We start from the raw sequence: 122,492 nt of genomic DNA on the forward strand, positions 1-122,492 counted from the left end.
ATATAATCTAATCTCTCTTCTTCAATACATAAAAAATATCAACTGTATATTACTGAAATAATCTTCCTCTCTTTATCAATATCCTTCCTTTATTGATTCTTTATTATATTCTATAGACATAGAATTCTCTCATAGTAATATATTATCTAATATTTGAATATCTGTACGAAATTTTTTGTATCTGATGTCAATTCTAAAATCGTCTTCACCGAATGAAAAAAAATTAAATATTGCAATCCATAAAGCTATAGTGTAAATCGCTTATATCTTAATCCTCCTGTTCTATGTTCAATATAATGTCATGCTAGTAATCTATGTGACTCAGATCGTCCATAATCAATGCTGCTATTTTAGAAGCTAAAAATGATCTCCATCCCATCTATCTATCTAATAATATTAGGCGCATAGACGAAAACTGAGATTGTTAAAATTATCTCTAGCATTCTAAAAGTCTTGATAATCTAATTTTTTTCATCAAACATCTTCATCAATCTTTCTATAATTTTTCGATCTATATCTAATGAACCATCATCCGAATTTAGTGGCGTAGTCTATTACTTATTTTATTTATAGTATCATATATATATATATATATATATATATATATATATATATAAATATATATATATATTATATATATATATATATATATATATATAACTGTGCAAATTTAGGTCTTTCACCCACCCTCGACTGGAAGAAGCAAGCCCATTCTATGATGATTCTATCCATTGATTTGAAATACATATAGTCTAGATCTATGATTGATTTTATTATCAATTTTGGCTCCCATCGATGTAAAGACAAATATGGAGTTGTATACTCTAATATTTTCTTAAAAGTTTGAAGCCCTCCTCCCTCCATCATAATTAATAAAATATCCAAAAATATTGGAGCAATAATGATAAATCTACTCTTCCTTCACGACAGCATAAACTAAATATAGATCTAGATATACCATGTGATTTATGCACATCTTTCTTGTACCAAAACAAAGCTCCATAAAATTAACACTGATGTTCGAGAACCCAATGTTCAATGGTCTAGTAAAGTTATCTAAAATATTAAGAAAAAAGATAAAATCTTAAATCTAGTTAATTTTTCTCCAACTTTAAGAAAATCAAAACAAACAATTGTACTATCACTGAACGGCTAACTTTGTGTATTAGAAAAACTTGATCGAGAATCATCTCAATCATACAATCGATCATCACTTGAAACTTTAATAAATCCTGATATTAATGAATATTATAAAATCATAATATAATTAACTTAGATTAGAATATAATGGATGTTACCTTCCCTACATTCAATATAAGATTCTCTCCAAAGATATTATGCTCATCCATTGCTGTGTATACTTTATTTTGATCAAAAATCTGAGAACTTCCGTATGCAATGATATGTAATTTTCTTCGTTGTTCACTATGGAATGACAATGCATATATTGGTATCGATTCTTTCTACTAGTATTATCCATTCAACTGATCCTTTTGAACAATTTAACTCTTTGTTAAGCAATGATATTCTTCCTTCTTATTCTATTTTTCCTATGCATTTCTCCTGAATTCATTCTATGGTGAAGAAGAACAAACTAAATTCAAACATAAATCAAACCCGAACCATGTACCAACATTTCTCTTTTTCTTACAAAACAAAAAAGCTCTATAGGCTTTAATATAGCATAAATAATGGAATTCCGAACATAAAGTCATCTATAAAGACCAATGAAACATAATTTAGCAAAATTTCATAAGAAAGAAATTGCATCCAACAATTTATGCCAATTCTCCGGATAGATGAAAGAATTATTTATGAATCTCATGTTTATGATGCATAAGAAAATATTTGATGTCTATTTGAACGAAATATAGCTAATTTTATTCAGAATAGATAAATTCAATACAGCAATATCAAAATCAACAAAAATGATGCAAGAGATGTATGGCCCAAAAAAATAAGAATATTGGTCAAATTAACATTATATCCATCCATTGCCAAAATATAAGCAAACATCACTATGCAAACTAAGATGTATTGCAATTGCAGAAGAGATAATGAAAAAAAACCTGCCTTGGCTAAACCCAAAGTATAAAATACAAAGCCATGCATGAATACTCATAGATGCATGGGTTTCGAGCTAACATCCTCAAAATATTTGTCTTTAGTCTTATATAATATTCTCACCAATTGATGATTCAGCATCTCAATGGAATATTTTTCTATACTTTTTATTTTTTTTTCAGGGCACTATATTATCTAACAATCTTTTATACCTATTAACTAATAAATTATATTTTCAAAGTAATTGTTTATGCTTATATTCGAGCTATTCATGAGCATTATTAATTCTTCAGTAGATACATCTATAATATTTTTTATCTTCAAAGTTAAAATCTTTCATTTTAAATTTTAATCTTTTTGTAATCTATTTATTGTAAATCCTATAGCAGATTTCTCTGATTCTTTTTGATCATGCATCAAAAGATCCAACTTTTAAGAATTTCAGATGATTCGTTAACACATTCAAGCAAAACTTCGACATGTGCCCTCAGCGTACCATCATTCTAGATCTTAATCTATAAAGTGGCTTATACATTCCTAATCTATCGGTTATTTTCTCGAGTATGACTTCGATGAAATTTTGATCGTAAACATTTCTGCAACCACAAACGATTAAAGATTAGTGTTTTAATTCAAAAAATAAAGCAAAGCAAATATAATAAATTTTAAGCCTAATAAAATAATTAAATTTTGATCACATACCATCAATCAAGGGATAATTTTTTATATAATTTATCGTATAGCATATATTATACAAATTTATGATATTATATTGTACATCTAGAGCAGAATAGGATAACTTTTTAAAAAAATAAATAGCCTCTTTTTATAAATTAACTAAGGAAAGTCATACTTAACTAAGATGCAGCATTAACTAAATCATAAAGTAAACTTTTTCATAAAAAAACTAATTAATACATTATATTACACTATTGGCACACTAATTAATAATCAAATCATAAATTAACTTGATTATTTAAGAAGGTTATTTAATGAGCATATTATATTATTCTATGTCAGAAAAGAGATAACTTTCACTAATTTATACTAATCAATATAGATTTTTTTTAAAAAAATTGATAATCTATGCTAATATTATATAAAATTTAAGTTGTCAGAATATTATATTTTTTTCAACAAAGTAATACAAAATGAAAGGTAAAGCAATATACTTTTCCTATAATTTATGCATAATATTAATATGAGGACATCCACATAAAAAAAAATCAAACACATGAAAACCATGCAAGTGTCCACATATAATTTTATGCAGTCAAGACTTTTAAAATTCAGTTCTCGCATAATTTTTTCTATTAGGACATGTGCATTAAAAGAGGACGCATGGAGTTTCTATGCATAATAAACATATAAGTTGCTTTATGCACCCACCTTCTTAAATAACCTACGCACTCCCTCTCTCGATCCTTCCACCTCGGTGCTCCTGCTCCTTCCCCCTCATCTCTCGATCTTCCAACCATCTTCTCTGCATCGAATCTACACCTATCATCCCCCACCATTCGATCCCATTGCTATGGGTCAATTTCACCATTCGAGAATGTGCACTGGAGAGTTCGAAATCCACAGTATGGATTCGACCTCCTTTCCATTAATGAAAAGTGTGCCATAGGCAAGATGCATCAACACTAGCTCACTGCTAGTTCGGTACATTTTTAGTCTGTTCCTTTTCCCCTTCATAGATTCGACCCCCTCTTTTTTTTTTTTCACAAATATCTCTCTCTATTTTCTTCCGGCCCTCTCCATCGTCATCACCATCTCTATAAACCAACCCTAGACCTAGCCCTAACCCCAACCAAGACCCAATGCAACCCCATCCCATCCCCATCTTCTTGGATAAATCATGAAACCTAGCTCTCTCAACTCAAAACTATAGCCATTTGTGGACCAAATCCTAATCCGAACCCCAATGCTAATCATAACTCTCCCCCCCACCATCTGATCCAAGCCGTAATCCTAAGCAGGACCTTTTTTGTCCCTACCCTCTTCCTCCATTGTCCCAGCTCCGTCTTTGAAACTCTAATTAAATCATAGCCAGAACCCTAAGCATTATCATCGCCACTTTCCTGGGCCAAACCTTAACCCTAATACAAAATCCTAGTGCCAACCCTCACCCTCTCCACCACTATCCCTATCCTCCTAATCCGAACCCTCACCATCCCTGGCCCTTCCAATTAGGAACCCTAGTTCTCTCTGTTGCTATCTTCACCACTATCGCCCAAATCCAATCACCCCAACAGCCAATAGCAACCTCAATCACAAACCCAAACTAGAGCCTAAGGCTAAACCTAACTCTATCGGCAAACTTAGCCCTAACCCAGCCATCCAGGCTAACCCAAATCCAATCAAAAGATCCTAACCTAAATTCATTAGGTCAGTCAATAGAACTCGAAACATTCTATTTAGACTTAAAATCCTTTAATAGTTCTGTTCAAACCCAAAATCCTTAATTAAGTAAGGGATGGAGGGCTGCTGAACCTCAATAATAACCATCCCAATCCTTCTTCTCTTTTCTTTTTCTTGTTTTCACACTATAGTGAAGGTCTCCTAAAACACCATCCATGGCGTTATCCAGAAATGGAAGGCTGCTACATACAGCAATCTTTTCAAATAGCAATCAACAGTAGCCACATACCCACGTTGATATCTCCTACATGATTTATAATCAACCTGCATGCTAGGATTGATTTAGCTTCCTTTTTTTCAATCCAATTGGTCACTTGCAAATAAAGTCCTTGCACCATATGCAAAATAAAGAAGCTATCTATCTTATCGATCTCTTCATTAGGATAAAATATGCAAACAGCATCCAACAACATTTAAATTACTGACTAATTAACCGAATTATGCACAATCATGTGTTCAGAAGACTTCTAGGCAAATTCTTTCTCAATCCATTATAAATTTCGGGTGGCATCAAGTGTCTATGTGTTTGCTGTATATAGACATCATGTATTCACATTATATTTGTGCCACGCCTAAGACTCGTCAAGATGATATGGTTCTGGTAGTCTCCAAGAGACTTGAGAATATTACATGGTAGTCTACTTTATTATTATTATTATTATTATTTCTAAATTACCTACTGAAGATGCTGAATTACCTACCTCTTCCTTCCACGTTGTCCAATGTGGACTCCTTTGCTTTATCGTCATCGTGCATGACTATGACCAAACCACTGTCTACCAAAATTTCTGATAGACTTGGTAGTGCAAGCCAGTCCGCATCCTAAAGATTCATTATACAGAATTAAGAGGCCAGTGGTAGCACACCAGGCCGAATTTGGGTGCGCAATGCTCTTTTGGATCGTGACATCGTGGCTCACGAGGCGACTCAGGTCTTCTTCTCAACACGGCAATATTGGACGAGCGATAGTGCGGTCTACGTTCAACAAAATCAGCTACTGCTCATCACGCTCTGCAAGACGTGTGACGCGCGTCAGGAGGAGAAGCGCGACAAAGGATGAACAAAGTTCCCGGCTTCTTCCAAGCCAAACCTCTATATAAACGAGCCACCCTAGCTCTTTTCCCACATCCCCTGCACTTCTAAGTAGCTACTTGGCCCACGTAGCTGCACCATTCCCAAAGTCTTTCCATGGCAATGGCTTCCCAATGCTTTGTGCTGAAGTTGATAGTCTTGGGTGTTTGGGTCTCTGCAGCCACAGCTCGTGGCATTGCTGACGTGCCCATCTCGACGAGGCACGAGCAATGGATGGCTCGGTATGGGCGAGTCTATAAGGATGCAGTAGAGAAAGAGAGACGATTCCAAATCTTCAAGGACAACCACAACTACATCGAGTCTGTCAATAGAGCCGGCAACCGCAAGTATAAACTCGGTCTCAACCAGTTTGCTGACATGACCAATGAGGAGTTCAAGGCCTCTCACCTTGGATTCAAGCCCATGCACCTTGCAAAGTCCGCGACAGGAAGCTTTCAATATGCCAACTTGACCGACGTGTCCGATAGCATGGACTGGAGAACCAGAGGTGCAGTTACTCCCATCAAGAACCAAAAATCATGTGGTAAGATATATATGATGTGCAGTGAGTTTTTCCTCCCGAAAGCTTATAATGAGTTAATTAAATTTAAAGAATAGCAAGATACATGAAATATGTTACTAAGTAACATCGAACAAGTTATCTAACCAATAACATGTATGCAGGGTGCTGTTGGGCATTCTCATCCGTAGCAGCCATTGAAGGGATTACTCAAATCAACACTGGCAACTTGGTCTCCTTGTCGGAGCAACAACTTGTGAACTGTGACGTCAACGATGGAGACAATGGATGCCAGGGGGGATTCATGACTCGTGCCTTCCACTACGTCATTAATAATGGGGGGATAACAAGTGAAGCTAATTACCCTTACAAGGCGGCTGATGGCACTTGTGACACTAACAAGGCATCATCATCGGTAGCTACCATCAGCGGCTACGAGAACGTGCCTGCAAATGATGAGTCCTCGCTCTTACAGGCAGTCTCAAAACAGCCTGTTTCAGTTGGCATTGATGGTGGTGGGAAAGACTTCCAATACTACTCCAGTGGCATCTTCACCGGCGCGTGTGCAACTGATATGGATCATGCTGTGACTGCTATTGGTTACGGAAAAGCTAAGGATGGGACCAAATATTGGCTGCTAAAGAATTCATGGGGTACAACTTGGGGTGAGAAAGGATACATGCGCCTTCAGCGTGACGTTGGTGCATCGGAAGGGCTTTGTGGTATTGCTAAGCTTGCTTCTTACCCAACGGCATAAATTTAATGATCTTCAACTATATGGCATCTTAATTATTAATAACTTATAGAATCTTTACCAAAACAAAAAAAAAAAAAAAGAGAAAAATATTTATATCATCTTGTTGTGTAATAACTTTGATTAGGTGGTGGTTTGTTAAGCAGAGTCGCCCAATGATGTGGAGACTAGCTCCAATTTATAGTTGTACTATGAAGCTGCACGCCTTGTGCTGTCATTGAATCTAATATATTGGTTAGTTATTATATTCGATATGTGCTTGATTTAGTAAATAATTTTTACGTTATTCTTGCTCCTATATGTTTGGATCACTTGACCAGCGATCAGAGAAGATGAATTAAATATGATCCATAAATTATTTATGCACAAATATAATAATCAAAGTTCTCTTACAAATGTAAACATCGATATCATGTTATTAACCAATTAATCTCCAAAACTTAAACTGCTAAGAAAAATATCAAAAATGTAAATTAGGCTTAAGCTTGCATAATAATTTAATGGTTATTTAGGAATAACCATTTTCATTACCAGGACCGGATTGGACAATTGGTTTGCTTTGATATCTATGACTCATTATTGGGGTTTTCATAAAAGTCTAAATGCTTTGACTTCTTCTAAGATAAATTATAGTAATACAGGTACATAGATCAAGATTTGTTTGATTTTTCCCTCTCCAATCTTAGATCATTGATCTAACATTGCTATAGTAGTGAAGCAAAAATCATGCAGCACGTAAGCAATCTAAAAATTTCTCTCATACACCAATGATTGCAATATCTGCCATATCATATTATATAACATAAAATTGATTTATAACCAACCTGCATGCTAGGGGAGATCTCAGGTAGAAAGAGTCTTTGAGTCAGACTGAAACGGATCTGGGCGTGTTTTCTCGTTTCATATATACCGAGAGATCTAGTGCAGATAGGTACAGGTTGATAGTTTTGACAGCCGCAAATAGTGAGCTATAGTAAGTTTTGTCGGCCATCTCTAGGCTGGGTCATGTCCCATTGGTAGGAAAGATAGACAACTAAAAAAAGAAGAGAAAAATACTGCTGAAATGGAAGCACAGCAAGAAAGAGCACCGCTAGTGAGCAGTAGACTCAGAGTTTTCTCATCTTTGCTCTAATACTATGTTAAATGGTAAATAGTGAAGCTTGTTTATCTATTGCATTCATTTATAAATATATATAATACATCAAGATCCATCAAAATCTCATGATTGTGAGGAAACAAATAAAAAAAAGATATAATTTTATGATTGTGGAAAATAATAAAAAAAATTCAAATGATACAAAATCAAGGATGGTGGAGTTGATGAAGAAATTGATATATTTTTCTATGAAAAAATTGTCATACTTTTTCAATATTTAATGAAAAAATTATCATGCTTTTCAAATATAATAATATTTTAATATTAATAAAACAAGAGAAAATGAAGGTAACGATACCTGCAGTGCAAAATATCATATATAAAATTCAAGGGATGTTTTACAGAGCAAGTTATTTGTTGACAACTGATTGTGATAATAAAAGATGAAGAAGAATATGTCACTATAAAATACAGTTTTAGAATTCAAAGAAAGAGCAGATTTTATGAAGATGAATACCTCAGTGACAGGTCCAAGCTGTTCCAAGTGTGAAACAACAACCTAAACAGGGGATATCACTCCAAGGGCCACACATTCTCCAATAATTTTCCCAATAAACCCAACTCTCAGTCACGTTAAACATTTAGACCTAAGTGCCCAAGTGAAATCACCTGAAATGCGTAGTTAAAACCTCCCAAAGAAAAAAGCCAAAAATTTAGGTTGGAGATCCTTTTTATGATCTCTTCTAGTAAATTTAAAAGAAAATTATAGAAACACTTTTTCAACTTTAATCTAATTTCACTTATATCCTCTCAACTTTAAAACATATCAAACTAGTCCTTTAAATTTTTGAGATGTTCCAATATGATCCTATTGTTTATTTCCGTTCATGAAATGTTACAATTATTTTAAAAAATGATCAAACTATCATTATCCCCATCTCCTTCCTTCTCTTTTCTCTCCGATTATGTTCCTTCTCCACCTCCGATGCCGACCTCTCTCCTCTCTCATTCCCCATCCTCCTCCTCCTCTCATTCTCTTCTTCTCCTCATCATCATCCTCCTCCAAGCTCTTTCCCCCTTCTTCCCTTTTTTCTCTCCCACTTTTCCTCTTCTTCCTCCAAGTCTGCCTATGTCCCTCTACATGGCAGCTCCGACCACCTCCAGCCCTTCATCACCGGAGATCTCTCTTTCTTCTCTTTTCCTTTCTTTTCATCCACTTTTTTCTCATTCTCCTCCTCCTCCAAACTCATCCATCATTCCTCCTCCTCTTCTTTCTTCTCATCTATTTTTCCTCTGCCTCTTTTTTCTTCTCCTCCTCTCCCTCCAAGCTTACTCGTGAACCCTCTTCCTCCATGATGGCTCTCTCCATCTCCGTCCACCTCACCGACGAACTCTCCTTTCCTCTCTTCTCCCACTTCTTTTCCTCCTCCAAGCCCACCACCTCTCCTTCTCCATCTCTGCCTCTTCTACCTCCATCCTTCTTTGCTGGCAGCTCCTCTTTTTCCTCCTCTTCTTTCTCCTCACCATCTTCCTTCTCCTCTAAGTTATCCATGAGTGCTCTCCCTTCTTCTCTACCCTCTTCCTTCTAACTCTTCTCCTCTTCCTCCTCCAATCTCATTTATGAGGTTTTTGACGTCATCTTTTCCTTCTACGCCAACCTTGTGATCTCATCTTTTTTTATGATAATTTTCTCTACCTCCATTTCTTCCTCTCCGATGATCTATCCAATATCAGAAAAGGATATTTACTTCTGTTAGAATAGAAAAATAATGTCGTTAGTCAGCAAATAAACAGTAGAATTACATTGAAATATTTTGAAAATTTGAAAGATCAATTTGATATATTTTAAAATTATATATATATATATATATATATATATATATATATAATTAAATTAAAATTGAAGAGATGTTCACTGCCATAAATTTAATATAGAATAAAGACTTCACTGAAATAAAAGGGGTATAAAATTCTTACATGCTTGCTGCAAGTCGCATCTAATCTGTCATAACCAGCTATTGCAGGTAGAAGAATGTCAGTGTCAATGACCGAGGAACCAGAGAGCATCCAATGACATCCAATGATGACGCATACGCCATGACCCAATTTGAGATACACTTCCATACGTCAATTTCATTCCGACCACACCACAGAAAGATGCTGACTGTCTCACACTACCACCAGCATCACTTCCAAGAGACGCCCTCCATTGTCTAACATAAACAGCAGCAGCTGAGCCCCCTGACGATCCTCCAGGAACCCGTGATATATCCTACAGGTTTCTAGTAACCTGAAAATATTTAAACATAAAAAATTTGTTATGCCTCCATGTTACACATTATTCGATAAAATTTGGTATTGAATTAGTGATTAAAAATTATTGCGGCCAATCCCTCATCGTCTGATCGTCGGAAATAAGCGCTGCAAAAAAGAAAGTCCACACTGACCGAAGGTGGCTCCGACGAGAACCCTCCGACGGTCAAGTCAGAGAGGTGACTGTGCAACAGTGAAATGAAGACAGAGAGCTCAATCGAGAGAGAGAGGGAGAGGGAGCAAGCTTGTTGTTTCGAAGGTCCCCTGCACTGTTGCCTTCCCCGATATATATATAGTAGAGCGTGGTATGGCGCCGTCATTAATGGCGCGGACAATTGAGGAATTGTCAACTCACTGTAGACTGTCAGAGTCGTCGTGAAAGTGTCACATCGCCGTGGGGCTGTCAAATCACTAGGGTTGACAATGCCCTAGGTGGGATAATACCCTTAGGTGGCAGTGCCGCGTGTTGCTGTCGGGGTTGACAGTCTCTGGCAGCTGTACGGCGATCGGAGGAGTCGACCGACCCTAGGCTAGTAGCCAGCTGTATGGCGTCGGGTGGAGATCCAGGCCCCTCCGACGGTCAGTCGGACATGTTGCTAGAGTCGGCCATCAGACTTCCTGGTTCGGTCGGTCGGGAGAGTGGAAAAGGTCTGCCCGACCGACATATCCTCAATCGGTAGAGGACCGTTAATCGATCGGTCGGCCGGTCTGTCGGTCGGTCGGTCCGTCGGTCAGTCGGTCGGTCGGTCGGTCCGTCGGTCTTTCCCAACAGTTGCCCCCCTCCACTCTGGGGTCGGACGGTGTGCTGGCCGACGCCTCTGTTGGGGCAGCAACGCCGGGCGAAAAGGAGTGGATTCACCATATGCCAAATTCCGACCGTACCGCGAGTTGATACAATATCAGGCGTCTCATGAATGCCGAGCGATTTGCTGGCGTCAGGTGCCCAGTCGGTGTCAGACGTCCCGTCCTGTCGGTGTCAGGTGTTCAGACGATCGAGTGCCGGATGATTTGGTGTCAGGCGATCGGGCGTCCGGCGCCTTTTGGAGAACGCAAACCGCCGCCCAGTGCCGATTCTGGGAGCGCGAGGCGCTGTCAGGCGTCCCATCGGGAACGCGAATCGCCGCGGGCGATTTAACTCGGAGCCGCGGCCCTTTCGCCACGTGTCGGAGGTGGTTGGGCCGCCGTCTTCCGCATTAAATGAAGGCAGTGCGGCCATCCCGGGATGGGCGCGTCGATCCATCGAGCCGAAGGGAGGGCCCGGATGCCGCCACGTGTCGCCCATTCGGGGGATCTCGGTCGGCGCGGGGTCATCTCGACCGTCGAACGGCCCTATATATATAGGACCGTCTGTGCTCGAAGCCCCACCCTGAACGATTTGCTGCAGAGACTCTGCCCAAGTGATTCCTCCGTCGTCGCCAGCAGTCGTCTCCCCTTCCGCTCTCTAAAGGGTCCGTTTCGGGTTCGTGATCCTTTCCCTCAGCCGTGGTTTCTGTTTAAATCTTCTCTTCTTTCTTCTTCTTCTTCTTCTTCTTCTTCTTCTTCGGCCTCGCCTTTCCCTCGGTTCTGGTGCGATGGCCGGAAATCCATCTCGGGGGGCTCGGTCGGGAAATCTGACCGATGACCCTCGGTCGACTCCGGAAGTTGAGGTTTCCTCACTTTCGGGGCCGAACGTTGATCGGCTTCGGGATCAGTATCGCATCCCGGAGCAGTTTCAACTTTCCGCCCCAGAGGTCGGCGGTCGGGTTAACAACTCTCCGCCGGACCAGTTGGCGCTGTACGTCGAAGATCTCCGCGCGGGTCTTCGATTTTCGATTTCGGAGTTCGTCCGGAATCTGCTGGATTATTACGGACTTTGTCCGGCGCAACTGGCGCCGAACTCTGTCCGACTAATAATCAGCTTCGCCTTGTTGTGTCAGCTTCTGCCGACCAACCCTCGCATCTCTCTCTTCCGGGCATTTTTTGTGCTCCGACCCCACCCTAAGGCCCGAGGGTGGTGGCTCTTCAACCTCTGGAAGGGTCTTTCCTTCATCACTGGTCTTCCATCGTCCATCCACGGGTGGAAGAACCAGTTTTTCTTCGTCTCATCTCCTTCTCCCTGGGGCTTTCCTTCTCACTGGGGTGTGCCCCGAACCGAGACAAACGAGAACAGCCGGGTGGAAGCGGACGACCGGGAGGACTTCCACCAACTCAAGGATATGTCGGTCCCGAAGCAGAGGGAGCTTGTTACCGAACAAGCCCTCTATGACGCTGGCCTGAGCTTGGTCCCCCGTCTAGGTATCGCCCGATCCATCGGTTGTCTTTTCATTCGGCCTTCGTTCTGGTTCTTATATTAATATTGCTATCGGTATCGCAGGGACACCTCCGAGGATGAGGCCGACCGACGCCGAAATCCGACAGTACGCGGCGAGGAAGAGGCCGGCATCGGGGGTCGGACCTTCGCGTCCGCAGAAGAAACCTTCCACGGTGGCGCCGACCGTCGAGGCGTCGGCGACCGACCAGTCGGAGCCGGTGATAGCGCTCGCAGCTCCGACGGTGCAACCGGAGGAGAGACCGACGGAGGAAGCGGCGGAAGGGACATCGGCGGCTTCGCCGGCGGGTGTGGCGTCGGACGACGTTCGGGAACCCGAACATCATCCGACGGCATCTGCAGCCGCAACGGGGGGTGCCGCGTCAAACTCGAGCATCCCCTCCCTACCGGATCCGCTGGTTGGGGTGGCCGATCGGGGGAAAGCCCCGATGGACCCCGCGGACGACACGAGGTCGGGGAGTCGCACTGTGCCGCCCAGCGCTCAGTTCTCCGAAGGGGCGTCGGCGCTGACCGACCACAACCTGGCCAGGAGGCTGTGCCAGGGGATTCTCCTCCCAGCCGATGTGGAGGCGCTGAGGTCTCGACAAGTGACCGAGATGTTATCTTCGTTCTACCCGACCATGGTCGAGGTAAGTTCTGCTTCGCCTCCTCTTTCCTTAATGTTTTCATTATTTTGCTTTCCTGACGAAACGCTCACGTCGGCAGCTGATCTACACCATGTCCGAACTTGAAGCCGGGTACCGGAGGTTCGAAAACGTCCGGGCGGCTTGGAAAGACAGGGCAGCGGTGGCCGAAGCTGACCGGGCAGTGCTGGTCGACCACCTGAAGTAGTCGACCGACCGGGAGGCGAAGTTAGTGGATGAGGTCTCTCGTCTCGGATCCGAGCTAAAGTCGGCCCGAAAAGAAGCCAAACGCAAGGGTCGGACCGTGCACCATCTGCGGCGCGAGCGTGATGGCGTTGCCGCCGAACTCGAGGGCGAGCGCGAGCAGCTCCGGATCAGCCTAGAGAAGCTCGCCAAGGCTGAGGAGGATCTGTCAATCGCCCAGGCCGACGCCGACATATCGAAGGCAGAGGCAGAGTCGGCAATGGACTCTCTCGATCGGGCGAAAGTGGAAGCAAGGTCGGCGAAGGAATCGGCGAGTCAGGCGGTGGACGACTTCCGCGCCACCGACCAGTACTAGGAGGAGTTACTGGAGTCCGATTTCGCGTCGTACCGGGTGGGGTACGAGGATGGTCGGGATGCGATCCAAGCCCTGTACCCGGAGCTGGACCTCAGCGATATCATCCCGCCGGGAGCCGAGGACCAAGCCACGGAAGAGATGGCCGACCCGTCGTCGGGAGGCATCGTCGTGGCGGGAGAGGCCGTCCAGGAACAAGTTGCCGAAGGAGAGACGGCTGCGACTCGTGACCCGGTGCCGACTGCCAGTCCCTCGCCGACCGACGATCCTGCTTCGGCCGTCGACCCAGCGCCGATCGCGGTGGACACGCCGGTCATCCCCGAGCTTCCATCGGTCGAGGAGATTGACTCGGATGGATGACCGCGGCCTCGCCGTCTTTTATCCTTTTTGTTTTTTCTTCTTAGAACACTTGTAACCGGGCTTCGGCCCGACTTTGTAAGCTTCTTTTGATCTTCAATGAAGTCACAGTTATAGACTTAAACCTTTTTCCTTGTGTTGTAGAATGCATCCGAATACGTAAGTCGCCAACCCATATGGGTCGGTTAGGTCGTTCGGCATTCATGAGATGCCTGACATCGTATCAACTCGTGGTACGATCGGAATTTGGCATACGGTGAATCCACTCCTTTTCGCCCGGCGTTGCTACCCAAACAGAGGCGTCGGCCAGCACACCGTCCGACTCCGGAGTGGAGGGGGGCAACTGTTGGGGAAGACCGACCGACCGACCGACCGACGGACCGACGGACCGACCGACCGGCCGACCGACCGATTAACGGCCCTCTACCAACTGAGGATATGTCGGTCGGGCAGACCTTTTCCACTCTCCCGACCGACCGAATCAAGAAGTCTGATGGCCGACTCTAGCAACATGTCCGACTGACCGTCGGAGGGGCTTGGATCTCCACCTGACGCCATACAGCTGGCTACCGATCTAGGATCGGTCGACTCCTCCGATCGCCGTACAGCTGCCAGAGACTGTCAGCCCCGATAGCAACACGCGGCACTGCCACCTAAGGGCATTATCTCACCTAGTACAATGTCAACCCTAGTGATTTGACAGCCCCACGGCGATGTGACACTTTCACGGCGACTCTGACAGTCTACAGTGAGTTAACAATTCCTCAATTATCCGCGCCATTAATGACGGCGCCATACCATGCTCCACTATATATATATCAGGGAAGGCAACAGTGCAGGGGGCCTTCGAAACAACAGGCTTGCTCCCTCTCCCTCTCTCCCTCTCTCTCGATTGAGCTCTCTGTCTTCATTTTACTGTTGCACAGTCACCTCTCTGACTTGACCATCGGAGGGTCCCCGTCGGAGCTGCCTCCGGTCAGTATGGACTTTTTTTTTTGCAGGCGCTCGTTTCCGGCGATCAGGCGACGAGGGGATTGGCCGCAACAAAAATGATTAAATTGAGACTCTTTAACAATTTTGCTAGTGTTTTCTGCTCAGTACTGCAAGATGCTTCTCCTTTATCAGTTACAACCAATTCTAACATTAGATTTCACGCAATTGGAACCAAAAAACATCAGAATTTCTACGCATTGACTTGTCCAATTACTTCAAACTATCCAATTTCTTGAGTAGAAATTAGACGATCATTAAAAACTGAACTTTTTCACATTATCAAGCAGCAGCAGGAATGGCAAGACAAAGCAACAAGCTCAAGGCTGAAACCTGGAAGGCCGAGTCCCTCTGTGGTGCTCCCCATCCCGAAGTCGTCCAAATTCGTCTTCCTAACTATAGTAGCTCCAGCCTCCCGCAACCTCTGACCGCCGTGGCATCAAAACCCGGCCGATAACCGTCCAGAATCCTCCGGTCGACGGCATATCCGCGGTACAAATGTTATCTTTCACACCGGCCAGCGGCCCCAGTTCCGCCCCGATCTCCACCATCCAGATCACCTCCTCCGCCTCCCGCATCGCCGTCTCCAACACGTGGAGGAAGCTCGGGAAATGCCGCTCTGTGCGGCGGAGGCGGTCGAGGTACTCGGCGGCGGAGGAGAGTGTCGCGGAGGGAGAGGATCTCGGAGTAGGGGAGCGCGGCGGGGTTTTGGCGGGGAAGGGAAGGGATTTGACAGCAAATGGAGGGCGAGGGGCCGGTGGGAGAGGAGAAGGCGAGAGTTTTGAATCGGAGAAGGCATCACTGATGCCCTCGCGCTCGCTCGGGTACGATTACGAATGGCTTTGGGCCTGCAGATAAAACGGGAGTAATTCTTGTGCACCGCATGCCGTCTAACAATATTGGAGCATATAGCGTATTAGAATGGAAGGGATATTTAATATTATTTATTTTTTTAAATTTTTTAATAATAAAAATATTTTTTATAATTTTTTGATATCTAATATATTTTTTTATAAATAATTTTTTATAAATATATATAATTTTTTATAAATATATATTGTTCAAAAATCATATGACTTCTTGTAAATATATATAATTTTTTATAATCTTTTTGTTTATAAAAAACATATATATTTACAGAAAAACTTATATATCCACTGAAAGTTATATATGTTCACAAAAAATCATATATACTTGTAAAATTTATATAGAATACATATATATTCACAAAAATCATATATGTTCATAGAAAGTCAGAAGATTATATATGTTCACAGAAAGTTACATAAAATTATATATATATTCACAGAAAATCATATGACTTTCTGAACAATACATATTTACAAGAAGTTATATATGCTCATAGGAAGTTACTCACAAAAAGTCATATAAAGTATTAGAAAATCATAAAGAATATTTTTATCACTAAAAAATTAGAGAAAGAAAAAAAATGGACAGCATTAAATATCCATCCCACTTGAATGCGCTACGTGTCCCAATATTATTGAACGATGCAATAGTATTGCACCGCATGTGGTGCACAAAGAATTACTCAAAACGAAGGGATCTAGTCTTGGACACGAGATGGGAATAGAGGAATTCTTTGTGCATAGCAGGCGATGCAGAACCGCGCATCCCGCCAGTGGTGATTGGTTCATGCGTGGGGTCGGGATGCGACGTGCGAAAATTTTTTTTTTTTCCTTGATTTATTAGGAACCATTCATTGGGGGTGATGCACGTGGTTCTGCATCGCCATAGTGCACAAAGAATTTCGCGATGGAACAACGTATGTTTGCTCATACAAATTTAATATGCAAGAAAATTATCCCCCATTCGTTAGAGCCATTTGGTTGGACATAATAGAAAATAAATCTATTATTAAATTATCATATTTGATATAAAAAATAAAAAAATAAAAATTTAATAAATTTTATATTAAATTTTGAAGAGAGAAGATAAAATAAAGATCATAGAGATTGATATTTGATAAATTCTCAAATGGTGATATTCCATACTCGATAAAAATACTTCCAATAAAATTATATAGGTAATCATAGAATTTGTTTTGATATCTTTTCAAATTTATTCAATAAAGAGCTTTTACAAAAAATTAAGATGAAGATAGCATTATGCAAAAAACTATGTGATTATAGTCATTATATAAAAATTAATTGAGATGATAATATTATCCGAGTACTAAAAAATTATTTTATATTGAATCATATTTCTATATAGGATTAGCTCCAATCAAATATAGTAATTTTTTTTAATATCATTATTTAAAATAATTTTTTTATCAATCAAATATAATAAAAATTATTTTTTTATAATTATTTTTTAATAAATAATTTATATAAATTATCAGAATACTTATAATTTGGCAATCTCAGACAAATGGATCCTAAGAGAAAATAAAATGTGATGATTTTAAAAGATTGACGGGGAGGTCAGAGCCAGCACCTTATCATGCGGATGGATGGCAAACTTGTCCAATAAATTTTCTATGCGCTATTTGTCCGCTCCGCGTTGTACTCGGTGTCGGGGGAGCTCCTTTGCTTTGGACGATCAGCTCCACTGCACTCTTGGTGCGTAGCGATAGCAATGATATTCTCATCTTCAATATTTTTAGAACTTTCAATTTTTTTATCAAATAAAAAATATTTTAAATTTATTAAAATAAATATAAATATAAAATGAATATCCAAAAAAATTTATATTCATTTTTTATTCATCAATTAAAAAAAAAAAGAGAGTGAGTTGGCTGAAACTTGAAGTGAGAATGTAACTACTAATTTACATAAGGTTTAAAAAAATCAATAATCTCCATATTTTTATTTGAGTTACACATTGAGAAATTATAAAAGTTATATAGATTTAAGGAAAAAAATATAATTTTCACACAAATTGCATTAATGTCCATACTTTATACAACTTATAATGCAAAAGGCTCCACGTGAATCAATATCTAGGCTTGACTGTGCAACTCATTGCTGGTGCTACATATATGCTCTTAACCAATGAAACCAGGTCATTTAAGACTTCATTATCATAATGTATTATGGGATGATGATGGGTGAAATAAAGGGTCGAATATAATAAACAGGTGAGGGTGAATTTATTTGTCAGTATGTAGTAAAGAAAATAAGGTGAAATAAAATCAAAGACCTTTTCAATCTAAATTGTATTCTTTACGGGTTGAATGTTCAATGTTGGTCTGTCATAACAATAAAACTAAAACCAACGTCCATCCACCTCCCAGCCTAAATTTTATCGAAGAAATTTCAGATATTAGGTTTGTGCAAGCCAAACTTTCCAACTTATTACTAATTTCAGCCTTAGCCAAATTCCACAAAATTATTACTATTAGATTTAAGATAAGATGAAGATCCGAGTATATTGTTCAGTTTAGTGGATTTTTCTTAACAATTTGGTCTCACATTGCTTTATCCATATCATTGAATTATGATACTTTATAATTATGATGAATGCTGGCCATATTTTGCCAGCAAAGAACTTTATGATCACCAATATATTTGCTCTCTCTCTCTCTCTCTCTCTCAATACACATTACTCAATCCGATTGACCGAACATTAGATGTCTCAATCAAATAGGCTACCTCATCAAAAAAAAAAGAAAATTCGATAGACTATCAATCAACTAGCATAAATAAATCATTGTATACTATGATTTTTACAGCTTGATCAAATAAATTGTCATACATAAGGAATTCATATCAGAATACACATCATACATTTGCAAAACCAGTACCCTTATGATGCCAATCAATTTAATTATATAGAGTTTTTTAAGCCTAGATTGTCTTTTGATTGCTAGCCCTTTATTGGTGTAGGTGTATCTTCAAAGGTTTTTATGTTGGGCTCTCGAGTGCTCCCTTTTATCTTGAAAATCAAGTAAAAACATATTCTTCTTTTACTTTTTTTTTTAATCTCCTTTATTTTACCACAAAATCTAAATACAATACTTTTACATGTATCCATACTCCCTCTCACTTGCTTTGCACTTGCGCAATTGTAGTTGGTAGGGTAACAGTCATTATTCCCTTCATTAGTCACATTCTACCTGTTATTGGGTCCAACCCGATCTCGCATTTTCTAGACAATAGATAGAACTCAAGTTTACAGTCCGATTTAGATGCTAAGCTCGAAATACTCATGGGATTGGATCTAACAAAAAAATTTTAGGATAAACTATAGAGATACTCCTTAAATTTTTTTACGATTTGCATTGACATTCTAAAAATTCTAATTTTTTCAATTAGACCCCAAAAATTAAATTTTTGTTGCAATATCATCCAACCATCAACAAAGATCTAGCACTATTAATAATAACTATCAAATTACTAATTTATCTTCTGATTTTAAAATTAGAAAAAACTATCCAAAAATTATAAAAATATCTCATAGAGAATCACAATTTTCATATACCCCCAAAAACTTTCAAAAAATTACATTTGCCTTTCTTCTAACTATTATATCTTAGCAATGTATGGGATGAAACCTCTATATTAACCATCTATCTTACTTTTTAGCACTCCATTTTAGTGCTAACAAATCTCTTGTGACTATATTCAAGAGATTTGCTCTTAACTAATGAAACCATATCATTTAAGACTTCCTTATTGTAATGTAATATGTGATGGTGATGGGTGAAATAAAGGGTCCAATATAATAAATGGGTGAGGCTGAATTTATTTGTTGGCATGTAGTAAAAAAAAATTTGAGGTAAAATAAAATCAAAGACTTTTGTAATCTAAGTTGTATTGTTTATAGGTTGAATAATCAATGCGAGGGTCCAACTTAACAATAAAACTAAAAACAACTTCCATTCACCTATCACACTAAATTTTATTGAAGAAATTTTAAGTATTAAGTTTGTTCAAGCCAAACTTTCTAGCTTATTTTTAATTTCAACCTTCCCTTAGCCAAATTCCACAAAATTATTATCGTTGGATTTAAAATAAGATGAAGATCCAAGTATATCGTTCAGTCTAACGATTTTTTCTTGATAATTCAATCTGATATTTCTTTATTCATATCATCGAATTACAATACTATAATTATAGTGAATGCTAGCCATATTTTGCCATCAAAAAACTTATGATCACCCATATATTTGCACATACTCTCTCTCTAGAAACATATTACTAAATCTGGCTGACTGATCAAACATCTTGCATCATTCATAAAAAAAGAAAAATTGATAGACTATCAATCAACCAGCATAAATAAATCATCTCATATTATGATTTTCATAATTTAATTGAATAAATTGTCATACATAAGTAATTCATACCAAGATGCACATCATACATTTGCAATAGCGATTCTCCTTCAATGTTGATGAATCTTAATTGTCCAGAATTTCTCATGATTGCTAGCCCTTTGTGAGTATTAGTGTATATTTCGAAGGTTTTTAGGCTAGACTCTCAAGTGCCCTATTTATCTTGAAAACCAGTTGCAGCATATTCTTCTTTTTATTTTTTTATCTCCTTCATTTTACCCATACAATTCAAATACAATATTTTTTACGTGCATCCATTCTCCCCCTCAACTAATTTGCACATACGTTGCCCGTGGCGATACTTGGTGGCCATGGTGGGGTGACAGCCGCTATGCTCTCCACCTGGTCTGCTTAATGGGCCCCGCCGGTCTCGACTTTTCCAGCCAGTGGACAAACTCAGGCTTACGGTCCGGTTCAGACGCTGAGCTTGAAACACCCGCAGGACGGGACCCAACAAAAAAAATTAAAAAGAAAGAAAAGAGAAGGGGAAAAGAGAGTAGTTGAGTTGTAGTTTCGGGGACTACTCCTCTCGTTTCGGCCTCATCGCCCCTCGGCGGAGCTTCCCAAGCTGTGGGCGGAGCCAGAGAAAGAGAACGAGAACGAGACTTCCTCTCCAAGCTATTAATCTCGTCGCCATGCGCTCCAATTCACAGTATTCACTTCTATAGTCCCCTCCTTCGCTTCACCTGCTCTTCTGAGATCTCGAGGCGATCCATCCCATTTTCGATCTTGTTTTCCCTTTCTCCTGTCGCCGATCTCGATGTCTAACGCTCCCGGGCTCGTTTCTCCGTCCACCCCCTGCTTCCGCGGGAGAGATCTGGCGCCTTCGGGCCTCGTCCGATCAGGTCTCTTCATGGTGGCGAGGAATGCGAGGAGGGCGCCGCTCAGGTGCTGCGCCCCCACCGTGGGTGGCGGTGTGGAGGACCACGTCCTAGGAGCCGCCGCTACCTCTTCCAAGCCTCGTCTTCCAAGGCATGTATTTTTTTTTTCTTTTTTTTCCCTCTCACCGGAGGCCTTTTTGATGGATAATGCATTTGGGTGTTTGTGATATTGTTTCCATTGCTAATTCTTACCGCATAATGATCTGATAGTTCGTTTTTTTTCCTATTTTTGGTGGGAGGTGTGCGATTCTTATTTATTTTATTTTATTTTTGTGTTCCTTCCCTGAGGAAAGATTGGGACTTGGTGGTTCTGGGATCGATTTCTACAGCTCACCACTCCTAAGCTTGTAAAATCAAGATCCAAGCATATGTTTACTTGCTGTTTGGTTGAGCTCAAAATATCTTATTAGATGGGTAACTTTGAACCATTCACAGAGTCGAGGCTCTATTTTATTGAAAAAAGTCATCTTGTAGTTGATCCGCAATCCGTTCGCAACGGTGTATCATATGAGTTGAGAAGTCAGTAGTTCTTGTTTATTATTCTTCACTGTACCACCCTTGGCAACCAGCCAGGTGGGGGCCGGGTAGTTTCCCTATTTACATGGCCAGAATTTGTGAGACCTTTGTTTGGAATGGATTACTGCAAAGAAAATTGAAGTAAATAGAGGATCCCTTATTCTGTGGCTTAAGAAAGCTCTTGTTCTGTTTTCTGTCCAAAACTGACCAATTAGGACTAGTTTTGTGTTCTGAGCGAATGCAAAATAGTATTTGAAGGCATCATAAGTGTTGTAAGAGATTTGCTAGCAGGCAAAATGCAGAGTTGGTGGTTATGTTCAAGCTACATAGGATTTGACTTGTATTTGAATATTTTGCAAAAATTGGTAATGCAATAACTAGGATACGAAAGGAAAGAATAACAATAGCAAATATTGGTGAAGTAGACTGGTTTCTTTCGTTCACTTTAAAAAAATATTTCGCTTTTCTTAAGAGGTAATTTAGACAATGAAATCAAGTCCACACCCCCACTGTTATCATGGGTTTATGTCTGGCTAGAGATTTTTTTTTTTCCCCTCATCAACCTTTACTTGATAGTATTAGTGATTGTTGGTTTCAACCTTTATATGTTGCTTTCTGTGAAACAACTAATCGTAGATGGTTGCTGTCAGAAAACCAGGTTTAGAAGGTGCATGCGTGTGTTCTTCAAGATTATTATTAGGAGAGTCTTGTCAGCACTGTAGGAATGAAAGACTTAACAGTTTTAAAGCTCTGGCCTTTCTTCATGTCAATGTCTTACAACTATTTTATCTACCTACTGTGAAAGGTGTCTCAGACAATGTTCTGAATGTCAAACAGCAAGGATTATTTGTGTGGTACACTTGCAAATTTTGATCAAATTTTTATTTTGGTTTTAGAAGGATGTCCCATGTTGGTAATCAATGTAGCCAATTGTCTTTCTAGTGGGCATCTGTAAAGTCATTCTAGAGTGGTGTTCTATCTGCAGGCAATGCATTGGCTCTTAGTCTTTTGTTTTGTTTCTATATGTTAGATGCCATATTTCAATTAATACGTCAAATTCCCGTCTAAAATAAAAGAAGTCCAACAGTCGCTTATATACTTGCAATTTTTTGTAGAATTAAGAAATGACAAGGATTCTTTTTTCCACCAGTCTTGTTCGCTAAGTCCAGTGCTGTAAGTAATTTTCTGAGAAATAAGAGTTACATGACTGTCTATTTGTTTGAAATGACCATTGGATGAAATGTGTGTATAGTTTTTTTCCTGTCATTCTAGTAGTTTGAAATGACTGGTGTTGGATGAAATGTATGCAAAACTTTTTTTTCTTTTTATTTCACTGACAGCTGCAATGTGGCCAAGAATTCTGCTTGACATTATACCCCCATGCACATTTTATTTTAGAGGTCTATTGTTATCTGTCACTCACTGCTCATTATGTTTCAAGTGCTTGCTTTGTGAGAAGATGATATATCTTGATTTCAATTAGCAGCCTCTAGATTTTTACAGGTAGATATTGAATGTTAGTGACAACTGTACTTTGTTTCGCTGTTGCACTAAATTTCTTCCAACATGCTCTAGAAGACCTTTTTAACCATAATTCTAAGTACAATTTACATGCACTAATATGCATTTCCAGCAGATTTAGAGAATGATAGATGGAGAGAGATACTGATGGATCAGTGTGTGACTGCCGCACTCCCTCAACGTTCAGGGGAAAATCTTGCTAGCTTGCAATTTTGTCCATGTGAAAAACTTGGGCTGTAAAGAGAGTTCAACCTTATCAGAAACTACTGGGACTTGTCATCATCATGTTTTCATGAGAGCTTTGCAGAATAATTGAGTGGATTTTTGTAATAAACTTCCTGCCTGATTGTAAACCCTTTCACAATTTGGCTTATCTGGTTAAAGAAGGAAAATTAGGACTAGAAGTTGGTAAGGAAAGTATATAAATGAGATGGGCAGGTTAAGGAATGTGTAGGAGGTCCCAGTTAGGAGACATTAAAATTTGTGAGGAAGGGCCAATAAAGGAGATGGAAAGATCTAGTATAGCATAAATTGAAATTTCCAGAGAAGGATTCAGGGGCAGGCAAGGGCAAAGGATGTACCCTTCAACAAGGATGAGTAATAAAGATAAACTCAAAGTTGATTTGACTTCATAGTTATGTTTAATGCAATAGCAATCACCACCCTCAATAACATTATTAAAAAGGACTAGGCTCCTAAAATATATACGTTAACAGATGTCCTACGTCCTACCTGTAAGAAAGTCAGTAAGCAAGCAATATATGTTTAGATATGGTTGAGCTAGCAACGATGGTGTAGTATATTCTTTTTTTGTATGAGGCTGCATCTCTGATCTATTTTTGGTACCTTTCTTTTTTTTCTTTTCCTTTCTTTTTTTTTTTTTTTTTTTTTTTCTGGTGGGCTTTGGTCCCTGGTTCAAAGCCTGCATATTACTTGTGGGCTTTGAACCAGGGACCAATGCCGAAATTGCATGTTTATGCCATGGGCTATAACATACACATATTACTTTGCTACACTTACGTTAATTATGTTCATAACTGGATCTCTATTTGTGAGTGACTTAAAGATGTTTATGAAGTTGAAAAGTAATTTGATAGATCATGTAATAAGCACTTTGAAGTATGATTCTGTTTTCTAAATTGAGTAAGAAAATATACAGAGTTGTTGGAATGGGCTCAAAGCTTGTTGGATGTGGATCGGCTGTGCCAAAGCTAACGATTTCTAACGATGACCTGTCACAAATTGTCGAAACTTCAGATGAATGGATTTCTGTTCGTACAGGGATTCGTAATCGACGTGTCCTCACAGGTATTGTATTGTTAATATATCATTCATTTTCTTCCATTCTTGATGTGGTGATCTAATGTATACTTATCATGCCTTGTTTGGATGTGAACTTTGTTAGACACATTTCAACTTCATCAGCATGTAAACAATTTTCTAAAATGAAAAATTCATGAACCACCACACATGATGTGTACAACTTGGTGCTGTGGGATCTAAGTCTGACATTTCAATGACCTCTATATACCTTTAGACATCTCTATCCCAAAATAAGGCATTTTAAGAGGTTAGTGAAGCGCCCTAAAATATTCATGCAGCTAGAAACTAGAACAGGTAGGAAGACCATGTTATGTACAAAACAACATTACTAAGCCTTCAATTTGATAACTAGGTAATATCTAATCTTACATTGAAACACCTGTTAGCTTCACTACAGTTGGATATACTAGAAAATTTTGTAATATGGGGCTTTTGGTCGTGAGATGAGATCTAGGGCTGTCAATGGTTTGGGTTGGCCTGAATGTGCTGAAGACCTGACCCCAAAAAAACTGGGCTTGGGCTCAGCTTGTAGGGTTGCAAGCCTGGCTCGGGCCTGGGAATTGAGGCTCGGTCAATTTCTGGGCTGAACCCGAACTATAAAAATGGTAAAAGCTTAATGGTCATATTCTAAGCCTGGGCTAGCCCAAAAGCATAAACTGGGCCAGGCCAGATTGCGTTCGAGCATGAGGTTCAAACCTCGAGCCTGCTTCAGGTGTAGGCTCGCCTAGCCTGACCTGGCCCATTGACACACCTAATGAGATCTCAAGAAGGTCCTAAAATCATAAAATTGATAATTTCTACTTTGAGCATAATTTTTCAAATTCAGATTTCCCCCTTTCATATATTCAATTCTTTCCATTTGTGATCTGTCCCTCATAACTGGCAAGTACCTCCTACAAATCTCAACTTTTAAAATTCAAAAATTTGAATTCATCAATAGGATAGAATAATGATTTTAAAGTTGAAAACCACCTAATACATCCCTAATTCAAGGGTTTGTCTGATAGGAGACAAACAAAATTCTACATAATACTTTGACGTCATGATGCATATTATGTTTGTTTATGCACCCGAATAAAACTTGGTTGTCTTTCAAATTTCTTATGATTGAAAACTTTATCTGGACTTGTATATAATTGCTTAAATTGACAGGGAATGAAACACTGAGTGGGTTGGCTGTGGAAGCAGCAAAGGGGGCTCTTCAAATGGCTCAAGTAGAGCCTGATGATGTCGACCTTGTAATTATGTGCACATCTACTCCAGATGACCTTTTTGGATGTGGTGCTCGGGTATGCTGTCAAGAGGATGTTGTTAAATGATATTCTCACACTTGGGCCGTCTTCTGTTAGATGAAGAAATAGTATCCATTCATAGTTCTTTTTTTGTTTTCATGCTTAAGTTAGTTGATTTAAATGGAATGTTTTAGTGAGCCAGCTTTCAAGTCAAAGGCAAGAGACTGTTTGCACCTTGCAACTTGAATATTACTACTTTTCATCTGCGCTTTTACCCTCTGTTTGGTACGAATGATGGATTGAAGACAGGTGGATAGAAGAAGAAGGATGGATGAGGAAAATGATGGATAGATCTTCCATCTATCTTCTTATATATTTGATGAAACATGGAAGGTTGGATGGAAATGATTTCTTCTGTATTTAGTATATAAATAATGAAAAGTGGATGGATAAGATTTGTATAACATTTATATTAAACTATCCTTTGATAAAAATATCATTATTATCAAATTATAGCACTTATCTATACTAAAGAAGTAGCAATATATAAACATATAATCTTTATAATTTATAATTATACAAAAAATATATAAATATTTAATTTAATAAAAAATTTTATAAATTAATTATATATGAATTAATCTATTTATATATTAATTACATAAATAAATAATTAATTTATAATTTAATTTAAATAGTTAATTAATTTTGTACAAATAGTTAACTAGAAATAGTAAATATAAATAGAAAAATAGAAGACCATTCTAATTATTTATTTTTAATTATGAAAATTATGTTCTAAAATTAAAATAATTGGTAATAAAATCTAACAGTATAGGATTATAGTATAAATAAAATAAAAATATATATAAACAAAATGAATGAAAGACAGAAGAAATGTTATAGTTTCATTAAAATAAATTAATGAGTGATAATATTGACAATGTAGAAACCTACCCCTCACTTGCTCCATCCATCCTTCCTTGCATCATCTCATTTTAGAAGGATGCAAATTGTGGCCAGATTGGATGGGCAATCCCTCCTTTTCATCCATCCTTTCTAAAAACTTTTGAACCAAACAGTAGATGAAGGCTATCCATCTTTCAAACCCTATTCATCCTCCCTCTCATGACCCCACCAAAATATAGGATTATGTTGGTGCTTAACTTGCATTTTGTCAAATTCCTTTCGTAAGTTCCGTGCATGAGCAGTTAACATTGTTTTCTGGAATACTTATTACTGGCTGCAGCCTCCTGTTAGTAAGTGGAGGATGACAAAATCTGAATTTTGATTGCCCTTTTTTCCTTTCAATTGATAAAAAATTTGATATCTTTCTGGACCAACTTATCAAATGATGCCATTTATAGCCTCAAAAAGCTGCAGAGGTATACCCAGGTTACTGATTAGAAAAACAAAAAATGCTATTAATATATGAAGTGATTTTTCTTATTTGAAAGGACTAGGAAATTGCAGTAGCTGAGATGAAGGCTTATGAGTATATCATAGTCTTGTAAAGTTTTTCACTTAGTTGCGAATTTTATTGCATTCATTTGGTTCATTTATTGAGTTTATTGGTTATAGAGATGATAGTGCATTATTTTGCTTTTCATCTTCATCCCTTATGTTTAAGAATTTACTGTATTAAATGCAATGCTTTTGTTGTCTAAGCTGTACCATATTTCTGTTTGAGTTATGGATCTTTCTATTGGATGTTCCTTTTGTGTTGACAGATCTATTATTTAAACGTCATTCTTGGTAAACATTAATTCAGGTACAGAGAGACTTAGGATGCAAAAATGCTTGGGCTTTTGATGCTACAGCAGCTTGCAGTGGGTTTGTTGTGGGCCTGGTCACAGCAACTCGTTTTATTAAAGGTAATTTAATTATTTATACAAGGTTAAAAGCAATTCTTGCATAGCTACATAGTCTATAAAATTAACTATGCTGCATCAACTACAGGTGGTGGGTTCCAAAATGTCCTAGTAATTGGTGCAGATGCTCTCTCACGATATGTAGACTGGACAGATAGAGGCACATGCATACTTTTTGGTGATGCTGCTGGTGCTGTGCTAGTCCAAGTAACTTAATTTCTGTTTTCCTCTTAAGCTTAAGGTGGTCTTTTAAGTAAATAGCTCAGCCATCTTGTACCAAAATCCATAGCGGGACTTTCTTCCCAAGACAATGACCTTAAAGGATTCCATTTCATTATTCTATGGTGGCTGAATTTTAAAATCAACATCATCATGGATATGCTTTTCATTCTATTTATAGTTGCTGACATGTCTTAATGAAGATATGAACAACTAACTGTTTGCAAAGGTTGTTAATGATAGGAAAGTGAAACGAACAAAAGAAGATTAAAAGTTATCTGAACCCTCCCCCTGTATTGCTTCCATCCCTTTAAAATGTTGTACTTTGGCAGTTCAGTTTTTAGGAAATTTGGGAGTGCTATATGACATGACCTATGTTAACCTTTGTAGAAACTTGGTGTACAGGCACAGAGTTTTGGAGTTTCTAATTGAAGTACACTCCAGTCTTAATGTTGGTATTAAAATTTTTGCCTGTTTGAAGTGCCAGATTATATGATTAAAGTTTTTGAACTCCTTTAGTGAATTCTTATGTTTTTTTTTTCTTTCTTATAATATCATATGACATTAAAATAGGTGTTTTCAGTAAAATAGCATGAAGTGGTTAACTTAGCAATGAGTTTTCTTCTGTGTTGCTTGGAAGTAAAGCCAGTGGCATGGGGAGTGCCGGCATGCAATTGGCATGGGCACAGGCATAGTGGCACACACTCTTGAGGATGGACACCATTTTGTCCTTTTTTTAAAGTTTGAGGCTCTGAACTTTTTCCTAATCCAGTAACAATGTTACATGCAGTATAACAGTATTTTAATCTACCACAAAGTACCATACAATCAAAAATGTGTGTTACTGTGTTTATATATGTGTTGAATACTGTGCAGTGTGTCCGTTAAGCTAAGATGACATCCTATCAATATATTAACATTAAGTTCATGACAGTTCTTCGTGGAGGATTTTGAGTGGAGCTCATTCCTCACATGCGTATGCTTCTCTAATTGGACACATTCTGAAAAGATCCTGCAATCCCAAAGATTCTATCCTTTGATTTGTCTAAATTTTCGTAAAGAATGCCATTTTGACAAAAAACAACTGAATAACAAGGTAACAGTAGAGCACTTAGTTTTTGTCTGTAATTAAGATCAGCTGTTTGGATAACAGGATTCACCTATATGGACTTTGGTTCGTGTGTTGGGTGCGGGAGTGTATCTAAGCCTCGGATCCTCTCAATGTATAAGCAGTTCTGCTTTCGGTTCTGTGTTCAATTGCCACAGCAATTTCCATGTTCAAGTTCCTGTGTGTGCACTTTAGGCTAAATTGAAGGGTCCAGGTAACATGGGGAATCACTTGCAATTAATAGAGAAACTAGTTGGATAGATTTAGTATATAACTGAGAGATCTGATGCTGAATTGGTGATTTTATAACAGTGGTACGTAACAACATGCTTACTTAACATCCTACTAGAAACAGTTGTCTTTCAAATGTTATAATATGCTCTTTGATATGTTTATCATCTTTGGTGCATGCACAGGCTACATAATTGAATTGCTGGTATTATTTTTAGTGTTATTTGCTATAAAATGTAAAGAATATCTTTTTGAAAGGTTTGTTTGCTTTTTCAAATTTTGCAGGCCTGCAGTAGTGAGGAAGATGGCTTGCTTGGCTTTGATTTCCACAGTGATGGTCATGGCCAGAAGTATAGATCTGCTATTCAAGTTTTCATGAAAAATGTTCATTTCTGTCCTGCATTTTTTTCCCCGTTACTTTCAGATCACTCATAACCATTGTGGTTTCATTGTAGGCACCTAAATGCAACAGTCAAGGATGAGGAAACTGAGCTCATCTCAAACAATAATGGTGCACCTCTTTTCCCCCCAAAGAGATCATCATTTTCTTGCATCCAAATGAATGGCAAGGAGGTCTTCCGCTTTGCAGTGCGGTGTGTGCCACAGTCTATTGAAGCTGCACTTCTAGAAGCTGGCCTCACAAGTTCCAGCATTGACTGGCTGCTGCTTCATCAGGTAATCGTCTCCTGCTAATGCCAAATTCTTATTGTTCCATGATTAAATTCATTCGGAACCAAAGTGGCAACAACAATCAACATTGCAGGCAAACCAAAGGATCATCGATGCTGTGGCCACACGGTTGCAGATGCCCCCAAACAAAGTCATCTCGAATTTGGCTAACTATGGAAATACAAGTGCTGCATCCATTCCTCTGGCATTAGATGAGGCTGTTCGGAGTGGAAAGGTGCAGGCCGGCAATACCATTGCCGCTGCAGGTTTTGGAGCTGGAGTTACATGGGGCTCTGCAATATTAAGGTGGAAATGAAACTCTCTCCTCAAAATTGATGGAGGGAAAAGTTGAAAAGAGTTATTAGGGAGAGTGGATCATTAAGCTATAGCCCAGTTTGGCTTTCCCTCATGAGATCAGGGTGAAAGAGGGGTTTCGCTATTTTCTAGGCCAAGCTTTTGTTATCAGTTTTCCAAGTTTCCTCTTATTTTATTTCAAGTGGAACTATGAGCTGCCGAGTATTTATTTATTTTTCCCTAGGTCATAATGGGTGCTGAACCATTTGTGTCATGGAATGGCGATCAAATGCCTTTGCTGCTGTCTTCCCTTGACTACTCTCAAACAATGCTGCCTGTAACTTTGATCTTCTGGCATATACATCGTGATACAATCAGTTTTTTCTTTCTGTTATTATTTTTTAAATTTTAAATGTGAGCTTTTGGTGTTTTTACCAGGCCACTTTTTGATCTATGAAAGCAGGTTGAGCTGAATTGATTTTTCTCACCAGATGACATAGATGGTTATCTTTTGCATGAATCAAGCCCTAATAATATATCTAATCTTGGATACATCAAGCATGTTTCTGTAATTTTTATCATGAGATTTTCCAAGATCTCATTCTCTCAGTCACCTATCTATCGGCAATTGTACTCTTTTTTACATCACGAGTATTAAGAATTGATTTTAGCAAAGCATTAACGGTATGTTCAAGATTTTTACTATTAGCAGAAAAATAGAGTGACACTTGGACTAAGAAACATGAGCTGTTGCCCATAATTTAGGAAGCGGAAGTTCTCATTTTAGGGGTGGCAGAGCGAGGTTGGGTAGGCCCTCGGTCGGGTCAAGTGTAGATTTGATAACATCAATCCTCAATACAGGCCACTTATAATTGAGTTTGGAAGAAAAAATCTATGACCAATTCACGTATTTATAGGATCCATATCTAACGTACCAATCTATACATAAAAGCAATCTGGGATGAAGAGGAGGTGAAATAGGGTTGGCATCCAAAAAAAAAACTGAGAGAGAAGAAAGGAAATTAGAGAAGAAACATGATAAGTCATGAAAATAATGCAAATTTCCCTTCTCTCTCTCTCTCTCTCTCTCTCTCTCTCTCTCTCTTTTCACTTTTTCTCCATAATTATTGATGTATAATTTTTCTAATAGCCCAGAGTCTTGACTATGATATACAGTATTATCTTATTATACAAGGGATGAGAGGAGAAAATAACTTTAAAATTAAATATTTAGATATTTACAAAAATAAAAACATTTTAAATTATATACTAAAATACTTATAAATTAGGATTCCTTCTTTCTAAAATATTGGGCGTTTCAAAGAAAAAATAGTTAACATTGATTCAATTTTTGCTTCCCCTCCCTTTTTTTTCTCATAATTTTGTCTGCTTTTTACTCTTCTTGTATTGTATCTTTTTCACTCATTACAATTATTTTAGAGATCTAGAACTAGAGCTCAAAGGTCTGTCCAACATGGCAATCCGTGGCCTCAACCATGTAATTTTAATAAAGTTCATGTTGGATAATCTAAATTTGACATGATATAAATTTCCTCATCCAACCCATTTATTTCAGGCAGAATTTTAGGTGTAGGTCAATGTACCATCCCTGTCCTTGATAGTTTGAACTCGTAACTACATGTTGGCATACTAATTAAAACTACTATTGGAGACACGCAATATGCTGTGGTCAGTTTGTCCCTCTCTTTAGAGATTTTTTCTCTGGTGTTAGTATAACCTCGTAAATACTAACTGCATTAGATAAGTTCACTTTGTTATTTCTCCTTTTTTTTTTTTTTTTTGGAAAAGGTAAATAGTTTCAAATAGCTGGATTGAAATAGTCAAGTCAGATCCAACCTGTTAACATAAAATCGATCCAGAAAGTATTTTCTCCTTGTTATTACCAAAGATGTAAAGAAACGTCATTGAGTCAACAAAAAAGTTCTCTAAGAACAAAAGTATTTCCATTGCCGGGATTTGAACCCGGGTCGCCTGGGTGAAAGCCAGGTATCCTAACCGGACTAGACGACAATGGAATCGTATTTAATTATACGCATTATATGTACTATTTTATCCACTTCTCGAGATATATCCACCAATTCATCCATCTACGGCTGTGGAATTCTTCCTCCTTGAGCCAAAGTGGGTTGCGCAATGTTGAATCACTGTTCTCTCAAATTTTCCTTGACTCGAAAGCTCTGGATTTTAGAGTTCAGTCAAGCTGATAATGCTTTGATTTGGTTTACTTTGATTCAACACATTTGTTGTTATCTAGTTACCATCTGATGTATGATGTTAGTCCCATGGTAATAGCTAATAATGATCATTATCTTCATTACAGCACTTATAACTAATAATTAGACAGGGTCGTTGCATTGAGAAGATGGATTGAAACCTTTTTACAAAGGTGTCCACAGAATGCTGGGAAAACCAAGAAACCAAAGATCAAACTCACCCATACCACATCTAAAAATAAGTGCTTATGGATCCTTATCACACCAGACTCCAAATTATCCAAGGTCATTTGTAAGTAATACAAGGCCCCATGGGCAATTTGAGCCACATAGAGCTGAATACAAAGATGTCTCAATTTCATAATGCTTCGACTGTCAAAGTTGAAAATTTCACGCGATGATGAGTCCGCTGCACCATCTGTCGGCTCCAACTTAACATGTTTGTAGCTTCTAAAATCTGGCCAACCAATTACATGTGATTGCTCCCTCCCCTTATACATCATTAGCATTCCATCCTAAACCGATGGCTCAGGCCATAAGAATGCAGTGGGCATGCCATGCATGGTTCACCATTCAGAAGAAGCAGTAAGTTTGGCATGCATGGCGTAAGATCTCTGTGGCCTCCTTTCTTCCATTTTCATCTTTGCTGCCGCTAAGTTCTGGCGAAGACCCTGATTTGATGCCAAATAAGTGCGTTTTGCTCTCGATGGAGAATGTACCTATAAAAAATTTTTTTGCCAGAATTTATCCGGCAAAAAATTCTCTGATGCTTATGTTAGTTGAGATCAGAGAACAATAGAAAAACAACAAAAGTGAGAGCTTATTAAGTCAAAAAAAAGCTTATCATGGTCCTTCTCTTACCTCCATTTATATAGAGATAGAATTTGCCATTACTTTGTAATTTTCATCCCTTGCAGTACGGGAACGTGAGAGTTACCGAATTCAATGTGAATTTAGTAGACGGTTAATTTGAACGATAATTTTTTAATTATGAATAATTAATGTTCTCATTATACAATGTAACCGTTTTGACCTCTAATCTTCTGGATCGTAGGCTACGGTTCCTCCATAAATACTTGATTGACATCTAAATAAGACAATCGATTCGATATTGATATAAGTGTCGATCTATGAGTAATTGCATTGCCCAACTAGTCTTCAAGTATTATTGATAGTCGTTCGAGTAGGTTTGACGATATAGACAATTGTCGGTTCTCAACCAGATAGAAAAGTCAAAGTCTCCGTCGAGACCGTAATTCCAACTAACTGCCCCAACAATCTTTATGAACGAAGGGAGACGAATCAACGGTAGGAACGGTGGTGCCGGGCTCAGTCTCCATTCCACCACCCTTGCCAATAAAGGAAGATGCTTGTAGTTCCATGGCTTGAATCAAAAAGCATGCGGACAAAACAAGTTATATAACAATATCATGTGAACTGCTGAAACCTCTGCATGACAGCTCCTGAATTATTCTTAGACGTACAAACAAAGACTAGTTTTCACCAGAAAACCAAAAATGGCGGAATAAATCTACGCTTTGGTGGGCCGACGGCTGGTGCAGGGTCCATGCCTGATCCGACCTCACTCAGGCCAATGAGATCTGAGCCTTTCCACTTTTCCCTTCTGCGCAAAAAGTACATCTTAAATTATATAATGATATTTCACTCCCATATATTGTATCCTTGTTATGCCACAAATGTAATCAATAAACTAAAGGTGAAATTATCCTTGTAATAAAAGCAAATTGACCGCATTTACCCAAGGAAAAGCATATGTCCCTATACATACATATAGGTATCTACTTCAATATATTAACACATATCATTGGTTGGTAACGAACCATTGATATGGATCATAAAGTCTCTGATATTTAATTTGGGTTTTCTCTATTAAAAAATGTGGGCGCGTACATATGGTTGGGTCTAATTGAATTAAAATCTGACAATCCATGCATGTCCTGCTTTTAGATCAGATCTTTTGAACCCAACCCAGCCTTTGGGAGCCGAAAAAATAATTGAATAAAATTTGAAAAATCCATGCATGTCCTAATAAGGAGTCTATGTTGCTCGCCCTAAATTTCAGGCTCAGAATATACAGCTACAAGGTGATTCCACCATAGTTGTAAATTGGGTGAATTCAGTAAATATACTAAGGGAGCTACAACATTGGTTTAGAAGCTCCCCTAATTGCATGGTTTCTTACATACCTCGAGAAGGTAATCGTGCTCTTGACTATGTGGCAAGGATTGGTATGGATGAGGATTTTGACTTCTATTCCCATGCTCGGTTGCCATCATAGCTCTAATATCTATGTGCTATGGATTATTATTCGGTTTTGCATTATTTTGAACTCAATTGCAGATGTTCTTGGGAGCTTGTTACTTCTAGACAAGCTCAGAGTATGCTTAACTTTTGGTATCGGATTCCTCAGGGGAAGTGTGCAACCGGGTATTGTAACTGTTTATTACATGACTGCTTTCACACCATTATGCTCCACTTGATACTCATATTGCTTAATTTGTTGATTGATGGTTACACTTTTTCTAAAATATTTGTGACCTGCTGATATCTCAGAGGTTATTAAATTTTAACTTAGTGGGTCATTGGTTAACGGGGGATTATTCAGCATCAAAGGTCTAGCAAAGGAGCACATTGTCAAACGAATATATTTATGTTGTTCACTCTTGAAGGATGCTTGGTTTACTGCATTGGAAAGGTCCTTCTAGGAGTTGCCCACTTTATCTGCCTGATTATACCTCACCGTCAGGTGTTTGCATATGTTAAGACTATTATCCTTCACATCTTATATCTCTGTACCATTGTATCTAAACACTTGAAGAAGCGGTTCTTACCATGCATCAGCTGGTTGTTTGATCTATTCCTGTGGGGATCGGATGTAAGGGTGGCAATTGGATTCGAATATAAACGGGTTGGGTCAGATATGAATTAACTCAAAAAATTCTGAATCCGAATCCGACTTGTTTACCTAAATAGATCAGATTTCAAAATCCAAATCCGATCTATTTAATAAATAGATCATCCGACCCGATTTGTTTACAACCCATTTATAATAATTCATTAAAAAAAAAATCAACCGGACCAACCGGATAACCTGTTTAAAAGAAAACTTAAAAATTAAAAACCTGAGAGGGCCCTGCCCTTCCGGATCTCCACCCGACCGCCCTCCTCCCACTCCATCCAACCGCCACTGTTGACTGCCTCCAGCTCCGCCTGACCACCGTGCTATCGACGGTCGATCGCCTCCAGCTCCGTCCGACCATCGTGTTGTCGATGGCCGACCGCCTCCAGCTCCGCCCAACCACCATGCTGTCAATGTCCGATTGCCTTCAGCTCCATTCAACCACCGCGCTGTTGACGCCCGACCGCCTCCAGCTCTGCCTGATCGCTGTGCTAACCATAGATCCCTCCCCCTTCCGCCGGCGTCGCTATTGAAACCCTAACCCTAGATCCCTCTGCCTTCTCGGTCGTCTCCGTCGCTCCCTCACCCTCCTCGACTGGTCTTTCCTCCACCGCCACCTCCCCCTCCAGATCCCCGCCTCCTTCGCTTCCCCTTTTCCGCCGCTACCTCCTCTTCCACCGCCCTCTTGACTGATTCCTCCTCTTCCTTACGCTGGCTTGGTATCCATGCGGCCGTACCCCACACGAAGCCCCCCATCACGTTGGCCTCTGTGATCTTTGTCTCCAGCAAGGAGAAAAGAAAAGGGAAATGGGTAGCGTGGGACGGGAATAGCGAAAATGAGAAATGAGCAGCGTGGCATGTTATTGACGGGATGGGATGCGACCGATCCGATTTTCAAACGTGCAGATGGATAAAATTAAAAAAAAAAATAAATGAATTATGTTACAATCTGATCCGATCTGATCCAATCTATTTATTAAATGAATTAAACATCTGAAATCTAAATCCGACTCGATTATTAAATAGATTAAATGGATCAATCTATTTATGATCTAAATCAGTTTAATTCAAACTCAAATATATTTAAGACGGATCGAATACGGATCGGATTGATGGGTTAAGACAATTTTTGCCACCCTAATTGAATGACAATGTTTACATCATACTAACAGGAACCTGGAGATTTTAGTACGTTCTCTGCTTCATTTGCTCCGGTGCAAGTTCCAATCTATGCATTAATGGTATGGGAGCATCTTAGGTTTATTATATTATTCTACTGCCTATGTCTTGTGCTACTTCCTGTGTCTGTTCAACTATTGTGGCCTCTTTATTGTTACAGTGTCAAATGTTTCTATATTCAGACTTGTATTATGCTATACGTTCATCGTCTTTGGGATCCTTACGTTACTAGCAGCAGTAGCTCTGATGATGGGTTTAACTGTCAATCTTTCTTAACAGCAATTCTCTCTTTATCCTTTTATGTTAGAGATCATTTCATGTATTTCCTTTGGGAATTCTGACATTCATGCTGTGAAGGCCGTTACCATCCTATGCTATGCTCTTGCTGCTGGAGTCTGTAAACAGTGCTCTACTTACTGTATAATAAAATTGCCTCCATAACACACGCGCACACACAAAAAAAAAAAAAAAAAAAGGAAAGAGGTCACAAACTTTTTCAATACTCCTCTGTCGCCGGTGGTAAAACACACGACCAACGTGTGGTCCTGGCCGACACAGTCAAAGAAGGAAAAAAAAAAAAAACAATGGGCACAACTCAAGTAGCGCTGCTGAGTGCCGAGAGATCCAAAAGTTGAGACTGATCGGACCCTAGAACATAGATGAAAAGAAAATTTACTCAGATATCAAGAAGAACCACCTAAAAGCCCGAACAAAAGATATCACATTAAATTGATGTAAAACTAAACAGGTTCAAAAAAATGATGCAGCAGCTGCCCATACAAAGTCCTAGATTCTTGATACCGGCATGCTTCAAGTCCAAGTCAACATTTAATACCCACATAAACAAATAAACTTCTAGCTTTAGGTAAGCCACCAGCTATAACTAAGGCTCATGAAAGTCCAAGTACAAAAATTGCCAACCACAAAGCTTAAAGCATGAGTAAAAATCAGCCCACTTGAAGTCGAGAGCCTTTCAATAGTCATAAGCTTTGCCTTGCACTTGCCACAGCCAAGTGGTGGAAACCAAAATGAAAGAAGCTATAAGAGATTAACTGTCATCATCATCCTCCTCTTCATCATCATCTTGGTCGCCATCCTCATCATCTTCAGATCCCTTCTGACAAAAAATAGCACAATTGGTCATGCATGATTTATTAGCGCGTGCAAATAAGACAATATTGTATAATACACAGAAATGGCACACGCTCAAGCCATGGAGCAGCCGCTATGTACAAAAACAAAAGGCGGCAAAGGTTAAGTCTATCCCCAAGTTTGCCCCTCTCCAGATCCGGATTGCCGGGACCATAATTGCATAATGGTTTTTTTCCTTCAATAGTGCACAAAGCACATAAATATGCTGGAAATATGAGTCCTGATGAAGGAATAGGAAATAAAAATGGAGAATAACAGGATTTGAGTGATCTCAAAACATCACAGGCTGCTCTGCATCAAACACTAGTCATGCGGATAACATACAAAAGAATCCAAATTTCACTCTCAATGAAATGGCAACTAATAATTGTAATGTCTACAATTTTATGTAGCTAACTTTTTTCATTTATTGGATGCTCATGTTTAAAAAATTTGAATGCCACACCAAAACAAACAGTACACAACAACACTTGAGAAAATTCTCCACTGTTAACAATTTACCAGTTGCAAGCAAAACCCATGTCCATGATCTAATATATGCTATGCTTGTCTACAAATAATCTCATGACAGTCACTCTCTAGTTTACTTGATAGTTATTTGTCAGGTCTCCATGATTCCTTATCGAACATCATGATTGCACAGTATGAAAGGCTTAGGAACAAAGGAATGGAACATGAGAAAATTCAGGAAGAAAAACACCAGAGATTTCAAATATATCAAATAAAGACTTCTGAGAAGTCTCAAAGTGGATAGAATTATTAAAAATCATAGGAGCAAATTCTTTGGGTTGCCTATTATGTAATTCAGTCAAATTTCCACGGATATCAAGAAACTCAATTTAAGTCCTTGCCGATCACTATTTCTGTAAAAATGGTGCAAAAACATTGAAACAAAATCACAAATAAATAACATTAACATGTCTAAGAATAAGACTGCATCAGTTGCATAAATTATTATATTAATATGCAGAAGTAATTCTATGGAGCAGTAAATATTATTTTTCTCAAAGTGAAAAATAATTTGAAAATGTGAGATAAACGTATGATCAATATATATCAGTCAACACACCAAGTACAGACTAAACTTCTGTACAATTTTGGACAAGACTAGTTATAACTAGGACAAAGAGCGGCGTCGGCGCAACGGTAAGGTTGCTCCATTGTAACCTGGGTGTCATAGAGTTCAAAACATAGAAACAGCCTTTCCACATATAGGAGCAAGGCTGTGCACATCTGATCATCCTCAAATCCTACAATGGCAGAAAACTCCTACGCCAGGGCACCTTTTTCTCCTAGTTATAGCTAGACCAGAGCAGTATTATCATACATCCTTTTGGGCTGATTTTTTGTATTGAATTTTAGAATGAACACAAAATCTGAGCTGATCTTAAGCAAAAGACAGAGCACAAAACATATAAAATGGAACCAAAAAAAATAAATGAGAGCAGAAGTTTGAGAAATCAAGAATCCTACCCATACTCAGCATAGCCACAGGCAACAAACAACTGTTTGTTAGCTTACATTCTAATTTAAACTAGTCCATTTGAAATATAATTCATTATCAGACCTTAGGTACAAAGAGTTCTTTTAGTTCTAAAATACAACCTATACAAATAATTATTTTCTGGTAAAAAATACAATTATTACACTTACAGCAGGAAAAGGGAAATTCAAAACAATAATTTTTTATATCAAAACACTAAATTTTTTATATCAATCTCTTTAAAGAAATCTTAATTTTAAGTCACCATAATTAAAAAAGAAGTAAAATAATGATGATTTCAAGAGTGAGGGCATAAAGCTTCAGTGGACAAGAACACATGCATCTGCTTGAGTAGAAAAACCTGTAGTGGAAAATTAGCAACTATGATTTATAGGTTCCCTTTTAGGTATATGATTTATGTAGATATGAGTCTCACACACAGTGTTTGTTTTAGATGCTAAAAATGAATAGTTTATACCCATATTGATACAGAAAAATAGCAGCACAACTAATGAGGATTACAGATGCAGTGCATAAAATAATAGAAAAGCAAATAGTTTGACTACAAAGAAATTGGGAGCCCTAAAAATAGACAAGCGATGGGAGGCCAAGATTCTTTAATAGGTACTCCTTTGAGTCAACAGCAGCAGCAACATCAGAAACTAGCTAGCTTTGTTTAAAACTCAAACAAGTGAGGCATTTACCTCTTCATCATCTTCATCTCCATCAAAATCCTCCTCATCAGCCTCCTGCATCATCAGATTATCAAAAAGTGCAGAAGAGTCTGAGGTGAACTCAGAACTGATGATCCATGAGAAGAAATATTAATATTTGACAAAAGAAAGGAGTAACAGACAGAAGGGAGAACACTTGCATTATTAAAATATTTCAAAGGGTTGGGCCATAAATCTTCCTTGATTATCTCTGCCACCTGTATCAGTTTGTTGTAGAGAAAACATAAGCAGACAGAAAATGTATGGGAAAAGAAGCTCGAGGTGTGAACTAATTCAAAAACTGAAAACAGGAATCTGCAAAGACAGCAGACTTCATAAAATAGGAAGATTAAAAAAAAAAAAGACAAACATCAAGAACAAGTTACCATATAAATTTCATCGACATCAGAAGCGTAAAAAAAAAATTGATTTGACAGATTTCGAATAGTCAAAACTCCAAAATAATCAACCTTTCCAATGTAACTATGAATTATTACCTCATCTGTTACTCCATCTGAGAAGTTTTTCAGTTCAGTTTCACCAAACCAACTAAAGAAACTGCATCAAAAAAACAAAAGCAAAGAGTGAGAAAACAAGTCAGACATCCAAGTATCATGCAACATATAATGATACAAAACCATAATCAACAAAGATTACTGTTAGACTTGTGTTCAGTATCTTTCTATAAATAGACCATGAATGTGGTAGGGATGAGAATAATGGAATACAAGCATGGTAAAACTTGGGGGGGACAAGAAGTGGAACGTTTACACCAGAAGAGGTGCAGAACTTGCGCTAAGGATGAAATGAAGCGCAATTCACAGAAAAAAAAGAGGGGGCATGTTCAGGACCAGAGGCGGCCTTGGCAAATGAGCTGTCTGGTTTCTGAGAAGAGCTAAAAAAAGAGAGGAATCTGTATTGTGGCATACTTGGAAAGAATATGTATATGGCACATAAATATGAGCGATCAAAATATTGAGAGCAATGACAAAACAATTATCATGAATTAGTATCATGAATTAGAATAATTTGTTGAACGTGACAAAACCAGTTAAATGTTCCGCTATTGCATATAAAGCAAGATTACAAGGCACTAAAGCCAACCTTTCCTCGGTAAGGGGTCGCTTGCTTCCCTTCTTCTCGTGACCATTACCATTGGCAATATCCTACAAAAAAAAAAAAAATTAATACCTGACTCAGAAAATTATCAATGAATATCGTAGAAGATATTACGCTTACCATTCCCTCCTTCCACTTGATAGTTGTACCGGTTATATTAGTAGTTCCTTCCTCAGTGAAGGAATATGTCTTCACAAGCTTTGTGTCCTCAAAATATGGGTTAGGAGAGAAGTTCTATATATAACAAACACCAAATCAATTAATTAAAAAAAATAAATAACATCAAGATCAAGATTTTAAATCCGATAGAACGGAGATATCTTGATATCTCCATGGAACGGAACGCCCCGTTGTTCGGTCCCATCCCAACAGTTGTCCCGATCATACATTCCAGTAGATATCCTCCATCTCTCTCCCCTTCTTTTTTCCTTTCTTTCTTCCTTTTTCCTTTTCTTCCTTCTTTTCTTTCTTTTTCTTCTACCTTCCTTTCTTGCCTTTTTTTTCTTTTTGTAATCCATTCTTTTCTTTCCTTTCTCTTCTTCTTTCTCTTTCATTTCTTTCTTTTTTTTTCCTTTTTCTTCTTCTTTCTCTTTCCTTTTTTCCTTCTTTCCTTCATTTCCTTCTTTTCTCTTCCTTTCTTTCTTTCATTTTTTCTTCTTCTTCTTTCCTATCAGTTTTTCCTTTTTTCATCTTCATTTTTTTCTTTCCTCTTTCTTCTTTCCCTACATGGATGGGTTTTGGAGTTCCGGTCCCATTTTTTCACAAGAATAGGATGGGATGGCCCCGTCAGGATGCAAAACCTTGATCAAGATACTTATTTCATAACCAAAAAATGGTTTTTTAGTAAAAAATGCAACAACTCACAAATACAATGGAGTAGCCTGACTTCACATCCTTGCAATCTTCAACATCCAACGAAGCCAAGTACTTGAAAATCTGCATCAAAGGAAATTTATTAACACAAGCACCTATAAATCTATCAAGGGTCCCAAATAATACCAGATCTTATAGATCCACAAGAACCTAGCATAGGTCATAGAATGATATCTCAAGGTGATATAGTTAAGATATTTATTCTGGATGCAATAACAACTTCGACCACATCTAGTTTGATCATAGCATGTCATGATAATAACAGCATACATACCTTTTGGTCTTCCTCAGTAAGAAGATCGCTAAGAGCAGGATGACTCAGGAACTAAAGAGTTGAGCATTTCACACAAAAATACAAAAAAGAAAGAAAGAAATATTAGATGAGAATGTTCCATAAAAGAGGTTGTAGCTTAATTATAAAGTTGCTAAAAAGAGATAGATTACAAACCGCAGTTAACCAAAAATCTGGAATGGATTGGATGATCTCATTCCGTCTAATGTAGACAGGTCTGCGAACCTCATTATATTTCTGTTCCACCTCCAAAACTTTATCACTGGCTTCCTCATTAATCTACAAACATAAATGAGATTAGCATATCACAGATATAGGCATGAGGCATACAGCTTCAGGCAGTAAAACTTGCCATACTCTTGAACAAGTGAGCCAAATCCATTGAGGTTCCATGAGAATAGCAGCACACTCAAGCAACAAAACCAATGAGCAATTCAACCCTTTATGCAGCTAACACTTCTTACTTACCACAACTAACAGCATAGTAAATATATGTTCGGTGAATGTATGTCCAGTAAAATAAACAGTAGAAATCTACAAGAATAGAATGGGATGCTTGACTATCAGCACATGCAATTTCATCAAAGTTTATACATGTGCTCCAGCATTTATAATTCACAAGAAGGATCCTCCACTTGCTACATTAGAGAGCCAATGCTTGAAATTTGGTTTCCTTCTCTTTAAAGGATTTCAATGGTGGGGAAACTTAACAGTGGCATTGAGGTATTGATTGTTCAACTGCATTGTTAATATACAATAAGAATATTTAAAAAAAAAAAAATGCTGCATAGGACTTTGAGCTTAAATTATATTTGAAAAACTAGCCTGCGAGAGATGCATAAATGATGTATCTAACTGTCATCAAGCAAGGCCATGCAAACGTATATGTTTGGGCTTCTAAATTACTTTGGCTCACATGAGGTGTTAACAAGCATGGGTAGAGGTGGATTGCTCAAGATCAAGGTTATCAAAACAACCATCTAAAAGCTTATGCAACAACCTAAATAGCTACATGGTGCTAAAAAATGGAATTGCCAGTTACCCACACATCACGACCAGCTCAGTCTGCTTAAACATTTGAAAAGCCATTCAGTCCATTATAATTCTTAGATGACCATATACTTACAATAACAATCACTAAGAGTTCAACTGCTTGGTTATTTTTATGATTACTATAAAATCACAATAATACACAATGTTGCTTTCGTTCAAGACATTGCAAAACCTATAATTCTTGCACATACATACACCTAGGCATCCAGAGGAGTTGATGAAAGGGGGCTCAGATCGCATGAAACAATGCATGTTGATTGGAATTAATATTTAGCTGCAAAGAATGCAATAGAGTGTATCAAGTATCAGAAATACCACATGGCTTGGATTAAGCACAGAAACAAAGAAACGACAAAGGCCAGGAAGTTTAATTTTAATATTCTTCCCAATAATATGGGATCTTGTCATTACATAATTATTAATGTTGGTCTTAATGTTCTATCTTGAGTAAGACTAATGTGTACAGCTTGTACTTTAGGTATATATTAGGATGAGGAACTTCTGAAGTCATTAGGACTTAATTTCTAAAATTTAAGGAGCATTTTAGCAAGGCCTTACAAAACTTCAAATGTTCTATGGAACCCTTATACATTCCTTTAATTCTTAAAAATAAGTATATGTCCAAAAAAGGTCGAAACTTGCATCTTATTACTTAGAAACACGTCCAAGGTGGGTGAGCTAGGCAGCTAGTCCTCCCTTTTTCCTTGAAAGAAAAGGGAAAAGAGGATATCTGTTTAAGCTACTTACTACAAATTCTTTGCATCTTAAGGACTTTGGGGATGATAGCTTACATCTTAGATCCTTCCACCCCAATAATAGCACCTCAACTATGACAATGTCCCTCCATATGCCTAACCTAATAGCCCTCCATCCCAACTCATAACTATTCTAATATTCCTACTGCATATCAAATCCCTTCTACATCCTTCTTCGTATTCTCCAAAAAAAACCAACCACTATTTAAGGCTTAGTACCCTCCAACTCACCTAAACCTACAAATCTTCAACATTTACACCTTCCCCAGTTAGACGAATCCTTTTTTTAACCTGAAACTCATTCATCCCACTTGCTGTAAAACTTTCTCTGTTTGGATTGATCACGACTACAACACTCATGCTTTCCTCTTTGGTCCCAACATTCAACCTAAATTTCGTAAATTTATCAGATCTTGAAATGATGGTCTTGAACTCTAAGAATTGCATATACGGATTGCCCAATTACTATCCCAGCTCTAACATGATAAGCAACTGCAAAATTGCAACTTATGAAAAAACTGATCCTCAACAAGAACTGGCACAGCGTATCTAGTATTAGCATTCAGGAATTTATTTCCATAATAATGGTATTATAAGTTACACTTTCTTCCTGAAACAATTAATCCTTCCATGTTATTATAAATAATAATTGTTGAAATTCCTTATACCGCTATCCAACAAAATAATAAGAATAATGATTTGACTGACCACCGACACTTTCCCATCAACAACAATGCATTGACATGATATCTAGTGGCATTATAAGCTATCTTGCATTCATAAATCTATAGACCCTCATCCATTTAAACATCATAAAATTCCTTACCCTGCAAAAATAGAAATTGACATAAAATTCAACAATAGTAGGACCACAGTCCACTTCATCCAAATATAATGCTCTTATTGAAACCAATATAAATGTGTTGATTGTTATGCCTCATAAAAATTCATTTGTTTCTAACAAATTCTTATATGTTGCTGGGAGGCAACCTATCAATAGAAGAACAGAATAACAGATACGCAGACATACTGACTCCAACCAAAATAATCAAAATTCAACAAGCCACCAAGAGATCTTGATAAAAAAAGGAGCTTTGACCCAAAAACCTAAAATTCTCGCTAGCTACTGTACTTTCCACAGAAGAATGAGTGCACAGTCAGCTAAACATCATAAAATTCGATACATTCAAAAAAAGATGCACAATAACATAACACTTACAAAAAAAATAAAGAACCAAAAGACACTTTATGATATCCAAATATTACATTTTTATAGCAGTTAAAACAAATGCATCCACTTGTTGCTGCAGAGACATAAAGCAACATAAAATTCACGAAAAATAGAATCAAACACTTCAAGACATCCAAATATCAAATTACTATTGCAGGTAAATTAAAGGCGTCAATTCGTTACTCACAACAAGAAGCCAATGGTCATTGATCACCTAAGAATCAATTAGCAGAGGAGAGACCATCAAGGATTCTAAAAAACGATTCTCTTATATACACATCTGAGAAGTGAACTTTCTTAAATTAAAGGAGACGAAATAACAAACGCACTGAAGCACTGACTCCAGAGTGAAACCATCATTCATTACGAAAAGAATAAGCAAAAAATATCACAAAAGAAAGGAAGAAAACAAGAAATCGGAAGAAGCGTTACCTTCTCGAGCTCGTCTTGAAGCTCCTGAAGCTTCTCGATGGACAGCACGAGCTCTCCGTCAACGTGATCGGAATCCTGCTCCTCCCCTCTCTCTGCTACCTTCGACTTCTTCCCCTTGTCCGCCACCATATCTTCCCCCTTCGATGCCCGAAGCCCTAACACTATCCTCAGGGGAGAGGAAGGGGGGGAGGGAGAGAGAGAGAGAGAGAGAGAGAGAGAGAGAGAGAGAGTCAGAGAACGAAAGAGAGGAGTGGAGACGACAAGGGTTTTGGCCACCGGAGAAGGAAAACCGACGAGGGACTTCGCAGCAGCGGACATTTCGCAATTTATACCAACTCGTATGAGTTGAGATCCCGTCACTCGCAGGTGTGCGTACCGCGTGCCGCGTTCTTCTATGCTGCTCATCTGGGCCGTCCGTATGATGGGGTTTGGGGCCTCGTTTACGGTGCTGATCGTAAGGGTGGACAGCGGGAGCGCGCACCGGGTTGCCCAGCTCGCAGCGCCCAGCGGGAGATATTTAAACCCTAACCCTAGGAAGCAGAGCAGTGCTGCTGACCGTCTGATGGATGGCCTATAGTGGTTGCTACACGATGAACGGTGATGGACGGCGATGATGGATGGACTTAAATGATGTCATCGCCGTCTCGTCGGGGGACCCGGTGGATAAACCGCGACTTTGTACTGCAACGGTCAGGACCATCCGATCCAAATGAATTGGAGCCAATGATTCAAGATCTGCCGTCGAAGTTAGCCCCAAAAGACATCTGTCCGCTGATACGTTGTCTCCTGGGCCAGTCTTCACGTGTTGAAGTCCTGGACCAAAGCCCAACCATACAAAGCCCAACGAGACGTTCGTTGCTTGCATCAGCTAGGCTTGGCCTAGTTATGCTATGAACAGCTTATATATATATATATATATAGTACAAATGTACAACATAAAGTTATAATGCGAATGCATGAGAAAAAAAAGAAAGGAAAAGCATTTTAATTATTGCTTGAAAGTGAGAGCATAAAGAGGGGTTGGTTGATTGATGGCGATCTTCTTGTCAACCTCTAATCTTGTTAAAGAAATTTATATTAGTTGATAAAGGCAGTACCTTTTATTCTATACAAATTCTTATTTATATTTTCAAGATTGTTTTATATTTTCGGGATATTTTACAGTGAATTTAGATATATACATTCTTGTTGTTGTTTTCAATAATATTCATGCAAGCATGTGTCATATATACCTAGTTCGGCATCAAATTTACATGAATTAAAAAAGGAAGAAAGAAAAAGGATGCATGTTACCATGTTGTTGTATTTCTTAGGAACATTTCCATCATGGACACATTCCCACTTACTAATCTTTCTTTTTAACAACTAAATGTCTTTACCATAACCTCCTAACTCTTATTAAGTGATATGATTCACATAAGATGAGAAGTAGGCAAACACAAATCTTGTGGTAGAGCCGCAGCATACTGTAAAAGAAGAAAAATAATTTAAAACTTAGATCAATAACTCAGTTTCATCTTATAATTTTTCTTTCTTGGATAACATCTTGTCCAACTAATCTTATTCCTTGTAAAATCACATCCATTTTCTTTGCTTTGCAAATCCTTCTCATCTTGGGTAGAGAATTTTCTACCCTGGTAGCGCATGATATTGCAAGTTTGATGGATCAGTTAATACATTTATACCCTTTTTTTCCTTAAGAAATCGAACCTTACTAGCTGGATGCTTTTCTCCACTTTCTCATTTGAGTTGGATGTGAATGCCTATGGTGTATTGTGGTCCCATGCTTTTTATGAAGGGAACAGATTCATTCCATGCCTGGGTTCTTTGTATTAGCATGAGATTCGTAAATAGTATCTAAAGTTGGCTTCAAATTAAAGCACTTGGACCCATTACAAGGAGCTTTGGTTTAGAGTGGATTTGGCAACATCAAACGAACTTTACCTTTTTGGGGAATCTCTTCCCAGACCATTCTGATGTGAAGGATGCGATTTTAAGTTTATATTTTCTTCATATGTTGGCAATAATTATATGGAGCTGAAAGAATTACAAAGTTGCGAAAGATGGCATAGTCAGCATGTTTTGGGACACAGTCAGACTTTGCAAACTAAACAAAAATATATTAAGAGATAGATCATGATTTTACAATTGTTGATCGTCCAAGAAGAAGCAGGACACATGCATAAAAATATTGAAATTTATCCGATTAAGCTCTATCCATTGTGGCCCATACTAATACGCATTGAAATTTGTTTTAATTGGTTTAGTTCAATTTGAACTGACTAAAGTTAAGCTTTCGATAAAGTGATAAGAATATATTTGATGATTATGTGATAAATTTAAACTCTTCATAATTATTATAGATGACCTCAATTATATACTATCTCTGATGATGAGACACGTTATAAAATGGCAATCCTATAGATTTGGTTTCCAATTCATTCGAGAGCTTGTAAAATCCTCTCCATCAGGAATATTTAGTTTATTGTTGTTGCAGGTATGTCAATTCAAGAAATCACAAATGGCATCAATGGCTTCTTCTTCAACTTCTATTATCTAATAAAATTCTAATAAAATAATATACAAAAAGGACATATAAGTCTCCATGTTTACTCATTTCTCTTTAAACTTGTTTTGATCTACTTTGGCAATATGTAAAAGGCCCACTACACACAAAGGCCACGCAATTGTTTCTAATAGATGTAACACATCATCTAACCAATCCAATACATTCATATGAATATAAGTGATGACCCATCTAGGCCAACATTCCATGATCCATCAATTCTTTAATTTTTTGTTCCAAGTTCTCCACCTTGAGCTCCATCTCGACATCAAGCGTACATCTCTCCATTAGCTTGACTAGTCTCTATGTTTCCAATTGCCTATCCGTCCAAACTAGTCCCCATGAGTGCATTTTTAAAATTGTGCCATCGAGTAACGTATTAATGGCCTCCCACGAGATAGCATGGTTGTTTTTGTTTTGTTTTTTTTTCCAATTTTCTTGAAGCTTTTTCTAAATTTTGGAGAGAGAAGGAGCTTTCTCTATCCTATTCCATTAATATATGGGTGCATACATATATAGATAGATGTAACTTATGGTTTTGGCTGGTAATAACACTTCCCTAATCGTCCGTGCCTTCATTTATTGGGAATGGGGCAAATATGTATCATATGCTTTGATTTTGGGACACGCCCCAAATTCTTCAAAATAGTTCGAGCTTCAGAACTGTTTGCCCCTTGAGCAGATATTTTCATTCCGGTCTTTTTGCAACACTTATTATTTACATGTTACAGCTTAATGTAGCCCAATGCAAGCCTTAATTACAAATGCCTGTGAAGCCTGTGTGGCTCTGGAATTCGAACAATTATCCGATCGGTTATCGATGGCCACATTACATTACAGCAAAAGCATGTAAGGTGGGACGGTAGGTGTATAGGATTGATCCAAATTTGAGTCAGTTTGTGGCAAATCATATTCAATAGCAAAGTTTGGAACCTCAGGTGATGCTGAGCTTCCATGTAGGTTGGCAATCTTGCCACATATTAGTTCTGCAAGTGTCACTTGGGAGAAGCAAATATGTTTAAGAAAATCATGCCAACACCATGAGATGATACTCGTGGTTTCATTCCTTGGGAATCAAGTACCGACCTTCTTTTCTTTTCCAATAACAGGGGAAAAGAAAAACCTAAGAGGGATTATCCTGCTCCAGGCATCATTTGTTTCCTAGATGAACTTAGGAGCAATCCTAGCTACCTGGTCTACAGTGAAGTCACGAATTCTCTAGTCAGGTGCGAGTAATTGGGAATGGTGTCAAAGACATCCCTGGCAAGCATAACATTACCCGGAAATCTGACAACTTTAGAACTTACATGGTCGACAATTTTAGTAACTATTCTATTTCCCAAGCAGATCATCAGTTTTCAGATATTTTAGATTGGTTTCAATCCATGGAAGAAATGCCCGTCTAGCTCAGCCGGTAGAGCGCAAGGCTCTTAACCTTGTGGTCGTGGGTTCGAGCCCCACGGTGGGCGATTTTTTTCCTAACTAGTTTCACGAATAATTTTAATTTTCTAATTAATTTTATGAATATTTTAAACAAAATTTCATCGAACAATTTTATATCCCTGTTTTTTTTTTTGGTAAGATACATCGCTGTTTCAAAACGTGGATAATATATGCAATCTAATAATCCAAAAGCCACTATGTTGACATTATTTCATGCAGACAATGTGCAAGGGGAAAAGAGTTTAGCTAATGATCAACTACATACTTGAATCAATAAAAAAAAAAAAAAATCCACTACATATTGAAGAAAAAGAATTACCGACAGAAGTTAGAGCAAACAGAAGCTCCTAACAAGAATTAGTGGTTAATGATGATCCTTTAAATCATTTTGCTAGCCAATTAAATATTGATGATCTGTCCCACGATGAATCTTATGATACAATTTCTGGAAGAGTATTTGTACCGGTCACGCACAGATACCTGTATTTTGTTTTAATTTTTGTTTTTATGTCATTTATTTATTATTTAATCTTCTTCACGGTTAGCCCACTGGCAAGGGATGGTTGTCTCTCAATTAGGCATGATGAGCTACAAAATCTTGACAGTTCACACATGCAAATCTTGTGACGATACCATGCTGTAACGCGAATCCCACATATTGAGACCACCAAAAAATACTGCAGATATACAACATAGCCTAATAATGATAACAAGGTATAGGATGCTTGCCCAAGCCATCACACCAAATTATTATGGTACGTAGGGTTTACCTGTGCCTATATCTCGTATTGCACCCTAGATTCAATAGAAGACACATATATCTCTATGAAATCCATGTCTATCCTCACATTATAGGTTAGAGACAAATTCTTGCTAATATTTACTTTCTAGAGTTGGTTCTGTTGCCGTCATGGGTCAGGTTCCAACAAGTTTCAATGATACTAAGATATAGAAAGGATGAACACATGATAGATCTGATCCCAAAACATCACTTACTGCAGCATATTTCCGATGCTGCCCAAAAAATACTACCAAGTACACTCACTTAATACCTTCGTATGTTTGAGCTGCACAAGAAACATCAACTACTAGATTATAAAAAACACATTTAAAAAGAAAAGGGTAGAACTAGTAACAAAATGGGATATTGGCGAAGGTTTCTGTCACAACAAATTTCCATAAAACTAGAAAAGAGAAAGGCGATTATGCATAGGCACTTTTGCCTGGCACACTCTACTGGCTCTAAGAAGAGATTTCTAGTAGGTAACCTTAAGTGGATTAAGTTCTCGTGTTCCAAATTAGAGGCCAAAGTTGCAGAGCGGGAGGAATTGCATTTCAGTATCTACATACTTGGTCCATAGATGCTTGTATTGGTTCAAGGCAACATCGAGCCATGGCTTCATGTTCCCATTGAAGTGTATGACTGCAGCATTGAGGATTTTCTCTGGACTAATACTTGGATTGTAACCAAGTCCCATCACATGCCATGATTTGTCTAATGGTTTAGTGGTTGTGTAAAACGTCATCAATCCTGCTGGAAGCACGGTCCCTGGGTTCCAGAGCATTCCATCTTCATTCTGTAAACATAACAGCATTAGTTCAGACACCATGTAAATCTAATTTCTTTTATCGGCATATCCTAAACTCGATGATCAGATGAAACATGTCAAATGCAAGTCTGGTGACATAAAAAGATGATTAAAACCAAAGGCAAAAGGAAGACATAAAATAATTCAAAGAAAACTTTCAACCAAAATATATCATGAATATTTTGGTACATATGATCAGAACCATGAGAATAATAAAAACTCAAAAACAATTAGACAAACATGCGACAGTTTCTTCCAGCAGTACGGGGATTGTTAAGGTTTTGTCGCCACCAAGAAGTGAGAGCAGGTGTGCATTAGTAAATGTAACTGGTTTGAAACTTATTTGGAACACATAAATATGCCATTTAGTGAAATTAATGATGTAGCATGTTTGATATACATATGGAGACCAATAGTGGAGCAAGAATACCATACAACCATGGCTGATTGGACAAAATTCGAAATACAATGTTTCACTATTCCAAAGATCAGTTTTTTATAATGTTGAAATTGATAGAAGTTGGAATGATAGTGCAGTGGCAAAGGGGAGAGCATATATCTTAACAATTTATAAAATATTCTCATCTCAATGGCTGGAAGGATGGTGGTGGGAGGAGGGGGCTGTATGAATCTCTCAAATGAAGAAAGTTAAGCTGCATTTAATGTTCACATCCACAAGTTCGGCTGATTTCAAACTGGATGAAAGATGTGTCAAGGACTCTCTAAGAACTCAGATTTTTTAAAGGTGCCCACTTCTGGGTAAAATTCCTAAACTTATGAGCAAGGGTGAGATTTGTTTGATTCAAAACTGCAATCAGGAATGTGTACAGTTTGCTGATTGGAAAAGATCCTCAGATTGCACTCATTGCAGAGTGGAGACTTGCATACATCTATCATCCTTCATGCGAGAAAATAACAACAATTATTCAACAGAAAACTTTTAACCATGCTCTACAATGTGTAGAAAGTAAGTTATTATGTGAAAATTAAAATAAGTAAATAAGGTTACATAAATTATATAAGCCAACTGTCACCACTATTTTCACAGTTAGGCGTGAAAATTCCAAAGCAAACAAAAAAATATTTAAAGATACTTGAATAAAATGGGCAAAATATGTCTTGCCGAGTGATGCATGAACAGGAAAAAAAGTAAGTCAAAGTTATAATTCTAGAGCAGAAAGACATACTAAATCAGAGTACAGAAGTATATGGTATATCACTGATAATCGTTCCAATAATTTAGCATTTGATAGCAAATCAATCACTAATCTTTGACAACATATAAGATAACAGTACATCTTTCATGCACTCAAACAAGATAATCTTTGCTAGTTACATATCAAGAACTGGGGAGTGAAATCATACAGCAAAGGGTTGCTCCAGCAAAACATAATATATGTTCCAATTATGGCAACAAGATTTTATGTTAAAATATTTGAAAACTAGGCAAATAAGATGATTCATTCATCCATCCATCCATTAAGTAAGAAAGAACCTAGAAAACATTAGCAAAACAAAATTAAGAAGAAGAAACTTGAAAGTGCTCACCAAATCCTGGTACTCGTGGAATTGCTCAGTGCACCTCTCCCTCCGCCATGCGTCGAGATCAAAGACATTCACCCCGTAGGCCCATGCGCAAGCCCTTGGGCTGAACCGCTCCTGGACCACAGGATGGGAGAAGTTCATGTACCTACCGTACCTCCTGAAGCCCCCAAAGCACATCTCCACCGCCCCGTTCACCTTCCCGTCCAAATCCACCCTCCACAGCCCCGCCAGATCCTTCTGCACCACCACGTCGTCCTCCAAGAACACCACCCGCCGCAGCCTCGGGTACATCTCCGGCAAGTAGAACCTCAGGTTGTCCAGCAGCGCCAAATCCCGCCGCGCGCCTTCAATCTGCCGCATCACCGGCGAGTAGGAGGAATTCAAGAACCCGAAGTCCGCCGCCGACTTGACCTCCACCCGGGCGCCGCTTGCGGGCGGGCGAAGGGTGAACCAGACCTGCATCGCGTCGAGGTACATGGGGTCGGTCACGATGTGGAAGACATGCTTCCAGGGCTCGGCTGCGTTCCGGATGGCGGAGTTCACGACGGTGGAGACGGCGATGACGTTGTCGGAGATGAGGACGTAGTGGTAGAGGCCTGGGTCGGCGAGCTCCGGTGGTTCGGGGCCGGGCCGGCGGTAGGAGTCCGGGTGGGCGATGCGGTCCTCCATGAGGCGCATGGCGAGGCAGTGGAGGCTCTTGGGGGTGGATCCAGCGGCGATGCTGTTGGTGAGGGCGCCAAGCTTCTTGGCGCGGTGGAGCTGCTCGTGGACGGCGAAGATGGTGTCGCGGAGCTTCTGGACCTTGAGCTGCGTGTCGAAGGACTCCTTGGATTCGGAGATGAGGGCGCGGGCGAGCTTGATCCGGTCCTTGGCCTCCTTCTCGAGGGGGCGGAGGGAGTCCTCATCGGAGGGGAGGCCGGAATTGAGGCGGGCGGCGAGGGAGGAGAGGGAGGCGGCGAGGCCCTCAAAGACGCGGAGCTGGCGGGAGTTGTCGAGCTTGAGGCGGCGGGCGTAGGCGGCGTAGGTGTGGATGAGGGCGGAGTGGTCGGCGGCTTGGCGGAGAAGGAGGTCGAGGCGGATGCGGAGGGGGTCGGACTTGACGGAGAGGAATGTGCGGCTGAGGTAGGGGCGGAGGTAGGCGCCTGCGGCGGAGGGATCGCCGGCAACGGTGGAGTCCGAGGAGGCGGAGGTGGCGGCGGAGGACGAGGGGTTGGCGGAAAGCAGCACCGAGAGGGCCGCCAGGAAGAGGAGGGTGAGCATCGCCGACACGAACACCCGGTAGCTGAACACCACACGGATGCCCGTCGCCGGACGGCCAGGCCGGCCTCCCGCCATCGCCTCTCACTCGTATGCCGGCCTTTGCACGCGATCGACTCTAATATCTAATAATAAAAAAAGTAATTAATAAATGCCGACCAGCTTCTCTATCCGTGACAGTGCTTCACTGAGATCAGGGAGTGGGAAGACTGAACAGTGGAGGAGGCGGGCGAGGGAGAGTGATTTAATGGTGTCCAGAGTGACGTGGACCGTTCGTTATGCGTTGCCGACGGTTGGGCTAGATCTGAACCGTCCCTCCGATTTATATAATGATGATACCGTGCATTTTGCTTGCTTTTTCGGTTTTCTTTTTGTGCAACTGTCTGCTTACTTTTTCGTACTCTATGATCATGTGAGGGGTGGCGACGACAAAACAAGCGCATTTGCCGCTGAGCCGCGATCGCGCAGCACCTGATGGTTCGCGGAGCGAGCCGGGTAAGTGGATGCTAACCTACCTCATTGGCGCTTAATCTGGATGCTAACCTACCCCACTGGCACTTCATCTTGTCTTTAGACTGATGAGATGCGGAAAGTGGAACGTGACATTTACTAACATAACTGATTTAGAATTTCTACGTCAAATGCTATCCAAAGGTATTACCATGGACGCACATCGACCTTCCTCCCATCTAACTTGAAATGCACTGCTTCTTTCCACGGAATCATATAACCATTACTTTTCAACATACATTTAATATATGTAGATTGATATTTTATTTAAAAATTTTATATGATGAAAATATTTCTATCCAAAATTACGACAGAAGGTCCTTTATGACTTCCTGATATCTTTTATGACTTTCTGACTTTTTAAGCATATGTATGACTTTATGTGAATATATATAATTTTCTGTGAATATATATAATATAATATATATATATATATATATAATATATATATATATATATATATATATATATATATATATGACTTACAGGAAGTAATATATATTTATAAAAAATTATATATATTCACAAAAATTATATATATATTGACAGAAAGTCATATATATTGACAGAAAATCATACATATTGACAGAAAATCTATGTTCATAGGAAATCATAAAAAATTATATATGTTCACAGAAAGTTATATATATTCATAAAAAATTATATAACAGAAAATCATATATATATTCATACGAAATCATATGATAGAAGTTATATATATTTATAGAAAGTCAAATAACAGAAAGTCATACAAGATATCAGTAAGTCATGAAGATATTTTTGTCATATAAAATTTTTAAATAAAAATATTAATTTATAAATATTAAATTTATATCAAAAAATAATAATTATATAGTCTAATTAAAAGAAGCGGTACATTCTATGTAAAATTTTTTGCACTACAGGCAGTGTACAAAAAATTTCTCTTTGCATTAAGGAGTCTCCGTCCAGGCGGTAAGATAAAGGTTAGCCCATTTCTTCCTAGGCCGAAAACCCGGTGCGAACCAGGCTTGGGTTTGGGCCATTTCGGAGGACGGTCCAAGAGCACATCAACGAGCATACACGTTGGAGGCGGTAGCGTTTTCCGCGGAGGACTAAAAGGATCCAGAAAGCGCTCGCTTTTCTCCACTGCCTCGCAAAATACGCCTCCACTTACTCAAAGCCCGGTGGGTGGAAATTCCCACGGAGGAGAAAGAGGAGGAATCCCGCATCACCGAAGCTCTTCTCCTCTCGCTTCGATCGATCCACTCACCAGGCTATCGCATTAGTCGAAAGTTGTCTTGTTGATCCGCTTCGCGTCGAAATCGAAGGTTTTCTTCTGGAGGTCATTTTGATCCGATCTTTTAGATTCTTTCTAATAACAAAAAAATCGAAGTGTTTTTTTTTTTTTATTAATCGAATAGGTTGGTCGGTAAGTATTATAAAATACATTCTTATGATCTCTCGTTATGTGAAATTTCTAATCTTGACTGGATCTTTTGAGAGGTATTGAAGTATCTGTTGTGTTCCAGATCATGCGTCTCACCTGGATTTCGAAGTACTTATATTATTTTTTGCACGGTTTTTTTTTTTTTAAGGTATCTAAAGCCGTCGCTCAGGATTTTTTTTGGTTACGAGCACCATTATTTCCTGATAATGAAGTATTTTTACTAGATTTATTTGAATCAAGGTTTCAATCTATTGCAAGATAGATGCCTTTTAGTTGGGTAAGTGGGGAATCATTTCTGTGGTTGGAGCACTATATAGAATAATATATGCATGATATATGAGCATGGTGGAGATGAGGATGTTGAGGCGAGACAAATGATATGGGGAAAATTAGGAGGGAAAGAAATGGAGCATTAAGCAGTGCAAAAATATGGTCTTGTGTCGAGGGATAAAGGTGATAAAAGTTGTAATGTATGCATGGCTACGAAGATTGACAGAAATCTTTCATAAATGATGACCGGGAGATCAGTCTGTGGATCCTTACAAGCAGTCCCCGATTTTTTTCTTCTCCTTTTGAGGTGTTGCCTTGGAAGAAATCGACATCTCAATTTTATTATGACAATCATAGGACTAATTTTTTCTTTGGGAGTACACAGTAAGAATGCTACAACACTGAGCCAAAGGTTCTGCCATAGAGATAACAACCCAATGATGCGTCCAGAAAAAACTATTAGAAGAAGTTGGTTTACCATTTCTTCATTGGATATGGAATTTATGTTAAGGATTCAAATGGATGTGCGGTTTGAAAGAAACATTCTGAAAAGGAAAAAGAACATAACCTTGAAAAGAAGGCTAAATTAGGTGGACAAGTTTTGCAACATCTCACGCATGATGCTAGTTCTCTTAGTCAATGGCACCTAGACCCACATAACTACTAAGTCAGATTTTAGGTAGTTTTCATATTTGCAGATATGAATCAAGAATATGGTTGGGTAGGAATGTTCCTTTATAACAAATGAAATGAGAGAAACTATAGGGAGTACAATTACAAAGCTTTTTGTCAGGTGAGTGAAGTTAAAAATGTAAGCAATGTCTATTGTACCTTTCTGTACTGCCCGATACCGACCTTACCATACCATATTGGTAAGGTGATTGAGGTTCAGTTCATTTCATGAGCTGAATTGATCCATATCAGTCTGAACCGAGTGGAACCATCTTGTACCACCCAATACCCACCGGTGCTGGCCAATTTTGCATGGCATCTTTGCTGGGATTGAGAAAACAAGTGTTGGAAGCCTATCTTCATGCGGGGTAATGTACTAGAACAATATTGTGGTTTGATTTGGTATATGAGCCAATTGTATCAGTATCGGTCGAACAAGTAAAACCACCTTCTACCACATGGTACCGATCTGTTCCATCCAAATTCAGATGGTACCTTGGCTGAGAGCTAGAAACAAGTGTTGGAAGCCTATCTCCATATGGGGTATATACCTTACTGTACCTAACTATACCATATCAAACCAATGACGTACTGATACAGTTCTTGGTATCGGTTTTGTAGATCTTGGATGTAAGTAGTGGTTTTGATTGAATCAAGAAATTTTTGGTGGGAAAAATCACCTACCCATATTATTATTCTCTCTTCAAACTTTTTCCCAAATTTTAATATACCTTCCATAAAATGTTTTGCTACGTAGCCACTGGTTCAAAGTTGTAATAGAGGGATAGAGATGGCTTTTACAAGTTTTGATTCGAAAATGTATCTTGAAAAAGAGTGAGTGAGGGATGTTGGATATTGAGGTACAAGAGTGTGAGAGTGAGAGTATGTGTCATACACAAGGACATGAAATGGTTGGTGACAAACTATATGCCTCTATATACAAGATTCACAGAGATGATAGGAAATGATTGGCATGCTGACACTCGATAGGAAGTAATTGTTGGACATCTGGATGTTTTGTTGTTTGGTATTTCCTATGCCTTTATCACTTTAAATTTCTATTATTTTCATGGATAATTCATTTTGTTTATTTCTGTTCACAGGTTCCCTGATTTCCAGTTTGCTTTGTTAGTTCATGTAGGATGGCATTTGCTCCATGACAACTACTGTTGGTCCTGTCAGCACACGATTGCATCACTCGTATTGGAGTGGGGATGTATCTAAGTCTAGTTTCTCGCAGTCAAGATTTAGAAGATCTGACAAGAAAACAAGAAATGGATTCTTGTTGATGGATGTAAAAGCTGTTGCTGCAAAGCCAGATATAGATTTTAAGGATCCAAACTGGAAAAAACACTTTCAGGAGGACTGGGATAGGCGTTTCAACTTGCCACATCTAACAGATATTCTTGATTTGAAGCCAAGGCCAACTACATTCTCTCTCAAAAAAAGGTTGTCATGTCCCCACATCGAACTGAACTGATTTGCCTTTCCAAAATAATGTTAAGATGTTTTGCTGTTTTGCTTTCAGACAATACATACCTGTCAACCACCTGTAATGAATGTATATACTCAGTTATATCCGTTATTTTTCCTTTTCAAACCAAAGTGCAGTAATGTTTTTATTTGGTTTTGACAGAGGCTCTCCTGAAAACGTAAATGGTGCACCAAATGACAGGAGGAATGACTATGTGTACAATGATGATAGGGCACTTCTGAAGGTCGATTCTTGCTAGACGTCTCTTGAAGTTTTTTCTCAACATACTTTAAACAACAGCAACCTATCAACTTGAACAGAAATTTTTGCATTTCCTGGACAACAGAGATTCCAAACATTGTGATCATGCAAGTGCTTTGTAGTTTTTTTTTTCAAAATATTTTTAAATTAACTTTCATCTTTTGAAAGCTATATCTGGGACCCAAATCAGATTTTCCTTTAATATTCATGAGCTACAGAAACATTAAGGGATAGGATAAAGAAGATACTAGCTGGACTAGATCCTTGTTTAACATTGAATGACTATGCAAAGTAATTTAGAATTTCATAATGCACAATTTAAATTAAATGGAATATAAATAATTCAAAATCATAGTAAATTTTTGTTTGATGTAAATATTTTGAAAGAGAATACAGTTCACTTAATAAAATATTACAAACAATGATGGCATGGAGTGACCACTGTACAAAATAGAGGCAAAATGGAATTGTAAACAGGTTTCAGGGTATCCTTGTTTTGGCTTTATGTATGTATCTTGTTAATAACCCGGAACTTAAAATTGGGATCACTGAATGCAAACGATGCCTTTACTCCACCTCCGTGCTATTCCAAGTTGTAAACAACAGAATATCTACTTTCCTTCTATTTTGACTTGTCAATTTTTAAACTGTCATCTAGTTTTGTAATTCAATTCTGATTCTAATCAGTTTATGATTTTTAGACCTACAATTTAAATATCACTGGATTAAATTCTTGAATAAAACCATGTTGGATATAACTAGGAATGCTTAGTAACTTATTAATCTCTGTCAGACAAACATAAACAAAGTCTACCAAACAATGAGTAATTTTGCACAGGCAAAATTATTTGAGCGTATCTAGCTTCAATATATCTGAGAGTACATTTTTTTTCCTTATTGGGGCTATTCATGCAAGAACTAGGTATCCAAGTGTCTCAAATGTCTGCCATGTTAACCTCTAAAAAATGCAACTCAGAATATTTCTGTGAAAATAATTGCATTAACATCATTGTCACTTGTCAGTAAAGGCCTTTTCTAAGGAGGTCTCATTGTATACCTCCTGATGAAGCCATGTAATATCTTGTGTTTCATATTATGCTTAACATGGGGAGCACATGCATTAGACCTTGATTATTTCGATGGCTGATGGAAGAACAAGGATGAGTCTATTTATTTTTGTTTGATTCTGTGCATGGGCCAAATTCAAAGCAGGTTATTTTTTTCCAAATTTGCTTCTATATTTATGTATCTTTCGTATATGTATTGCTGGATCTGCACTAAGCAATGATCAGTATAGCAGATCTCGAATACAACTCAAATTGTTTAGATATGATATTTATTTTTTTAATATGTGTGTGTGTGTGTGTCTTTCTTTTTAAAAGGATGAAAATTTGTGAAGCTTATACTAATTCCTCAGTGTTGATTCCTTGGTTCATTTATTTCCTTATGTCTCCATGTTTTGAAGCATTTCTGTATATCTTCAAATATATGCATTAGATATAAAGATTTAATTTCATAATAAATAAAAACATCAGAGTATTGCTAATAATGTAACCTTCACATATTAAATAAATTTTAGTATGGTGAATTGCAATATGTATTGTTCATAAGCAACTCATTTAGAATAACAATATCCACGAGCAACCTTTTAGATCAAAATCCTCGAAGACGATAGTGCCTGCATTATCTTTATGCTATATCACCAAGTGATTAAAATCACTGGCATGTTGTTTCTTGAACAAGTTATTGTCTGAATTAACATAATGGGGACTGTTTATATCAGAATTCTGATCACTTGTTATTGGTTATATGCTTATACATAAAGCTGCCTTACAAGTAAAACTGGTATGAACAAAACTGGTTTCAAGGTGAGAAGGCATGCTGCTAGGGAACTGTTCCAACAGGGTCAATTATCAGACTGTTCCCCAATACCTTCTCCTTGTTGGGCACCTTAGCAGCTTCCCTTTAGAGTGGACAGTAGAAGTTATTGTAAATGGTTTTGTACGTTAAAATTTTAAAGGTGAATTTTTTTTTTCTGTGGTGGTTTAATTGTTCAACAAATACATTGGTTATGAAAGCCTCAACAAAGTATTATTTATGTGAAACTTCGCTAGTCGGTTGTTGCCTCTTTGGTGCCATCATTGTGACTATTCTTAAAGTTGTAGGATCAGGAATTGTTGTATAGGCTTAAGGGAGCTTGATATGCATATCCAAGACAACCTTAAAGTTCTTTGAGGCCTTCTAAATGAAAGAGGGATAAATGCATGAGCTGATAAACATGTTCAGTAACATCAGGAGTGCTTATGAATTGTATAACCATGAGATGATCATGGGAAGTTGCATCTTTTGCCTCATTTTATTTAAGCTCAAAAAGAAGTCAAATAGTCCAAAGCATGAGTTTGCTTATTGCCTTCATAAATTTTGCATTCCCCTTCTTGAATGTGCATATTAGGGGCCATTGTTTGGTGCAATAGTAAGGGTCTAGGGTTGACAGGTGCAATGGCACAAGTTCAAGTCCTAGAGCAGCCACTTTGCATGAGAAAATGCCAAATGTTAGGTCTATCTCCAGTTTGCCCCTCCAAGGACCCTGGACCAGAGTTATAACTGGGTAATGTACTTTTCTACTTCTTGAATTTGCATATTGGTAAAACCTAACTGGTTTTTTAACTAGTTATTATTACTGAAGCTGCTGTAAATTCAGATGTAAGTATGTTAGAACTCATTCTCTTGAACTATTAAACCACATCAGATAGCTCCTTATGACCTGCATTTTCATTCAGATCAAGCTTAATAGGCATCTTCTGCACTTGCAAGTTTCCAAGTTGAAAGTTAGACTAGAGATAACAGTATACTCTTGACTACAAGCTGGTCTACGAGAATCATTAGATTCAAAACTTATTGCTGCATACACATAGTTCAATTTTATGTTGACATTATATTAGTCATCCACCAGTTTCATGCTACCATCCTTGGGAATATTTGGTGCATATAGTTTTTAATTTGACCATTTTCATGATTTTCTTTCTCGCATTACTATGTTACGTGCACTTTCTGGTCTAGCGAATGCTCAAACCTTCATTTTAGTGAAAGTTGTCTGAAACTAAGAAAATTTCACGTTGGTTGTCATTCACTAAAATTTTCATGTAATTACAATTTATTTTATTTCTTTCAGGTGATCAAGTATTCTTCACCAAATTCTGCTGGAGCAGAGTGCATTGATCCTGATTGCAGCTGGGTGGAGCAATGGTATTATTGAGGAACTTTTACCATGTTGAGAAGAAGCATCTTTTGCTATATGAATGGATGACCACTATTTGCCTCTCCCTCATTCTTTTACCCTCTTCACGAGTGTTGCAATTGTTTTCTATGACTTTGGAATCCCATTTGTAAATATTCTTGTAGTTTTGAAAATCTGGTTATGAAGTTCTTCAAGAAAAGTGTTCAGCTGCATATCCATTCATAACTTCTAGCATAATACATGCAGAATGATGATATTTCTATTTTATTTCCTTGTTCTTTCTATGGATTAGTAATTCTCACATTACCCTAGGGTGCATCGTGCGGGGCCACGTAAGCAAATATATTTTGAGCCTGATGTAGTAAAAGCTGGAATTGTTACTTGTGGAGGGCTCTGCCCTGGTCTTAATGATGTCATTAGACAGGTTAGTCTCTGTTTGTTCATTTTTTATGTTTTGTCTTAGAGCATATCCTTTTTTGTTTTAAACACCAGTTTAGATGTTTAAGATGCCTTTATGCACTTGTCTTTGCCAAAGTGAATAGGGTCCATGAGACTGTTCATGCTCATTGATCATTGGAGCTGATGATTAACTCTCCACCATTTCAGATCTAGTGACTGCTAAAACACCATCTTTGTGGTTTGTAGTCTGTACAATCTATTAGCAAGTTATTTAAAAGAAAAACGAAACAAAATTTCCATTATACATCAAACTCTATTCATATTCTTCTGCAATAGAAGCTAAGATTATTATCCAACAGTTACCAGTTCATGATCAAGAGCGATAGGCTTATAATGATCAAGTGCAATTGGCTTGTAATAAGTATTAGCTGTTGGTAAGGTCAAAAATGTCCATTATGGCAACTAAGAATACTGAAAGCCTGTTGCTTGTCCAGAAAAGATGTTGGTTACTAGCCTAAAACATTATAATCATTGAGAAACTGTACAAATGCAAATCATCTGCTAAAAAATTGATAAGTTTGACTTTTGAGTATCTTAAGTAGCTCTATGTTGAAATCCAAACTCGAGTTTGATATTCAATACATCGGGAACATGTCAAAGAAACAATAGACTAGAAAGCTTTATTTATTGATATATTCATTTATATAGGCTACTATTTAAGTTCTGAGAAGGAATTGATCTAATATGAATATCTATTATTTACCCAGAACTGAATCCAAACTCCATAATAGATGTTAGATGGAAATCCAATCTTTTGATGTGCATCCGAAATGGATCCAAACCAAATTTCACCTTGTTAAAGCCCTTGGTATTCATGGTGATGATGCTATCCTGCTGCATTCTACTTGATGTTAAATAGTACTATTAAATAAAAAGTAGGCACTCAATTAATATTGAGACTGGATTTGCATCGAAATGGATCTTACCCAAATCTCACCTGTTTAAAGCCCTTGGTATTCATGATGATGATGCTATGCTGCCACGTTTCACTTGATCTTAATTAGTATTATTAAATGAAAATGGACATTCAAATATCTTTGAAATGAATTTATAGTCTTATTTTCATGTTTCTTCTATATGATAAATTTGCTAAAAGAAATTTCTTTGATAGACTATACTAATGACCACATATCATGTGTATGGTCGTATTTGAATATATAACAACCCAAATCATGTTTTCTTTATTGTCTATTTTTTTTCTAGATTATGTTATGTCATGTTTGACCATTGATAGATGCACCCTTTTCAGAATTCTGTAGCCATATGCATGTCAACCATATACTGTTGCCCCACGAGTGGATGAATACAATATATGTTTGCATTAATATTCAGCAATGTCAGGGTGTCCACAATTTCTTCCATAGAGTTTGTGTTTGTTTCTTTCGGAGAATATCCTTCTTCATGGTATTCAAGTTCTATGAATGAGGACAAATCTCCTACTTGGAATTACTGATGATACAGGAATTTTGTCTGTAAAGAAATAGTTTGTTGTTGATTTTGGAAATTTTTGCAATGATTCTTCCTGCATGATTCTAGTTTCTACATATTAATTTTTTGATGCTTCAGCCAATGCCTTTAAAATCGTCTTGACTACTGAACTTGTCTAGTTCTGTTAGGATTTCTGTAGATGACTTATGATGTGAATGTCAGGCATGTTTTACAATTTCTGCTGTTAAAATAGTGGTTCCTTACATTGGGCTGGCTGGATATGGAAATCTTGTTAGAAAGAATCCACTGATTGGTTTCTACAATGTTTTCTGTAATTTGATAAATCATAGAGAGCAGTTTTGATTTGCTTTCTTGTGATTACAGATAGTTTTCACCCTCGAAAAATATGGTGTTCAAAGGATTGTTGGAATCCCATTTGGTTATCGTGGTTTTTCTGAAGAGGGTTTAGAAGAAATACCAGTGAGAACAGTTCCCCATAATGCTTATGGTGTTTATGTGGTCACATTTTTATATAACTATACCATAAGACTACAGTTTGTTCTTTTTTCTCCAGTTGTCACGTAGAGTTGTTCAAAACATTAATTTGCAAGGTGGGAGTTTGCTGGGAGTTTCTCGTGGAGGGGCTAACCTTAGTGAGATTGTAGATAACATTCAGGTAAGCTGAATTGCTTGCCAGTTTACAGGTGATAGTTTGATCGAATATAGATTTTTTTTCCAGCATTAACGTGCATAAAACTTTTTCTTTAAGACTGTGTCAATAACTTTTTTCAGGCCAGGGGAATTGATATGCTTTTTGTACTTGGTGGTAATGGTACACATGCAGGGGCGAATGCAATACATAATGAGGTGCTTCTCTTTGTTTCTTCATGCTTGGAATTTTTATCATTCTTCTAGCTAAACAATTTACATTATAAAATCTCAAAACTTCCAGTTGGTGTGGGCATTCAACTGCTATACTACCGGTTGTAATCAACCTTCATTTGGTCCACTTCTAATTAGGAATCAGTATTTCTCATTTATATTTTTATTCTTCAAGGCACTCTAACTTATCACTCATCTGCAATAAGACGTGTTTTGTATACATTATTACTTTTATGCTCATCTGCAGTCCTTTTGGTCTGCAGTGTCGTAAGAGAAGAATGAAAGTTTCAATTGTGTGTGTTCCAAAAACCATTGACAATGATATTCTCTTAATGGATAAGACATTTGGTTTTGACACGGCTGTAGAAGAAGCTCAACGAGCAATCAACTCTGCATATATTGAGGTAACCTGTTATATTGCAGTTTTCTAGTTTCTCCTGGGTGACTCAGATTGAAAGGGGAAAAAATGATTTGGTTCAGATATTTGTTGTTTTTGTTTCTTGTAAATTAATTCTTTTCTGCTGCAATCAGGCACATAGCGCATATCATGGTATTGGGCTGGTGAAGCTGATGGGAAGAGAGAGTGGGTTCATAGCCATGCATGCATCTCTTTCTAGCGGGCAGATAGACATATGTTTAATACCCGAGGTGTGTAGTTTCTGTATCCAGTTCCTTTCTTATACTCATCTGCTAACAATTCCATGACCTTGGGATGAAGGTACCTTTTGCTTTAGAGGGACCCTATGGTGTCTTGCGGCACCTTGAGCATCTAATACAAACCAAAGGACATGCTGTAGTTTGTGTCGCTGAAGGGGCAGGGCAAGTAAGTGAATAATCTGTATAGTAACTATGTAAGGTTTCTTGAATGACATGTGGATTAAAATCAATTGAGAATATTAGTCTATGTTTCTCCAATTTGTATTAATTATCACTGTATCTTTGTTTCCACAGGATTTTCTGCAAAAGTCAAATGCAACAGATGCATCAGGAAATGTAGTTCTTAGTGATATTGGTGTCCACATTCAACACAAGGTTTATGCTCACTATCATTAGTATGCTTGTTCTTCGTTTTGTTTTAATGGATCTAGTGAGAACAATTGTTGACTGGGGTTTGGTATACATGATATACAGCAATTGAGGAAAGGATTAGATAAGTCTATTATTCTTGTTACAGCAGCTAGTTAGGAAATTATTATTATTATTTTTTTAAAGATTCATAATGAACTCAATATAAAAGTTAAACTCTTAACAATTGGAAATTGTGACGTTTTCACTGATTGATTGTTCAGGATTTCTTTAAGTCTTTATAGGGAAAAGGCCTCTAGATCAGAAAAGAGAAACTCTACCTCTAGCCAGCATTTTCACTATCCAGTTGCGCAAGGTGTTACAATGATTGGAGTTGGTTTCCTTTCCCATGACCAGTGCTTGTGCCTGTATAATTTTTAGTTGGAGTGGTTTGCCACCAGTTTTCTGATTTATAATTTTGAAGTTTTTCAGGAATCTATGATGGTTGGCACTTGAATCATTGTTCTTTCTTTTAATCAGGGTCTTGCTGGCATTTTTTCATCAATTCAGAATTTAATAAATGTGAGCTAAGAGGCAACATTTGAAGAGAATTCTTGTTATAGCTGCCTGCAGGACTCAACAACGAACTTTGTTAGTGAAGGAAACTGAATTTTTGTGAATTGGTGAAAAGAAGGTTGCTTGTTAAGGAATGTCTAATTGTTGACGAGAGCACACAATTTAGAAGTTTTAATTTTAGTTTTCATCATTTGCAAGGGAACGTGTGATGTATCATAATCATGACCATTAAGCAATGTCCCAACGATTTAAGGCTGACAAAAGGATCTACATAATCTGCAATCGAAGAAGTAACCCTAACTGAAGGATCTACATAATTTGTAATTCAAACTATCATTTGCAATTGTGGTCATCGTCAGAGATGGCGCTGGTGGCAGCGTCAAAACCCTAACCGAGCTGAAGTGAGAGGGAGGGAAAAAGTGATTGGGAGGTGGAGTGACGCAAGGTCACATGCGGGGGGGGGGGGGGGGGGGGGGGGGTTATAAAGGCAACAAACTACATGAACTGCCCTGAATCTTGCAGAACCAAGCGATCGTGCTTGGTTTGGGTCAGTTCAGACCAGTTCAAGGCTTGTTTTGAACCAAACCTGTATCTCGACCTAATTTTCCACCTGGAGTGGTTGGTACGTCCCAAACCGGTAAGTTCGAGTCAAGATTGGTGACTTTATATTCATGCCTCTTGCCATTACACATAAAACAAGTAAAACTATACATTCCCTTTCGGCTACTATCCTTGTACTATCATGTAACAGATTGATACAGCTACCAAAACTAACTACTAGTGCCTCAAGTTTCTTAGGAGGATGTTATAAGTTTTCCACATAACTGTAATTTATCTTGATTAGTAAAAGTGGAAAAACATGTTCTTAGCACAACTTTCCATCAGCTTCAACATGCTCATTATATAGGGATGGGGAAGGCTACAATCTCATAAAAATAACTTATTCCATCTTGCAATGCATCTATTTCACCTCAATGTCATTAGCTCTGTGAAAAGCCTACCAGAGGTTCTGTAATTCTGTATTTTGTTGCAGATTTTGCACCAATTTTCTTTTCAATATGTGTACAAAATATTCTTTTTATCTGCAGTCTTTTCTTTCAATCACATTATGGTATGTTCTCAAAGGAGTAACTGGCTTTTGATTCTATGCAGTTTCCCAGCTGCATTTATTTTTAAAGATCGGTCATTTTATGGAATGATTGCACTTATATATCGTGAACAATTAACATATTTCTTACAGATAAAGAAACATTTCAAGGGCATTGGTGTTCTAGCAGATGTAAAATATATTGATCCTACTTATATGATCCGAGCATGTCGGGCCAATGCATCTGATGCAATCCTCTGCACTGTTCTTGGACAGAATGCTGTAAGAATCATTTCTTTTCCTTATATGCCACCATATATTTGCAACTTGCCTCAGAAAAGAAGCTATGTATCAATGCATGTTGTGAAGAATGATTTAGCTAATTGTTCAGTTCTGCTGGCAAACTAGACAATGGGGAACTCATTCTCCTTTGTTGATCTCATTCTAAACTGGTAAAGTCGTTAAATGATTGTGAAAATTGTTGTAATGAGCCTGTTTACATCTCCTAGTCATGAAGACAAAATGATTTCTTTCATATATCTTTTTATTGTCCAGTACAACAAAAAATTATAGCAATTTGGCTTCATCTTACGAATATGGTTTTTACCCAGTGGTTCTGCTCGTTATTTTAAATTCTTTGGAGTGATTTTCCTAAGAACAATACTACCTGGACACTCATGTCCGGGCTCCAAAAATCATGTTGAATACATATCTGAGTCAGATATGTATCAGACACTTGGATGGATACTTGTAAAGTTCCATGGTTGCGACTTTCAAATATTGGTGGAGAGTTGGAGTCTTGTACAAATGAATTTGACCCTCCATGTTCATGTTAAAAAGGGGTATTCATTCGTTTTAATGATTAGCTAAGGATGTAGACATTGAAATAACTTTGCAAAATGTTATTCTCTTATATCCTTGATTGTAAGTTTAAATGAGAAATATATGTACTGGAAAACCTTAACAAACAATATCTTCTTATTATTTCTTGTTAATACTTAAACAAACAACATTAAAGGTATAAACGTATTATTTTATTTAGGTAAAATTACACTGTATCCTATGTATCTCTGTATGCCCTTTGTTCACTCTTGCTGAGTCTGGCACTTGGACACACGTTTGGATCCAATTCTCATATCCATGTCCATGCAACACTAAGTACTCTATATGACGTTTAATATGCGGCAGGTAGGTTAATTCCAATGACATGACCGAATAGTTGCAAGTACTCTTCTTGTGTAACTGAGAGACATGTTGGATGTATAGATTCTGTTATTACATATTTTCTTCGAGTTCATGTAACTAAATCTCATGTTTTCTTGGTGGGTGAGTTTACTTCTTTATTTTCTCCTGGTGGTTTCTTATGAATTTTTAGCTCAGTACATTGTTGCTTACCATATCTGTTATATGCTCGAGCATTATAAGAAAAAAATCACTTTACCAGTTCCCTGTGTGAAAAAGTGGTGAGGTATATCTGTTGTATGATAGCCTTATGCCTCTGAGAGTTGTGACAGAATTCTCTGATACAGAAGTTAAGGCCTGAAGGAAAATAAAACTAATAATAAATGCATTGAAGGCAATGCAGAAGTTGCACCCAATTGGATTTTTTTGAAAACTCCAACTAACATAGCCTTAGTATGGATGATAGATCTGAGGTCTCAATAAAGAGGGAGTAATTATCCTATTCAAAGTGGCCACATGTGGGTCTGAAATCCCCTTCCCCAACTAGTTTTCTCAGTAAATAACCAAAACCCATGTATGAGGCCGTGACTGAGACAAGAAAAGGCAGACAGTGGATCCTCTGCATGCAGGCATTTCAGAAAATGATAATTATTCAGAAGAGTAGCTCAGGTTTGTATTGAGAGTTAATGTAAAGGAGGGGAAATCTTCAATAGCTCGATAAAATTATTCAGGATCAAGATATTACGGTGATACCAGAAAAGGATGAAAAAAATAATGAATGATTCATCATTTGAATTAATTGGAATTGTTCTTGGTTATATTTATGTTTTAAAGCCGCTGAGCCTATACCTTATCAGCATTGGGCAAATTGCTAAATCTGTTAGATATTTTCATAAGATCAAGTTATTTTATATAGCACAAATATTATCTATATTTTTACTCCTTTTTCTCCTGTCACTTATGACTGCATTGCTTATTTTGATTGCTTTAAGTTTGTGAGGCATGCTTCTGCTTACGTGATTACAGTTATTTATGCAAGATGCCACTTGAGTATGCATGTGCATTTCTTATATCATGATATGTTCAGGTTCACGGTGCATTTGCGGGTTTCAGTGGTATTACAACAGGCATATGCAACACCCACTATGTTTACCTTCCCATTCCAGAAGTCATTAGATCTCCCCGGTGTGTCGACCCCAACAGCAGAATGTGGCACCGATGTCTGACATCCACAGGCCAGCCAGATTTCCACTGATCTGTCTGTAGATCCATTTTCCCTTCCTGCTGCAGAGCTGCATCATATATAGTTTATTGCTCTTTCGCTGGTATTCAGAAATTCAGGGTTGATCAGAATCCGCAATATTAACTGAAGGGAGATGGAAGAGTGTAAATAAGGATTTAACTTTTATGGCAGTTTATAACAAACAAACAATGTTTACTGGGTTTTTTAAGATGGTAAATTTTACTGCAGATTCCAGATTTTTTCTCTGTAGCAAGAAGCAAGTCACAGTAGTATTTTTGTTATTACGGTGGTCCTGTGGGAAGTATGTGGCATGTAGCAACTAGCAACTATGCTATAGCACCCACATGAACTGTATTACTGGTTGGTATTCCTTTTTCACCATTATCCCCTTAATTGCTGTTTACTTCAATGGCTAAATTATTCCATCAGGGTTGTATTGCTGCTTCAAGCGTGGAATTGTTCATATTGCATTTGCATTTTGTTTATGTTTATGATATAATTTTTGCCTCAACGCTGCAGACCCAAGCAATGGCTAGAGGAACTTGCCAATCCTGAACTGCAATATTTCTCCCATAAAAATCATATAATCGGTCGAAAAGAATTAAATTTTAGATTTCTTCAAGGTCCAAACGTAGAGCAAATTGATATATAACCGATTGATTCAAACTAAATAAAGGGAGATACTGCTAGAAGTAACTATTCCAAGAAAATAACCGGATAAGAAAAATTGGAAACAAAAGGAGAAGAAAGAGAAATTTAAACAAAGTTGGAGTCGACGAACTTTAGGAATTCTCGATAGGGATAAGATAAGCAGAGTGGATCTCAGATCCGGAGCTCCGACGAGACGTCTCAGTCTACTCTTTCAACGGTGGCATTTGGCAACCGCCCCTCGAACTAGGCGAGAGAAAAAGGACGGTGGAGATCCGGGAAGGAGCCGATCACTATTATCGGAAACTCCTTTGCCGAGTTCTCTTTCCTCTTTCCAAAACAACGCGCGCCTCTCCACCGATGATTTATATGACCTTGCGCGAGAACAAGATCTCATTTAATTAAGCAATAAATCAGATGTGAGGTTCTCCATCGGCCATCGGATGAGATACAGAGGGCTTGTGATTACCCAATGATGGGATCTGGTCTGAATTGGTGGTCCGCGTGGATTCCGGTGGAGCAGGAGTGGTGGGCGTGGAACAGGATAACACGGTGCGTTGCCACAAATTAGCTGGCACGGGTACTTGGTCTTGGTAATGGTTATAAATTGGGACATGCGTCCTCGGATTTATTGGATTGAGTAACAGGAGCTTATTTTCTCCTTGTTAATGTGGGAATAATTTAACGGCTGGATGTTGTGATGATATTGGGAGATGGGTAGCGTGGTGTTGTCGACAATGGAAGGTCTATGAAAACATCCTTCATGTCCAACCACCACTTGAAATGAGTGTCACATATCCTGAGTGGTTGAATGGCTTTGTACAAAAGATTCGTTCCATAATTTATTTAACAAAATTTTATATAACAAAATAATTTTTTTTTTTTCCGCAGCCATTCCTATGTGGTGCTAAAATTTGCAACAGTGAAGTAACTTTTTCTTTTCAAGTTTTGTTTTCACGTACAATCTACGGGAAAAAAAAAAGGCATGAAGTTTGATTTTATAAAGTGAATAATACTTTATCTTTTCGATGAATCAAATTATATAGTAAGATACAGTCATTTTGTGTACCTTGAGCCTGTCAAATTATTGTGATCTATGAAGCCACGATATGGCAATGCACTAGTGTCCAGTTTAAAAAAATATCACTTCACATCTGCTTACGTTTTCAAATTATTACCCCCACTTTTGCTTTTATCCTGCTGAAGATGAGCAAAAAGTGTCTATTTCAAAATAACAATTATCCTGAATTAAGAAAACCTAAAGAGTTATTTTGGACAACAAATCCAAATTATTACGATGTGTGTATAGCTTTTGGGTACTGGAGTATTGGAGACTTATATATATATATATATATATATATATATATATATATATATATATATAGCAGGTTTCCTCTCTCGTAGCATTGGATGTCATTCGAACTAAGATATGTGCCATTGGTGCAACTCGAGATAAAGTTGAGACATTTTAGGAGATATAAATTGCAAAGATAACAGAAAAATTACAATTAAACTTTGGAATGGAAATGGATAACAAGCATTCATGTAACGATAATAATGATGGTGGTGGTGATGATGATAGTAACAGTAGCAGCAGTGATAGTAAAAAAAATTAACAAATTAGAAGTATCGAAGGGATAAGCATCCACACATAAAAAAGACATGCTTGGAGATGCACCAACAAAAAATCAAACCTGCAACACTCTTGTAGCAAAGGAATGTGATCGCCGTGGCATTACCTACTTCACAAGGTTCACTTGATATAGATGTAGGCTTGAGATTGTTTCAAAAAAATACAGGAATTTTTGTTGCTGTATCTTGATTTAGTTTTTATTTATTTTAAAAAGGTCCTCATTCGTTGAAAGGAAATGCTTGATGTTATTGAGAAGTAAATCTGCTGGCAACACTGTAACTCGAGTGACTAACAAATGTATTGGCTTCTTAAACAGTCATTGAGCTTCTGTCTTTTTCTGTGGCTCACATGCTCTAGATCAATCATATAGTTCTCCGGATGAATTATTATTGCTGACAGCTTCCTTGTTTTGGGTGGTCACTTGTATAAGTGACAATTTACAAGCAGTGCTTACAGATGGATTGCAGTGGCCATAGAAGTCTATATCAGTTGTGGATTATATTAGGTCAATATTTAAAACAAAATGGAGCATTTTTGATCATTCAATATGGAGTATATCTATGGTAATATATTCTTATATGTGTCTTAGCAGATGGACCAATTGGGTTAAAAGGTAGAAGTGAACATATCTGATTCTGCACAAGGATATTCCCAGCCTTGGCATGAACATATCCAATTGGTTAAAAGGATATTTTTTATGTAGAAGCTCCATGAACCAAAATTAACATGGCTTTCATCAGTTGTCTCCATAGTTTAAGAATAGTGGTATTTCATATATAAAACATTTTCTGGTTTGATTTAATGTATTGATAAGTAATTGGAAATTCTGAGGATAAATTTTTTACACTTCATAACATGTTTCCATTGCAAATCTTTGCGAGCTTTCAAATTCAAAATCACGTAGTTATGGTCATGCATAGAGCCTTTTGGTTGTTGTATCTACAGGAAATCAAGCTCTAGACTTAATAAAAATGCCAGCTTCCTCTGTTAAGTATGGACCTTATCCTGTTACCGAAGTTTCAAACACCTATAGATTGTTTTATCTGACATCAAATTAACTTGAGTTGATCACTTCTTTTCCTTCCGGTTTTGATTCAAAAAATATTGAACTGGGGCCCTCAAGTTCTCTGCTAGCCTGGTCCAAAGCAGAGCAGGAGACATTGCTTTGGAGAAGTATTATAAAAATGCCTCCTCCTTTAAAAAGAATTACTGCAAAGACAAGGCCGAATCATGAAAATTCCTTCATAGACCTTTTGTTTTATTTTCTTGCATCACTCATCTTTCTTTCACTGACCCTCCCCCAACAATGATCACAACCTGGTGGGCTTCTCTTGGAACCTTGATGGAAGAGGAGTATAAATGTCGACTACCAAAACTCACAAATGGCAAAATAGCCGTACACCATCACCTATTTTGTTAATGCACGCTCCAAACCCCCCCCCCCCCCCACCCCCCACCCCACGCACATACGGGCATGTGCGGTAGATACTTGGATGGTGTTTGGTTCACGCACGTGGAGAATATTTGGTATGAAATAATCCACTTAAAATCAAAGATCACGTGACTGAAGATGATGAGATCATCATATTTGATTAGACTATAGTGATCCTATGTAATAGTAATTTCAAATCATTTCTATTCCTTAAATCAACTCTCAATTCAATGATGGGATATCTATCTTTGAACTCAGGAATCCAAGTCACCTCCAAGCAATGATCTTAAGCTGAGATATGAGGATAAAATACCCCTAATTTAGCAAAACATTTGATATATCAATATATCGTTAATATATTATCTCAATATTATATATATAATATTATATTATATTTAATATTATATATTATATTTATGATATAATATATTATTAATCATATTATTGTCATATTATGATTCAATGATAATTTTAAATTAGAGTAAAATTTTTTAATATATTTTATATTTATATAATAAAAATATTTAATATAGTACTTCTATTTAAGTTATTTTTTTAATTAAAGTAAATATTTATATTAATAAACAATATATTATAAGTATAAATAAAAATATTAATTCTATAATAACAATTAGTATACTTTTATAGGATTAATAAATATATTTTTATAGAAACTATTAATTATTAATATATTAATAAATATGATAATATTTTATTTATAATATATTATATATGGTTAATAAATATATTTTTATGCAATATATTATGGATAGTTTTGGTATTATATAATCAGTAATTTTAGATTCTCACAAAATAGCAAACATGTTACTCATAGATACCAAAAGATCTTTAATCGTCGGACCATGACCTACCAAATACCGTGATCTTAGATCATTGCTGATCAGATCACCACAGAATTTGGATCACCACTGATCTCGAATCACTGTAATAATCCTATTTGGATTACTAAACGCTATCACACATATGAGCACATACAGTAGATATTTAGGAGATGTTTGGTTTGCAACTGGGATCAAAATTGAAATAGAAATTGGAATAAATTGGAATCAGAATGGCCAAATCTCCCAAAGCATTTGGTTCGTGATTAGAATTGAAATCGGAATAAAAATTTGAATCGTTAGGAGAGAGCAGGAATTGAGTTTTAGATAGATTGAATCATTTCTATTCTATTTCGGAATCGGAATCAAAATTGGAATGAGACTTCTCCCAACTTAATAGTTGGAATAGCAGTCATCCATTCGCATGCCGATTCCATACCCCACTCTCCACAACCAAATATCTTCTTAGGCTTTGGATTTATGCATGCCAATATGTCTTGATACGTGACAAATACCTTGTTCTACTTCATATCTAGAAATTTTCATATTTATCTAGGTACATAGCGAATATTAATGTTCGTAATTGCTTATATCAGAGTATTTATGAAGTGCATATGTGCTGTGCATGCTGAAAATGCCTGTTAATGCAAAATTTTTGTTCATGTACTCTTCCCAATTATTAACTATTTATTTTGTTGACAAATAAAAGAGATTTTTGTGCGTACACAAAACAATCACCAAAATTTATTCAAAGAGTTTGTACGTAGAGAAGTTAGATGCAGGATTCATTTAGGTTGTATTTGGTAGCTGGCAATCTATCCAGATTACTGGTAATTTAGAAAGATCCTATCAGATTACCACATTTGATATGCTTTTTGAATTAATAATTTAGATTACCAGGTAATCCATATTACCATATTACTTTCCATGAGATAATCTAAATTACCAAAGGAAGAGATGGCTATCCAGATTACTACGTATTTGATAATCTTGTAATAATTTTTTTAGATAAAAATATCTTCAAAAATTCAGATGATCTTCTTCCTTATGATGGGCAATGGAAAGATAGGGGGCCCAAAATCGGTGCCCTCCTCCACAAAATTCGACTGGCAGCGGCTCCAAAATCATTAAATCGACGGACTGCCACCGTCTCCCAACAGCCGATCGTTGGTAGCCATCGAAAAGCAAGAGAAAAATATCGGTCAAGATGGGATCCGACTACCCCTCCTCCCTCCCCTTTATTTTGTTTGTTTGGTTAACCGGGCCATCGGCGAGCTATGTCCGGCACTGTCGGCTGCCTAGATGTTGCCATCGAAGTCTCTGCCGCCTCTCCGAATGGCGATATGTAGTCATTGCATGGAGAAGGAGGACACGATGTGAAGGACCCGACGGTCCCTTTCTCCCCTCTTTTTTCTTTGTCTGATGTGAAGAAGAGGAAGATCGGGCTCAATGGGGATCAAATGATGCCAGTCGTCGTTGGTGGCATCGTGTCAAACGGCCATGGGGGGTGGGGTATAGAGGACCGGTGGCGCAGTTGAGGGTTGCGGCACGGGTGGGTGAAGGTGGCCGCAGAGAGCACAGGGTGTGTGTTCGTCGGGGGCTTAGGGGATGGTGTAGAGGGTGGCATGGGTGGCCGAGGGGCCAAGAGCGGTGCCGAAGATGCGACTATCGGGGGGTCAAGGGTGGAGCAGCTGGAGGTTGGGGGGTTGCGGCATGCAGAGGAAGGAGAAGGAAGAAAAAATAATAATAATAATATATTATAATATAATATATATTATATATAATATATATTATATATAATATATATTATATATAATATAATATATAATATATAATATATATTATATATTATAATATATAATATATGTTTGTTCTTTTATTCTAAAAAATTAAAAATTTTACGTATGGGTTGTGATTTTTAATAAATTTAATTTAAGAGTATTTTGAGAATTTGATATTATATTACCAATAATCTGATTGTTATACCAAATATGTCAATCAAGATTCTCAGTAATTTTACTGCAACATTACCTGCGTATACCAAACACAGTAATTAACATTATTAGCAATCTATCAAGATTACAGACAATCAAAATTATCAGATAATCTAAATTATCATTGTCCGGTAATGCACCAAATACAATCTTAGAAATTTACAAACAACTTCCCCTCAGCCAAGACAAAGTAAGCCACAAATTTACAGGGGAACTAAACATAAAGAGCACTGTGGCTTAGAAGAGTATCAAGAGCATAGTTGCGCTTCTGAAATCGAACCATAGCCTCCAAGATGCCAGTTGAAAGCAAGAGCAGAAATGTAAGAAATATATCTGAGATTCGGAATAAGAATGTATAACTAAACGGCTCTTCATCATAACCAATCTCACAAAAGCTACTCATCATAGTTTTGTCAAGCCCAACTTCACATAACACATGACAGAAGGCAGCCAAGTTAGCAAACAGAATTATTTAAGATAGTTTTACCATTTCAACTCAATTGGACACGAACCATAATGATGTAATAAAAAAAAATATGTGAGGGGCAATTGGGATAGGGTTGTATCTTTCACGCAAAAAAATGATTTATTTTTCTCCGCCCGAATCCACCATAGTAGACCGCACAATGTTTGCCCTAAGATCTGCACAGACAGACGAACAAACAATTCGGAGTGCTTTGAGATCCATACAAAGCATGATCTGATGGACGATATTGTGAAAGAAGATCATCATTGTTTCACATAAAAGATGCAACCATACCCCAAGGTATTATTACTGACATAATACAACAGGAAATCCACGAATTAGGGACAGAATAAGGTGCAATTTTTTTCTTAATGAATGATATTTATAGAATACAGGCCTAAGTTTTTATTGAGACAATAAATTTTTAATGGGCAAATATATATTCCAAACATTTTCCGCAATACAAGCATACCACTTCCAGATGAGGTTTAGTGGTGGCACAGAACAAGCCATGGAAAGCAGCAACAGCCATCTTTTGCTTTAGTACAAAGTTGAAAAGCCCACCCATAGGTCGCAAAATCTGAGTTGGTCTTCCTTGGATTGGACCATGACCAGTCCATCTCAGCTCTATGGAAGCTCCTTGATTTTTAATAAAGTGAGGGAACTTGTGCTTTAGGAATCCTTCAAGCTGCACGCAATTACCTGTAACAAATATAAATACAAAGGAACAGTTAAAGGGGAAGCTGATCTGCATAGAGAAAGGAGAAAATTAAAGAAAAAGGGAATTACATGGAAAAATTACAGGAAAGCTTGCTGCGGTTCTCTTTGAAGCTTTGAATGGGGGTCTGGGGCCCAACAAATCTAAGGGAAAAGAGGTAGGTTTGGTTGCAAGGATAACAAAGAAAAGCATAAAGAAAACTCATTTAGCACAAAGAAACTAGGTACTTTAGTTTTTTGCTGCATGGATAGGAGTGCTTCTTGGTGCGAAGGGGAATTTTCTAAAGCATAGGAAAATCACAGGGAGGTCATAAAGTAAGCATTTCGTTTGTTGGGGTCCTATTCCCCACATCTTTTTTTTAAGGCTTTGCTTAGAGAGGGAGAGGAGGGAGGGAGGGAGGGTGGCAAGGGAACCAGCGGAAAGATACTTAGCTTCCCAAGGATTGTGTTCCAATCTCTTTATTCATACCTGTCAGAAACTTCTAAAACAGCCTTAAATTTTGCTTGGCTTGCAGGCATATGATTGAAGTGAATCTAAATTCTCTAGGTGTTTTTGAGTCACTAAGCTTTATGCTTTTAGACTAAGAACCCAACAAGTGGTAAACACTAGGCCTATATCTACAGGAATGGAGCATACCAAGACAAGGATCAGAGTCTCGGAGTGGTGTATATTTTTTTGAAGTGTAGGAAGAAATACTTCCTCTTTCTGGCTAAGTGGTGGAGCAATGGGCTTTCACACTCCAAAGCTTCTTCTTTTCCTTGTTTTTATTTGTTTCTTAGCATGCCAAGTAGAGAAGGTCTATGGTATGAGAAACATAGATCTTTTCTTCAGGTTGAGTGAAGAACATGGGATAGCAGGAAAGAAGTCACGGATACTTGCCAACAATGATGTTGTCAGTCTTGACGCCAAGAAGAAATCAGCAACTTCACCTTTCTCTTTTGATCCTAATCAAACCAGCAAAAGAAGGGTTCGAAGAGGATCTGACCCCATCCACAATAGGTGCTGATGCTTTGAGCTGCTTTGAGTCAGAGTGCAAAGCCCGGAAGGAAGGAGTTCCATGGACAAAGCAACAACAGCTTGGAAGTATCCATGATGTGAAGAAACTGCAAGATTTTATTGCTTTCAGAGTTTGTTTTCTTTACTCATTTGGGTTGGTCCGTCTTCCCTATCTTGTTTAATAATTCCAAGGTTCCGTTATGGAGATAATTGTACAGAGCTATTATATTAAAGAAAAGCATGCTCGATGATCACGGTAAACCAGGCTGAGCAAATTAGGGAAGAAGTTTATGGGCGATGGTGCTGTGTTTTGCTTATCCAGCAGTTTATTTTCTTTAGAAACAAACATGGAGAGACTTCTCGTATGTCACACATTTACATCTTGTGCAAATCATAGTGAAATTCTGAAATCCGTTCATGCCTCTTCTCTGATTTTCTTGGGACATAAAATGCCAAGACTAGCTGTCAGGCAGTTTCAGAGTTGGTCCTGAAAAGAATTTGATAGCATGATGATTTATTATTTTTCTCATCTGTAGTTATCTTGCATCAGTGTTTGTTGCTTTATACATTAAATCTGCCAGATGAATATTTATATTTTTTGCTAATCTATAGTTATCTATTTTTCTTGGAAACAACTGCAAAAAATTCTCGAAGTAATCACTCGCATAAGAATTATGCTGCCCCAACCAGTTTACATTTACTACTGTCCCATTTTGATCATCCAAAGTACATTTTCCCCAAGGTAAAAGTAAAAATCCAACTTGCTATATGTTGAAATTTATAAGAGAGAATCATGTGAACTGACAATAAGCTCTTACAGGTCTTTACTGAATAAGTTAAACAAAGTTGTGAGGCCAAAGGGGTTCTAATCAGTATATTTTCCTTCTAAAAGACTAATCGTTAGTCTGAGGTATCAGACTTCTGTACTTTCATTCTACTTCCCTTACTTTGTGAGATGGAATCTGTTCCCCTTGAGATCTTCCAAGCAACTGCCTCCCAGATCATCTGAGCTGAGAAGCATCCCCTGCTTCGATGGATACTGATACGCAAAATGATGCTCAATTTGCATTAATCTTTTTTCCACATTTTAGTTCATTTGTTTCAGCCTCCCCTAAGTAGATTCAACAGAAAACCCTTCTTGACTGCATCTGGAGCCCAAGAGTGGTCCAGGACATCCTCAAAGGCAGCTCCATGACATCACTGATAACCATGGTAACACAGTGACTCATAATGGCATCAAAGAGGCGATTCCACCAGGGGAAGGTCTCTGATATATTAAATCAGAAATTTTGATACATGTCTGCTTCCATTTTCCCTGACACTTCTGAAGGCAAAATGCTCATATTTCTCTTCTTCTAGGAGTTCATGAACTTTCTGGTGGATCATGCCACCTTGGAACACCAATTAAAATGAAATTGTTTGATTGATGGGCAATGAAATGAAATAAACATGGTCTAATAACAAACCAAATATAATAACCATGAAGAAAATGAATACATGGCAGTAATATTGTGGTTAGAAAAGGACTAACCTAGCAAACCAATTTTTCATTTCATTCAGTATTCTTATATTACTCTGATTGTACATCAATCAATAAAGCTCACAATTGGTTGTGCCCAATTAACACCAATACAAAGCAGTGGAAGAGTTCAAAACAGCCACTGAAAATTAATAGAACAGATTGTAGAATTTTTCGCTACCAACTTACATCCTTCCTATAGATTGCTCCCTGGAAATAGGCTAATATAGGGCGGTCTTCAGATGGTACTGAATCATGAAAGCAGTACATGCCCGTAAGGAGCAATGACATCAGTCTATCTCCCAAAATCTGCGAGAAGAAACATGGCTGACCCAAACTTCTTTCTGGTCCAACATGATGTTTTGATGATGGGCTACAATAAGATGATCCTTTCCACCCCCTCTTCTCGACTCCTCCAGTTCATGAAGTAGTCCACCAATTCATCTTGCGAGATCTTATTGCAACCAAGCTTAATGTTGAGAATGGCGCAAAGATCACATCTGCTTGAAATGAATTCATCACTCTAACTGCTGTTCAAGACTGGATTACACCCGGCCCATTCGAAGGGAGAAGATCTAATGCAAGCCAGTTTTCCACACTGTGTTGCAGACTTAAGCCACCCAGGTAGGTCAGAATATGATTTGGCTAATGAACGTCTGGCTATGTCTGATCCTTGTATCCCCACCAACCAGGAGTCCAAAATGGAACTCAAGAGGAAGTCTTGCTTGATACCCGATCATTTATCGATACCATCCTATTACAATGTTACTACATCTGGTATAATGGCCGATTTGATATACCGAGTGTCGGTATGCCTCCTATATCATATATCATTTCGGTGCTGGTATGGCAAGGCAGGATTTATACTTATCGGTACTGGCCAGTACACCAAATCTTGTCTCGAGTCAAGCCTGATTCAAGTTGCATCATTTCCTCGCTGCTTCCTCAAGGACCATTGTATTCTTTTCCAAGTTGGAACTTAGTCCAACACAGAGTTGAGTTGCTGTGGAGAAGCGGCAATGATTCAAGAGTGCTACCATTCCTGAAGATATCTTATTGGCAAGCACTGACATACGAACTGATTCAGATATCAGTTAATTATTGCTGAACCTTAGAAGAGTGAAACAAGAGCAAACCAAGAGTAAAATGGTCAGGGACACGACATAGAAGAAGAATGTTTTGGTCTCAAAGGACAATGCACCATTCTCTTGGCATGAACATCAAACAGAGCACTCTATCGAGGTATAATTGTTAGATAGAACTAACAAAAGAAGGGTTTTAGATCAACCGGTGAATCACTTGTACTGCCCAAAACGGGACGCGATTGCAAGTGGTACATGTTAATTTTACTTAAAAGAGAAAGGAACAAAACCCTATATTTCTGTGGAGAATAAGAGCCTAACTATCAAGGGATTATAGTCTTGGAACTCATACATATATAATGGCTTAATTATTTTAAAATTTTTAATTTTTTTAAAAAAATTTATTTTTATTCTAAACTTCATTTATTATAATCAGATCATCAAAATTTTAAATTATTATAATTTTTTTCTGATTATTATTTTTATTTAAAAATTATAATATAAATAATCACGTGGCATTACATGAACCATCTTTTTTGAATGCTCGGCTTTAAATGGCAGCACAATCAAAACAGAAGGCTACAGGATTTGTCACCAAAGAGGCCCGCGTACAGGCACCTTTCTGCCCGTGATATATTTTAAGGTATGGAGTTATATTATTTTAATCTTTAATATGTATTGATTATGGAAATGATGAATTTGGGGAGGTGATTTTGGAACAAGATGGGGTAGTTTGGAAGGTTATCTGGAGTGGGTCCTGGAGGATTTCAGAAAAATGGGAGCCCCACTCCTACCACAGGTACAAGAACAGACACTTTCCCGTTTCCCAAGTTTTTGATACAAGTCATGAATCAGATACTTTCTAACCCTCATGCGGCATATGAAAAGATATCGTATCCTGTGATGTACTGTACACCATGTATCTTCTTCGGAGGAATTGGATTCCTAGTCCCCTTGCATTCAAAAAATTATAATTTTTATCTATAAAATATATAATATAATATAAAATATCATAATATACATAGTTATTATAATTTTTTTCAAAAATTAAAAATATTTTCATCGTTCAAATAAAATTTTTAAATAAAAAAAATATATTTACAGATATTAAATGTACATTAAAAAATGATTGAATAAATTTTTTTTTCATATTATAATATCTTAAGCCATATTATGATATCTTAAGCCATATTATGACATTTTGTACCATATTATGCTGTAACATGTCATAATTTTTTTCAAAAAATAAAAATATTTTTATCATATAAAATTTTTAAATGAAAAAATCGATCTATAGATATTAAATATATATTAAAAAATAATAACTATGTAGATCAATTGGATAAGATGGTGTGCTCCATATTGAATTTTCTACACCATCTGCAATGTATAATTCATTAGTAGCTTGGCATGGGCCAGCCTAGGCATCTGATGCCCAGTGGAAATCTCAGAAATAAGTATCAACCTGCCAATTAATGGAAGCTTTCTAGATTTTATTTTTAAAATTTAATTTTTTTATAAATTAAAGTCCAACAGTACATACAGTATGAGGCTCATGTTCAATGTATATGGAGGATCATGTTTGAGAGAGTTGACCCAAGTAGTTTAAAGAATTCCAGAATCGAATCCATAACATTGTGCTTGGGAATCCAGACCTTTTACTGCTGTACCAAGCATTGGTCCCTAAATGTGGATTTCATTAATTAATGGTATGATAAAATGTGAATTTTTTTTTTTTTTTTTTGACACTGTGTAGTTATAGTCATCTCACATCATATAGGTGACCATAATCAAGAGATTTGGCCTTACTAGCTTACCTCAAAATAAGAAGGATCCGAACTTGATTGATATTATATCATATAATGGGTACGATAAAAACATGATCTTTTTTTGACAAAGCAATTATATGTATTAAACTACATCAACTCTATTTTTGTAGTTGTTTTTGGCTTCTAAATTGACTCAATAATACCGATAGCTCTAATTCTGACTCTTATAAGCAAAGGGTTAATGAATGTTGATGAGAGATGAATATGATACCAAGATTCTTTTTAATGGCAGAGTAGCTTGTTTAGCATGTGAAAGGTGCTAATGAATTGCTGAATTAGTTGGGGTCCTCTGAGTCGGTGTCTTTGAATCACTTTGATCATGACAATGTTAAATGGGCTCCCACATCAAGAAGAGGAGGAATCCTTACATTGGTTGCACTATGTGGCCACACATGCCACAAATTATAGCGACTTGTTCCTTTAGCATCACACTGAGATACATGCATATAAATAGAGTTCACAGAAACGAGCGGCTATAATAGATGATATATACAACCATGTGATGTATGCAGTATAGAAAATAATTGGTCAATTTTAGAATTTTTTGTGCCTAATGTTTTCTTTAAATAGAGATGTTTTGCTTGGAAGCTATAAGTTTGATCGTGTTATTACACTTTGTCTGTGACCTTGCTCTTGAACCCTAACCCTACCTATTAACCCTTACCCCCAAACCTGTGGTTCGGAGCCATTGGCACTTGCACTTCCCTACCCTCCTCTCTCTCTCACATCCCAATCCTTCCCCAACCCCTCTCTCCTATATTTATCCTTCCTTCTCATTCTATGTTTCAAGCTAACCTAAATAATGGACCCCTCCCCAAAAATCTCAGGCCCGGATACCAAGCCCAGGACCTTCTCCTTCTCCAACGGCGGTCTGAAGCGCCACCACCACCGGTCGTTGCCGGCGGCGGACTTCCTATATAGGGAATGCCTCAAGAACCACGCCGCCAGGCTCGGTGGCCACGCCCTCGACGGCTGCGGTGAGTTCATGCCCTCGCCGGCGGCCAACCACGTCGACCCCACCTCCCTCAAATGCGCCGCCTGCGGCTGTCACCGCAACTTCCACCGTCGCCTGCCGAAGCCCCTCCTCCTCCACCACCATGACGACGGCGGCGGCCTGGAGGGCGGGGACGAGATGGACGGAGGCCATGATGAGGACGACATCAACGGGCGGATAGAGGAGGAGTACGGCTCAGCCGACGGCCGCCGCCGTTGCCGTAGCTCCGCCTCTCCCCCGCCCTACTCCTCCGCTCCCCACATGCTCCTCGCGCTCAGTTCCGGCCTCCCTGGCGCCCCCTTTCCGGGACGGGCGGTGGGGCCGCCTGCGGCGGCGGCGTTGCCGAGGAAGAGGTTTCGAACGAAGTTCAGCCCGGAGCAGAAGGAGAGAATGCACGAGCTTTCGGAGAGATTGGGGTGGAGGATGCAGAAGAGGGATAAAGGATTGGTGGAGGAATGGTGCCGAGAGATCGGCGTCGGGAAGGGTGTATTCAAGGTGTGGATGCACAACAACAAGCACGCCTTCTCGGGCTTCGCAGGGAGAGGGGAGGCAGGCGGCGGAAGCGGCAGCGGAGGAGGAGTTGGGGGCGGCGGCGGCGGTTGCCGTGATGGTGGCGGGATTGAGGGGAGCGGCAATGACAGCGGCGGCCACAACAGCCATGTTTCTTCTTCCTCCTGAGAGGGTGGAAGAGAATTATGTTGTTGTTGTTAGTTTTCCTAGTTGTTATTGATGGTTAATTTGGTGTTTCTGGTCTTAATGATGGTGATTTGAAACACTAGCTTTAAGTTTTTTTTTTTTCCTTTTTATTAACAGTGGAAAGTGGTAATGAAAATTTTAGCGAGAGATCTTAAATTATTTTTGTTTGTTGGATATGGTTGGATTTTGCTTTAATCCAAGCATGGTTGCATCATGCGACTTAGAGAGATCTTGGCGAGTTTGATGCACCTGAATGCTGCCAAAACTCGTGCACGCGCTAAATCGGCTTTGCTAACCCAGCATTACGTATAGTTGGAATATGCTTCGCACATTTAGCAAGACAAAAGAGTGGTGGGCTCATCCTTCTATAAGCTAAGGACTTCAAACATCTAATCATAATTTTGAGTGCTAATCATCTTTGGTATATTATTTTAACTAATTGATTAACTAAGTAATTTAGTCTTAGTATATTCTTGTAATCTGTTGGCTATTGTTAATTGCTGTGACACGTGCCTAGGCGCCTCTTGGGTTACTGGGTTTTGTGTAAACCATTTATTTGCCCTCTTAATCAATTAAATTTCCAAAGTTTCTGTTGTTGATGGAGAATCTTATACTTTAGAACCTAATTTATCCGTAGGAACTTTGGCTTTTCTGGTAGTCTGTGCTGGTATAATTTTAGACCTTTCCTATCCCTATCATTATTTATTTCTTATTCTATCTATACAAAAAGCGAGCTCAATGAACTGTTTATTGCTTCTTAGATTTCAGTAGTATTTTTTTTTTTTTAATTTATTTATTTATTTATCATTCTGTTATTCCTTTGAGTGGATCTGATTGGTTTTGAGATGCTAAAGCCATGTGATATCGGGGTCTTGTGTCTCGGGTTGAGATTGTGGGGAGATTTTGCCGGAGCATAATTTGCTTGGAATCTCTGAAATGATGTTGAAAGGGGGCAGAGCAACTCATGTGAGTCTCATGGTGGTATTCCTTTCCAAACATTTTCTGGAATGATGCGCCAGGGCTTTTTCTTAATATGATTCTCGTGACAATACACCAGGATGTGTTGTTGGTTTGTAGATTATTTGCCTATGCTGCAGTACCTTCCTTCCTGTTAGGCTTGGGGCTTTGATTTTTGGTCCTTACTTAATCCCACAACTAATTGGTATTATTACTATATCCATTTTTATCGAGTAAGCTAATCAAGTTTAACATGGCCATCACTACAAAAAAAAATAATTTTTAGTGACAAATTGCTTGTAACATTTCTTATTATATATCGCTAAATTTTTTTTGATTATATTTTAATAAAAATAATCCTATATTTTAATAAGTATTTTTTTATTAACAGTATCTTATTGTAAATGCTGTTATAAATTTGTATTTTGTTGGGTATAAAATACCCTCAGTCGAAGTTCTCAACGGGATTGACCCTCACGAGTCGTCTCCAACTTCAACTGCAAGGAAGACTCCGTCCGGACTCCTACGGGAGCCGGACTCCGTCGCCAGCTTCAACTGCAAGCAGACTCCGCCCGGACTCCTACGGGAGCCGGGCTCCGTCGCCAACTTCAACTGCAAGCAGACTCCGCCCGGACTCCTACGGGAGCCGGGCTCCGTCACCAACTTCAACTGCAAGCAGACTCCGTCCGGACTCCTATGGGAGCCGGGCTCCGTCACCAACTTCAACCGCTGGTAAGCTTCGTCCGGACTCCTACGGGAGCCGGACTTCGCCCCTGACTTTAATTGCAGGAAGACTCTGCCCGGATCCCTACGGGAGCCGGATCTCGTCCCCGACTCCGACTGCAGACAGACCTCGTCCGGACACCTACAGGAGCTGAACTCCGCCCACAACTCCGACTGCACGCAGACTCTGCCCGGACTCCTACGGGAGCCGGGCTCCGTCACCAACTCCAACGGCAAAGCAGACTCTGCCCGAACTCTTACGGGAGCCGGGCTCGTCTCCAACTCCGACTGCAAGGAAGACTCCGCCCGGACTCCTACGGGAGCCGGGCTCCGTCACCAACTTCAACTGCAAGCAGACTCCGTCCGGACTCCTACGGGAGCCGGGCTCCGTTACCAACTTCAACCGCTGGTAAGCTTCGTCCGGACTCCTACGGGAGCCGGACTTCGCCCCTGACTTTAATTGCAGGAAGACTCCGCCCGGACCCCTACGGGAGCCGGGACTCGTCCCCGACTCCGGCTGCAGACAGACCTCGTCCGGACTCCTACGGGAGCCGGACTCCGCCCACAACTCCGACTGCAAGCAGACTCCGCCCGGACTCCTACGAGAGCAGGGCTCCGTCACCAACTCCAACGGCAAAGCAGACTCCGCCCGGACTCCTACGGGAGCCGGGCTTGTCTCCAACTCCGACTGCAAGGAAGACTCCGCCCGGACTCCTACGAGAGCCGGGCTCGTCTCCAACTCCGACTGCAAGGAAGACTCCGCCCAGACTCCTACGGGAGCCGGGCTCCATCACCAACTTCAACTGCAAGCAGACTCTGCCCGGACTCCTACGGGAGCCGAGCTCCGTCACCAACTTCAACCGCTGGTAAGCTTCGTCCGGACTCCTACGGGAGCCGGACTTCGCCCTTGACTTTAATTGCAGGAAGACTCCGCCCGGACCCCTACGGGAGCCTGGCCTCGTCCCCGACTCCGGCTGCAGACAGACCTCGTCCGGACTCCTACGGAGCCAGACTCCACCCACAACTCCGACTGCAAGCAGACTCCGCCCGGACTTCTACGAGAGCCGGGCTCCGTCACCAACTCCAACGGCAAAGCAGACTCCGTCCGGACTCCTACGGGAGCCGGGCTCGTCTCCAACTCCGACTGCAAGGAAGACTCCGCCCGGACTCCTACGGGAGCCGGGCTCGTCTCCAACTCCGACTGCAAGGAAGACTCCGCCCGGACTCCTACGGGAGCCGGGCTCCGTCACCAGCTTCAACTGCAAGCAGACTCAGCCCGAACTCCTACGGGAGCCGGGCTCCGTCACCAACTTCAACCGCTGGTAAGCTTGTCCGGACTCCTACGGGAGCCGGACTTCGCCCTGACTTTAATTGCAGGAAGACTCCGCCCGGACCCCTACGGGAGCCGGGCCTCGTCCCCGACTCCGGCTGCAGACAGACCTCTTCCGGACTCCTACGGGAGCCGGACTCCGCCCACAACTCCGACTGCAAGCAGACTCCACCCGGACTTCTACGGGAGCCGGGCTCCGTCACCAACTCCAACGGCAAAGCAGACTCCGCCCGGACTCCTACGGGAGCTGGGCTCGTCTCCAACTCCGATTGCAGGAAGACTCCGCCCGGACCCTTACGGGAGCCGGGCCTCATCCCTGACTCCGGCTAAAGGAAGACTCCGTCCGGACTCTTACGGGAGTCGGATTCCGGGCTCCTCTCAAATGGATAGCTAACCACCCCTCGCCACCAGACACTCCAGCCGAACTTCAGCCGACAGGTCTGCACTCCCTGGCGTGACGCAGCAACGGCCACGATCCTGCTCCACTTCCTGCGACGGATTCCGCACGGCTCTATTACTCCCTGGCAGACCGCTATGATGCCCACGATCCTGCTCCACTTCCTGCGATGGATTCCACGCGGCTCCATTACTCCCTGACAGACCGCTATGATGCCCACGATCCTGCTCCACTTCCTGCGACGGATACCGCGCGATTCTTCCATCCTCTGGCGAGTCGCGACAACAGACGCCGCTCCACTTCCTGCGGCATACTCCACGTGGCGCGCTTCGGTGATAGCCACGGGTCTACTCCACTACTCTTCGTAACAAACTCTGCCTGACCCTGGGCAGCCCACGACCAGACGGTTACAAACATCGCTATCAGTCTGTTGCTCCCTCCGCCTATAAAAGGGGGAGCCCCAGATACGTTAAGCTTTAAGCTCTCATCTTTACCTAGAAATTCTGCTAAAATTTCCATTCGAGCACTCCATTCTTGTTGAGGCAGAGAACTGACTTGAGCGTCGGAGGGTCTTGCCGGAGCAACCCCACCTCCGATTGAGACTTCTTTTGCAGGTCCCGACGGCGACCGCGACTCCCTCGACTCCAGCTTCTCCGGCACAGGCGAATTTTTGCACCAACAGGATTGGCGCTAGAAGGAGGGGCTTTGACCTCCGCGGTACTCTTGTTCTTAAAGGAGCGCTCAACGGGACCGCCCCCGGGCATCTTTTCCGGCATTTTCTCCTCCTTCCTCCACTTGGTCTTTGCTCGATGCCTCCCCGCAAGGCGTCCACGCGACGATCCACGGCCTCCGCGGTCAGATCTCAGGCTCCGACCTCACCTCCTGTTTTCCAACCTCCTCCTCCTCCTCCAGTGACGGTGGTCGCGCGGAGCAGTTTGACCTGCTAGCACAGCAGATCAGAGGCCTCACTGAAGCTATGCAGGCCATGCAGCAGCAGCAACCACAGGCATCAGTGCGCCTGGAAAGGGTGTCACCGGAACACCAGAATCCGGCGGTGGGGCGGGCCACTTGGACCAGCCGTCCCGTCTTTCCTGGGAAGACGAACCCGAGGGTGGAGAGCCCTCAATCGGATCACGACTCCACCCCTGGAAGATCCCTGCCCCGATTCTGCCAGAGGACCCTCGAGACCCGAAGTCGAGAGGATTTCTGGATCGGAGACTCCAAGAGATGAACCGACGGATCGAAGAACTCCGCCACGCTCCCCCCGCTTATGGTGAGGATATTTGCACTGACCCTCCATTTTCTCAAATGATCATGCAGGAATCGATCCCGCCAAACTTCAAGCTCCCCCAGTTCGAAAGCTACGACGGGACTTCGGACCCGGTTGATCATCTGGAAGTCTTCCGGACGATGATGCTGCTTTATGGCGCTCCCGACGCCATTCTAGCCGAGCCTTCCCATCCACCTTGAAGGGAGCGGCGAGAAACTGGTACTCGGCGCTGAAGCCGGGTACCATCTTTTTCTTCGATCAGATGAGCCACCAATTCGTGGCCCATTTTGTCAGCAGCCGGCGCCCCCGGAAGGGTTCGGAGTCCCTCATCAATATCAAGCAGAGGGAAGGGGAGTCCATTCGGGCCTACATCAATCGCTTCAACGTCGCAGCATTGGAGGTTCGGAATTTGGACCAATCAGTCGCAATGGCCGCTCTGAAGGGCGGCCTTCAGAAGAATGACCTTTTGTTCTCCCTAGAGAAAAAGTACCCCAGAGATTTTGCTGATTTATTGGCTCGGGCTGAAGGGTACGCCCGAGCGGAAGAAGCCTTCAAAATGAAGGATGAGGAGACCGCGAGAGAGCGGCAGGCGGGAGACTCGAGTAAGCCCGCAGTCGAAAAAAGGTCGAGAGAAGCTCGGCCGCATTCTCGATCCCCTCTTGGGCACAAGCGTGCCCATACTCCACCCCGGGTACGCAGGCAGAGAAGTCCGAACCGCGGGGGTTCTCCACCGGGAAGATTCCGCAACTACGCCCCCTTCAATGCTTCGAAGGCCCAGGTACTGATGGAGTCAGGAAGCAGCTCCCTAGGTCAGAGAGGATGTGCACACACCCCGGGAAGCGCAACCCCAACAAGTTCTGTCTCTATCACCGCGACCACGGCCACGACACGGAGGAATGCATCCAGCTCCGAGATGAGATCGAGGAGCTCATCCGCGAGGTCGACTCGACAGATTCATCCGACGCCGGCCTGAGGGTAGAGAAGATCGGCCAAGGGCCCTGCCGCAACCTGAACCGCCAAGGAGGGAGGAGCAGCCCAGAGATCGGCCTCCAATTGGGACCATCGACTCCATCGTCGGAGGGCCTCAAGGAGGAGCAGACCTTCCACGACCATGGAACTCGGGAAACCTGTAAATGTATCGCTTACGACTTTGCCCTGAATCTAAATTCCTTTCGACTTCGCATGCTCCTCCCATTTGAAATGGATTTGTTACGACTGGGGATAACCCCTTCAAATAATTAAAACAAGGTTATGTTAGGAACGGGAGGAGAACCTCATCCTAACATAACTAAAATGAAAGTCCGATTATCTTGAGATCGGATTGGGGGAGAGGCCTCACAACGCCCTAACGCGCCCCCACAGCCATGTCAGGAACAGGAGGAGAACCTCGTCCTGACATGAGCAAAGTCAAAGGCCCGGTTCTTTTAGACCGGATGGGGGGAGAGGCCTTACAACGCCCTAATGCGCCCCCACAGTCATGTCAAGAACAGGAGGAGAACCTCGTCCTGACATGAGCAAAGTCAAAGGCCCAGTTCTTTTAGACCGGATGGGGGGAGATGCCTTACAATGCCCTAATGTGCCCCCACAGCCATGTCAGGAACAGGAGGAGAACCTCGTCCTGACATGAGCAAAGTCAAAGGCCCGGTTCTTTTAGACCGGATGGGGGGAAAGGCCTTACAACGCCCTAATGTGCCCCCACAGCCATGTCAAGAACAGGAGGAGAACCTCGTCCTGACATGAGCAAAGTCAAAGGCCCGATTCTTTTAGACTGGATGGGGGGAGAGGCCTTGCAACGCCCTAATGTGCCCCCACGGCCATGTCGGAAACTGGAGGAGAACCTCATCCTGACATGAGCAAAGTCGAAGGCCCGATTCTTCTAGACCGGATGGGGGGAGACCCTTGCGATAGCACTTATGTGCCCCCGCGCCCTCATTGGGAATAGGAGGAGAACCTCATCCTGACGGCGATGAAACCCGACCGCCCAACAAGATCGAATGAAGGGGAAAGGCTCCTCAGCGGCACCTTCATACTTCTATGCAACCCCGCAAAAAGCAAGGGGAGGGCCCTCACTCTGAAAAGAGGAGGGAAATTAAAAAGAAAGAGCGACGAACTACGACGGAAACAGATGAAGGACAGACTACGCCAAAGACGTAAGGAACCCCGTCTCAACAAAGACGGAAAGTTCCTACCAAACACCCCTGGCCTCTAAGAAGGCTCTCGACAAGGGTCAAGAAGACGGCGGCACTTCCGAGGTAGTGCGGAGTTCAGACCACCAAGGAAAGCAGACCAGCGCATCGACGACTGGGCACCTCCAAACGACGCCAATATCGGACAAGTCGAACGACAAGAGAAGTTCGATGGACGATAATTTAATACAATATGCAGACAAGGTAACACAAAATCTTCTTTTCATTCCATTTGCGAAATATACACCACGAAGCCCAGAAGGCCAAAGGAAGAAAAGCAAAGCGACAAAAGCGAGACAAAACAGCAAAAGGAAAAATGTATACATGAGAAGACGGAAGGCCAAGAAGAGCCCTAGGGAAGCTCTGCTCCTTCCGACTTAGAATTATCTACTCCACCCCCTATCTAGGACTGCCTCAGATTCTCAACTTCTTCTTCTAGCTCTCCCTTTTTCAGCAGTGCGTCCTGGAGCGCCCGATGAAGTCGCTGGCTTTCGGCCTCTGCCTCTCGACGCCTCTTTCTCAGGACCTCAGATTTCGCCTCCGTGTCCGTGACAGCCCGCTGCTCGTACGCCAGTGGGATTTCAGTTGTTGCAGCTCAGCCGTCCTTTCCCCGAGGGCGACAGAAATTCCTTCAACGGTTCCTCTTAGGGACTGGAGTTCATCAGAATCCGAGCAGAAGTAAGCTGAGCCCTGTCAGCTAGCGCCTCTGGAGACGGGCGACTTCGTCGGCCGCCACCCTGAGTCTCCCTTTATACTTGTCCACCTGCCTACGCCAACCGGCCCGATGCACGTCGTAGCTCACCTCGACGTCCTGAAGCTGCTGCTGAAGGTCGGAGACCTTCTTCGACCACTCCTGATCGCCGTCGGCCCGGGTCAAGAGCCGGGACGAGCTCCCTTCCAGCTGGCCGATCCTCTCCTTCGCAGCCGACAGTTCCACCCGGAGAGCACTAATCTTGGCAGCTTGAGCCCAAATTCGATCGCTGGCGCTCTTCTTGCATTCCTCAAGCTCCTTCACGAAGTCCGCCTTCCTCCGGCTATACTCCATGATCCCCTTCACGTGGAGATTCCGAAAGTGGGTGGCCTCTGCGGTGGCTTCAGAATGACCCTCTCTCAATCTGCGAAGCTCGCCTTCCATCTTCTTTGACTTCTTTGTCAAGTGAAGAACTTCCTTCTTCAGCTGCTGGATCGTCGACTTCAGTGGGATCCCCAGGGGCAGGGGAAGTACTTCGGCAGGGCACTGCCATTGGGAGACAAAAGTGTCAAGACGTGTCTCATCACAGAAAGAAAAGCAGAGAGAAGAAAGGAAGGAGGGAGAAGCCATCTACGCCAAGAAATTCAACTTTATTGATTGGATGATTCTTGAAAACAAAAAGAAAAAGAAAAATTATGGTAAAATAAAAATACAAGGTCGGAGGTCTCAGACCTCAGAGGCAGGAGTTGGAGAGCTCGGCGTTCCTGAAAGAGGGCTGCGGCAGTGGTGGTAGCGGGAGAGGGACCGGCCTCGTCTTCAGACTCCTCACCCAGGAAGCTGAGGTCGAGCTTCGAAAATTTCCTGGCCACCTTCTCCTAGCAGAGCTCGAACCCCTTGATGAATGCCTCCTGGCCGAATTGGACATTCAGATCCCTCATCTCCGCAGAGGTCTTGAACTCCTCTACCGCAAGAACCCTGGCCTTCGAGACCAGGACTGAAATCTGCTCAGCCAAATTGGCGACCTCGGCCTTCGCCTTTCTCACCGTCTCCTCCAAAGTCTGCTTTTCCTCTTCCCGGGCTTGTTTCTCTCTTTCCAGGGCCTCTTGGAGGGCGGCTACTTCGGCTGCCTTTTCTTTGAGGCGAGCGACCTCGGTCCGGCAATACTCCTCCACCTGGACGGCATCCCTCCTCGTCCGGTTCGTCGTCTCGATATTGGCGAGGAGCTGGTGCCCAATCTGCAAGGACGACAAGGGGATCAGAACAAGGGTCGAATAGCCGGTCAAATGAAAGTTTGTTTACCTCGAGGAAGGACCTTAGGGAGTCCCAAACCCGTTGCTCAGGATCGACGCGGTCGATCCTCTCGACGACCTCAGGTAGGATGCAGCCGTCGATCAACCACCTGATCAAGTCCCTATCATTGAAGGGATTCTCCGACTCCTCTTCGGAACCGAGGGACTCGTCAGTGGCAGCTCGACGGCTACTCACCCTGTGGGCCACCGACTTCCTTCTCTCCCTCCTCTCGACTATGGTGTCTCCGTGGAGCGGACCCCCAAAATGGGAGCCCCAGTCGGCGGACTCCTCGAGGAGGCCCGGGGGGCCGTAGGTTCGGCGTTCGAGGGAATGTCGATCGCTGGAGTCGCCTGGACGGGCGTGGTCAAGCTCGACTCCTCCGCCCTGGCCCTCTTTGCCATCCGGAGGCCGCGGCACCCTTTCTTTTGTGGGCCCTGAGGCCCCTGGCAAGCATCCGCGCTGCTTCGGCGTCCATTCCTTAAAAAAAAAAAAATCAATCAAGAGTCAGAAATCGATAATGGGGTGAAAAAGGAAGGAGTGACACACACAAAAAAAAAAGAGAAGGAAGAAGAGAGAAGAAAAAGAAAGAAAAAGAAGAAGGACAGAAGAAAAGAAGAGAAAGGAAAAGATGAAGTACTCGCAGATCTGGGGGCTCAGGCCGACGTTGAACAAAAATTGCTCCCTCAGAAGGTTGGGAAGGGAAGGAGCGGAATAGGCGAGAAGCTTCCGGGCAGCCTGGAGGTCATCCACCCCCAGGCTGGGGGCCCGACGGACAGAATCCTCAGAGAGCCCCAAGGGGGCAGGCCCAGCCTCAGGGTCGGGCAGTGGACGAAGAGGTATTTCTCCTTCCAGTTGTGGATCGAAGAGGGGGCACCTTTTAGCAACCCCTTCTTGCCGAACTGAGGGGATAAATACCACCAGTCCTTCGCCGAAGGATGACGCTTGAAGGTATGGAAATGCTTAAACAGAGAGAGGGATGGCTGGACCTCGACTACGTGGCAAAGGGAGAGAAATCCTATCAAAAACCTAAAAGAATTCAGAGCAACTGAAGCCAAAAAGATATCTAAGAAGCGGAAGAGGGCGACAACAAAGGACAGAAGCGGAAGCCGGAGCCCGACATGGAACGCCTCCTGATACAGCCAAAAGCGACCGGATGGAGGAGTGCTAGCCGGTCGGAGGGGTCGGGAAGCTCCAGGTCATACTCCGGAGGAACTCCGTACTGAACCCTTATCAGCAGGAGTTCATCCGGAGTCAAGGAGCAGGGAATGGCACCCGACGCAAAAACCGAGCGAGGCCCCACCCCAGTAGGTTCAACGGAGGACCTGGGGGGTTGAGGCGGAAGAACTCCCAGAACTGTCGGAAGCGGAAGTACCGGAAGACATTTCGAATACCTTCAAATAAAGATCCTGATGATCCCGAAGAAAACGGGCAGGACAAAGGGCGAGAGATCACAGGAGGCTGACTTAGAGGAATACAAAAAAAAATGGCAAAGAAAGGGTCCCTAAAGGCAGAAGGACGGGTTTAAATAGACCCTGGGATCCGGCGCCATAATGATCGCGAATCCTCCTAGGCCGGCCCACGCTCGACACGTGTCCCACTCACCACGGCAGGCGACTGAAAGTGGCTGACGGTTGGCAGGGCCATTATTGCACCGTACCTGGGCCAGTGTACCAGCAGAAATTTCGAAGGGTCCTTTCGTATCGCCCCGATTCGAAAAGACTCCAGCACGCGCACATTTAATGCCAAAATATCTGGAGGCGGTCGTACACAGGGTTTGAGGGGACAACTTCGGCTGTGCAAACCTCTCTGTACTTCCTTCATTTGAAATTCAAACTCGAAAGTAGGGAAACTGGTGTTGGGTATAAAATACCCTCAGCCGAAGTTCTCAACGGGATTGACCCTCACGAGTCGTCTCCAACTTCAACTGCAAGGAAGACTCCGCCCGGACTCCTACGGGAGCCGGGCTCCGTCGTCAGCTTCAACTGCAAGCAGACCCCGCCCGGACTCCTACGGGAGTCGGGCTCGTCACCAGCTTCAACTGCAAGCAGACTCTGCCCGACTTCTACGGAGCCGGGCTCCGTCACCAACTTCAACTGCAAGCAGACTCCGCCCGGACTCCTATGGGAGCCGGGCTCCGTCACCAACTTCAACCGCTGGTAAGCTTCATCCGGACTCCTACGGGAGCCGGACTTCGCCCTTGACTTTAAATGCAGGAAGACTCCACCCAGACCCCTACGGGAGCCGGGCCTCTTCCTCGACTCCAGCTGCAGACAGACCTCGTCCGGACTCCTACGGGAGCCGACTCCGTCCACAACTCCGACTGCAAGCAGACTCCGCCCGGACTCCTACGGGAGCCGGGCCCGTCACCAACTCCAACGGCAAAGCAGACTCCGCCCGGACTCCTACGGGAGCCGGGCTCGTCTCCAACTCCGACTGCAAGGAAGACTCCACCCGGACTCCTACGGGAGCCGGGCTCGTCTCCAACTCCGACTGCAAGGAAGACTCCGCCCGGACTCCTACGGGAGCCGGGCTCCGTCACCAACTTCAACCGCTGGTAAGCTTCGTCCAGACTCCTACGGGAGCCGGACTTTGCCCCTGACTTTAATTGCAGGAAGACTCCGTCCGGACCCCTAAGGGAGCCGGGCCTCGTCCCCGACTCCGGCTGCAGACAGACCTGTCCGGACTCCGTCCACAACTCCGACTGCAAGCAGACTCCGCCCAGACTCCTACGGGAGCCGGGCTCCGTCACCAACTCCAACGGCAAAGCAGACTCCGCCCGGACTCCTACGGGAGCCGGGCTCGTCTCCAACTCCGACTGCAAGGAAGACTCCGCCCGGACTCCTACGAGAGCCGGGCTCGTCTCCAACTCCGACTGCAAGGAAGACTCCGCCGGACTCCTACGGGAGCCGGGCTCCATCACCAACTTCAACTGCAAGCAGACTCCGCCCGGACTCCTACGGGAGCCGAGCTCCGTCACCAACTTCAACCGCTGGTAAGCTTCGTCCGGACTCCTACGGGAGCGGACTTCGCCCTTGACTTTAATTGCAGGAAGACTCCGCCCGGACCCCTACGGGAGCCTGGCCTCGTCCCGACTCCGGCTGCAGACAGACCTCGTCCGGACTCTACGGGAGCCAGACTCCACCCACAACTCCGACTGCAAGCAGACTCCGCCCGGACTCCTACGAGAGCCGGGCTCCGTCACCAACTCCAACGGCAAAGCAGACTCCGTCCGGACTCCTACGGGAGCCGGGCTCGTCTCCAACTCCGACTGCAAGGAAGACTCCGCCCGGACTCCTACGGGAGCCGGGCTCGTCTCCAACTCCGACTGCAAGGAAGACTCCGCCCAGACTCCTACGGGAGCCGGGCTCCGTCACCAGCTTCAACTGCAAGCAGACTCAGCCCGGACTCCTACGGGAGCCGGGCTCCGTCACCAACTTCAACCGCTGGTAAGCTTCGTCCGGACTCCTACGGGAGCCGGACTTCGCCCCTGACTTTAATTGCAGGAAGACTCCGCCCGGACCCCTACGGGAGCCGGGCCTCGTCCCCGACTCCGGCTGCAAACAGATTTCGTCCGGACTCCTACGGGAGCCGGACTCCGCCCACAACTCCGACTGCAAGCAGACTCTGCCCGGACTCCTACGGGAGCCGGGCTCCGTCACCAACTCCAACGGCAAAGCAGACTCCGCCCGGACTCCTACGGGAGCCGGGCTCGTCTCCAACTCCGATTGCAGGAAGACTCCGCCCGGACCCCTACGGGAGCCGGACCTCGTCCCTGACTCTGGCTAAAGGAAGACTTCGTCCGGACTCTTACGGGAGCCAGATTCCAAGCTCCTCTCAAATGGATAGCTAACCACCCCTCGCCGCCAGACAGTCCAGCCGAACTTCAGCCGACAGGTTTGCACTCCCTGGCGTGACGCAGCAACGGCCACGATCCTGCTCCACTTCCTGCGATGGATTCAACGCGGCTCCATTACTCCCTGGCAGACCGCTATGATGCCCACGATCCTGCTCCACTTCCTGCGACGGATACCGCGCGATTCTTCCATCCTCTGACGAGTCGCGACAACGGATGCCGCTCCACTTCCTGCGGCAGACTCCACGTGGCGCGCTTCGGTGATAGCCACGGGTCTACTCCACTACTCTTCGCAACAAACTCCGCCTGACCCTGGACAGCCCACGACCAGACGGTTACAAACATCGCTATCAGTCTGTTGCTCCCTCCGCCTATAAAAGGGGGAGCCCCAGATACGTTAAGCTTTAAGCTCTCATCTTTACCTAGAAACTCTGCTAAAATTTTCGTTCGAGCACTCCATTCTTGTTAAGGCAGAGAACTGATTTGAGCGTCGGAGGGTCTTGCCGGAGCAGCCCCACCTCCGGTTGAAACTTCTTTTGCAGGTCCCGGCGGCGACCGCGACTCCCTCGACTCCAGCTTCTCCGGCGCAGACGGATTTTTGCACTAACATATTTTATAACATATAGCTTGAAATGTTGAAAATTAGAACTGCTATTATGTATTTAACTAATATGCCAATAAATAATAATATAATTTATAAGATTTTAAAATTACTGTTAAATATTAAATTATAAATTTTTATATAGAATTTGGTTTAGTCATACCAATATCATAAAATATATTATTATACATATATATTCTTAGCATTACTTATTTAATGATACGTATATATATTAATAAGTTAATTAAATTATTTTAATATTTTAATAATATAAATTATAGGTTGGTGGTTAAGAGTTTGTCATTCAAATAGGAGATCATTAGTTCATATATTTTATTTTTTAATATTTTTATTGATATATATAAAATGATGGCATTAAAATTTTAAAGACAATATTTTTTAAAAAATATCGATAATTAATTATCCATAATTTTTATTGGTATCTAATGATGGCATTAAAATTTTAAAAGTCATATTTTTTTTGAAAATACTAATAATTAATTGCCGACACCATCTTAACATGGTACATAAAAAAATATCACATAAAAAAATATCACAAAATAATGGTAAACATATTGATGGCATTTTTTTTTTGGTTTATAACAGTACTTAAAAATATCGCTAATCACTATTTTTATTGTAATGTATCATCTCAAAAATTAAAAAAAAAAATATTAGACACGGCTATTTCCTTCTATTGTTTCCTTTGTAGGTGTTGATAACGTTGCCTTCTCTTGTTTCCTTTCTAGGTGTTGGTGACGTTGCCTTTTGTCCCTTTGCTCAGCTGTTTCGTTTGGCTTTTAGAGCTTCATCATTCACTTTGCTGCTTCCTCTCCTGATATCCTTGGTACAAAACAGTGTGAAAATATTTCTTTAAGATCTTTGTGTTGGGTTGGTGCGGATCATGTGATGTCTTAACCATAATAATGATACCCATTTCCTCATTATATCTCTTCTCATGATAAGTTTATTAATAAGAGCTTGGAAGAGAGATGCTTATCCTGACACTTTCTTTAATCTATGACGAAGTAAATAGATCTTTCCCTACGACTTAGCTTTGCCCAAGACCCATAGAGTATTATTTAAGCAATCTTTATAATTAGAAAATTTATCAAGTGATGTCAACTAAACTAATAAAAAACTCGGCTTACTTACCCTTTTTGTCTCTTCTTCCCTTGACCACCGGCTTTGGTTAAGGTTGTTTTTTTTTTTTTTTTTTTTTTGGTAAAACTAAAGGATTTGGGAGGGGGGGGGGGGGTGGTTTCTAGTGGAGCTACTCTTTCTGGACGTGACCATAAAAATTTCAATTTACTAAAAAATATTCAATTCGATGGATAAATTTGAAAGAAGTACTCTTCTCTTCATCATACGTGCGAATCCAATGGATGAGTACGTTACTCCAGCACTATCGAGATTTAGCTGACTAAAAATCACTTTCAATATCTGCGTTCAGACCATTAAGATCAGTTCCCTCTCAATCATTCGTGTCCTACAATTTAATCGAAGCCCTGACATCCATCATGATGCGAATTCAAATCATTTGTATTAAAATTAAGGACCGTACCATCAGACCACTTCATCGGTGGTTGGCCAAGGTTTGTTTAGGGCATTTGGCTTTAGTTCCTTTTTGCTCTGTCCTGTTTTACGTTTCTGGTGATGCTTCTAAGGCTATATTCGAGGGTTCAGATGAGGAGGCTTCTAAAGGCAAGGAACTGCACTTCCTTTATTATCTGACAGATGACATAACATAAAAAGCTTCAATTAAAAAATAAAAAAAAAAGACAAAACATAAAAGGCTTCGAGTCCAGAACAAGCAAATTTGGTTGTATGTGGTTATGATAGAAGAATATAATTGGAGTTATGCAGTGATAGCCATTAACAGTTTTGGCGGCCCAACTGAAGACAAGACAAATTTGCTTGTTACGTTTCTTCAGCTTATTATTTATTGTCTTGGAGCTGCGCTTCGCTTTGCAAACCAACCTTTGAGACACATCTCTGCGGATCTCCACGTTTTAAGATAAATATCATTTAAGGCGTGTCAGGAGAGTAATGAAGCAGAACTTTCATGGAGAATTGGGTTCAATTGAATGAAGGTTGTGGGATTCCTTAAGTTGATCTGCACAGTCTATCATCTATTGCCTATTTGTGATCTTTCAACGGCTTTTTGGATCGTCTATATTTGATCTTAGCCTTTTGCTTCCCGAAGAATAAAGCATGCTGAATTGGGGGATGTCCCAGTTTTCCTCTTGGGAGAAAGAAAAAAGAAAAAAATATTACCTGTTATTTACTTTTTTTTTTTTTTATGTTAGAAAGCTTTTATTAGGTGATTATTTCACAAGCACCGTGGGAAAATTTGCATCATATTTTGACGGTAAAAGAAGTTAAATAATGAAAACTACTTGATCATTAATGTTTATCCTAAATTATGTTCAGACAAAGGTCTCAGCAATGAACGCCGGTGATAAACCCATCAGGAATTGAAGAAATAGGAATGAAGTTTCAAAAATAAAAAAAAAAATATTTTTATTTTAATAAAAATTCGACGATAGCTAGCTAGAAGTCAAATCTATGGGTTCAAAGATTTCAAGCTCTTATCTAACTTTTGGTGTGGCAATGATGGAAGGTGTTAGGGTGAAGACTCGATCAGCAATCGGTGAACACCACTTCTAGGCTATGATCTCTGACGACGAGGTCAATGGGATCCTTTGCTACTTAAATAGAGCCAAAGAGAGGCATCGAAGGAAGTCCCTCTTTACTTCAAACTTAATTGAAGAAAGATGGTGACTCTCACTGGAGTCCGTCTCTTTTTAGGCATGTGCAGAGCACATATGCTGTAAGCCTTTTTAGCATGTACAGTGCATGTACTAGGCATTTTTTTTGGAGGCTGATTTTGCTTTCTAGACCAATCAAGTGGATCAGGCCCAACTTCCTATTTGCACAAATGAGCTTAGTGTTATGGTTCTAGATATAGATTTTAAGCTAGAAGATTGCTTCAATTATGGTTCTAGATATAGATTTTAAGCTAGAAGATTGCTTCAATTAAAGTATGGATCCCAAGATTAAAGAGGCGGGAAAGAGGCTCCGGACTTATGGTCAAGTAGGGCTACTTCCATGGATACTATGACATCTTGAAGTTTGTAATATGCATTAAGTATTAAAGGATGGCACATTGCGGTGGTTGCAGTGAAACAAATCACCTTTCTAATCCAAGGTCATCAGCCACAATTATGTGTTGTGGTTGGATTTATTGATTTAGATACTAGCACTAGAACAACATGCTGTGCATAGTAGATTGACCATGCCAACCTAAGATCTAAAACAAATAGCAAACAAAAAAATATTTATAAAAAATCATGAAAAAATATGGAAGAACAAAAAAATTGAGTAAAAAAATAATTTATTCAAAGAAGAATAAAAACTAAAATCTCACAAATATGCCTCACGAAAGAGTCTCCATATATATAAATAATCTCTTCACTCTCTTTCTTCCTACATTTTATAAGAGATGCCAATGGTTTCTTTAAAAAGACATCATACGAGTAGGGGTTTAAATCTTACCTGAACTCAGAGAACAAAATCCATTAAAACACAAACTCTTATACTAAATAGGATAACACTAAAGATAAAATGATCCTATTTCATATAAGATATATACACAAAAAAAAGAATCCTAGTTGGGTATGCAATGATTCTCAATGCTCTCCCTTGTTGTGAAGTCCATACTGATAATATCAAGTTGCTACACAAGTCTTCAAACCTCTCAACTACTAATCTTTTGGTCAAGATATCCGCTAGTTGATCTTTTATTGAAATTAAAAGTAAATCAACATCTTTGTCTATAATTTTGAAGATGAACCTCAATGCACTTTGTCCTTTGATGAAATACTGGATTGTTACTAATCAAATTACACTCTCATTATTATAATAAAGAGAAACAATATAGTCAGTGTTCTGACCTAAACCATCAAGCAATCTTGTGAGCCAAGTCGACTCCTGAACTACCATCATAGCCACATAACACTCTATCTCTATAGAAGATAATGCAATGATAGGCTATCTTGTGCTGCACAAAAAAATAATATCGGATCTCAAGCTAAGAGAATAACAATGGGAAACCTATGCATGTCTACATCACCAGCATAGTTTGCATCTGTAAAACCTGTTAATCTAATTGAAGAATTATTAGTATATAATATATCATTGTCAATAGTCTCAGCAATATACCTTATGATCTGTAAAACTGTATTAAGATATGGCTGCCGAGGATGCTACATGTATCTACTGACAATGCCAATTGTATAAGAAATATCAGCCTTGTGATAGTCAAATAAATCAAACTATCCACAATCTATCTATTTATGGCAGGATCATTAAAAAATTTGCCCTGCTCTTTACTCAACTTTAAATTTGATTCAATTGAGATCCGCATATGTTTGCAATTTGTCAATTCATACTTATTTAATAAATCAAGAGCATATTTTCTTTAACAAATAAAATAGTCATCCTTAAGTTTAGCTACTTCAATACCAAAAAAATATCTCAATTTATCAAGTTCTTTTATCTCAAATCATATAGATACCTTGTCCATGAATACTGTAGATCTCATCAATAATATCATCGTCAATAACAATCGGATCGACCGCATATAGGCAAATAATTATCATATTTTTGCTGGTGTATTTCACAAATAAACTAGAATCTCAAAAGATAGTGAATACTCATAAAATATTAAATATTCTGTAATTTTTTCATACTATGCTCTAGATGTTTGCTTAAGACCATATAAAGTTTTCTAAGTTAACAAACAAACTTAGGATGAGCAGAGTCAATAAAATCAGAAAGCTACAATGTATAAATATCTTCGTAAAGATCACTATATAAGAAGATTTCTTGACATCCATCTACCATAAAGACTATCCTTTGTTAACTGCAAAGAAATAACAGTCTAACAGTAGTTAATTTTGCAATCGGACTGAAGGCCTTGTCAAATCAACTTCACATTTTTGTGAAATCTTCTTACTATAAGTCTAGCTTTATAGCATTTAATAGAACTATTACTCTTTCTTTTCACCTTATAAACCCACTTATAAGAAATAGGAAAAATACCACCAAATAAAGGAATCAAATCCCAAGTCTTGTTCTTTTTAAGAGCTAAAATCTCTTCTTTCATGGCATCCTCCCAAATACCAATACCTTTAGTCTCATCATATGAAGTGGGTTCAAGCTGATCAATAACAGTAGAAGCATAACAACAAGCAATAGAGGAAAAATCTCAATCTCCATATTTATTAATCGGTTTCTTCTTTCTCTTGCTCTCTGTAATGATGATAGATTCTTAGAAGCTTCAGATTTATTTTCAAATAACTTTGCATCTTTTTCTTCTCTAAGAGTATGTTCATTTTTCTTAGAATTTGAAGCATGTACATCAATTTTTCATGAATTTTTATTAGCATTTGAAGTAGGTAGAGAAGATTCTAACAATTTAGTTGAAGAAGAAGATGCTGAGAAAGTAAAAGGCTCATCAATTTTTATGAAAATAATATTTTTTTGAGATACTCTGTCCTCATCAAAAATTTATCTAAACTCATCAATTGAAAAATAGGATCTATCAGAAAACCACCAAGAAGAGCTATCATCAAAAACACCATATCTGGAGATATAGATCTTCATCATCTTAGGATTAATGACTCTCCAACCTTTTCTAGGTGAAGAAACATGCATCTGACAGACTTCTTATCTAGCTTATTATAAAATGCATCATAATCATACACAAAACAAATACATTCAAACACATGAAGATAAGAAATATCAGGACGATTTTCAAACAGTTTTTCGTGAGGAGTCATGTTATCCATACTTCTAAAAAAAGTCCTATTAAGAACATAAACTACTATCTACATGCACTCTGACTAAAACTCATGCCTCACATTCTTTGTATGTGGATAGCATTAAATAGATGCCGATTCTTTCTCTCTACCACATCATTCTATTTAAGAGTACTTGGCAAGTTAACTATATATATATATATATGCCACAACTGATTAAATAGTTAGATAATTTCTTTCAGACATTTTCACCACCTTCATCGGTTCTTAAGTGGCCAATTTTAATTCAAAATAATTTTCTACCAAATTCTTAAATACATAAAATTTCTCAAATACTTTTGATTTTTTCCTAATAAAATAAAACTAGGTTAATCTAAAGAAATTATTAATAAAAATAATTTCATACCTCAAACTAGCAAAAGATGTAGTACTATTTTACTTGTGATGTCTAAATGTATCAATTATAGTGGTCTTATGCTCTCTTTAAAGATATTATACAACTTTCCATTCTAGCATCCAATGCAAATAGTGCTAATATTGACCTCCATCTTAAAAGCTCATTAAGTATTGCTTGCTCTATATATCTCGAAGTTTGTCATAATTACATTAGCCAATCTAGTATGCCATAGATCAGAATTTACTATGTTTAAGAGTTTGATCAATATAAGAATTACAACCAACATAGTATAAAGCTTGTCACTACTTAATTCCTACTTAAGTAATAAGCTCTCCAGAAGCTTAACATTAGGATAAATCTCTATAGTGTTAGGTCCAAATAAAATACAATACTTTTGTCCGTAATTGTGAAGCAGAAATCAAAATTTTCTTCATGCAGACATGTAATAAATATATTCGTAGAAATATAAAAGAACAATAGATGATGTGAGGATAAATCACCAACACTTTGATAAGATAAAGTGAATTATCAATAGTAGCAATAGTATCAGAATCAGTATAATACATAAAAAATTAAATATCTCTCTTTGACCAATCAGATAATTAAAACACTCAGAATCAATAATCCGATTATAAGTAAAATCAATATCTGGTATATGTAAAGAAGTAGAAATATATATATGCTGAGTATCAAGATTAGAATCAATAATTAATAGTAGTAGTAAGAGCCCAACTACCAGTTTCTTTTTCTTCCTCTTGTTCTTATGTAAAGGATGCAACATTAGACTATTTGAGCTTCACTCTAAATTTTAAATTTTATGATCCAATTTTTTATACTTGTAATAATTCTCCTTAAATTTATAATTTTTCTTTTGATTAGAATTTTTGTTCTTCTCATATTCTCCAACTGGCTTTTTTTTGAATTTTTAAAATTATTATTTCACTTCTTATTTTTATTTTTATTTTCAAAAAATAAGGCCTCTTTTTTCTAAGGGATATCATTAAATCATGCATCTGAGTATTAAGTACTTCTTGATTAACAAGTATGTTTTTTAACTCTGTTAATGTAGGTTGTTGATCCCATCCAAAAATAGCTAGCATATAAATACTATACTTTTTATTGAAACCATGAACTAATAGTCTATAACTTTATTTTCATCGTACCCAGAATTTGGATCAAGCATACTAAGCTCATCAAATAATTTTTTTTTTTAAAAAAATATTAGGAGATTGTAAATTATCTTATTTGAGAGCACCAATTTTATTTTTCAAAAATTGAAGCTGAGCCTCATTGGTCTCTGAGTGAAGAGCAGTAAGAATATCTCATTTTTTTTCGGCTCCTTTATACCTTGAATATGCTAAAAATATTTTCATCAATATTCCTTAGAAGAATATAAACTGCATTTGCAGCTTTAGTATCCCATATTTTTCTTGCTTCTACATTGTTGAAGTTTATGATGGCTTTATTGTATTTATCCCATTCACGATCTCTATAAATCTAGTCTGCTCAAATAAGATTTGATGCAGGCCTTTGATCAGAATGCATAATTGGTATTTTTTAATATTTTGATTTTAATAACTTCAATCATGATGATTCAACTCTTAAATCAATAAGTAAGAATCCATATATTTGTACCACCATACAATGAATTACTTAAAGCTCTTCAACTATGTTGAGCTACTAATGCACGAATCACCAATCTTCAAGTTTATGGCTCTGATACTATGTAGAATGGCATACTAATGTAGATCGATCGTTTAGTTCAAGATCCAAAATAAATACAAACAAAAAAAATATTTGTAGAGAATTACAAAAAAAAATTATTGAAAACAAAAAATTGAGAGAGAAAAAATAATTTATTTAAAAAAAATAATATCAAAACCTTACAAAATACCTTGTGAAAGTGTATCCACATGCAACATAATCTCTTCCGTCTCTTTCTTCCCGTACCCTAAAAGAGATGCCAATGATTTTTTTAAATAGCATCATATTGGTGGAAATTTTAACTCCTACCTGAACTTAGAAGATAAAATCTAATAAAACACAAGCTCTAAATTAAATAGAGTAACAGTAAACATAAAATTCTATTTCAAATAGGACACCCACACAAAAAATAGAATCATAGTTGAACATGCAATGATTCTGAACAGCCACTAGTAGGGCTGGTGGCTTGCACTGAAATTGATCAACGAAGGTCTTGTTGTCTCTGGTTGGTCCTCAAGAGCGAATGACATAACAATGATTTCCATCCTTCGGGTTACACCCTCCAAGATTCCAGTTCCATCAAGCATCTCATACTGGACAGGGAAACTAGATGCAATGACTGCTAAATTCTCATGGAAAAGATATCGAAATCCTTATGAATGTGTCATCAATTGCAACCATACATATAGTCCGCTACGGATTAGGCTATACAACTCTATGGCAATGACGATTTTGATACGACAATATATTCAACTGGATGAGTCTTTGTCTAACGATATTCCATGGACTATTGACGTGAGAGATGGCAGCTCTGAGTTGATCATATATCCTTTTCAGGAGACTTTTTTCCCTTGATATGATAATATTTAAAAGGCCTCCAAGCATTGCAAACCAGGATACCAACTGTGGGGCCAAGCCAACCAAGCTTGGCCGAGTATAAAGCTGTGGACTAACTAACTTCCCTTCATGATATCGTGATGCCAACCATGCATGGGTAATTACCCAATCCACATGGTCCATTTCAAGCACTGTTAGGGAGCACATGGGTAGTGTCTGCAAAGGGAGTAATGGTACGTAGCAGTACCAATAGAGAATAATAATTTGCAGAGACTCACTGGAGTTGTTCACTTGAGAAGGAAATTTCCTTAGAAATATAGAATTATGGTGATTGAACTTTGAGCAGCTGTTTTTAAGGAATGGAGATAGATTGGGTTCTCGTGCTTCCTTCTGCCAGCTTTATAATATATTTATGCATGAAACAGTCCTTGCAAAGTATACGAGTGAGGAAGATTCCTAATAGCAATGGGGCATGTCCTTGCAATCCCTTTGCAGGACCCTTACAGCTAAGAAAATTGAGCTTAATGGTCATATAGATGGGGCCATTCACATGTGGAGGAGCCATGCGTTTACTGTATTTATTTTAAGCATTACAGCACTTCTTTAAGCAAGTTTTATTTTCCCTTTTCCTAACATAAAAGCTTTTTTTTTCCATTCGTTGAGTCATGGTTTTCCTATTATTTTAATGATTCGTGTGGGCATCAGCTGGGTTTTGTCAATCTGATAGGTAAGAAACATCAACCTCATCATTTAAGCAAATATAATTAATGCATACCTCAAACATATCAGCTGGTACCCTATAAATATGTTCTTAAAATTTTTTATCATTTAGATATATCCCATTTTTGGTCAGTAAATATTAAGATTAATATGTGACCCAGTAGTTAATGTCCTTTTTTTTTTTTTTTTTTTTTTTTTTTTTTGTGGATGAAACTCTTGCCTGATTTTTTAATATCCTGATTGTGATATATTGGCCAAACAATCAAGATTTCTCAATTCATCTGAGTGTTGAGCCACTTGACAAGACCAAGAAACCTCTCTCTCTCTTTCCGCCCCCCGTTTCTTTTATGTGAATTGGAGGAGGCAAGAAGCTTCCTCTCTCTCTCTCTTACACAAGTTGATAGAGGTTATCAATTGCTACATGGTCATGGCATGCATGAGAGTGCTTTGAGCTCTTTTCTTTGTTTTACAGCTTGGGACTGCATGCATGGTCGGCCAGGAGCGAGCAAGTCCAAGTGGAAATAGAGTGGGGAAAGTTCAAACCACTTCACATGAGCTGCATTAAAGACCCATCTGCTTATTTCCAAGAAATGACAGCCCTAGGTTTCTTACTCCTCCCCTCAGCTGGTTGACGTTCAATGAAGGACTACATGACTGCAATATATAATCTACTATTTTGATTATAAAAAAAAAGACATTGATTTTTTTTTTTTTTTTTTACCAGCAATAAAAAGGGGTAGCATCCTGCTACCTCCGGTTTCAGTCAAAAAAAAAAAAAAAGGACTGCAATATATGAACACTTTAAAATGTCCGGTACAATTCATAATGGCAGTCGCAATGGAGTACTGCAAAAACTGAAGGCACCCAGGCACCTTGCAGGGACGCAAGAACCTTAGAGTGGTCTGACCTATTCACTACAAGCTCGTAGCACGTAAGGCTCAGCCTATTTTCTAACATTTTACTGCAAAAACTGAAGGCACCAAGGCACCTTGCAGGGACGCAAGAACCTTAGAGTGGTCTGACCTATTCACTACAAGCTCGTAGCACGTAAGGCTCAGCCTATTTTCTAACATTTTCTTTTAATCACAACCTAAAACTCATCTAATTGCTTCCAGAATTCGCTACTTATTTGTTGGTTGATTTGCCTCAATAAATTAATTGTTGGAATGTGTTCAACTTCAATAATGTAGCATATGAAAGTAGATCCATCGCTATTATTTAATAAATGAAATATGATTATAAGTTTTATCCTTGATTATTGAGTCTACAGACTATCTCAAACGGAACTTGCATTTTGCTTTGAAGTCATCTTAGGGTTTACCATGTCTTCCAAAGGATGCAAGTCCTGCCCAAGGATAGTAGAGTGGGAAGATGTCTGAATCAGTACTGAAAGCCAATCCAACCAATTGCTTTGAGACGGGGATCCCAATTAAGATGAGATGGGTTGAGATTGTGGTCTCCATATGCTGTACTGATGGTAACATAAATGGCTTTCGGGTGTCATTAACTCATATCTGATCACACATGCACTACCAAACAAACATTTAGATTTCTCTTTGGATGTGTCCTCCTCTTCTGGTTCAGGTCCGCAACCCACAAAAAAACAATGCCCTTGTAGAAATTTAAACCCAAAATCCCTCTTGTTCTCACTAATTCACAAGCCATGTCGAAACATTTGCTCATTGTCCTCTTTACCCCCTGTTCACAGAGAGCAAGCTGATATGATCCATAGGAATATCCATTAGAGTTCACCCCAAAACCAGTGTGTTTTTTTTTGTGTGTGTGTGTGTGTGTGTGAGCAACGTTCTCAAAACACATTAGACTACTAAATGAGAAAACTAACAAGCGCAAAGTAGAGAGATGTAATAGTTAACCACATTTTTTCTGGACATAACGATCCTTCCTTTCCACATCACTTGATTACAATTCAGAGGCGAACCAGACTAAAAAAGTCCTATAACATATCTGACATCACCCGAGATACCAAGCCCCTTACAAAAGACAGAGATTCAAAGATTTCACTAAAGATCTTACAGATAAAATTTATTATCAAACTCCAGCGGACTAACTTATATAACACTGCATGTCTATGTGGATACTTAGAATTTACACTTTTTCATTGGCATCGAAGGTTGTTTCTAATCAGAATCAGCCCAGCGCCTACACAACAAAAGAACCAAAAACCCAGTCCAACAGCACTAAGTTTAGACCAGCTCAGTAGTATCACCTAATTAATGGCATGTCGATTAGTACTACCTTCACTGGACCAAATAATCCATGAGCCAGGTCTCAAGCAAGGAGAGTTGGACTTGTGCTTCTGAGATTGGCTTGCTCTCACCTTGGAAGAGGCTTGTTTCAGACATCTCTGGTGTCGACGAGTCAACATTGAGCAATGATTCAAAAACAATCGGCGATGCACTGCCATCATTGTTGGCTGCACTGGCCGATGCCTCACTGGAGGATGAGTCAGTCCCAACCATATTGTTGATCGAATGTTGCTCATATTCAGAATTGGATGGAGCAGCTCCAGGCTTGGGTGGATTCTTCATCCACCCTTGAAGCCATCGGGATATGTTCTCAGTGCTTGATGCATACTTCGTCGTCGATGATGATGTTGCCGGTTGGCATGGTTTTGTAAAGGACTTCAATTCAGTTTGGCAATTAGGCTTGTCCAAAGACAGTGCCTCCCTTAAAGCTTGCTTTGCCATATGGATGTCAGTTTGGAGCCTCCTCTCCCACCGGCCTTTGGAAACAGATTGATCACTTGGAAGCCCACCACTCATTGAGCTACCATCGCCAGCTTGGAGCTTCTTTATCTTCTTCTTCATATGGGTGTTCCAATAGTTCTTGATGTCATTATCAGTTCTCTCTGGGAGATAAGAAGCTATGGCTGCCCATCTAACACAACCAGTATAGGCATAAACCACAGTGAGCCTGGGTCCGAAGTACTTCATATTATATGATAAACTCATAGTATTAATTTATAATTAAGTTGACTCAAATTAATTGTGCAAAGCTCATATATATATATATATATTCTGAAGTTTTTTGTTGGATCTAAGGCATGTTTGCTGGTATTTTACCTATTGCCAAGAAGAGCTTGGAGATGGATAATGAGCTTCTCCTCTTCTTCTGTGAAGTTGCCTCGCTTGATCCCTGGCCTCAGGTAATTAGTCCATCTCAGCCTACAGCTCTTGTTGCATCTCATCAGCCCTAACAAACACCAAGAGAGAATTTAATAAACGAATAATAGAACAGCATAAACAACATCGAACACTATAGACCACCGTTTTAGATCTAGAGTTCTCGACCTTCTTACGTCCAAACTTAATTAAGGTCTCAATTAGCAAGTAGCTCACCATGTGGAAGGAGAGATTGAAGAAGAACTCAAGAGGATAGCTAATCAACACACTAACACATCAGAACATAGAATCAACAAAACTACCCAGTTCATGGTGGACACAAAAGGCCATCCTTTTTGGCGATCCAAACCCAAATAAAGCCAGAGCAAATAGCCAACTCATTGCAGAGAGAGAGAGAGAGAGAGAGAGAGAGAGAGAGAGAGGGGTGATGAGAGGCCATCCCGTCAAAAGGGCACGAAAGGGCGTGGAAGAGAGGTTAGAGGAGCTTAATTACCAGTATTAGTAGGCACAGCCCTCCAGTTCCCCGGACCATGCTCTTGGATGTAGGAGACTAGGATGAGATCCTCTTCTGGAGTCCAAGGGCCCTTCTTCACACCAACCTTATCGCAACAAGGAGGTCTCCCCATGGCACCCTCCTTCCCTTTTCTCAATGTCTAGAAGCGACTCAAGAGAGAGATATATATGGGAGTTATTTTTCTTTCTTTTTCTTCTGTTCTTCGTCCTATTTCCTCCTCCTTGGAGAAGGCAATTGGACAAGGGTCAAGACATAGGTTCCGTCCCTTATATACATCTACGCAAGGGAGAGGGTGCGCTCGGTGGCCGCGGACCCAAGAGAAGCAAAGAAAAGGAGGGAGCGGAGCTGGGATGGAGGAGAGAGTCAGAGAAGAACAGCAAGGTGCATTTACTCCGAAAGGGCTCTCTAAAGACCCAACTCACCATGCCCAAGTGAAAGGACCTCTCTCTCTCTCTCTCTCTCTCTCTCTGCCTCGCGAAACCGCGTGCATTGAATGACTTCAACGTGGCATGGACCTTTGCTCTTCTCCTGAACTCATCCCAAACTCTAGTTATTAGAGAGAGAGAGAGAGAGAGAGACCGGGAGTTTTGGTTGCCTTTTTCCATCGCGCACAAACCCGAGCTCTTTTGCTGCAGCCGAAGAGGTCATCATGCACATGGGTGGTGCACGGTCAAGTAATATGATGTGAGTCCACCATACCGAGATATGTTGCGATAATGCAGTTTTAGGATAGTTCCCACCATCAAGCATTCAAGCTGCTACCTCATGTCATATATATATATACATATATACATCCCTATATACACATGCGCATCCTAAATGAAATAGATTTATTCCAGCATTTATTGTTGGCACCGTTTTTAAGCATTTTTAATCCGGTAGCAATTTTAACATTTAATAGTAATATCTGTTAAGCTATATTAATTATAATAATGAAAATAGAAGACGTAGCCTAGAGAAAAAAAATTAAAAATAATATTTTTAAAAATATAATAATATTAACTTTTTTGAAAATCGAAAGGTCCAGTATGGGCACTGTTACTACAAGGCTCCAGAGGGGAGGTAGGTAATGAGCTAAGCTAGAGGGCTAAGAATTGTGCCAATGTGAACTGCGAGTAAAATCTAGAAAAGAAGTCTCAAAATCGTAGGGTATCTTCCGATTTGAGATTCTTCGATGCTTAAGTTAGACGGAGTCTTAAGAATAGATAGTAGAAATAGAGAAATAAAAAGCAATAAGTGAGAGTTTGAGTAGAAAAAATGTGGAGAGAACCCTTATTTCTTTAAGGAATTTAGTAGAGTTTTATCTCTATTCAATCAGGTTTGACTTGGACTTATCTTTCGGAGAGCACATTGTTCCTTTTTTTATAGAGAAAGCTTGCTTAGGCCTTAAGGAAAGGTTGTTTAGGCTGTTAGAGATTTATGAGACCGTTAGAGATCTATTATGCTGTTAGATCGTTAGAGATCTGTTAGGCCGTTAGATATCTGTTAGGCCATTGGGTTGTTGTAACAGAATGACCAGCTGGATAGAAATCATGGGGCAGCTGCTCACATGACAAATGAATTGAAATACAATTGAAAAACAGTTATGGTTGAGCTGGATGATAGCTGTCAGATAATTGTTCGTACATCTGATGGCACATTAGTAAGAGACCGATGTGAATAACAGATATCGGTAGACATCGATCTGAACTGGACGCCATGTCTTGAGTGTCAGAGATTGGCAGATAAGCAAGGTGAGTGTCCTGCTTACTAGTAGTTCTAGGCAGCCAACTTAGCAGATAATACTGAAGAGTCAGGTCAGCCAAAAGCTAATGTCCCATACGGTAGGTCGGTATATAAACGAACTGATTATAATGCTTCATCAGGAGTCAATTCAGATGAGCTCAAATCGATATTTGAGTTAAGTTGAAACAGGTCAGTATTCAACCGATTTAATCCAGAAGTAGACTTTGATTAATATAATGATCAGATGATTCTCTCTGATATTGCCATGTGCTAGAAATGGCTTTCTAAGAGATCGGCTTTGAACTTTCTGATGAGGTTGGCCATATAATAATCTTAGCCTTCTGATGAGATCGGCTTTATGATGATCTCAGCCTTTCTATGAGATTGGCTTTCTGATAAGCTCCATAGTTGAACTTCACATCGATATTCTTATCAATTCGAAAACTCTTAAGTCCCAAAGATATCATCTGAGGTGGTATGACCCCTACAACACTTGCCTCCCATTTCTGAGTTCGAAAAAGTTACTTCAGACGAAAGAAGTAGCCATAGAGAATATTTTCAGCTTGTTCGAGGTGATAAATCCATACCATTTGGTTCTTTAAGCGAACTACTGTATCCTTCCACTCAAGTTCAGAGTGGGCAAGTTGGATATCCTGTATATCTGATAGGATTTCAATCTTTGATGCCTCATTTTTTTTCCTTTTCAAGGATATGTTGTCTAAGAATTTAAGCTGAAACTTGTCAAGTTTATATTTTGTGAGACTCAACCTTTTTTGATGAGATTCAATCCAGAGATTGAATATCTGATTTTTGATCTTAGTCCTATCGAAATTTTGGTCCAATCGAGACTTCGGATTTTTGTGACACCCAATCTGGAGATCAAATATCTTACTTTTGATCTTGATCTTTTAGGAATTTTGGTCCAATCGGGACTTTGAATTTTTGAGAGGTCCAATCCGAAGATCGGATATCTCACTTTTGATCATGATCCTTTCAGGACTTTGGTCCAATTCGAATTTTGAATTTTTGTGAGGTCCAATCTGGAGATAGGATCACTCACTTTTGATCTTGATCCTTTCGAAACTTTGATCCAATCGAAATTTAGCTCGATCCAAAGATCGATTTTCCATCTTGATCCATTCGGACTTAGCTCGATCCGGAGATCAGCTTTTCATTTTGGTCCATCTGGACTTAAGCTCGATCTAGAGATTGACTTTTCATCTTGGCCCTTCAGGGCTTAAGCTCGATCCGAAAATTGACTTTTTTTTTTACCCTTCAAGGCTTAAGCTCCATCTGGAGATCGGCTTTTCATCTTGGTCCATCTGAACTTTCATCTTGGTCCATCCGAACTTAAGCTTGATTCGGAGATCGACTTTTTTTCTTGATCCATTTGGACTTAACTCGATTCGAAGATTAATTTTTTTTATGAGCTTGGCCTCCTGATGAGATTGAATTTCTAATGAAGTCAGTCTTTTAATGAGCTCGACCTTCTTATGAGCCCTTCTGCTGAGCTCTGCTTTTTGATGAGGTCGGTCTCTTGATGAGATCGATCTTCTGATGATCTCAAAATTTTGATGAGGTTAGCTTTTTGATGAGCTTGACCTTCTGATGTGGTCGGCTTTTTTTGATGAAGTCGGCCTCCTGATGAGGTCGGCCTTCTGACAAGGTTGGCTAATCTGTTTTGCTTGGTTCTTTAAGTGAATCACTATATCCCTTCGAATAAGTTTTCGGTATAGATTGCTAATGTATATTTACCGACGACTTCTACCTCGAATCCTATCGAGGATTTTTAGATGACCATGGATAGCGTCAAGGTCGGCTTTCTCCACTTCGGATCCTATCAGGGATGGCTTCGAAACTCATAGATGATTTTTGGACAATCTCGAATCTTATCGAGATCAGTTTCTTCCACCTCGGATCTTATCGATGTGACCTCAGACCTTATTGAGAATTTTTTTTATATATGTATATATATAAATATGTATATATTAGTCTGTTCGACCTTACGTAGTCCGATCTGAGTTTGACTGTCCTATGTAAGACTTAGATAATTATATTTATAATAAACTATTGTGGTCAAGGGGTTAGATGGCTTGGATGATCGGGTTAACTCTACTCTCATGTACATGCGGTACTATCCATTTTTGACTCATGATCATTTTTGGGCTTCAGTGAGCCTTGATCATTTGGAGCTCTATGATTTTATCCTTTATAAGGAGAAAGAAAGTTTCAATCCATATTAGCCATACTTTTTTTTAACTCACAACTGATATTGAATTAAAGATGCCGTCTCCTTACAATATAAATATTATCAAATCTTGGATGGATCAATCATGAAGTCTATATAGCTTAATATAATAAGTAAATTTTAAAATATTAAAAATGATATGATTTTAAGAATTAGATCGATTAATTGAGAAAAAATTAATTTTAATAAATTGAATGTAATAGAAATTTAAAAAATATCTTTATTCGATATCGTTACGAGCAGAAGGATAGTCATATATTGAGGATAAATCATCCTAACAATTTAGAACCATAGAAGAATGATACTAATTGAGGATAAATCATCCTTTTTCTACCAGCTTGAAGGCACCCTGGACTTGTGAACTATGTCTCTTGAATTGAAAACGATGCTTGCTTGTTGATTGAAAGGAAAAAAAGTTGATGCAATTCTTTGTGTCTTCTATCACAAGGCTTTGAAGCACGAAACAGGTTTCCAAGGATTGTTGAAAAAGTGAGGTAGTGAACACAACCCATGCCACGTACCCTGTCATTTCTTGCACGTGGGTAGACGTGGGCAAGGCTGTTGATGTCTTTAATTCCTTTCGGTGATGTAACATTGTTGTGGTATGAATTGGAAATCTGATATCCATCCTGTTTGTACGGACCACTTCCATGTTTATGTCCGTGGGGCGTTTGGTGACCGGATCATCGCGGTAATCTAAAATCAGTAATGATCCAAATTTTAAAATAATTTAATTTTTAATAATCTAAAATTATATATTTGATTGGTAATGATACAGTGATTAAAAATTATTTAAATATATATAAATAATTTATTTAATATATTATAGAAATTAATAGATGGTCGATTATATAATATAAAAAATATCTCAGTTATGTCTTAAATAGAAAGGAAAAAAATGACAGAAAAGAGATAGAAGAAGATAAAATTTTTTGATTGAGTTGAGAAAATAAAAGTACCGCTTCGAGTCATCTTTTTAATAAAGCTTTGGGAGTTAGGATTGAAGATTGGGGCAAAAAAAATCTCAAAAAATATCTAATAGTTTTTCCTATAAAAGCACATGAAAAAAAAATCACGACAAAAAAAATGCATAAAAAAATATCATGGCAAAAAAAATATAATTTTTCTCTTCCAGAAAGTCTCTCGATTACGAGATTATTTTGATTAACGTATCTTAATATGAGATCATCGGAGTGATGTTGGATGTCCATCCTCAAGAATAGATTTTCTGTCACCGTATTGGATGGTGATTTGAGAAGTGAGAATAATTTAAAAATATTATCATATAGGATCACTATAACGTAATCAAATATAGTGATCTCATTATCTCTATTCATATTATTTTTTATCTCAGATGGATCACTCATACCAAATACCTCTCCGGTGCCTTTGGGCCAAAATTTTTCATATGGATGAAGGGGTGGTTTAGAAACATGGGTGCTTTTAAATTAACAAAATGACCCTCCCTTTTTATTCTTCCATCGAGGATTGGCCAAAACTAAGCAAGATTCAAAAAGAAAGACCACTATAAACATAAAAAAATTAAAATAACGGCCACCGACTGCCATTTACAAAGTTCATCTAATCAAGTGTACTTTTCAAGAATTTATTTATCACAAAAAATTCTAATATGTTTGCCACCTGAAAACATAATCTTTTATTTGTTGAACACTGTACTGAGTAAATATGAGGACACAACATCATCATTTACATCTATAGCAGTGAATAACATACATCATAAAAAGTCTTTTTTTTAATAATCAAAATTGATTAATGTGTTAATGGCAGTAAATATCAGTTTATGAAGGGTCCCTCATAATTTGTTCATACTGGTGTTGTATATGGAAACTTTTACATTAAAAGCATTTTTATTCATTTTTGTCTCATGTGGAGTTATTCCATCATGTTCATCCCTTGCAATGAAAGCAGAAAGTTGAATGGTAAAATAGGAAATTGAGGTAAAAGCTAAAGATAGAAAGAGTAAAATGGTGAAATCCATTTCAACCATGCAATAATCGAGTGACAGTTTGGTCATGCAATAAAGTGCAATCTTGATACAGAAGTCAAGATATGGTATTGTAGCCAATTTTAATAACTTCTTGCTTCTATTTTCCTAAAAAAACTTGTCCTCTTTCAAGAGGAACGTAAGTCAAATTGGAAGACCGAGACCTCATTGCTTTCCTTGGATCAGATCATTGAAAATAAAATGGATCCTTGCATAAAGCAAAAGAATAACATAAAAAAGACAAGAAAGATTTGAAGAAACTATGTATATTCTGATAAATATTTTGTTCTAATTATTATATCAAATAGCCCATATGTTTTCATTCTCTAGGTTAATTACCTAACCAACTTTCTAGACGTTGCATTAATTTTTCCATTTCAAAGAACTGAATTGACCCTTTTTTTAAACATTAACTAAACATGCCCGTAGCTACACTTAAGTTGTATATTATACACAACTCAGGTGCATTTGGTTCACAATCATTGTCGAAATTGAAATGTACTAGAATGAAAATTGGAATGATCATATCTTCTGATATGTTTGGTTCATGACTGAAATCGAAATCAAAATCAAAATCAAAATAAGATTTGAATATTAGAGATGAGTAAAAATTAGATTTTGAAGGATTAAAGCATTTCTATTTCTTTTAGAATTAGAATGAGAATAGAAGTATGTCCAACTAAATGACTGAAACGAGAGTTACTTATTCTCATTCCTATTTAAGAGTCCAACTACATCTAACCAAAGCGTGTCCTTTATACCACCAAGATTAGAATTTAGTGTACGTGGTCAATTTCCTAAGCCACTTTCTAGATGTTCGCGATAATTTTTCTCTACCACATGACCAATTTGATCATTTCTTCTAAACATTTGAATCACGCTTGTAGCTGCTTCATAAGTCCCATCCTACACGTAATTCATGTGACCAAGATTGAAATTAACTTTGAGCCAACTACCCTGAAAAAGTGGTGTCCACTCCTGCCCTAAGACCTTCAAAGCTTAATCTCCCATTTCATCATCAATCGACAACTCATGGTCAACTAATACAAGGACAAGATCAAGATAGAGAAGCTGCAAACATCATCTCTCTCTTGGATTTAAGGTTGGTGGCCTATCCTCGTACAAATAAGCAAATTTTATTGGCCGGAAATGAGGAATTAGGTGGACCATGAATTGTCCCTTTAAGAGATGTCATGGATAAGTTTCTAGATGTTATCTCACGATGCTATCGTAAAAACTATGGTTCGCAGTGGAAACAAGTAGTTGATGTACCCATGTTCTACAGCTACGGACTTACATTATTACTGCACGACTTCTGACGTTTAAGATGGTGCAACTCTCGAACGTACGTGGTCCAAGAAGCAATTGCAAAATATATGAGCATGCTTTCCACGGACTCATCCATCGAACTACACCAAATCCTTCAGCACAGTTGGCTGTTACTCGTAAGAATCAGAAATTTTTATATCAAAAAATATTTTTATTTCGAAAATAATATGTAAATTAATTTATACTTTAGTCTATGAATATTTTTTATAGTAAAATCTTGCTTCTAATCAAAAAGAGTATCGGATAAGTAACACTTCTAGCCAGAAAACTCTAGCTTCGATAAAAGTTTTGAGTTTTTTTGATTTTTGATTTTTTGATTTTTTTTTGGTGATGGGATTAAGAAATTGATGATATACCTGCCCCTTTTATATGCATGAAGATAGAGATATGAATTAAAAATCACAGATCGATTTAATAGAAGCACATATGTATAGTTGTGGCGAACGCCTGAAGAAGAAAGAAAAAAAAATTCTCCTAATTATTTTCTATGAAGCCAAACTGCTTCCCGAGGTCTGCCGTACCAACTCTCCTTTTCTCACACCTCTCTCTCTCTCTCTCTTCTTTGTCACTTTATACCACAACACAATGTCCTTTCACTTTAAAATGCTTTAATGTTTGAAAAGTATTGACACATGCCCTAAAGGCATTTGAGTGCTATCATTAACTACTAATAACATATTTCATCATCAGAACATTATAGACTACCTATAATTTATTATTATGAAAATAACATGGTTGTTGAGTCCCCCCAATTTCATTCCCTATGATAAAATTCTTTGTGCATTGTCGGCAGCATAAAAATTTTGTTGTGTGATGCATCATTTCATCTAATTATTTTATATAGTCATTATTTTTCAATATATATTTAATATCTATAGATTAATTTTTTTATTTAAAAATTTTATATAATAAAAATATTTTTATTTTTTTAAAAAATTATAATATTTTATATCTATATTATGATATTTTGTATGTAATATACGTAAGAAGTCATAATTTTTTTTAAAAAAATAGAGTTATTTTCTTTGTTCAAAATTTTTAAACGAAAAAATCGATTTGTAAACATTAAATATGTGTTAGAGAATGATTGGATAAAAAATATTTTATTTATATTATAATATCTTAGATCATAATATGACATCCTGAATTATATTATGTCATAGGATGTCATAATTTTTTTAAAAAAATAAAAATAATTTTATTATATATAATTTTTAAATAAAAAAATTAATTTTTAAATATTAAATATATATTAAAAAATAATAATTATTTAAATTAATCAAATAAGATGATATATTTTATGTTGGGTTTTCTACGCGCCCTCCGTGGTGCACAAAGAATATCTTTTCCCCGTGATGAAACAACGGCCCCCACAGATGTCTGAACTACCGCAATGTGATGGACCTCCAACGGGAAAACAACTGGCACCAGATCAAAACCTGCTCCCAACCACGTGGAAGGCATTGATGTGACACGTTACCAACTGAGCTCACAATACTTAATTCATTAAGAAGCCGCCGTGGGCCCACACACCGAAGTCCATTTCATGGGCTTGCCATGCGATGTGGCCGGCCAGGAACCGATGGCTTCGCAAACGAAACGTCTCGAGGTGATGGTTTGTGAGTGCGAGACCTGGTCCGGGAGATCTGGACCGGAGGTGGGACCCACATGGACATGTCTCGCTTTCGTGGGCCATCATGGGGGCAGGTCCCATTAATTGGTCGACGCCCGTGCTGAGGCAGTCCGTTAGGTGTGTGCCCAACTGGCGTAGCATCTCAATGCTGGCATCTGGATCCATCTAAATGATGGGCCCACGTCCTGGGTGGGCCGATGGAGTGTTCGGACCGGTCCCATTGTAGTAATAGTTATTGAGATTGGTCACAAGAAAGGGCCGAAGAAAAAGGAATGGTTGTTTACTTGACATTAATCTGTCAAAAATGATTATTAAATGATCTTGGGGAGAAATTATTTCCTACACCAACCACATGATGCATGTTGTGTAGGGAATAATTTCTATTTGGTTAGGGCAAGAATAATAATGGTGCATCGGTTCTTTTCTCCCACCTGGATGTCTGTAGATGATACTCCCACCGATGATTCTATCCCCTAGAATATCTTGGCGTCGGTGGGATTTGAAATATAGTCTTTGAGAAGGATATTCACATTTGAAATTTTTGATATATATCAAATATTATCTTGAATTAAAAATATATATATATATACTAGTAACTTTGAAATCTTGCTCAAGAAGCCATTTATGATGTTGCAAAGATTTATATGGATATGTATTTAGTCCCACGTCAACTATAGATCTTGGGTAATAATTATATAAAATTAAGAAATCTAAATAATTCTTTTTGATAAATTTTAGGTGATATTCGGGATAGTTATGAATGATACTCAAGCATATCTGGCTCGTGATCTATATGCATTAGGGGACATTGTAGTATCAATCTATTAAGACTAACGATAGATGGATTATGGTGCTTGTGGTTGGATTTGAATAGATTTGGATTCTGAATCAAACAAAGGTATCGGGGCTTAAATAGAGAGAATATGCAAGGACCAATGTGAGTGTATATTTAATCTCACATCGGTTATATATCAAATAAACCATGGATGCTTATATGAAATTAAGAAACCTAAATAATATTTTCTGATCGATCCCGTTGGACATAATCATAGGTCATCACAGCTGCAATTCAACTGCTCTTCTTGGATTTGCATCCTGGAGCATGAAGGTGCAAACTAGAATGATGGTTGCGACCGGTGGCAGAATATTTGACAAATGTGGATTAGAAATCCAAGGATGAATTGGTGGGATAGGACTTGATGATTATGTCCATAATTACAATTATTATTCTCCGAATCTTCGCGTGCAAAAGAGAATAAGTGAATAGTAGGCACAGCATGGATGAGGGTGTGGAGGTCCTCGCAACGCTGGTTAATGAATTTTGTTGCACCCATGGACCCAACCGACTTGGTTAGCGAGTGTACTCCAACATTTGCTTGATAGTTTTTGTCTCTTCGGAGGCATCCGATAAAACTATATACGATTTAGAATCTGCATGCAGTACTGCCTTCGAACGTTTTGCACATGTAATGGAAGAGTCACCATGCTTCAATTCGAGGTAGCATATAGTCTAGTGCAGCTTAGCACAAGGTTTGAGTAGTAGTAATATTACATTATTAATCATTATAACATTTATGATTAGCTATTATTTTTACTATTTCAAAGTTTTTATCGTTAAAAAGATAACTGGTATGACAGCTGTTGTAAGTGTAATGATAAAAATAATGGACAGAAAATTGGCGGTGTTATTTTCCAACCGCTGTTGATAAAGAAAATTACTACTCAGATGGTACAATCTCTTTTACAGAAAAAAATTGATAGAAATAAATTTTGAAGAGAAATAATATCTTGTTTACAAGGTAGTTTGAGTTAAAAATAATCATCATTTGCATTATAACAGACTATTATAACGGTAAGTCAGGAGTTTTCTTTTTTTTTTTTTTATTGTAACAGTAAGTCATGAATTATAATGACCATTATACTTTTTTCTTGTTATCATACGTGACATAAAAGGCTGTAATGATCAGCCAATGTAACTTCAGAGTGGCCAGTGAATTATAACTGCCGTTATTTTAAATCTTGGTTTATCATGGTTCTATCATGACCAGATGTAGTGCAAATACACGATTCAAGTCGTGTAGGATTAGTTTATAACAACATAACAACCTAATATGTTCGTAAGAGTTGTCCTATTTTATTCTCAAATTAACAACTTATTATCTTGGATTCTCTCCAGCTTGTACAAAAAATTTAAAGATTATTATTTTTTCAAAAGAATTCTCGTATTCAGCCATCCACACAAACCACTTGGATAATTAATAGTAGATAAATATGATACAATTAGCTTCCATTATTGCTTTTGGTATTTTTTTTTTTTAAAAAAAATTATAAGTATACCTCCTTAACTTTTGTTCAATTTCATTTACACTCCTATACTTTAAAAGTGTCAAACTGATCCTTCTAGTTATCAATATATTCTGATGTGGTCCAGCCGTTCATTTTACTAACAAATGGTGTTAAATTTCTTTCTCAATGG

At 39.2% G+C, this 122,492-nt stretch overlaps 7 protein-coding genes, 2 non-coding genes and 2 pseudogenes across 10 annotated transcripts; 5 read left to right on the forward strand and 6 right to left on the reverse strand.

Annotated features, from left to right (window-relative positions):
• Positions 1-5,622: 5,622 nt before the first annotated feature.
• Positions 5,623-7,077, forward strand: LOC105058327 (senescence-specific cysteine protease SAG39). The gene is made up of 2 exons (XM_010941210.3): positions 5,623-6,100; positions 6,241-7,077. Exons 1-2 carry the CDS (start codon positions 5,674-5,676, stop codon positions 6,831-6,833), a joined length of 1,020 nt encoding a protein of 339 aa, XP_010939512.2. The 5' UTR covers positions 5,623-5,673; the 3' UTR covers positions 6,834-7,077.
• Positions 7,078-9,670: 2,593 nt separating this feature from the next.
• Positions 9,671-15,872, reverse strand: LOC140853992 (glutamyl-tRNA(Gln) amidotransferase subunit A, chloroplastic/mitochondrial-like; annotated as a pseudogene).
• Positions 15,873-20,870: 4,998 nt separating this feature from the next.
• Positions 20,871-30,629, forward strand: LOC105058326 (beta-ketoacyl-[acyl-carrier-protein] synthase III, chloroplastic). Its single transcript, XM_010941208.4, has 8 exons — positions 20,871-21,347; positions 24,453-24,601; positions 25,769-25,905; positions 27,620-27,722; positions 27,808-27,926; positions 29,563-29,627; positions 29,733-29,952; positions 30,041-30,629. The coding sequence occupies exons 1-8, from the start codon at positions 21,136-21,138 to the stop codon at positions 30,260-30,262; spliced, it is 1,227 nt and encodes a 408-aa protein (XP_010939510.1). The 5' UTR covers positions 20,871-21,135; the 3' UTR covers positions 30,263-30,629.
• Positions 30,630-32,202: 1,573 nt separating this feature from the next.
• On the reverse strand, positions 32,203-32,276 carry TRNAE-UUC (transfer RNA glutamic acid (anticodon UUC)). Its single transcript has one exon. It is a non-coding gene; the product is annotated as a tRNA-Glu (tRNA).
• A 4,995-nt stretch (positions 32,277-37,271) lies between these two features.
• On the reverse strand, positions 37,272-45,981 carry LOC105058325 (NAP1-related protein 2). 2 transcript variants are annotated; one of them, XM_073249268.1, is made up of 10 exons: positions 45,677-45,981; positions 42,362-42,484; positions 42,188-42,238; positions 41,905-41,976; positions 41,161-41,274; positions 41,026-41,087; positions 40,419-40,479; positions 40,083-40,139; positions 39,913-39,957; positions 37,272-37,687 (listed from the first exon to the last, which is right to left on the reverse strand). In XM_073249268.1, exons 1-10 carry the CDS (start codon positions 45,803-45,805, stop codon positions 37,622-37,624), a joined length of 780 nt encoding a protein of 259 aa, XP_073105369.1. In that variant the 5' UTR covers positions 45,806-45,981; the 3' UTR covers positions 37,272-37,621. The 2 variants fall into 2 exon arrangements, with proteins under 2 accessions (XP_073105369.1, XP_073105368.1); XM_073249267.1 differs by having other exon boundaries at positions 37,272-37,690.
• Positions 45,982-49,638: 3,657 nt separating this feature from the next.
• On the forward strand, positions 49,639-49,711 carry TRNAK-CUU (transfer RNA lysine (anticodon CUU)). The gene has a single exon. It is a non-coding gene; the product is annotated as a tRNA-Lys (tRNA).
• Positions 49,712-50,810: 1,099 nt separating this feature from the next.
• On the reverse strand, positions 50,811-54,280 carry LOC105058323 (probable galacturonosyltransferase 9). Its single transcript, XM_010941204.4, has 2 exons — positions 52,823-54,280; positions 50,811-51,262 (listed from the first exon to the last, which is right to left on the reverse strand). The coding sequence occupies exons 1-2, from the start codon at positions 54,152-54,154 to the stop codon at positions 50,984-50,986; spliced, it is 1,611 nt and encodes a 536-aa protein (XP_010939506.2). The 5' UTR covers positions 54,155-54,280; the 3' UTR covers positions 50,811-50,983.
• A 3,792-nt stretch (positions 54,281-58,072) lies between these two features.
• Positions 58,073-70,220, forward strand: LOC105058322 (ATP-dependent 6-phosphofructokinase 5, chloroplastic). The gene is given in 14 exon segments (XM_010941203.4): positions 58,073-58,112; positions 58,115-58,406; positions 58,594-58,675; positions 61,865-61,938; positions 62,243-62,354; positions 64,202-64,297; positions 64,392-64,493; positions 64,610-64,684; positions 64,963-65,103; positions 65,231-65,347; positions 65,418-65,522; positions 65,651-65,731; positions 67,521-67,649; positions 69,637-70,220. Coding segments are annotated over 14 exon segments (1,587 nt in total). The 5' UTR covers positions 58,073-58,099; the 3' UTR covers positions 69,805-70,220.
• Positions 70,221-76,552: 6,332 nt separating this feature from the next.
• Positions 76,553-80,777, reverse strand: LOC109506658 (probable arabinosyltransferase ARAD1; annotated as a pseudogene).
• Positions 80,778-83,582: 2,805 nt separating this feature from the next.
• LOC105058321 (zinc-finger homeodomain protein 9) lies at positions 83,583-84,797 on the forward strand. Its single transcript, XM_010941199.4, has one exon. It carries the CDS (start codon positions 83,751-83,753, stop codon positions 84,618-84,620), a length of 870 nt encoding a protein of 289 aa, XP_010939501.1. The 5' UTR covers positions 83,583-83,750; the 3' UTR covers positions 84,621-84,797.
• Positions 84,798-109,435: 24,638 nt separating this feature from the next.
• LOC105058320 (myb-related protein 306) lies at positions 109,436-111,424 on the reverse strand. Its single transcript, XM_010941198.4, has 3 exons — positions 111,056-111,424; positions 110,503-110,632; positions 109,436-110,317 (listed from the first exon to the last, which is right to left on the reverse strand). The coding sequence occupies exons 1-3, from the start codon at positions 111,186-111,188 to the stop codon at positions 109,678-109,680; spliced, it is 903 nt and encodes a 300-aa protein (XP_010939500.1). The 5' UTR covers positions 111,189-111,424; the 3' UTR covers positions 109,436-109,677.
• Positions 111,425-122,492: the final 11,068 nt, after the last annotated feature.

Source organism: Elaeis guineensis, chromosome 15 (genome assembly GCF_000442705.2).
Source record: "Elaeis guineensis isolate ETL-2024a chromosome 15, EG11, whole genome shotgun sequence".
Lineage (NCBI taxonomy): Eukaryota > Viridiplantae > Streptophyta > Magnoliopsida > Arecales > Arecaceae > Elaeis > Elaeis guineensis.

Coding starts and splice junctions, on each gene's coding strand:
- LOC105058323 (XM_010941204.4), bottom strand. CDS start 54,154: ATGGCGGGAGGCCGGCCTGGCCGTCCGGCGACGGGCATCCGTGTGGTG. Junction 51,263..52,822: donor TCCACGAGTACCAGGATTTG/GTGAGCACTTTC, acceptor TTATGTTTACAG/AATGAAGATGGAATGCTCTG.
- LOC105058326 (XM_010941208.4), top strand. CDS start 21,136: ATGTCTAACGCTCCCGGGCTCGTTTCTCCGTCCACCCCCTGCTTCCGC. Junction 27,723..27,807: donor AGCAACTCGTTTTATTAAAG/GTAATTTAATTA, acceptor CATCAACTACAG/GTGGTGGGTTCCAAAATGTC. Junction 29,628..29,732: donor AGTGATGGTCATGGCCAGAA/GTATAGATCTGC, acceptor GTTTCATTGTAG/GCACCTAAATGCAACAGTCA.
- LOC105058320 (XM_010941198.4), bottom strand. CDS start 111,188: ATGGGGAGACCTCCTTGTTGCGATAAGGTTGGTGTGAAGAAGGGCCCT. Junction 110,633..111,055: donor GGCTGTGCCTACTAATACTG/GTAATTAAGCTC, acceptor GGTGTTTGTTAG/GGCTGATGAGATGCAACAAG. Junction 110,318..110,502: donor CAAGCTCTTCTTGGCAATAG/GTAAAATACCAG, acceptor TGGTTGTGTTAG/ATGGGCAGCCATAGCTTCTT.
- LOC105058327 (XM_010941210.3), top strand. CDS start 5,674: ATGGCAATGGCTTCCCAATGCTTTGTGCTGAAGTTGATAGTCTTGGGT. Junction 6,101..6,240: donor CAAGAACCAAAAATCATGTG/GTAAGATATATA, acceptor ACATGTATGCAG/GGTGCTGTTGGGCATTCTCA.
- LOC105058321 (XM_010941199.4), top strand. CDS start 83,751: ATGGACCCCTCCCCAAAAATCTCAGGCCCGGATACCAAGCCCAGGACC.
- LOC105058325 (XM_073249267.1), bottom strand. CDS start 45,805: ATGGTGGCGGACAAGGGGAAGAAGTCGAAGGTAGCAGAGAGAGGGGAG. Junction 41,275..41,904: donor CAGGCTACTCCATTGTATTT/GTGAGTTGTTGC, acceptor TGTTATATATAG/AACTTCTCTCCTAACCCATA. Junction 37,691..39,912: donor GAGATGAAGATGATGAAGAG/GTAAATGCCTCA, acceptor ATTTTTTGTCAG/AAGGGATCTGAAGATGATGA.